The 106,044-nt window shown below is 42.1% G+C and overlaps 5 protein-coding genes across 5 annotated transcripts; 4 read left to right on the forward strand and 1 right to left on the reverse strand.

The window, feature by feature from the left end:
• The first annotated feature begins 7,097 nt into the window (after positions 1-7,097).
• PDCD5 (programmed cell death 5) lies at positions 7,098-11,783 on the forward strand. Its single transcript, XM_054389672.1, has 6 exons — positions 7,098-7,163; positions 8,294-8,334; positions 9,414-9,475; positions 9,939-10,030; positions 10,275-10,346; positions 10,687-11,783. Exons 1-6 carry the CDS (start codon positions 7,098-7,100, stop codon positions 10,732-10,734), a joined length of 381 nt encoding a protein of 126 aa, XP_054245647.1. The 3' UTR covers positions 10,735-11,783.
• Positions 11,784-13,524: 1,741 nt separating this feature from the next.
• Positions 13,525-41,909, reverse strand: ANKRD27 (ankyrin repeat domain 27). The gene is made up of 28 exons (XM_054389901.1): positions 41,803-41,909; positions 41,029-41,139; positions 39,867-40,023; positions 38,354-38,508; positions 37,993-38,052; positions 37,842-37,895; positions 37,693-37,758; positions 37,535-37,611; positions 37,053-37,174; positions 36,071-36,149; positions 35,575-35,707; positions 30,969-31,061; positions 30,063-30,190; positions 29,562-29,644; positions 28,682-28,797; positions 27,877-27,969; positions 27,383-27,580; positions 26,998-27,057; positions 26,753-26,872; positions 23,358-23,402; positions 21,475-21,597; positions 19,796-19,993; positions 18,578-18,697; positions 17,927-18,088; positions 16,926-17,034; positions 16,057-16,138; positions 15,464-15,536; positions 13,525-13,904 (listed from the first exon to the last, which is right to left on the reverse strand). Exons 1-28 carry the CDS (start codon positions 41,902-41,904, stop codon positions 13,686-13,688), a joined length of 3,138 nt encoding a protein of 1,045 aa, XP_054245876.1. The 5' UTR covers positions 41,905-41,909; the 3' UTR covers positions 13,525-13,685.
• Positions 41,910-53,928: 12,019 nt separating this feature from the next.
• RGS9BP (regulator of G protein signaling 9 binding protein) lies at positions 53,929-55,198 on the forward strand. The gene has a single exon (XM_054389682.1). The coding sequence runs from the start codon at positions 53,931-53,933 to the stop codon at positions 54,642-54,644; it is 714 nt and encodes a 237-aa protein (XP_054245657.1). The 5' UTR covers positions 53,929-53,930; the 3' UTR covers positions 54,645-55,198.
• Positions 55,199-64,901: 9,703 nt separating this feature from the next.
• On the forward strand, positions 64,902-68,699 carry NUDT19 (nudix hydrolase 19). The gene is made up of 3 exons (XM_054389810.1): positions 64,902-65,597; positions 67,015-67,222; positions 68,240-68,699. The coding sequence occupies exons 1-3, from the start codon at positions 64,902-64,904 to the stop codon at positions 68,464-68,466; spliced, it is 1,131 nt and encodes a 376-aa protein (XP_054245785.1). The 3' UTR covers positions 68,467-68,699.
• Positions 68,700-74,371: 5,672 nt separating this feature from the next.
• On the forward strand, positions 74,372-104,578 carry TDRD12 (tudor domain containing 12). The gene is made up of 29 exons (XM_054389475.1): positions 74,372-74,443; positions 74,771-74,929; positions 75,216-75,352; positions 76,714-76,833; positions 77,888-77,943; positions 78,390-78,475; positions 80,006-80,207; positions 80,964-81,028; positions 81,794-81,886; positions 84,706-84,810; positions 85,178-85,363; positions 86,031-86,181; positions 88,459-88,586; positions 89,055-89,246; positions 91,025-91,153; positions 92,899-93,016; positions 93,626-93,759; positions 93,849-94,066; positions 94,736-94,838; positions 95,977-96,164; positions 96,467-96,677; positions 97,173-97,265; positions 98,581-98,750; positions 101,210-101,331; positions 101,790-101,844; positions 103,857-103,970; positions 104,054-104,207; positions 104,290-104,356; positions 104,493-104,578. Exons 1-29 carry the CDS (start codon positions 74,372-74,374, stop codon positions 104,576-104,578), a joined length of 3,714 nt encoding a protein of 1,237 aa, XP_054245450.1.
• The last annotated feature ends 1,466 nt before the right edge of the window (positions 104,579-106,044 follow it).

Consider the following 106,044-nt stretch of genomic DNA (forward strand, 5'->3'; position numbering starts at 1 on the left):
AACTTCCCACCAGACACTGGCCACACACGGCCCTGCCTACAGGGCGGTGGCACTCGGCCTGGCATTCCCAAAAAACCCCACGGAGAGCCACAGGCTCTGGCCTGCGCCCGACTTACGGGCCGGCCCTCCTGGCTGCAGCACACCACACCTCCTCAGGAGCCCAGGGACTGACCTCAAGCCTCTAAGGGCCAGGGAAGTTTTGTTCCTGTTAGCTGCCTAAAGCAGTCTCCCCAACCCTGCTTACAGGGATCTTGGGCTGCTGCTGGGGACAGAGAGGACAGAAAGCTCCACAACTCTTCACACAGGCCCCGAGTACAGGGCTGTTAAACTGACAGGGTGCCAAGAGAACAGGCTGCCATGAAGGCAGAGACCCAGGCCCTGAACTACAGGTGGGTCACCTTGCCACAACACGACTAAGTGGCTTTGTTGTGTCCTTCAAATAAAAGGAGGGGCAAGCCGAGCTCCCACCCCACTCAAGGCCTCCAAGGAGACTGACCTGTTTACTGCCCAGAGCCCCTCTTTCCCTCCTGGGAAGCCTAAGCTAAGCTGCAGCATTTTCAAAGGGACCTAAAGGACAAGGAGACTCAGGCACACAGAGACAAGAGGGGCCACACACACAGCCCTTCCAAGGAGAGGGAGCAAGCTCTGGGCAGCCACTGGTGGGGCAGCCATCCTTACCCCGGAGCAGGAGAGCAGAGTGTCAGACTTGGCCCCGCCAGGGATGCATGGAAGCAGAGGGGCCTTCACAGGGGCAAACGTGACACGCCCCGAGTACAGGGGGTCACACTGGCCAGGCCGCCAGCAGCCAAGAAACTGCCGGGGCTGTTTAAAGCGCCCTCCCCTGCTTACAGGGGGGGCCGGTGTCCAGGCTGCTCAGTTTCCCCCAGAGGCATGGAGACGCCAGCTCGCACCCTACTTACAGAGTGGGCAGTCTCAGGCAGCCAAAGGAGCAAGGCGGCAAAAGGCCAACAAGAGCAAAAGCAAAGACCAAGCCCTGCTTACAGGGAGGTCGCCCAGCACAAAGCCAGCCAGGGCACCCTAACAGTGCTGGCAAACACCTTGTGTTACCACAGCCAAATTGAGAAGGAGGTCTCTTTGCCCAGGGCACCTTTCCCGCGTCCTGTTCTCCAGCCCAGCGCTGCTCCTCTTCCTGCCGTCTCTTGCCTCGCAGTTCCACAGCAGGCCTCCTCTTCCTTCTGTGCCAGCTGCTGCCAAGGAAGGTGGACACAGTTAGGCCTCAGTCGCGCCAATTCCTCCCCGCCCTAGGGAAAGAGGGAGCATTCCCCCTAAATCATTAATTTATCTTTTCTGTTCAAAATATAATTTCTCTCCTTGTATTATCTCAGCTTTTATTTTCAACATTTTCATCCTCTGCTCTACAGGTTTCTTTGCAATGCCAGGCATAATGTTCCCTCTGCCGACCCCAAGCCATCTTATTTTTTCCCATCCAAAACATAACCTTTTTCCCCTCCATCTTTCCTGAGCTCTTCCTTCCCATGTCATCGCTCTCCATCCTAAATAAGCTCTGGTTTTCTCTCTAAAATCTTCATTTTGGTCCCCTACACATTACCTTTGCCTTTCACTTCAGCATCTTGTCTCATAGATATTTACCTTAGGTCTTTCCTCCCATATGCCTCTTTTATGTCCTCTTGTTTACCTCAGGTTTTCCAACTGAAATTTTCACCTTCTCCCCTATAGATTATCTCAGTTTTCCCCTCTGTATCAGCTCTGCCCCTCCCTAATTACCTCAGCTTTTCCCTCCAAAATCTTCTGGTTTATCCCTTGTAAAAACAAAAAGACTTCCCTCCAAAATATCACCTTTGTGTCCTCTTATTTATGACAGGTTTTCCTGCAGTTTTGTTTCTTCCCCAGAGATCTGCTCAGCTTTTTCCTCCAAAATGTCACTTCTCTGTTCCTATAGTTCTCAGTTTTCCCTCCAAAACATTTGTTCTATATAAAAAAAAAAAAACCACAAAAAAAAAAAAAAAAAAAAACACAACAAAATAAACTTTTAAGCTATACAGGACAGTACCTCAGATTTTAATAAAAGAGAAATTTCCCCCGAGTTGATTCACCTCCCCCCCGGATCAAGCTCCCCTTGTACCCTCACAAATCCCGCCAAAACCCGAGGTGTCTGCCCAGTCTTTTTGCAGCCCCAGCTCTGTCCCAGGACAACCCTCCAAGACCACCAAATTCAGCGGGGCTGCAGGCTGCGCTTCAGCCCTCCCCCCCCGGCACAGCCGGGATCTCTGTCCTTTCCCATTCCCGCTCCCACAGCTCTTGAGGAGCGTGGGGCGGAGGCAGAGGCGCGTGCCGCCCCTTCTGGCGGGAAGAGCGGAGCGGCGGCGCCGGGACCCTCAGGGCGCTCACAGCACCCCCCGCACTGTGACGCTCAGATGCCTCCGCCACCCCTGAGGTTATTAAAAACAATATAGATGTGCATACGTTCTAAGGTATATGTGAAAGTACCTAAGGTATTTATTTTAAAAACTCCCCTTTAAGTTGCTTCAGCTCTGCCCCCATCCAAGCTCACTCTGCTTCCCCTCACGCACCTCAGCCGTTTTCCCTCACGAATCCGCCAGAAGCCCCGAGGTGCCCGCCCAGCTCTCTAACAGCCCCAGCTCTGCCCCCGCACGACTTCAAGAGCCACCCTCGCAGCCCACCCCGTTCAGCGGGGCTTCAGCCCACCCTCCCCGCCACAGCCAGGCATCTCCGGCCGTTCCAGTTCCCGCACGGACACCGTCTGAGGAGCCCGCGGCAAGGCAGGGAGCGGCGCGCGACGGCCTCCGTGCCGCGACAGGGCGGGAAGGCAGCCGCGCCGGGACCCTCAGGGCGCTCACAGCGCCCGCCCCCACCGCAACGCCTGGTGTGGCGCTCAGAGACATCCCCCCGCTCCCCGCCACCATTGATGTTCTTCTATTAAAAAACAACACAAATATGTGCACCTTCAAAGCCACGGATGAGAGCACCTCGAGATATTTACTGAAAAAAATTCCCCTTTTCAGTTGCTTCAGCTCTCCCCCGATCAAGGTCCCACCCACGCACCTCGGCGTTCCCCTCACGAATCCGCCGAAACCCCAGCGGCGCCTGCCCAGCTCTCTATCAGCCACAACTCTGTCCCCGCACGACTTCGAGAACCACTCTCGCAGCCCACCCAATTTACCGGCACCTCAGCCTCGGATTCAGCCTTCCCGCCAGAGCCGACCAGCATCTGTCCCTTTGAATTTCCTCAGGGACGCCCTGGGGGCGGGGCGGGGCGGAGAGGTAAGCGGCGCGTGCCGCCCCTTGAGGGGGAGGTGAGACAGCCCCGCCCAGCACCTCCGCCCCTCACACAGTCCTCCGCCTCCCCGGTGTAACGCTCAGACCCTTCAGCCACCCCTAGTGTTCATTCTATTGATTATGTCTATGGCAATGTATGTTTTAAGCTACATAGGAGAGTACCTCAGATTTTAATTTAAAAGAAAGTCCCTCTAAGCCTCTTCGGGGCTCCCCTGATCAAGCTCTCCCTGTTCCTTCTCACGCACCTGGGCTCTCTCCTCACGGATCCGCCAAACCCTCTCTGAGGCGCCGCCAGATCTCTAAGCGCCAGAGCTGCGCCACAGATGCCCTTCAAGAGCGACTTTCGAAGCCCACCGAGTTCAGCGGCGCCTCAGGATGGGGTTAGTCCCCGCCAGAGCCGGGCGCCTCTGGCCGTTCCAATTCCCGCGCCGACGCCCTGTGAGGAGACCGGGACGAGTGCCGGCCCCTCGGGGCGCGGAGGAGGTGAGGCGCTGCCTCCAAGCACTCAAGGGACTCCTTCCGCCGCCCCTGGTGTGACCCTCACAGACCCTTCAGCGACCCCTGCTGCTCTCTCTATTAAACAGTTCTACATCTATGCATGTTCTAAGCTACATAAGAGAGTACCTCAGAATTTAAAAAAAAAAAAAAAAAAAAGGCTTCTCTAAGCCGCTTCAGGTCCCCCCTACTCAAGCTCTCCCTGCTCCCTCTCACACCCGTGGCCAGGCTCTTCCCGCACGGCTCCGCCAGACCCCTATGAGCTACCTGACAGATCTCTAACCGCCGCAGCTCTGCTCCGGGGCGGCCACCGCACTCTCCGCGGCGCCAGGCTGGGGTTCAGCTCTCCCGGCAGATCCGACCGCCTCTGCCCGTTCCAGTTCTCGCACCGACCCCTCCCGAGCCCAGGGCGGAGGGGACGTGGCCGGCGCGGACCCCTGAGGCGCGGAATAGCGGAGCCGCGGCGCGCGGGGAGCCTCAGGGCACACAGAGCGTGGTGCCGGCCCCGGCTCCTCCGCAGGCCCTGCTGCAGCGCTCACAGCCGCCTCAGCTCCAAGCCGACCCCTCCCCCCCGGCCCTCTTCCATGTCCCTCAGGACTCTCGCAGCCGCTCAGCGCACACCCGCTCCCCGCTGTCTCCCCCGCCCGGCTCAGCCCCACACCTGCCACCACCTCTCTGCGGGAGCCTGCCCTGCCCCCGGCTCTGCCCCCGGGCACCCTGTCACGCCTGGGGCCGTCCTGCCTTGGAGTTCTCTTGTCCCAGCGGGATCCTGACCCCGTGCTGCGAAATGAGGAGGCGGGGAGGTAATAAAAATACAAATTCTTTATTAATCCAACAAATTCTTTATTAATCCAAGTCCCGCCGCCACGAACTATATACGAAGTGAGGACAATTCACAGACTCGGGGCTCGGTCACCGCGGCTGCCCTCGGCTCAGCTGGGATGACTGCTCCTCCGTGGCGCGTGCGCAACAAGGCGGCGCGCGGGGTCCATGGCAGCGCGAGCGGCGTCCGTAGCAGCGCGCGGCGTCCATAGCGATTCGCCGCTGCTGTCCCATAGCAACGAAAGGCTCCATGGCGCAGGCGCCAACTCGCTGAGGATGCGCCGGCCCCTGCGCCCCACCGGTTACCATCCTCTTTAGACTAGGGTAGACAAAGGCTTTTTGCTTTTAAATCGTTTTTTGACTATAAATGAACAGAATTTTTTATCATCTATATAAAAATAAGAGCTTTCTCTTTATTTAACTCCTCACACTAACACCTAAAGGTTTAAATAATTTTTAATCTCCTCCTCTTTCCTCCCCCACCGACTTCTACGATTTTTCAGCCATTTCAAGCATTCAGGGCACTTGGAGAGGAGGCAGCAGCACCGAGGACCGACGGGGGCGGGGGCACATGCCGCTGCACAACTGCAGTGTCGACAATTAAACACACGGTGGCAGCACTCGGCATCGATGCGGCATTTACACCTGTGCGTGGGCAGCAGCTCCTCTTGGCTCTGCTCAGAATTTTTTTCCGTCTAACTTTTAGACCACCAAGACACACAAAGAAAAATCCACTATTTTTTATTTTTATATCTATAATTTACATTTATATTTCAAAACGCTATGGGCTCTAATCAGGATTTGCTTTTCTATTCTATAGAAGCCTTTTGAGATACCAGAGGAGATACAGTGGGGGTCATTCCAAAGCCTCTTTGCATACAAATTACTGCCATTCTGCAACCTCTAGATCAACAGCACAGCTTTTTCTCTGCTGGAACACCTCACACTCATACTTACAGTTTTCCAGGGTTTTTATCCCTTCCAGGAACGTTCAGGTATTTCAAACTTTCATGGCTGCAAGCAGCCTTCTGGGAGGCTGCCCCCATCCCTCACTCACTGCTTCTCTGGTGCATCCTTGCCCACCCCCACGTGGCATCATAGAAGGAAAGACAAAGACAGCTGAGGGGCTGCCCTCCTGTTTATCACCCCAAGCCAGGGACACCCTTCTCGGTGAGATTTGCACCTTCAGCACACGACTGAGCTTTGCTGCCTTTCTCTTCTCTGGTACAGCTGCTGCACAGGTCTGCGTTTCCGAGCGTGTCGCCTGCTCCCTGGGATTTACTACCCCAAGAGCACTCACCTTGCAGACGGTGCATTTTTTGCTGGCAGTTACCAATCTCTTCTGTCTGTTGCTCTAATAAATTAAACCCTTTGATGGCTTCAGCTTTCTGAAACTGTGTCAGGACAAGTCCTTATTGGGGCACTGGAAGCAAAGAGAGACAAACATTCATCCTGTCAAATAGTTCCAGTTCCTCCTAGGCAGGCAGCCATCGGGATGGCAGCCATGAGCTGACATCAGCCTGGCACTGGGGCTGGGCGTCCTGAGTAGCTGAGAAACCCTGGGTAACACTGGCAGAGAAATAAATGTTGGTTCCTCTGTCGAGTAGCGCTGGCCTTAGAGACAAAGCCCTCTTTGATCTTGCACCAGCTGCAGAGAAAGGGCCTGCACCTTCGTCCCCATTCAGATGAGACACAACTGCCAGGAGCACAGCTTCTCTGCTCCGCCTGTGGCATCCCGAGGTGCCGAGCGCAGCCTCGCCCACAGCCTCTGCAAAAGGAACACAGCCCCTGGCAGAACCTCCCAGTGGCAGGGGACAAACAAAAGCATTCCACAAAGGAAACCAGGGAAGTCTCTTTGTCACCCTAATGATTTCCATCAGAGGCTTTCTGCTTACCTAACTGCTCTGATAGTCTCCGTTGACAGATACTTCAGCTACTAGGGGAAAGCTTTGACTGATCAACTTCCTTCTCATCCTTTCCCTTCTGACAGAAATCAAACCCTACCTGGAGCCCGCACAATCCGAGCAGAAGGAGGTCCCCTGCGAGGCTGCAGGGTGAGGCTGCATCATCGCCGGCGCTCACGCTGACAGATTCGCTGCGGCGGCTACGGCACTTGTGCCGACCCTGCCGCGGCTGCTGTTGCTGCACATCTTGCTTGTTTGGTCAATGAAGTGGATAGCAAAGTGTCAATCTGTAAAGTGAAAAGCAAAGAACCTCAGTTCCTCAGATTGTAAAGGATTGAGTAGGTTTGTATGCTTACTAGGAGCTTGGGTCGCTTCTGGGGACAGAGAAGTCAGAAGGTTCCGCGACTCGGCTGTCACGCAGGGCCGGGCTGTCATGCTGGCCAGGCCGCCAGCAGGCAGCCCCAGGCCCTGAAGCACAGGCGAGTCACATTGCCTGTGCTACGGCTAAGCGGCTGCGCTCGGCGCTGTATTGGTAGTGCCTGCCGCGATGACGCACGGGCCGTACACAGCGTGAGGCTGCGCGGCTGCTCCTTAGCCATGGCGGACAAGGAGCTGGAGGCGTTGCGGGAGCAGCGGCTGGCGGAGCTGCAGTCCAAGCATGCGGTATGGCGCGGGGCGTGCCCAACCCACCTCACGCCGCGCGGCAGAGCACCTGTTTCCTATCGCCGGGCAGTGGGGAGGTGGTCACTCGCCGGGTGCGACAGGGCCTGTGCCTCTGCCCAAGCCTCTCAGGAGCCCGGGAGCCGGGGAGAGAAGGGGCCGCGCCGCGAGGAGGCCTCTCTGTAAATAAAGCCTTTGGCTGTGGTCTAGGAGAAGCGGCAGGGCCGTGCCCGTTGCTTTAGTGGAAACGTCCCTGACTGCAGCCTTAGTGACAGGCAGGGGGTGGGGGATTACGACCCCCCGGGCGCCCGGCCGCGCCCCTGCTGCGTGAGCAGTTAGGGACTTCAGGGCGCTTTGGGCCTGGCACCTGCCCTGTTTGCCCAGGCTATTGCTTTGGAAGTGTCAGCGCATAAGCCTCCCACCATTTTCTGTGCCACTTGCAGGTTTATGGATTACCGTCGTTAGGCTTTTTCAGTCACCATTTTTCAGAGCTGCAGCGTATCAGCCTGTCCTGTGTTCCTGGATAGGAATCTTCCATACCTATGCTCAGCCTTGTTTCCTCTCTCTGTATGGTTTTCCATCCTGCTTTTACACTTTAAAGTGTTAATTATAAAGTTTGAAATGCAGATTCAATATGAAGTTCGGGGGAGATTTTTTTTTTTTTCTGTTTGTTTGTAATTCTGAATAGCCTCAGCTGGTTATGGTAGTTTCCAAGTACCACTTTAAGATTGTGTTTTCTTCCGTATTGGTAAATGCAGAGTGTTACATTGAATTTCATTTGTCCTTAGCTTACTTTATTAGGTTTTAAATGCTTTTATCTATTTATTGGAGCTTTGGGAAAGTATGTTATCTTAGACCTGAATGGAAGGCCTTTTAATGTCCAAGTCTACAGCAATCTGGATAGATCCAATAGCACTATATGCCACACTACTCTGGATTACTGCTTTGTGAGGAAAGCGTAGTATGGCATATTTATTTACCAAAGCAGCAGATCCTTATTTTCAGGATCTCATCCATGGTCAGGAAAATTCAGCAGGCAGGTTTGGCCAACACTGTCTGCTGGAATATTTAAACTTACTGTCCTGTGTAGAACATTTTTGGATAATGATATCTATTCTGATCTCATTCTTTAGGATCCTTCTGGTGATCCATCACAACAGGAAGCGAAACAGAGGTATAACTTAGACTATTGCCTTCTGGTGTTACATCTAATAATTTTGAACCTTTATTTAATTTCTTTACCGGAATTGTTGGAAAAACACCCATAAACAAGCAGAAGTGCCAAAGGTTTAATCTAAGGACAGCTGCAATATGTCTCCCAGGCCGTGACAATCTCGGATGATCTACAATAGGGATGTCTGAACCCTGATTGAGGTGGGAGGGCATGGAAGAAAAGAGTTAATTTTCACTTTGGGACTTAGCTGAGTGCTGCAATAGCCTCATGACCCTTAGGGGCATAACAGAATTTTTCTGGGAAGCATCATCACTCTGTCATCTGCTTCTGGAACTCAGAAGCTTTGGCTTTTTGGAAAAAAGTCGTAAGAAAAATCTTGAAGGCTGGCAGAACTTTGACCCAAATGGAGTTCTGAGTGCTGAACTTGGGTTTGACTCTGTTAGTGTAATGGGCACATGCTTTGCCAGTTGCTTTGATTTTTCTCAGACACCTATTACAGTTAAAAATATGACACCAAATGATTCACATCAGAGATTAGTGCAGAACCAGTGTTTAGTATTTGTACTTCGTGGGAAATTGTGTTTAAAGAGGTAGGTTTTGCACACAAAGTTTGTGTTAAGTGAAATGCATAAACTAAAATTTCAGTTTTGCAAATAGTCAAATATTGCAAGTATATGATGACTTGCTGAAAAATTCTAAATAAATAATGAGGTTTGGTTCTGTCCTGCAATTGCATGGTCTGTTCCTTATACACTGCCTTTGAAATTCCACTTGGAACTGAACACAGAATCTTTACAGTGCATAGCATGACTTTTGTCTTAAGATGTAATAATAAATTTTAAGAAGGTTTAAGTAGTATAAACTCTATTCTTGTAAGATGTTGTGAGCTGTATAACTTTGCTAATATACACAGAGCTACTCTGGATGGAAAATGATAGAAAAGAGGCTATATAAATGTAAGGTTTGAAGGAACCCCAAGAAGTCACTTACATGAATTAGAAGTTTTCCGAAGCTTGCTAGTTTGTGCATGTTATTTTAAGTATTTGAAATCAAACTTCTACTGTGTGTCTTCATTACAGGGAAGCAGAGATAAGAAACACTATTTTAGCACAAGTTCTTGATCAAGCAGCTCGAGCAAGATGTAAGTACCCTTGTAACTTTATCCTGAGAAATTCTCATCCAGTCTACTCCAGTCCTGCTCACATCAGGGATGTATGAATGTGTTTGTATGGAGGCCAGACTACAGCAATAGTGTTGTTGGAGGAAAAATTATTTTCCTCCAATCAGCTTTTCAGTTTGGGATATCAGTGAGTGGAGGGGAAGGGTTAACTAACATCTGAATGATGTTAATTCAGATTATTTTTTTGACTAGTGGTAGACACTGTACTGAGAGTCAGAATTAGTTAAGATAACCAGAACAAATACTTAAAAGTAAGAAATTTAATTATCTTTTACCTTTTCAATTTTCAATATATGCCTTTTTCAATTTATTTCATGACCTTGGCATGAAGAAGACAATTTCACAGGGATGTTTGTCACTTTCTAGTTATAAGTGAAGGTATTTGAGTGTGCCTTAAAAAAACCAGAACCTATTTTTGTTGCAGTAAGCAATTTAGCACTCGTGAAACCAGACAAAGCTAAAGCAGTGGAGAATTATCTTATACAGATGGCAAGATTTGGACAGCTAGGTGGAAAGGTGAGTTGTGTTCTTCAAATTCTTACTTGCATGTATTAATTCAAACTTAATTTACCCTTTTCAAAAAAGATGGGGAGATTTTTTTTTAATATCTGTAAGTAACCCAAAGAGGCAGCTCAGAGCTTCTAAATAACATTAGGTAATTCCATCAAACACTTCTAAGAGGAAGGAAAATGTGATTCAGTTGTTTGATGCTAAGCATCTCTCAGAATGTGTTTACATTGCTGTTCTTTTGCTTTCCTAGGTATCAGAACAAGGTTTGATAGAAATACTTGAAAAAGTGAGTCAGCAAACAGAAAAGAAAACAACAGTGAAGGTAAACTTTATTTCCTGAATGTGATCATAATTTGCTATGTAACAGAGCAGAAGATTTGCATGTATTGGATCATTTCAGTTCAGGATACAACAGTGACAAAAGCTGGGATTAAATCATAGCAGTCCTTATCAATAGTAAAATTGGCAGGTATTGGCAGTGGGACATCAATATTCTGGTCACAGAGTGCCCTGTCTGTCCGTCCCCTTATGCCAGGCAGGGCCCTGTCAGAGTGAATGCTCTGCTCCATGGGATGTATTCGTTGTCCCGTGCCAGGGCTTGAAAAGGCTCACTCAGTGTTGGATTTACTGTAACCCTATTCTCAACTCATGTTTCATTGTAGTTCAACAGAAGGAAAGTATTGGATTCTGATGAAGAGGATGATTACTAATATATAGAAGTGTCTGCCAAACAAAAGGCCTGGAAAAAGGCAACATGCTGTTATCAGAATGCAAGACCTGAAAATGTTTACGCTTCTTTACTTTTTGATTTTTTTTTTTTTTTTGCGTGTGTGTTTTAGTTTCTGGTTGTGTTTTTTTCTTTTTTGTTTGTGGGGTGTTTTTTTGTGGGTTTTTTTAATATATAAAAAGGGTACCCCATGACTTTGTGCTGTAAAATAAATAGAGGAAGGGGAGTTTATAGCTTAATTTTTTTTTTTTATTTTAAGAGGCCTGAGAAGTGTGGGGGTCTCCACTGCTTCATTAGCATGAGGATTTTGTTGCCCCTTAACTCTAAGCAACAATTACTTTGCAACTGTTGGAGATCTTGTAACATGAGGCAGGGCTAAACCTTAAGTTGGGAACAGCTGCCCTCTCTAGGATTAAAGGACTTCCCTCGAGGCTCTAATCACAGGTGTTGCAAATAAGATTTCCTGAGCCCCTGCAGGAAGCCTATCCAGCATCTGTGGCTCTCAAGTCCTTACTGGAAATTTATGAAGTGAATGTTTGGATCAGGGGACTCCCTTTCAGAGCCTGTGTAAAGACATTGTAACCAACATAAAATCGAACCCTTCCCCTACAGAGTAACAAAGCCATCTGGGAAAGAAGGTGGTCAACGGTGACAGCACTGGGCAGACGCTTGCTATTGCATAGTATGGCTACCTCCATTTTTATCAAATGGCTGGAGTGTTTCTTACCTTGAAAAAAAAAAAAAAGACCATTTCCCCTAAACTTTCTGAAGCTCCTGCCTGCATAAAGTAAAACTGAACTCATGCTACATGTTTATTCAAAACTACGGTTATGGAAATAGGGATAAATGCTGTAACGTGCTCTACCACCACACAGCCCTTTTCTGACGTAATTTAACAGGAAGATGTATGATCTCAACTGCAGTGTTTTTTGGAACAGAATAAAATTGCTTGAACTGAGCACTAGTGGGTGTTTTTCATCTTGTGTGAATGTGGTTAAACTATTTCAGCAGTTGGGGGTTTGGGTTTGTTTGGCTTAGACTGGGCATTTTGCTTTCTCTGTTTGTGGCTAGGATCCTGTAGTAATATCAAGGGTGTATTCTGAAATTCTTTAAGTTAACGACCCTTTAAGAGTGTGAAGAGTTTCAAGGCAAGGTGCAGTGATAGATGATGTAAAGAGTGTTTTTTGTTAGTGCCACAGATACATCCTAAGCATTCACAGTTCATGTTCCCATTCCTAAGTTTAGCAAATTCTACTTACAACAATGTAAGCTTTTGCTGATCTTCTGAAATAGCCATTCCAGAGTCTGGCTTGGCAAAAATGTGAAGTAATGCTCTGGACTTATTTTAATTCAATATACACAAAGACACAAGGTGAAGTCTTCAGCTACCTCTGAAACCAAAAGATGTGTGTTGAAGACTCAATGCTTTGAAGACAATCACTCAAAGAAAACTGCACTTTCAGGAGTTATTTTACTATTTTTTTCTTTCCATTTTACTATTTTTTTCTTTCCATCATTTGGCACAAATCAAAGGCACATTAGAAAAATCACATGAACTTGTAAATTATTAGAAAAATAAACACGCGACCCTCATCTCCCACTGTCCACACATGCACTTGCTGAACATTTCACCTCAGATTAAAAAGCTGAGAAAATCACCAGTACCTCTTTCCAGCTTTGTATTCTGCCAGGCTTGTACTACCAGCACAGCTCCAAGAAACAGAATTAGTCACACAGTTTATGAACTACTAAAATGTGAATGGATGTAATGAGCCAAGAGTGAAGAAACACTGCACTTAGAAACGCACCTGTGCTATTTTACGCATTCTCCTACCATAACTAAAACAGTAGGAAATAGAGTTCAAATCTAAGCAGCCACCTTGCAGTCACTTGGGAGATCTCATCTCTTCAGTGATCACTTCTAGGAGCAGGACAATACTTAGCCTATTCCAACAAATGCTTACTGCAGTGAGAACCACCTTTCCACCTTGACGTTTCACCTTTTTAAAGGGCAGACCAGAGCAGGCGCTCCTAAGCAGTTTTGTCTGCAGATGTTGCCCAGGGTCAGAATCATGAATATTTGTGCATTTCTGCATTACTTGCTTTAGAGGAAGTTAAAAAAAAAAAAAACCAACCCCCCCAACAAAGAGTTTTGTGTGTCCTTATACCTGTTTGCTTCTGCATATTTTTTAATTAGCCTGTGAAAAGAGAGTCTAAAGTTTAGCTCTGTCAAAGGTGCTCTACTTTTTCCTCACTATCTTGGCTTCTGTGTAAAAATTTGATCTTATAGATCCAATACAGGGGAACATTGCAAAGAAATTAGCAAGGATTACATCACTGCACACTAATCACACTGATAAATTTCTCATGTGGCATCACAGTTGTTATGAATTACGGCTTGTAACAGCTGTTACTGAAGTATGCAGAAACATGTATCATGATTGTTTGTAGCATTACAATAACAATAGAGACATTTCAACTATCCCTGGCAATAATATATATATTTGTATATATCCAATGTAGAGATAAAAACTGAAAATGCAAAAAATTTTCCAAGGTTTCTACAAACAAGGTGGGTGGCTGAAAAATACAGGCTTTCATTTGGTTTACTGGTACATACAATTCTTTAGTAAGTGCTAAGTAGAGCAGGAAGGTAATTTTGCTGTCTCCATCTTGGGAGGTCTGTGTCTGTGGAGCTCAGGATGATCTGGCTGTGCACTTACCTCCAACATAAACAGAAGATTCAGTCTTCCAAAGCGCTAGGAACATTCTGCTGAGGAGCTGTCCTCATGTCTGTTCCGAAGGCAGGCGTCCTCCTTTGATACACAGTGAAGGGTTATTGAAATAAACACCACCTAGTTTTCTCAGATTTGACACCAGATTCAGGTTTCCTTGTCAATGTTTTGAACACAAGTCATCACAGCAGGCTCTGGACTATGAAATACTTGGACTATTATCATTGCCATTTTCTGCTGAGAGTGGCACATTAACAGTGTGTCTTCGGTGCAGTAATTTACTTTTGTGAGGAACTTCCGTCACATCATCACATTCCACGCACTCACTGCTGCATCTTGTGTCCATAATCTTAATGCTGCTCTGGTCCAGTCTTTCAACAGATTTTAAATGTGTTTTATCAAAGCTTTTAATAGCTAACTGGGAGGAGAGAAAAATGGTATATCAAAAGCATTGTCTACTTTCTTCATCAAAGAAGTGAAATTAATACAGTGTTTCTTGAGTATAATTACCACATTCATTTCATGGTGTTCTTCATACTGAGAACACAGCCAAAGATTTAAATAGCACCCTTTGCAGGGCAGTGATTATGCTCAGTCTACATAGAAGAAAAGAAGAGGCAACCTGCCCCAGTCTACACATGTGAGTACGAGCACTGAAGACAATTTTATTTTCACGACACTATTGCAATATCATCCCAACCCTTCTAAACACGTCTTGTAAAGCAGAAGATCTCAAGCTATTTGAAATGAGCAGCCATGAAGGAAAAGGCAAAGACTCTCTGCTTCCAGATCCCTGCTTACTGGGCCACTCTGCAAATGTGAACATAAGCCAGAGGGAAAACAGAACCCAAGCACGCTAGTGACAGTTCTTCAAAGGGAGGAATGAAAAGCAGAATTAATTACCACCCCCTTTTGCTGAAATAAGGGCAACAATCTTGACAAGGCTGCAGATGGAGATGATGCCTGTTCAAACCCACTGACAATCCAGAGCTGTAGGACTAAGCCGTGATGGCAGCACCCAGTTCAAACCATTGAGTGTCACAGTCGTGTGTTGCGCTTCTTGACACCTGCCATGCCTACATGACACGCTGCCTTCAGCAATCCACAGTTACAAAATTAAAGCCCACACTCAATTAAATAGTGGGATATCATTAATAGCAGAAAGAATTAATAAACTATTACAAGTTTAAAGCATTAATCTGGCTCTCTCAAGGGCCTTCAAATGCTCAGTCCCACAAGGACTCCCTGATACAGAGCACTGTTCTACCTTCTAGATGGATGCATTTCTAAGGCTACAACAATCTAATAATGGGCAGCTACTGAACTAACCTGGTAGAAATATTTTCTTTTGAACAGGTGAGTTTCTCTCTTGACTGAGTATGCTGAAATGGCTCAGCTGAAGGTCCAATGAGAGTCAAAACCAGCGTGAAGAACGAAGAGGGAGCACGTGCTTTGGGTGGAAGGCAGTATCCAGCAGTCAGGCTGGCAGAGTGTGTATGGCGCCCCCACCACAGCTGAACTGATTACCTGTATTTGTGCCACAGCTGCCAATGTGACATGCTATTCACTCTTGCAAACAATCTTCTCCTCCAAGCAGACTTATCATACAAACCCTGATTTTAATCTACTGAGAAATTTCTCCCTTGACAGTAGCACCTCTGTTTGGCTAGGGCTCTCCTAAACTGGAGAGTTCTTCAAGTTAGACATGACACAGAAAACAAGACCAAGATGAAGCTTGCAATAAGAGGTTTAAGGGGTTGAAAAGTAAGAATAACACATTTAAAGAAGTGTTACAGAAAAACCATGGAAGTTTGAACAATGACAAAACATGAGCAATGTGGCAAACAGGTCAGAACTTCTGGGATTCATCAACCACCACTAGTAAAGAAATTTTCCTGTATATGTGTCTATATTAATAGAATACAAATCAAACATTGCTACATTACACAACTAATTCAAGCACGTATTTTCACTTACCTGATGCAATAACCGATAGTCAAAACTAGGAAAGCTTTTATCTCCTGTTACGGTTCTCCGTAAATGTTTTGCTCTAAAAAAACATATTTTGAATAAATTTAATTTAACTACAGAAGTCTTGATCAGAGAAAATCTGCACACAGAAAGGCTACTCTGACAAACCATCTCGAAATGACAGCCACCTGTTGCTTTCCCATTTTATCACAGAGTATACATTAACATTTAAAATGTCACAGGCAAAACACAAGCACTGTGTGCAGCAGTACAATAATATTCTTGAAGCACCCTCTCTCTGAAATCCTGGATGAATGGTACCATGTATTACTGCGAAAGCAAAGCTAAAGAGGTTTACAAGTGCTTCCTGGGCCCTGCTTTTCCCCACTGCTGTTCACCACCAATGAGCAGGTCATGCCTAGAATGTCTGTCTGGTGAAGGGAGTGTGCATGCCTTGGAGAATTAACATCTGCTGTCAAACCAGTCATATGTGATGTGCAACAATGCTTGACCCCCTTTTGGGGCTTTCTGATCTGCTGTATTTCTTGTTTACTAATGGGAAACAATAAACATACTTCCAAGGAAGCGTCCATGCTTACTTGTTAAATCTGTTAATTGACTGGAGCAGTTGAAGTTGTCTGCTTATGGGATCATCAGCTTCCTCACATGGTTTAGAATTCACTAGGGGTTTAAAAGAACAGGCAGCTAAAATTAGAACTGAGTTACACTTAAGAATGAAAAAACCCCACAGTTCTGAATGAGAAGTGGCACCTACTGACATTAGATGTGAAATGTTCCTGTACAACTAAAATAGCAGTAACTTGAACCAGTCACAGTTTATCTCTGGAAACTTTCAAGCATTTTAGGTTGCAGGAGTAAGCATTCTTCACCAGGTCCGTGTGACTGGCCAAGCTTCTGGAGAGATCATGTAATGTTGGGCTTTGAGGCCCGAAAATCCCATTTTTACAAAGCTGAACTGATCAACACGCAGATTCTACACCACCTCTTTGCTAATATTACTCACTCAGATCTTCTATTGCTTGTTTAGAACTGCTCTCACATTATAAAGAACCAAATCAGCCTTGGGCATCAGCACCCCTGTTTTAGGGCAATGCAAATGACAGCTAGAGTTGATTTAATCTGTTTGCTTTGCACTGAAAAGGACAGTTATTATACAGCTGATGATACCATCTCCAATGGGGCATGGCTTTTTCAACTCTAAATGCTTTTGTGTGTTAATGCTCGGCCATGCACCAAAAAGTGAAAACTGAGTTTGCAATAATGTCATGAATATAAAAACAAAGTCTGCTGTATTCAGTTGTAGAATTGTATATGTTACCTGTTACAAGTATGCAAAATAGTTGACTGTTCTTTAATTCTATGTAAATCCATTACATAAAATATTTGATGTAGCTGCAAATGAATTCCTACATCTTTTTATTCAGGGCAGTGGAAATAGGACACATACCTTTTTTTCTTATCTTGGTAGTAGCATGCTGCTCACACTCCTTTTCTCTTTCTGCTAATGTAGGTACACAGCTTGGTACTGTTTCCAGCAACTTAATGATATTTGAATTCTTAATTTTTCAAGATTCCATTTTCACCATTATCAAAGAAAAAAGAAAAACCATCAGTACAATTTAGGATTCTCGTCTACACAGCCTGTGTTAATCAATTGCTGCCCAAATGAATGTAACACACACAAAAATACCCCATTATAAACACAAACTTTGAATTGTATCCTTTTGCTTAGGGACAAAAATCAGTGCTCCACAAGTTGCATCATACCCGAGCAGTGACTTGTAGTCTTGACCTACTGCTTTAAGCTGTTTTATTGACAGTTAAGCTGGTTTCAGGTTAAATGGTGCTACATACACTGAAATTGATCCAGTGGACATTATGCTGTATCTCAGAGGCTGCTGAAGCACTGAAAGATAGGGACCACGTATCAAATAATTTAAGAGTGAATTTAGCATTACATATGACACTGTTGCTATTCATAAAGGGGACAGTCTGAGTTACACGAGAAGACAAAAGGTATCAAAAGAAGGGCAGAAGATGATGGGTGATCAGTGACAGGTATTTTATTTTCCTCCATTCTGAATTTCTTTTGCCCTCTCTGCCATTAGCAGCATAGATTTCCATGTAATTTTCATTCACAGATGTGCTTTTGCTTTGTAACAGGTTAAAGAGCCAATTCCAACTCAAGCCATGATATGCCTTTTCTGGACTCACACCTTTTGTCTAGGATAACTTCTTTAAGAAACACAAAAGATTTCACATAGCACAGGTATCATACTGTCTGTTGTACGTTCCCTGTAGACGCGCACCTTAGTCTTTTTACCATGCCCAATTGTTAAATACAGATGTCTTGGCAAACATTCCTGTGACATGTTTGTTTTCTCTCCCCCATGATGCATTCGGAACCTGAGGAAAAACTGCGGCCAGAAACAATCTTGCAGCACTCACCGGCTCAGCGCAGTCTGCGGGGGTGCAGTTCCTCTCATTCCTGATGTGCGTCACTGCACCATTCTGCAGCAGCAGGTCCACCAGAGCCTCGTTCTTGCCAATCACAGCCTCATGCAGCGCTGTGTTTCCTTTGGCATTGGAAAGGTTAACAGCAGCTCCATGCTGGACAGCAAGATAAACAGAAGTTATAAAGACAGAGCAGCACAAAACAGAGCTGGCACATTACTGCTGTTTTCTCTCCTTTGCTTTTCAGCTTATGAAGGAGAACGATGCACCAGAAGCCTGTAGCTGCATATGAATGCAGCAGATGAATGCATATGTGCCAGTAATCACCAGTTCAACATTAAGCCACCTGATCATGTTATTACCTGTTCTCTCAGCCACAATTCCATAGATCAGCAAGAAAACCTAACACCTGCCACAGAAAGTTCCTTAAATAAAGCTGGTTGTATAACAGTAAAGTAATATTTGTCTAATAAGAAACCATGATGGGAAGGGATTGAAAGAAGTGAGGAAACAAATACTCTGATTTTTCCCCTGAGTAGTTTCAACAGAGAAATGCATAACTAAAAAACACTGATCCTGAGTATTAAAAAAGCACAGATACCACTTAAGAAATACTATTCTGAACATTGTTTTCAGTGGTCATACCTGTAACAGCAAGGCAGTAGTCTCATACTGACCGTTCGAGCATGCATAAATTAAAGGAGTATTTCCATATATATCCTTTTTATTTTGTTTGGCATTGTAGTCCATCAGACACTTCACCACCTATTAAAAGAAGTCTTCATTCAAGACACCAGCTAACCATAATCATGCAGTGAAAGCCCTGCCTCCTTTTCTCTTCTTAAAAATAGACAAATCTCCTCTCCCACAACATTTTTTTACTCTAGAATGAAAAGGAGATGGAAGAAAAAAGGATGGAGAAAACAAGTTTAATCTTTGTCAAACAGATCTCTTCCTATCACACTAATTTTCATATTTTACCACGCTTTCAAAAACCAAACACACACAAACAAACAAAACTTTAAGCAACTGAAAGAAAAGCCAAGAAATAGAAACTTGGAGGTACGTGAAAAACATACATCAGCAGTAACTTAGCAACACATCACATCCAAACCTCCACAGCAGCAGTATTGTTTCGCCCTCTCTGACTTCACTGGAACACCTGGAAGGAGTTCTTTATGTTGTAAATATCTTCACTAACCTATAAGTTTGAGTGGTATTCTTATTTTCCTCTTGCATCCCTTGAGTTTTGTCTCCACAACATCTTCACAATTCTCTCATTTATTTCTCCTCCTGCAGTCCTCAGCTCCAAGTTTCCCACTTTACCGCACATTCCCATTTGCCTATCTGCCCCTGGTTTTTCATGATCATTACTCCTCCGTTAAAACCATCCGCTCACTGGCTTCTGCTTCTCCTTCACTGCTTCCCCTGACTTAAATTTGGGGATGAGTTCATTTGCTTCCCTCAGAGCTCTACTTTGCTCAATGTACTGAAATAAGCTGCAGATACAGTAGATACTGAATACTGCGGCTACTGCAGACACCAAGTCTGCTCCAGCAGCAGTCGTGCCCAACCCCTTGAACAGAAGATTCAGCTGCACAAGGTATTCTTAAAGCATTTGACATACAACAGCAGCTAACTGCAGCACTCTGCACCATTGCCTTAGGTCACTGACAAAGACAAGATGCCTACTGAAACTTTCAGGTTTTCCTTTTCATCTGGTGATTTTAGACACTGAAATTAAGAACAGAAACGCCAAACTAATTTTCACTCTTACTGGTTTAGTCCTGTTGATAATTTCACAAAAAGCTCTTTGTTGGTGGTTGTGTTAAATAGCTTGCATTTATGAAGAGGTTCAGTTACCTGGAAGTGACCTTTCTGGCAGGCTAGATGAAGAGGAACTGCATGTTTTACGTTCTTGGCACTGATACTGGCCCCATGTTTCAACAAGAGAGAGACAAGTTCAGAATGTCCATGCAGTGCAGCCATATGCAGTGGTGTAAAACCATCTTGGTTTGAAACATTTACTCCAAGTCCATTGGCAGAGATCCTTGCAAATTTCTGTTGAGTTAAAAACACAATGAAACCCTGCAATTAATTGTGCTACTTTCTGCTGATCAAAAAGCAGCCAAATACCCAGCTTATGTACAAAACAGGTAGACATGTATTACAGGAACTTCTGCCACAGAGGCCAGTTTGAGACTTTCAGGAATTGGCAAAAATTGGCAAATTGGCAGTATTTTTCAACAGAACAATGAGCTTTCATTTTCTTTCACTCCCTCCAACATGATAGTTTTATATAGAGAAACTCCAGGCAAAGTGTTCATGATATTAACAAGAGGCTAAAGCAGCACAGGTTGAGCCAGAAGTAAAACTTGATTGGTTTTATATAGTTGTTAGTATGCTCATACAGACAGTAAAAGTTAGGAGTTACAGTCATTCACACAGCCACTTATGCTCTTGGATACAGACAGTACACACCTATTTTACTAATACACAAAGCTCAAGGTGATAAGGATAAAAACTAAAACTAATGTTATTCATGTGGAAGTAAAGCTGGCCCTGTGAACAGCCTCCTGTGGGGAGGCTGAGGGTACCTGCACACCTTATCAGAGAACAAGCATGCTGCGTATGCAAAGCACTTAAGGACAACCTGCATACTCTTGGCCTGCACCAAAGGAGCATAAGGTAGCAGTGAGGATTTAGAAGAAGTCAAGGTGGGCCATCTCATGTGTAACATCACATCATGTTTCTCAGTAGGTGATGTAGACCCTGTTACCTCCAAATAGCCAGGACACTGAAAATGTCTACTTGGGTTTATTTTGCAATGAGTTATCCTGTTACATATATCTTCAGACACGGGAATACATTTCCTTCCTAAAAGGCAAGCAATTTGGTTTCTACTTTCAAGAAGCTAGGATCATTCCTTATGTAACTAAAAATTCTAAAAAGTGCATCTTAAAGCCTGATTCTCCTCTACAGTCTGAAAGAAACAAAGTTAAAGGAAATTGCAATTGAAAAAGAAGTCTTTATAATCATATTTAACTTCTGCAAAGTTTTAGATACGTATGAAAGATGTCATGCAATTTAAAGACCTCTTCAGCATTACACTGCTTACAGGATCAGCAGGCATTCCTTGATCAACTGATTACTAATAGGTAAGCAGATAATCTGTGACAGTTAGCAATGTAAACCATAAGAGAGAACCAGGAGAAACCGATGCTTAGGAAAAGATTTTTCCCATTGATTCAAGGTTGTCCAAGCCAGTCCAGATATTCTAAAAGCAAACTGTAAAGATTTTTCACTCTGCCATATAATGAGCAAGTCTTTGAACATTGTTCCTGTATCCAGAACTTTCTACAGTTTAACTAAAAAGAGAACAATTTCACAACATCAGATGAACTCTGTTAAGATCTGTATATATTTAATGGCTTTTCCAACAGAGAGACAGAGCTTTAAGCAACATCAACGCTGTTACACTTCCCTAGAACTAGAAGTTACAAGAATGTAAATTATTTTTTTTACAGCATGAGTGTTCCAACCTTTTGTGCTGGCCCACATTTTAGGCACTGGCATAATGGATGACAGAATTCTGGTTTTGATGTGCAGCCTGTGTCATCCTCATCTTCTAAGTCTTCCTCCATCCACTCTAAGAGATAACGTACCTGGCATAAAAAGCAAGTCCTTCTTTACAGAGTGCAAAGGCCCTGGGTCCCAACCCACTTGCATACTTAGACAGATAAGATTTCACAAACACAGTTTGGAATAGCCCAGGGAGACGATACGGCTACCTCCCGGTGTCAGCTGCCCACAGGCCAAACTTAAAAAATGAAAATCAAACATGATTGTTGTCACAGCAACTGGGAAGTTCACTAATTATAGCAGTAAATTATAAATTACTTCCTGCTGTCTAATCTAGATTTCTGTGTTCATATATTCACAAACTCTCATACCAATGCGAACCTTCATCTTTTGCTTTAACTACCCCAAAAAGCGCCAAGGAGGACGACATGCAAGCAATATCCAAAGCTTTGCAGGGACACTGCCTTTCTTTAGGTCTGTCACTTCCCAGGAACTTGATGGCTTCACTTCCTCCTTAATGTACAGTTCTTCATTTTTGAGGAAGAGAGGCCCTTCAATGAGGATAGTCTTAGGACTCAGAGCATTCATGTGCAATTTGCAATCAGTGATGCTTACTGCATGTTAATTTGACATTACATTTTATACAACAACAATAAAAAAAGATCTTTAAGAAACACATTATTATCTTGAAATTCATTAATCCAATGTAAAGTAAAGACTTCAGGATTATCACCAATGGTATTAAGTCTCCATTATTACACCATCTGGCAATGTTTGGTCAGGCATCTATTCTGTCCTTCTGAGTTTGTGTTATCTCAGTGAGGCAAATCTTTCAGAAACACATGACAGATGTGGGAATTAAATTGGTCTCTCAGGGCACAGGACTATACATTAACAGTCATTTTTTTCTAGGTGCATGGAAAGAACTAAGAGCACAGCACTCAAAAACCAGACAGAAGGAAGACCTAGGCACTTGTGTCTGGAGGATAGATCCTTCAGAGGTTCTGCAAATCTTCTGGGAAGTAGAACAGCAAGTTACAGGATTACATAGAGGGTATGACGCTGCAATGAATGTCATCTTGTGAAGGGTTTTCCTTTCACTCCTTTTTTTTGTTTGTTTGTTTTTAGCAGCTTTTAAGAGAGCTATTAAAACATGTATCACTGCCTTGGTGCCCTGAAGAAAGATTAAGTCCTTTGCCTCCCACCATGGAGCAAAACCAAGGAACCACTTTCTGCTGAAAGAGAGGTAGAACCATCTTTGCTGCATGTGTGTCTGGGGCTTGATGCTACAGAACTGGACCAATCCAAAAGCTCTAAAGATGCTAGTCAAGAAAGGAATGAGGAGAAGGGAACTTCCTACAGTTCCTCCCACTGTATTCACACACATTCACTCTCAGCAAGTTCTGCTGTTTACCGTTAAGGTAGGTCTAGAACCCAAATGCACATTAATAATCTATCAAATTAAACAGTTGCAGCTCGACTAAATCCTAGGATTTGCTCTCTCTGTCCAAAACGCTTGCCCTGAATGTTGTTCTTCCCAAGTTCTTTCCATCTCCTAGATGTGACTATGCAGACATTTTCAAATGACAAAGGAATTATTCAATTTAAAACAATTTCTTTAGTGCAAGAGGTCATAAAAAAGCCAAAATTATGAGCCTTAAAGCACTGTAGGTAAAGTAATTTGGGGACACAGAGTGAATACTCTTTGTACAGAATGAGCTGAATTTGATTAATCATTGATGCCCAAAGCATTCCTCACCTAATATTATTCATTAATAACTCTCTCAATTTGAATGAGGTAAACTGGAATTCAGTAATATCCAATGGCCATGCTAAGACTCACCATTTCCAGATCTCCATCAGCAACTGCTCTTAGGAGTTTTTCCACCTATATGAACAAAAACAAACAAACAACAGCACAACGTATTTGCTTTGTTAGCATAGGTATTAAGCAGTACACAGAAAATCCCATGTCCTTTACTAACCTCCTAAGCTCATGTGGTAGGATTACTGCTGGGTCATTTCATCTATGCTTTAAAGGGAAACCTTCCTTTATCAAATAAAAAGCTGTCCAAGGCTTGCGGCTGTTTGATGATCTCTGACTTGCTTAAACAGCACTCACCTAAAAGGATGATATGCAGTCCACACACAGAGCCAAGTGAACTGATACATGTTATCATACTGCTTCAGCAGCAACTGACTGTGGCCTTTCTGATGTGAACCTAACATTAAAAATCTCTACTCAAGACATATTTCTACCCTGATAAACATTGGTACTGTTTGGACTCTTGCTGAGCTACCGGAGGCTACCAGAAGCACCAAGAACAGCAGGTTTAATTTGCTGTTTGAGAAACAAGAGTTCAAAATCAAAAAGATGCCTTCCAGTTGTTCACATCTACTGGTTTATTTCTATAACAAAACCCAAAAGTTTACAAATCTAACTTGATTGTAAGTATGAAATTTGTTTTCTTACTCAAAATCTGAAAAGATACAAATATCAAAAGGTATGCATTAGCAAAAGCCAGGTCTCTCCAACTCAGAGTCATTCCAGGGGATCAGTATTAGACAGTGTGTGTATGCTCAGGCCAGCTAATGCCTGGGTCTGGCAGTTTGGCGTAGGGATTCTGCTCAAGAGCTCCGTAGGGGGGGGAAGGAGGCAGCTGGACAGAGAAGAGATGGAAGATGCTCTGTACTGCACTGATGCCATTCCCTTGATCCCTCTGATTGATTGTGAAATGAGGAGAATCAGATCTACTTTTCTGCCTGCTCCTCCTCTGATTCCATATTCTCTCATATGAAGGAGTTGAGGTCCAACCTGACAGAAGTGAGAGAGGCACCAGTAAAAGGCCAGGATAGTCCATTAGGACTTTCATCAACAGGCAGTTTGTCTGGCCTCTGCAGATCACAGCATTGTAGCAAGTTATTCTAGGACGGTGCTAAAATCACCAAAGATGCTGCTGTGTAAAACTGTTCCAATGTTAGGAAACATCTCACAAGTTGCAGATGTCAGGGAGCAACAGCTCCAGCCACATACTAATCCTTATCTAGAAGACTCTCTTACTGGCAGTGACAGCAGGGCTTGCTAAAGCAGATAAGGAAGAATGAGAGGGAAAGGAAGCTGTGTTTTTACTGGCCTGGTCTCTTCAGGGTTTCAGCAGAACAGGGCACATGTACAGCTAAAAGGTCTGATCAATGTTCCATCCATTTTCATCTGTTTTTAGGAAAACTGTTCCTAAAAGCTGAAGCTCCTTGAAATCATGTCGTAGGCACTCAAGGCAGAATTCCTCTCTCCTAACTCTGTCTAAAAACTAGCTAAATCTAATTCAGTTATTTAACTCCTTTCCTGCTAACTACAGAGCAGAATGCAGTCAACAAACACCACCAGAGTGCAGCTCAGGTCAAAGTAAGCACATCTGAGACACTTCCTTTCTGGAAACACCCATTTCTCTCCACAGACTAAGGAGGGAAAACAGAGGACTGAAGTTAAGACATCTGAAGTTAGCTGATCCATGTATCAGTCTCTACACATATGTACGTAAAATGGACTGTATATACCAGAGAGATCCGTGCCTCCCACAGATTTCCCCACATCATATAGGATAACATCACTTGAGAATGTAAAGGTATTGATGGCTTTCAGGAGCTAGTCTTATCACAAAGAAGATGCCTAACAGTAACAGCAACTGACCCACAAAGTCTGATCATTTCTTTTCAAAATCAACAAGTTCCTTAGAGTTCTAAAAACTGCCCCAGGCCCTAGCAGTAGAAAAGCATACAGCATCTGTTATGCATCTTGTGGCTAATTTATTGAGAGTACTTAGGGCAAAATATCTGCTACGTGCATTTCCTCATCTTTACAGTTTGTTTCCTCCTCCGTGGAACAGAAGTACCTTCCTTGAAATGTAAACATAGATGAAACATCTACTGTGATTTGCTCACATGCTCAGCGTTTCTGCTGCTGAACAGAAATTGTGGAAGGAATCACTGGTTCCAGCAGAGGAAGTTCAAAATTTACATGTCTGGCTCTTTTACTCTCCTTTTTCCAAGTTGTAAACAAGCCACATACAAGACAAACTGTGACTGGCTCATTTAAGCAAAGGTTAATTCACCAGCAGTACTGACTTACAAAGATCTATCTGCATTCCCTTAGTCCACGGTCTACACTTGGAACTCTGGAAAGCTGACCTTCCCACTACTTCCAGTGGCATTCCCCTCATGGAAGTCTCTCAGGATCAGGCCCTTGCCCCTTCACTTAGTAACAATAAGAGCAGTGAGCCCATGTGTAATTTGGTAAACAGAAATCAACTAAAGCTGTATTACAGGAGGTCGTCACTAATCCCAAGAACCTAAAGTGTAAGCTGCTTGTAATCTTATTCCCTGGTTTGAACTACAGACTTAGCTCTTTGGTGAGATAAATTTGCTCCTTTGAAGAAGGAACTGTGAAGTAATATTGTCCAGTCAAGCTTTACATCTTTGAGTTCACTGAACATTTTCAGAAAACAGAAACTTTTGCCAAAGAACATTTTAACAGCAGGAGAAGGAAGAATTTGAATCTAGAGGTGATACCGAGATCAATGAAAATAATGAGGCCAAACTGAAAAAAACAGGAGGACTGAGGAAGAAAATAGAGAGAGAAGCATGGGAAGTGGTGATATGACAGTCTTAGGAGGGGATAAATGGGAATGATGGATTTGAGGGTCCACAGCATCTGAGGATGGCATCTTGGCTGGTGAAAACAGAGCCTACTCAGCAATCACACACGTGCAAGGTATTTAGTATATACTTCCTCACATGTCACAAAACTGACTTCTATGCCTTTTTGGAAAACTTGGTTAACGTTATGGTCTGTTAGCCAGTGCTTGCCAGTGTGCCTGTCTTCTCCCTTACAGACTTTGTAAGCTAGCAATGGCATTTAACTCCTGGACAGGACAGCAAGGTCCTCGGGGCACTGGTTGCCATTGTAATTTTGTAAAACTCATTGAATTCTCAAATTATCTTGTTAACTGCACTAAATCTGAACAACTACTCCAAATATGCTTTCATTTTTCCCCAGAAATAACCAGCAGAGCAGCTGATATCACAAAAATATTTAAACACTGAGATGTCAAGCACCTGAGGATACCAGCATATAATTTTTCCAAACCAGAAAGAAGCAGCAGTTTAAAGCAGTGCTGCAAAGCATCACTCTTCTAGTTTCCTTCCCTTTGCTAATGGTCAACACTTATACCTCAGTCTTACCTCTTTGTAGCTGTTTTTCACTTCTTCTTGCCTTGTATCAGTTGATGTTGATGACAGGCTTGAGACAGAAGATCCTCTGCTGAAAGTATCTGTAGAGTACTGAGGAGACCTAAGTGGTGACTTGAAGTTGGGAAAGAAAGGAAAATAAAACAAACAAAACCAACCCAAACCCAGCAAAAGTGAGCTGTGAGATTAAACGGCTTAAACATAGGCAGAAAAGTTGATCAGCTTGTGCTGGTTTTTACCTCAGAAGCACTCTGTCCTCTTTCAAATGCTAGATAGTTTAATTCCATCAGTGACAGAATCTGCACAAAAATATTAATGAAGAGAACCAATGTAACTCCACTTAAAGAGGAAGCTACTGGATGAAACACAAACTACCTGCGCCAGCCTAGTATTAATTACAGATTCTGACCGCAGAGATTAAAAGCAGCCATTTACCAGTTTCCATTTTATACCACAGACTGTATCCATGCTGTTAGATTTAAAATGTGACACTTCTTCCTTAAAGTGAAGTACATGTTTTCATTTCAATAGTGCCAGATCACAAAATCCTGCTGGCAGGTGAGAATCCACACCACCTCGGAATTGCATCAGAAAGAAATCAGGCTAGAAGATGAAGAGAAATACCTTGGAATTTAATGCACACTGTAGGGAAGTCTCTCTCATCCTGTTTTGAATTTCTGGATTTGCCCCATTTTGCAAAAGCACTTCTATGATTCCTTGATAGCCCCAACGAGCAGCTATATGGAGAGGAGTATCTCCCTTTTCATTGCCAATATCTAGTCTGCAGGAATGCACATCATAGTAGACTAAAGCTTTGACACACTGGAAGGAAAAGGAAAGAAAATAAATACAGTGTTGTGTTTCAATTCTCACAAGATGCAATCCTAAAGAGGTTTTTTCTCATTGCTGCTTAGATAATCTATGCTTTTACAGTTCAGTGTCACCCAACAGGTAAATAACTAGTCCTGCATCCTTATTTACAGCATTAAATAGTTAGCACTCCAAATATTTTTTTATTCATTTTTCAAAATACCTAAGTTTCAGGAGAATTCACATCACAGTTTAATTCCATCCCACTAGAATATCCATTTAGTCTGTTACAAAACACAGTTACTTACATCCTCATGACCGTAACTGCAGGCTAAATGAAGCGGAGTATTTCCATTATTGTCCTGAACATCACTACTTGCCTTATAGTGCAGTAAGAGAAGCTTAGAAAAAAGATAAAAGTAGACATTTAAGTAACTAAAAAAACAAACAAATAAAAAATTGTTACTCTGTAGACTACTTTAGGTTTCTAGCATGATGAAAAACCTGATGAGAAACTAGCTATGTTTCTCTTGTTTCAGACACTCCTCTGCTGGTTTTGCCCTACCCAAAAAAAGCTGCTTCTGACATATTCAGAGTTGTCGCTGAAAAAAACGAATCATCTCCTACATCAAACACTGCAGTGCATGTACTGCATGAGAACTTACCCTGCATTTTAAGAGCTTCATTTCAACACTGCTAACTGAAGAACCTCACATACATAAAATTAAGGAGGCAATAATCAGTGTGGTTACAGAATCTACCCCAAATACAATGTGAAGTAATTTAATTCCCTCCAATAACTGCAGTGATGATTCTGTCTTAATCAAGAGCAGAGCTATTTACAGACTCCCCATTTGTACTAAATATTAGAGTTTTGCATGAATTGCCAGGCATGCATAGCTGTCAACTGCTTATTACACATGGCTGAAAACCTTGCGTTACAGGAAAAAATAAAGTATTACGCAAACTACAATTCTGACAGCATACAGAGTTCTGGTAATAAAAGCTTCTCAGAAGACCTAAATGACAGTAACAGTAGGACAGCTTAGTAAGAATAACATATTTATTATTTATGTTAAGAATGTATTCCTAACTAAAGCTTTTGGTGCTTACTGTAACATTTTGATATCCCTTCTGGCAGGCAAGGTGAAGTGGAGTTGAACCGTGGTAATCTGTAGCATTGACAATGGCTCCTTTGGCTACCAGTAAATCCACTAATGACGTTTGTCCTTGAAAAGCATGCAGACATTAGATGAAAGAAGTAAACTTTGCTAAGAACACCCACACTTTTCAAACTCAAAATATGAACCACAAACCAAAATACCCTGCATTTCTGCACACTATATGGTATATTGAATATTGTACAGTCAGTTCTTTGGTATTTGGATTGTTTTGTTGCAGATTACTGAAGGCCAAAGCTCCATAAAAGAACCTCCAGCTAAAAAGCAAGCTATGCTTGTATCTTACAAGTAAGAAGAGAAAATAAAGCCATGTCACACAAAGCACTCTCCCACTGGGATTCAAGATAACAGTTAAAGAAGTTATTTATTAAAAAACTTGCTAGGAAAATGAATATATCTTCTAATACATGTAAGATCAATAGCATAATTAACATCACAAGGCAGGCGATGGTACAGATTTGACACTCACAGCCAGCTGCAGGAAAGACTGATTTCTCAATCTGCCAGCTCTGTGAAACAAGACTGGTTTCTGACAATTTTTTTTTCCCCACAGCTGAAGGAAGAACTAAAGTGGCAACCACCAAGGCAAAAATAAACAGCCAGTGAACAAACAATAACCTGGCCGTAAGAAACCAAGCTTCAAAACACATGCGCACTGGGGTGCGTGCCAGGATACCAGCTTCCACAGCAAAGAAGCAAAAAACAGTTTAACGTAAAACTCCATTCAATGCAGAGTTAGAAACAAGCAAACATGAAGGGGTAAGGAACATAAGGAGCAGAAAATGCTGCCAAAGAAAACCATCCCTACTCACCACAAAGAGCAGCGACGTGAAGCGGTGTGTATCCCTGGTCGTCGCGGGACAACGGAGTGACCATGGAGGGATCGTTCAGCTTCCTTTAAAACACAATGTTCAGAAGCAGCTCAGCTACTGATGCAGCAGTGCCAAGAGAGAAAATTGACAATAAAAAATTGCTTTGGGAACTTTTTATCCTTTCTTCTTTCCTGCTGACGAATTATGCTACTTGGGAGTTTTGCTACGCGATGTGGCTGTGCCCACGGTGTGCAAGTTTGCTTCTCTTGAACCTATCTTTGGCACTGTGCTTACCAAAGGACACGCAGCCTCCATACAAATCTGGCTGCTTCCAAGATATTCAGCATTCTCCTAACACTCCTCCTGCTTTTTCCACACCACACACAGCACGCCCTACTACACCTTGACACTCTACCAAATTCCTCTACAACCAAAAGCAGCACACTTTGCAAAGCAAATCTTAGATGAAGGTTTGTATTTGTGGACATGAGAAGTGCTTACCCAGAAACTAGCTTCTCACATTTGTCACAGTAACAGAGTGGATGACACATGTTCTGTACAGCATCCTTATCATTGTCACCTTGACTTAGTAATCGCTCTGCTTCCTCCTGATTACCTGAAGCAATATGCTACAAGAAGCCAAGAGACAGAATGAGGAACCAATATAAACAGCTTCCTTTAAGAAAAGCAAAAAAGGAACCTCACAAACACACACAAGGAACCAATTATAGAAGCCATGTACTCAAGCATTAAAAGCAGAAATGAACAAATGAACAATGTCACAGCATAAAAATCCCTAATGGGCACTCACTAGTACAAAGAATCTGTTCTTGGCTTACCTCACTTTCTACAAAAGATTAAAACAACTCATGTTGTTCTGTTTAGACTCACTCACAGAACTCAGCTCCCTCTGTGCAGAAACATCTCTAAAAAATTACCAGGTCTCCAGCCATAAGCTGTGAACACATATAATCAGAAGCTCTGTTTTGCGTCCTTGCGAAGGCAAAATTCTTTCAGACTGACAATACAAGATTAGCTCAGTATGAAGTAGCTGTCGGGCTGAAAATACTTCAGAAAACTTTCAATTCCAAGCACTGAAAGCTGTGAGAGACAACTAGATAGCAATATCACAACTGTGCCTTAAAGGGGCCAGTCAATGCCAACAGCAGCAGCCTTTCAACCTTCATTTGCTTCCATATTTCATGTAACGTGCTGCAATCTGTAAAACAATGTCAACCTGGTAATGCTTCAGCACAGAAATGCACCAGATGGCAAACACACTTTTAGCAGCTACTATGACACATCTGGCAGTCTTGATGTACAGAGCACTGCATTGCATGTCAGCAAATCACAGAAAGGTGATGCAGGAGGTAAGTATACACAGATTCTGCCATTAAAAATATTAACCTTAAATAAGCAATCTATTGGGGTAGCAGACATCTGGGACAACAAGTTCATCCTTTGTCTTAAAAGCAGCTTGTCACACACTCTCTCAGATTCCTGCAAATAAAAGACACAGATCAATTACCTATAAACTCATTTACAGGCAAAAGTAAAGTACCTTAACAGTGGAATTAACATTTAAAACTATTAATCACTGCATTCGCCACTTATGAATTATCAGATGCACAAAAAATACGAACTAGCTTCATATTTAGGACTGTGAGACACAAAAAACCGCACATCTGCTGTTCAAAGAAGTAAGCAGATGTTCACCAGAACACTCCTGAGTGTTAATGGAATTCTGGTTATACCATCAAACACAGAACACATTACAAGCAGAATAGATCTAAGAAAAGACAACAAGAACTCTAAAAGGTGTGATGCAGCTTTCTTATGAGGAGAACTTAAGACTCTTCAGTGGAAAAGATCTCACTGCGTTACACTGGTCTATAAAAATCAGAAGGTGGCCAAAGAAAAGACACAAAGAACAAATATCTGCCTGTCCTGAACATGTAAGATCTGGGACACTGAACAAAGTCAGCACATGTTAGGTCTGAAGAGGGAGTAGGGAAAAGAGAGAAGAAAAAGTTGCTCTCTTATTGTAGAATTTACTGCCATTGGATGTTGTAAAAAATCAGAAGTTTAAGTGGACTTAAAAAGGCATTAAACAAACTCACGCAAGACACATCTAGCAGTGGCTATTAAAAAGGGCAACTCAGATACAGCCCTCACTCAGACTCCGCTGAATTCTGCTACTTGCTGGAGAGCCTGTAGCAGACTCACTCATAAAGCTTCCTGCTGACCACTTTGTGACAAGTGGAGATTAAGCGAAGCAGACAATGTGCTACAGCTCTCACACCTGTACTGTCAGAGCTACACTGTAGGATGCACTGAGGAATACAGACGCTAGCAAAACCAGAGGAAAATGTTTATTCAAGTCAAATTTCCAAACAGCAACATTGAACCTCACATGAATTAAAACAACAGTGTAAGGAAAAGTCTTTCTAAGGAAGCAGATGGAAACATTTGCATGTGGTTGGTTTTGATCAACCAATCAGCTGGCAGTGAATGTAATTTCTCTGGACACTGTTTTTGGATAGCGACTATCTTCCTACAACCAGAAAAACTCGACCATTGCACTTAAGAGGAGATGATCATGATTTAGGACCCAGGCTATAGCTTCTGCCGTTAAGCCTATCAAGACCAAATACAAAGTAGTTTTAAAAAGCCAAACTCTGCTCTTGACATCAGCAAGCCTGTATGAAGTTTATGCAATTCGCAAAATGCAAATAAGTAAGATCATGCGAACACCAAAACTCAAGAGTTCAGATTGTGTAGAACTTGAGCTTCAAAATCAACACAGATGCCCTTCATAAAGCTGCCAGGAAAAGCCTCCATTGTATAGCAAATAAGGTAATTGAAAACATGTTTGTGAGGGCTGGAGGTTGAAGTGTGGATCTATACTTCACATTAAGTTGTTTGCATTTAAATATGTGAAGATGGCAAAGGGGTACCCATCTTCTGCAGTTCAAGCACTTCAGCTAGAGACCCAAGCATATCTTTTCAGAATTATGAGGCACCTAACCCTCTGTGGATAGATTCTTCACCATGATCAGGACTAACTTCTCTAAGAAATATTTGATCAAAAATTTTATTAACTAGGAAAAAAAATAAAAAGGTTAAAACTTCACTGCTGATAAAATATTCTGAAGTCTAATCAGACAGCTTTAGGTTCTCCATCATGAAAGTGTAAGTAACCACTAGCAAGACACTGCAGTTTTAGTATAGTTTCTTCAACTCTGTATTTTACAAGACAAGCGTTCTCCCTATACTAGGGAAATGAAGTACTTGTACCTATGATGGTGTGCCCATAAAATGACCTATCCAAAGTGACATGGGGAAAGTGTCTTCAACCCCATTCTCCTTCTTAAGTTTGGGTTCAAGTCTTCCCTTCCTAGCTTCTCTCACCAGCACTTTCTCCACACCAGCTTCACTGCCACCTACAGCCCTTTCCCTAGAAGAATGAAAATGCTGCCTGTGCCCTAGCAGCTGACTCTAGCTCCCTACTTCATAGCTTATCACAACCCTCTGAGCTGGAGGGTCTTACTACACAAGATGTGCATAGAATGCAGCTAAGGTCCACTACACATCTGTTCTAGTATGCAGCAAGTAATATTTTAATATTAGTGAATACCACTAATATTATTCCCACAAAAATAATGTCTCTCCAAGACCAACAAGACCTTGGATAAAGGGATTTGGACTGCTCCTAAGTGCAGTTTTCTTACTGACATGAGGTTGACAACATGCCTGTTATCCCACAGGGTACAGTAATTCCCCACTGAGTTTTCTTTAGCTTCATTAGGGACTGGACAACAGCATTACTCAACTGCCAAAAGCTCCATCTGAAGCCAGATATAAAATTAAGTGTAACCACATGAACGCTGTAATGAAGCCCCACAGCACAGCAATGTTCCTGCTCACTGAAATACCACAACCCCTTCCAGCATAATCCAGAAAAGGAAACCATGGTGAAACAACTACTGCCGCTGCTACTTTAGACAAAGTTCACCTACTTTACCAGAGAATGAAGGAAATCTTAACTGCTAACTTTATTAAAAGGGAGAGCAATGGTATCAGGAGTTCCTATCATGTTCTTCCACCTCATCACTTCTTCAGTTCCTACTGTTATTTGCTACCTTCCTCTACATTGTGCACTGCCTTCTCCCTTACCCCATACTACAGAAAAGAGTAGTCTAGCTCCTTCCTTTCCAGCTGTGCTAGAGAGGCTCATCCACTTCCTTGTCTTCAAGGTTCTGCTGTTTTCCACCTCACTTCAGGGTGCTACCTTCACACCATGTTGACTCCTATGAAAGGCAATGTAGAAGAATGGAGCTCCTGCTGCACACACCCTGTACATGTCTTGAAGTGAGAAAGAGTCTAGCACTCTAGGTCTGGAGCTGATTCAGCTGAGGTGTGGACAGAAACAGTTACTGTTTGTTCTTACAGTGGTGCAGACATCAACATAAGCCTACATTTAGGCTTCTCAAACATGCCATTCATATTTCAGGGCAGATGCCTCCCAAACAAATACAGGGCTTCAATGGCAGTGGCACTTCAGTTACAATCACTTGAGGGCAATCCCAGTATAAAGAAGAACAGAACTGCTACCCTTGACTATGTAAAGGAGAGGCAGGACTAAACTCAACAGGAAAGTCTTTATTTTAGGAATTTAAAAGCAATATATTCTTTTCAGCTTCTTGGCATCAATATTGAAGACAATTCTACTTGGATTCCACTTCTCCAACCAGCTCAGTCTTGCTAGCTGTATATTGACTGTTAATGATAGCCAAATGGCTGCAGGAAGCAAACTTGTTTGGCAGGTTCTGTTCCTTTTAAATGATAGCTTTTATTTCATTTTTTTAAAAACATAATTTAATACAGCGTTACAGACAAAAAATACCACCGCAGTCTCTTTACACAAAAAGAAAGTGGTTTTTTGGTTGGCTTTGAGTGTACAACACAAACCTACACATGGCAGGTTAACAGAAAGACCCCAGAAAAGACCAAAAATAACTGTAAGCTTACACGTTACTTTAAGTGCTTTAAGATTGTGCACCTGGTTGTCCCATCCCAAGCCCTGCACACTGAGGCATTATTCTGGCCCCTGAAATCAGATTCCAGTGCTTTGCAGCTGGGCAGACTGAGACATGTTGAATTTGCTCTGGTTCCAAGTTCATTGATTCCACATCAGATCAGGAAAACCTAATTTTGTAACAGCAGAAAGTTTTACAGGAGCAGCAAGACTGGATTCCTTTACTAAGTTACAAAGTTCTTACATCACAGAAGGTCCTAAAGTTACATCAGTATCATCCTTGATTGGCCTGCAGGGTTTTGACCCAACTGACAGAAGATCCAGTTGCACAGTAGGAAGTAACTCAAGCATTCATAAATTTCCTGCCCCTGCTAGGCAAGAGATGCCAAGAGCCATATTTGACCTTCACACCACCTTGCAAGCCACCTGCTCTCCCATTACACCAAGGACTCAGAGTAACATAGTAATCCACAGTACAAACATTGAAATGTTCTTGGTGCAAAGATTTACTGGGTACCTCTAAATTCCACTGCAGTCTGAAGTCCACAGCAGTCTCCGCTTTGCTACGATACCTCAGCTTTTTAACAGTGTTAAAGGATTTGTTTACGCTACGCCTACCCTCAGGTACTGCACTGCTGTCAGTTGTGATAGAAAGTAGGAACAGGACATATTAAACTTACTCAAGACTCAGCTGTTGAAAACAGTGCTGCTGCTGTTTTTCTTCTAATGCCATGAAGAGGTAGACCTGACACTGAACTCCTTCAAGGAGCACACAATGCACAACAGCTATCGCTGCAGAATTAGACATTCCTGTAACCATCCAGATCATTCTAGAATTTTCTTCAGGGAGAGTTACCTCAACTCATTTAAGTGAAAAATAAGAACTCATGTTAGCTGTTTGCACCCTCTGACTGGATTTACTCTTACAGTCCTAGGAGCTTATCAAACAGATTTGATAGACTAAGAGGAGCTTACTGTTGATCTCTCAGAGAGGTTGCCTTGTCGTATGTATTCTGTCGCAGCCTCGATCGAAGTTAGACAGTATCCCAATTCATCCTTCACTGAACTGCAAAGCCTGAAGTTCTTTATGTAACTCAAGTTAGCCATCCTGGAATAAAAAGTCAGAGCCATAAACCACTAAAAATATAAGACATTAGCATGACATATCTTAACACTACAACTCATCTCAGGCAACCCAGACGGACAGCAGGTATGCACTAAGTAAAAGCTTCCAAAGATTGTTAGGTCAGCAATACTATGGTGGTTCTGAGCTCTGTAGATGGACCAGAACTCTGCTTGGCTCTTAAATACTCAGAAGTTATGATTTGGATACAAGGAATTCTGCATTACATCAGCCCCTCTTACACTTCTAGTAAGTTATTACTGTGTGTTCAGAGTCATTTGCCCCTACAGCAGCATTACATACAAGATGATATGATAGAGCTCTGTATAGCCAAACATAGTTACATACCAGTTTGGAATTTCTGTTTTTACAAGTAAATACAGCAAAGCAGAGAGAAGATCATCTGCACACATGGTTTCCACGTTAACTAAAATGATAATTGAAATCTTAGGTTAGGTATGTCACAGTTCAAAACAGGAGCAATATCTGTAGTGTAGTTCTGCCTCCTAACACTAAGAACCAGCTCTACTAGCAGAGAATCCATCGAGCAACCAAGGCAGCCCTTCAAATGTTCTCAATCTCCTTCTAAAACAGGCTGCAGGAGTCACCACACACACAGTTTGTGCTGTACACTTTCCATTTTTTTCACTAGCATCTACTTCTTCCTACAGAGTAGGGGCCAGAGCACCAGCACAAAGCTTCTGAACTTGAGGGCAAAAAAATACCCTCGAGGTATTTTTCCATCTACTTTTCCATAACCCAGAAGTCTTCCTGGGGAAAGGAAGAGAGAAAAGTAAGGAAAGCACTGCATTACTCCACTGCTTAGTGGAAGCATCTTCTATCTCCAGGCTTGACAAAACAAATACCAGGTTAAGAGGTCTTTGCCTTCCTATCACCAAATCATTTCTGCAATCCATGGCAGCACTTTCAATGCAGCATAGCTTTATTTGTCCCTCACCAACACAGCATTGTGCAAAAGATATCTGGAGTATAAACTTCAAGATTATCAAGGATCATAGACAAACATACAAGAATGGTCTAGCAGTGATCCTCAGTGCCTAAAATGGGTAACTCAATTCTTCTGGATGAGAAAGCGTCCTAGCACATGAAAGCTCCAAAGCATAAGCTGCCCAAGCACCCCATGAGAAACTGCTACAAAGGGCCTCTTGCCTACATTTTCCTTTGTTTAGAGACCAGCAAGGCAGACTCCAGCTCAACTGTGTTTAACCTACAAGTGCTATTCAAACAGGGTTTTTTATATACGAAGTCCTTTATGTGTACTGGTTAAAAACAAGTTTAAAATTCAGTTATTAATTTGCTAATTACTGACCTCTTTGGCTAGGAGATTGCATAATAACTTGTACCACTTTTCGTAGACAAAGCAGCTTCTGCTGAGGGGAAGTACATTTGTTCAGCTGGCCCAGTTCTCGCTTCGCACGCGGTATATTAAAACTAGAAATTAATGCCAAGAAATGGTTAGCACAGAGTTCCTGTGCAGAACAGCCAAACCAAGGTTTAACTCATTCAGAGAGTAAAGTATGGTATTAAAATATTTCCACCTCCACTCCAACACTCGCATTTCTGTACCCTGTGGATGGAGTGGGAAGTGTAAGGATATAAAAGCAAAGGATAACGATCAATGCAAAAACCGCCCTAAAATGATATTTGAAGGGTTACTTTGCCATCTCAAAGGGACAAACTATAAGAAAAAAAACTTGCTATTGTCTGAAGGAAGACACTTTTTGGCTGGCCTGAGACCTGTTTAAGACAGGATCTCAATGACTCCTCCAAGAGTCAACAATCATCTCTCACCTGAACTCAGGTTTCACTCCAATGTCTTTCTGCTGCAGATCTTGAAGGCTCCTCGTGATTTTGTTGAAAGCAGCATCCTAATCAATAGTAAAACAGAACTTTGTACTTTGGTTATATTAACGTGATGCATCTAATCTTCAGCAATCAAACAAACTTACCTCACTTGCCTCAATAGTCCCCACATATTTAAAGACTAGATCATAAATAGCATGGTGGATATACATCTGTAGAAAAAACAGTACTTTAGGCATGAAAGGGAGAGTGAAAAATAGCTTTCTAATTATTCTACTTCAATTTGGATGCTTACTTCAACTGCTTGTTTAATCAGATTCATTTGCTCTTCTTGCTTTGCAAGCATCTTCTAGAAAAGGAAAGCCACACAAAGAGCAAGAGGAAGTTAGACAATTTATTGCTTAGGTAACACTGTGTACTATGTATTTAGTGGAGTAAGCACTTACCAAGTGTGAATCTCTCAAAATATGCTGGAGACATTTGGCATAAAGTGCATTGACAGAATCCTGGGGGAAGAGAAAAGGAAAGAGCAATCAGACTCAGGCAAATCTCACTTGAAGCAACAAAGCATAGATAAGAAGAAAAGTCATCCCTGCCTTAGAAGTGTGTATTACAGTAAGATTTTTAGGTAAAAAAATTGCTTTTACCCAGCAGTTAAGAGGGGTCATTCATAATTAAGAATTCGACTTGCTCCCTTTCCCACCTTCCTCCACTCTAGACTACCCTGACAGAAAAGCCCAGGAAGACAAAGACACCCAAAGCAGAGAACTCATCTAGTAACTAAGCATGAAGAAAGGAGATACTGACTATGTAGTGGCGGAGGCTTTTCCTTTCATGTTCTTTACATGTTCTATGGAAAGATCCTATGTATTTATCAAACCTCTCACAGTGCCTTCCCAAGAATCCTCTAACATCTTCAATATTTTTAAGAGAATAGGAGTTTGATGAAGCTGTAGATTCACCTAAAGTGAAAGCCAAGAATTAACAGAGGTTTAATGCATGCATGGTAAAGTACTTTTTGTCCCTACACACAGCCAGCTAGCGTGCAGCGAAACATGAGTTCAGCTTTCTATACCTTGAACTGAAGGCATTGCTTTTAATTTACTGCCATATTCACACAATCTGAGGGCAAGTCAAGCTTGAAGGCAGAGAAGCCCATTAGAGTATTGCCTGGATGTGCATGCAGGAAGGCAGTGTGTTCCCAGGGAGCTGTGAAAAATCCCATCCTGCATTTTTACATAACCTACTCTTTATTTAGATGCACTTTCTCCGAATGGGAGAGCAAAGTAGCTTCATTAATCCAAATCCACTTTCCTTCTGAATAGAAAAATTGCATCCTTCATTTAAAATTCACATTGCTTTTCCAAGATTTTTTCCTAGACAAGACTTTCATTTGTGAAGTCAGCCAACTAATAACAGGCTTCAGCTCATTTCAAATTACTTCTGAAATTAGAGATTACCTCAGTTTTCAAAGACTGCTATACAACTACATTAAGTGATGACCGAAAAAAGGACTGCCACAAGAGCAGTACTGAAGATTTAGACGAATACTTACAGAATTCGAGCCTACACATGTGCCAGCTATCTTTTTACAGAACATCTTTCACACCTTGTCATCCTTTGTTTCAAATAGTTACTCTTAGGTATTTAGGAAGACCAGATGCTTTCATTTCAGAGAAAGCCTATGTTTTAAGAAGCACCTGTTCCTTTTAATCAATAGACACAGAATGTTCTACAAATTCACAATGAAATCCTGATACCTTCACAGCCTTGGAAAGAATGTTTCAGCTGTATCAAGAGCACTTTCAGTACCAGGACAAAAAAAAGAGAACACATTCAACTTCAGGAGGCAGACCACTACCAGAACAGTTGCTACGTAAGTATGCAACACAGAACTGTGCAATACAACCTCTAACCACTGAAGAAGTGGCCTTGAAAGATTTTACCTCTCCTGGGCTGGATTTTTTTTTTTTTGGTGTACTCATCTTGCATCTCAAGACATATCACGTTTAAGACCAAATCCCTTTAAGCAGCCAGCACTAACCCGAGCATTATTTAAAAATTTACATTGGATCAATTATTCCACAGATGATTTTTAGTGCTGAGACTGGGGCACAGACCTCACAGAATTAAGTTTGCCCAGCAGCAACTTATTTCTCTGCAGGAACATAAGAATGCCCACCCCAGCAGGCCAAGAAATGCCAAAAACTTTCAACCAAGCCAACACTTTTCAAACTGAAAGAAGTTCATTAAGCACATGGAACATACTAATTTGCTCACTGTACAAACAAGGCCACAAAGTTAAGACTTCAGTACATACTTGAGCTTTCTGTTTTTTCCAGTGGATGAGCTATGCATAATATACTAAAGCTTTCTTCTTTTTCATTGTAAAATGTTTCCTCAAAGAGAACAGGTACTGAGAGATGAAAATTAAAACCAGTTCCTAAAACAATGAGGTTTCCTTTTATGAAGATCTCCTGAAACAAAATGAAAAACAGATTAAATATAGAACTCCACCAGTAAAAAAAGTTCCTCTGACTTCTGCACTGCATGATTAGATTTCCAGGGAAAGGCAACAATCTTGAAGATAAAAAGCACCAAATTCAAGAGATTTCATTCTTGTGCTGTGTACACACTGAAACAGACTCTTTCAGTCTACACTGGCCAGCTACACCTTACTCATAACTATTTCCTTTACAAGTCTACCACTAGAGCAGGTTTCAGACTATCTCCAAGGTCCAAGTGGTTATTTGCAGATTTTAGAGCACTTTTAGAAAGGAAATTAAAAATCAGAATTGGGGCCTAAGTCCAGCTTCAGAAAAACCCCACACATCTTGTCTACGTTTCTCATGCTCAGCTTTAACTTCTCAAGCAACTCCAACGAGAACATTTTCAGTAGGAAGATCTGGATGACAACCAGCAAACAGGCGAAATCTCAGGCTGTACTGCAAAATTACAAGTGAAGAACCCATAACTCTGCACAGCATCAGCATTGGTTTGCTGACCCAAGTCAGTTTCTGCTCACTGAACTGAACGCACAAGGCTGCAGGCAGAACTCAATACTGTCACAGTTACATCTCAAGCCCTGGTGAACTTGCACCTGCATACAATACAGGCAGGCAGGCTATGATTTGTCTGAAAGCTAGAGACAGTTCCTAATTAAGAGATAAAGGCCCTTCAGTCACACAGAAATTCCTAACAGTCACAGAACAGATAAACTGACAAGGCTGTTTTGCCAAAGTAGTGAGCTGAAATCAGAGGCAGCCTTACTATGTGAACAGGACAATTCTTGTGTACACACAGAAAGACAGCGTTTGCTAGAAAGTAGTGTATCCCTGAGAACTTTGGCTTAGGTGGGCAACATACTACTCTTGCCAGTGAGCTACCTCTCCTGTAAGTAGTAGTCCATGCTATCAGTCAGCTGCAGTCAATCATTTATCAGTGTGTCCCCAAGCTACATTCAGATACCAAAACAAAAATACCTTTCCATTTAAAGTCTGAAAGTTTTCCTCCAACGGCTTCAAAACATAAGATTCAAACTGGCAGGCAGAGAGACTACTGCTTGAAAAGCTTCCTTTGCATGGAACTAACACCTAAAAAAAGTTAGATCATGCTTTAGAGAAATGCCATGTATCACCAGCTAAACACCAACAGATTTTACCATCAGAGGCAAGCAACTGAATTTGTCTTATAAACATTTGCTAGCAAATGTACAGCAACTACAGCTGCTTTTGTTTAAATAAGTAAAAAAAGGCCATTGATAGGCACCTAGTTCGGTAATTAACCTGGAAGTTTTGTTTAGTCACTGATCTGGAAAAGGATGACATATGCAACTGAAGCAAACGATACTATGAGAAGGGATGAAATCTTAAGTTACCTAATAGCAGTCACCTGAATGACTTATAATTGGGCAGCTAATAAAAATGAAGTATACTTTTAAACTCAAGTAAAACCCACAAGAAAGAAGGTGGGGGGCAGGAAATCTAAGATAAACATCTTGGGTCTAGTGCATACCAAACTGACAGCTTGAGACATGCTTAACTGAAAAGCAATACACGGATGCCACAAATGTTGCACACTTGCTGAAAACATACATTTCACTGGCAAGGAACAAGCAACAAACCAAGTTACCCTGCTTCACTTCCAAGTTCTATAGGCTTGAACTAATCTTTACATGTGTCATAACAGGCATATGATTTAAATTCATACCGCTGCTATTTAATAAGCAGCTTTTAAATCTACTTATTTATACTTACAATACCATGGAATTCTGCAACTTTGCTGCATAGGTCAGGACGCCGCTTCTGGATGGCCAAATAAAAGGGATTTTTCAAGATATCTTCATCATACATAGCCATATGGACAGCAGATATCCCAAGATTTTCTAAAATACATAAGGACAATGGTTAATGTATCATACATGGTATCTGTTAAAACATATTTTGGAATACTTAGGTGGTAGTTTCATTCCCCTTGTCTAAGAGGGGACAAAAAAAAAAAAAGGCAGTTTCAGGTCTTGCTGTAAGCAGCCAATGGCATGCTGAACTAATAATGTAACTGTAGTTACTCAGAAGTCGTTCAAAAAGATTACTTTCCATGAATATACAACTCCAATTACAGTTATGCTCTTACTGTCTCCTTAGGCCTTCCAAGTGCTGGAATCTTATAACACATGCTACGTTTGGCCAAAACTTACGGGAAAAAGGAAGATCTTACATTACCACTTGGATATACAAGCTAATTTGCACTACTGAGATCTAAAACAAGTCAAGAGACAACAGCTTCTTTACAGCAAATTCTACTGCATCACAGAACACTCCTTTTGCAGTATGCTCACGTATGCCTTAAGACTCCCCTGTGTAATATTAGTGACTGATACATCCCAACGAGACAACCAAACAGTACAACAGGCACCCTCATGTATGTCAATCCTCAACTTTCCAGCAAAAATTATAGGAAAGAGGAAGACTGAGGAAATACCAACATTCATGTCATGCATAAAATGTTGCTGTGAAATTCATAATTTGTGGTCATGCCTACTCCCAAGGAAAAAACCTCAATGATGTGAAAGCAGGCTGATGCCTAACATTTTGCAAAACAGTGAGAGAAGTGACTAGAGACAGAAACCCCAAACTGTAGGCACTAGGAAAAGCTATCACTAGGTGTGTCACAGGAAAAAGATCATCTCTAGATGCACTAGACCCTCAGCAGCTTCCTCCCTCGATCCTAATGCTCTATAAACCAACCAACAAAACAAAAATCAACTAAAACATTAGGAGTTTTTCCTACCCTAGATACAAGGGTAGCAAAAACTCTACTAGATCTCTTCTGGAATAACTTCAGAATTATTTTATTCAGAAGACTTGAGATTAACAGGCCCAAAGTGCTTAATTAATTAGTCTATTCTACGTCTTTTTGCCTCATCCCACTTCTCTTAGGAAATCAATAGTAGTTGCATGATTTCCTCATGCAATTTCTGCCCTAAGAAAGGGTGAGAACAGCAGCAGGACTTTAATTAGAGCAAGCCACCCTTACACAGTAAGTACTCCTGCTTTCTGAAGTGTGGAATTATACCTAGCATATAATTTGTTCAGTGTGAGCTTCTCACACTTGTTCTGTAGCATGTGTACTACCTTACTAGCTAAAACTGTACTAGTACTAGAAAACATCTCTTCAGATCATGGAAGAGGCATGAAACCATTGTATGGCAACTTAAGAGTGGGAAAAACACACACCCAACTCCCGCTTGTTTTTATATAGCACTTGAGTTTCAGCTATGCTGTTAACCAATTCACACTGTTAACTGATCAGTCTGGCCTCTCCTTATCATTAGACATGGGGAAAGCTCCCTTAGAGACCTCAACACAAACATGAACAGCTAAAGCTGCAAGCAATTTCCACTATAAAGTTATCACCAGTTACAGTTTGGGCAACCTCAGCCTGAATCATCAAATCTTAGCAGTGCCAGGTAACTGCCTCAAACAATTTTCCCGTGAAATTCCAGGTAAAATGGTTCATCTGTTTTCAAAACATACAACAGAAGTAAGAGCTCCTGTAAAAGAATACTAATTAAGCAGTCCCAAAACTGTCCTTTGGAGCACAGATCTGAAGTTTGTTAACACAAAAAGCAAGAAAACACCTTCAAAAGCATAGTCACCTTGAGTAATTATAAGACCTCGAAACAAGAAAAAAGCACAGCTCCACACAATCTGCCCTACTAGTGCTTTGGTAAACAGGATGATCACCAATAATTCCAGGGCTGATGATTGCTATAAATACTTCCTGGCAGACAGCTGCAACTCAAGTTCAAGCTGTGGGCTTCCTCAGCCAATAGTGGGGAAAACAGAGAAAAGGCAACACAAACCCAGCAGCTCGTCTGCTGCTGGAACACAGATAATTCACCCTTTATTCATAGAACACCAGGGCTAGAACAGAGATGGAGCAGAACTAGTTAGCTACAAAAAAACCCCACCTGCCTAGGCCACAAGATCTTAAATAACTGCATCTTAGGGTCCCAACACGAATCAGTGACAAGTCCAGCACCAAGCAGGGCTGTACATACACACACATGCCACCTGGAAGTCTGCCACAGCAAGATTTGTTGTGGAGCCTTACAGGTGCTTTTTGGGCACTGAACTTCCAAGGAGATCATCTGATCAGAGCAGAATCTGAAGTGAAAGGCAAGAAAATCCCAGAGGCAGGATCCAAAACCACAAATGTAAGGATGTTGTTTATGCTGAAGAAACTGCATGAAAGAGGCAAGTTTTTTTTGCCTCCAGGCCAATTGGGCTCTCAGGGAAGGACTTCTTTTCCACATCTGTAAAAGAAATAAGCCTCATCTGAAGGAAACAGACTCAGATTAGAGATCAGGAACACCTTTTAAAGAAAAGATAAAGACATGTTTTAGATCACCTGGCATAGCTACCAAGCCTCTTGTGTTGTAAATCTTTAAGCAACTATTAGAAAATGCTCTCCTAGAGGTGATGACTGATGTAGTAAAGCTAGGTAGTTAGATTCCAAATCAAGATCCTGCTATTGCAGCTGGCCCACTGGAGGCATCTTCATCTGCCTTTTTATTTGGTGAATTCATGTTCAGTATCTGGTAAAGTTGTAGATGAGACTGCTGCGACAGTCAAGACAGTGATAGAGATGGTATTAGGACAGCATGTGACTGTCAGGGAGAAGAGGACATTGATACAAGAAGGCAAAGGAGCAGGAGACTGACAGCTGCAGTGCACAGGCATTTCTCCTTGCTGTAGCTACACTGTCACTTTTTCAGCTTAAGAAATCTTTAAATTCAAAGAGTTTCTTCCACTAATAGTAAGGGGACTGAGAAGAAAATATTCCACAAATCCTCATCTAGAAAGAAACCTGTATCTCACTACCAAAAACAGCCCACAACTGAAAAGCTTTGTCTAGAACAGAATTTAAAATGACATTTAATTCCCTGGCAAAACAATTGGAAGACATTTATGGGAGGAGGGGAGCTCTCACAGAAAACCTGAGCTTATGAAGCTTGCTGCCTACATGATTGATGTAATAATTGCCTACAGCTGCAAAAACACAGGCAATTAGAGTACTCTGAGAATCATTTCAGCTGACAGATCATCACAGGAAGATCTTGACATTATAACCTTCAGTTCCTGGTTCATGAGTTACACAAATAACTAGGTTTTATAACACTTTGTGGTAGCTATGAGCATTTTTACTACAGAACTACTGACAATGTTCAATCAGTAAGACCTGAAAAGAAACTGCATTCTAAACATTAAAGTCTGGAATTGTAGCTACTGAAATGCAACTAAGATGCTGTATTTCAATGAGGAAGTTAAAATCTCTAGTTCACATGTGTATTTGTCACCCACCCTGAGCAGAAGCAGATTGTAAACTCTGAACTGCTCACCACACATTCCTACACAGCAGGAAATAACCACCACTAGATAGATTAGTGGTGTTTTGAGTACCACCAGTCTGGATTTACTTCCCTTTTCTCCTTCCCTTACCCCTGCATCTGCTCACTGCTACATTAGTGGGTAGCTATCACATCTGATTAAAATGTGGGTGTGAAAGAGTACACTACTTATTAACTGAAACAATTACTGTATTGACTTGGAACCCTTTCACCTATCCACAGCATTCTTCAGAGACAGAACCGTGGATGTATTAAACATCTACAGTTTAAGTAATTACAGGAAAACATAGGCTTTTACACTAAATCTATTTAAGTCTACAGAATCAAGATAGTACATTAAAGCTTCTCCGAATTTTGGTGTATACATTTTTGAGATTAAGTCAATTTCTTTCCACTCCAAAAGTGAAATGCATGTGAAAATACTGACTAATGCTTTGTTGTAATTCTAGGAATGCATTAGAATACTCCATTGAGACTTTGCTGGCAGAACACAACATCCACTTTCAATCTATTTTAACTTGCGAGGGGAAGGCTGGCACCAGAGAAGGATACAAGCTTCATCTTCTAGTTGCACTTTAGACAGCTTTAGATTTATTAGCAGTAAGAAAGCAAGAAGTAAACAAAGCTTTCTGCACATTACCAGAGCAGTTTAATGCTTAGGAGAAGACCCACTAAAAATTGTCATAAGCCACATTCACCATGAAGTTTATTAAGTTCTATTAAGCTGAGCTGTAAAGCAGTATACAAGTACTGATGTTATGTAAAAGGTTTAAATGGAGTCACTTAAGCATATGGCTTCATGCCCGTAAACACAGAAATAGCTCAAATTGCTGGAAAAAAAACAGAAGCCAGCTGATCACAGAATCTAGTAAGCATTATGTTACTGCTTAAAAGAAAAACCCAAACATCATCATTACCTTAAAAGGGCCTAATCCTTTCTCATTTAAGAATAGAGTGGTAACTCTAATGATCCAACTAATGGTACAAGGGATAGCTGTAGTGACAAACATATTGTGGACCCTAAGCACATCACTATTTTCTCCAAAACACTGCTAACGAAGTCTTATGACCTTTGGTGCAGAAAACAACGAGCAGGGTTTGACTTATGACAGGTTTTGTTGCTGGTGGTGTTATCCTTTGGAGATGGTCAAGTGAGGTACCTTTTACACATTAGGTTTCAGTTCCTTTTGAGAAGCATTTTGAGATTCAGACAGTCAAAGCAGAAGATGTCATTGTGTCTGCATTGTCACTTGGCAGCAACATCTCATCCACATACAAGTTACACAACTGTTGACTCAGTTCCTGAGCACATCATCTTTCCAATGTCCTGTCATACCACTATGAAAGACCTAACAAAACATATTGCAGAGAAAATGCCTTTCATGAAAGAATTAGGGATACAGGCATTTAATATTCACCATTGAACAGTATAAGATTCCTTGTTTTCACTAAGCCATTTGTTCTGGCAAAGTATTAAGACAGTAAAACAGCTATCAAACTTGGCTACAAGTATTAGCTTGCTCAGTAATCCGATCTGCTCAGGAGAGCAAGCTGGGGTACCACATCAGGATGCTAATGCTAAGCACATCAGCGTCCTCCCCATGACAGTTCCGCTATAAAGAAGCTGAATGCCATGTTCTCCATCATCTGCAACACCAAGAGCCATTAGCATGTCATGTTCAAGAAGCATTGAGTCACTGAATTGTACTTGCATACCACTTCAGTTCCACTCCTCCTTAGTCTCACAAAGACATGAACTTCATCTTAGCTTGCAGACCCTAAAAGAGTAACAACTATGGCTTAGTAAACCAGTAAAATAGAATACCAGTTGCTGAAGTACAGAAAAACAGAACAAGCACCACCTCATTACTCCGATGTTTAACTCAGAGTAGCAGACACATTTTTGATAGCATTTGCATGTATATATCATACTACTGAACTGCAGAGCTCTGAAAAAAGAAAGAAGCAACATCTGAGGAATAATTGATTCCTCAAGATTTTTCTTTTTCATCAAGTGCCTTTTAATAAAAAGCACCCCTTACTAGAAAGAGCAGCCAAAGCTAAGCATGCCTTACAGCACTCTGCAAGCAAACAGCAAGCTCATGGTGGAACACCACTAGTCTAAATTCAAACAAAAATCCAGTTACATCTTCATCCACTGTTTTACCTGCACTACTGCTGCTCATTTACTCCACTTCCAGGCAAAGGTGATAATCTGGACTTGAGCCCTCACATCAATGTTCATCTCAAGACAAAAAAAAAAAAAAAATCCTCTCACTGTTTCTGAGCCCATAAGAAACCTTACTGCCTCCCCTGAGGCATGAGCACCAAGCATCTCAGGACAAACCCTGCCCACCATGAGAGCAAAGGAGGAAGCAATCTATCCTGTCCCTTTTAGATTCAGCTTGTATTGATTTATGTGAAACTGAAGTGTATCAGAATAACATCCCTGAATTATAGGATTATAAAGTGGTGATGTTGCATCAGTCAGCTCAAGGCTTCCTAGCAACCAGGGAAAAACTAAACTTTGTGATCCCAGAACATGTCTGACAGCAATGGAACAGGGTCTGGACAAGAGTGGTCAACAGCACTCTAGAAAGATGCTCATTTCTCTCAGCATCTCCCTTTCAGGTATACATTGCTTCTAGTGAAAGGTTAAGAGCTGACACGGAACCTCACAATGTTGGTTTTGTCTCTGCCCAACACTCGCCAAGCCCTTTTTAGGCCTAATAGCTCTGGGTCTTGTAACACTGCTCCCACCCTTTTCAGGCAGAGAGCCTACAGCAGCGGCCAGCAACCTGGGAGCACTGTGCAGTCTGGTTTGTAACAGTTCCTCACATAGCTTTTCATTATGAACCCCACCTTCTAAAACACTACAACTAAGCTTATTCCTGAAAAGTAGTAAAAGGTTCACCCTCTATTTCAGGACCATAGCTTAATGGGGATGTGTTCTTACTTGTCTCAGATGTGAGGGCCAAGAACATACTAGCTTAGCTATCCACAGTCACCTATTTCTTCCCTCCAGAGAAAGTGCAACTTAAAATGAGTGGGTCATCCTTAACAGGCAAGCATCCCACTTTTATCCAGCCACTTGCTTTTTGAAATAATCTTACTTGTCATTAGTCAAGATTAGGAATAAGCAGCATTCTCTTCACAACAGAATAGAGACTAGAATTTCCACGTCTCATTTCTTGCAGGTTCAGAAGCCCACCAGAGTAGCTGCAAAGAATTTTCGTTCTTTGGCTTACCACTATTAAAGCTGAGTTAAAATTTCACAGTGGGAATCCTGAGCTATTCACAAATAAGTCCTCAAAGTGCAGAGAGCACTGGTCAGTGAACCACACATAGCAGTGACAAGAAACATTTACAGGAGAAATATTAACAGAACATGCAAAGTTCCCCACACAGCTTCTCAAACAAAGATGCTTCCTCCAAGTATTAGTGGGATGTAAGTTAAGGCCAGCTTCTCAGGCTTGCAGAGGTGTCAGCACAGGTATCACAGTCTCACAGTATATCAGAGGTTGAAAGGGACCTCAAGAGATCATCAGGTCCAACCCCCCTGCCAGAGCAGGATCACTTAGGGTAGTCTGCACAGGAGCACATCCAGGTAGGTTTTGAAAGTCTCCAGAGAAGGAGACTCCACAACCCCCTGGGCAGCCTGTTCCAGGGCTCCATCACCCTCACTGTAAAGAAGTTTCTCCTCATGTTGAGGTGAAACCTTCTGTGTTCTAGTTTGAACCTGTTGTTCCTTGTCTTATCACTGTGAACCACCAAAAAGAGCCTGGTCCCCTCCACTTGACACCCACCCCTCAGATATTTATAGACATTGATCAGATCCCCTCTCAGTCTTCTCAAGCCTAAACAGTCCCAGGGCTCTCAGTCTCTATTCATAGGGGAGATGCTCAAGTACCCTAATCATCCCCATGGCTCTCCATTGGATTCTCTCCAGCAGGTCTCTGTCTCTCTTGAACTGGGGAGCCCAAAACTGAACACAGTATTCCAGGTGTGGTCTCACCAGGGCAGAGTAGAGAGGTAGAAGAACTTCCCTAGACCTGCTGGACACACCTTTCTTGATACAGCCCAGGATCCCATTGGCTCTCTTGGCCACAAGGGCACATTGTTGTTCCATGGAGAGCTTGCTGTCCACCAGCACTCCAAGGTCTTTCTCTGTGGAGCTGCTTTCCAGCAGGGCAGCCTCTAACCTGTCCTGGTGCCTGTTGTTATTTCTCCCCAGATGTAGGACCTTGCACCTGTCCTTATTGACCTTCATGAGGTTTGCCTGCACCCAGCTCTCAGCCTGTCCAGGTCACATTGGATGGCTCCATAGCCTGAGGGGTGTCAGCCAACCCCCCAGTTTTGTATCATCAGGAACTTGCTGAGGGTACTCTCAATGCCCTCAGCCAGGTTGTTGATGAAAATATTGAACAAAACTGGACCCACTACCGATCCCTGGGGGACACCACTTGCCACAGGCCTCTAAGTTGACTCTGTGCCACCAATGACAATCATCTGAACTCTGTTGTGGAGCCAGTTTGCAATCCACCTCACTGACCAATCATCTATGCCACATCTCCTGAGCTTTTCTATGAGGATGTTATGGGAGACAGTATCAAAAGCTTTACTGAAGTAAAGATATGTGACATCCACTGCTCTTCCCTCATCTACCCACTTGGTCATAACTTCATTAGAAGGCTATCAGATTAGTTAGGTACTTCTTTAGAGTTGAAATACAAGGATAAACAGCATTTTACTTTACACCAATTATAGTAATCCTTTAAGTTACTGAAGCAAGACAGAGGTGTAATTCCAAAGCCTGTGTACCAAGGCTGCAGTGAGTCTCAACACTGTACTGCCAAGATGCAGCTCACAACATGAAACCATTGACTACAGAGTTACAGACCACCACTGTTCGCATCAGGTTGATATCATTGCCAAGACAAGGCAAGTGTAAAGAAACAGGGTGAGATCCAGCAGAGGCCACCCACAAAAATACAAAGGAACTGAAGCCATTTACCTTAGCTCAAACTGTACTTAGGCCAGACAGCTGGACAGGAATTTAATCCTTACTCTGTGCATCTCAATAGGAAAATCAAGTCTTTGCAGGCCAGAACTAAGTTTTAGCTCATCACTCCAAGAATCTTAAACATCAGACCCTTATTAGAATGGTCCACTAGTTACTAAAAACACTGTAGAATTACACTAGTTCCCTCCTTCAGGAAGCAGAGCAAGGGAAAGGAAGGCTGAAACAATTCAGCAGGTAAGTTCTTCTAACTAGCAAGACATAACAGCCTTACATTCTTCCATGACATAGATTAAGATTCTTGCTATGGATAAAAACTTCAAGCCACTTCATCAGCAAAATACTTAGCAGAGAGCAAATCACAGAACTATTAAAGGAAGTTACACACTGTTATCAGGTATGAGAGGAAGGGTTAATGTCTGGTTTTGTTTTCACTGCATCCCATTCTTACTTTCCTTCATCTCGCAGCAGCCACAGCAGCCTACAGACCAAAATCAGCATATGAGCTTACTCCAAAAGCAAGCCCATCAGGTAAGGTTTACCAACCACTTCTACAAAACACAACAGTGTTTACCTAAAACTCTACTTAGAAAGACATCTGTTAAAACAAGGATATAGAATTTAACAAGTAGTGATGTTCCAAGATGCGTCACAACAGTCTTAAAACGTTTTTAAGGGTACTGGAATAGGAATAATCTGAACAGTAACATCTACTGCAAGAAAGCCTTTCCACAGGAGCAGGAAATACACTTCTGTTCTTCACTACACTGCTTCCTAATTCACTTCGAAGGATTTTTACACTCCACTCTAATAGTTTTCTCAGAATGGTATTTCAGCTAATGAGCATCTTGTTAGAAAGTAGATCAAGATTTGGATTTTCAGAACATCATGCTTGAGTGACAAACTACAACTGAATTTTAGGAGTTTCCACAATCTACCCAAATTGTGTAACATGCAGCTAAACTTAATTTAGAACTAATCTTATGAACAGCCTTTCTTCCCACACGACACACCTAAAGATGTATTTAGGCATTATCTGACACAGATTATAACTCCTGCCACCTTCAGATTTGAGTAGTCACACCTTCCTGAAACAACCTCTTTGCCTCCCCCTGCCCCCAGCTACTTTCAGTTTCAAGACGCTGATGTGCCACAACTTTAGTAGTACGCAGCAGCCTTTAAACACAGCTACTATGTACACACAAATATGGTTAATTTACTCACCAAAAAGAATAAGGCTTAAGTCAGACAGGACTCCAGATTCAAACTCAGAGCTAATCCATTTTCCACCTGACAATGACTAAGCAATTGTAAGACTTCACTTACAATCACACCAAAATCAGCCTGTGTTTCTTTATTCCTACATGGAACCAAGCAATACCACTTTGTATTTTCCAGGCTAAGAAACGCACAAACTGGTAGAGAGCTCCTCTAGTAACCTGGCGGCCTACAGAAGTTAAAAAGGTCATTTCCCCCACAGGTGGCAAGCTTTAGCAGAAGCTGCATACGGCTTCAACTAAGAGCGAAAATTAAGGCAGAACAACAAAACCCGGTTTGAGATCCAGAACAAAAAACATAGTCTAGACTTTTCAGGCTGTGCCCAGGACCAGAAAGCCAATTTGCCTGGACTCTGCTTCTCACAACAGATTATCTTGCTCATGGCACACACTGCACCCGAGGGGGTAGCATAAGGGAAAGGATCATGCTCCCCCTGCTCATGAGAGTATCTCTTCACATTTTTTTCAACTTACTGTAGCATCAGAAACTCACACAGTTACCCATAAACACTAAGGTATAGGTAATGGCATATATTAGGACAAGCAAGTTCTCCCAAAGCCTGCTTTGGCAAAGAAGCCTCATGTGCTGTAAACAAGCTACACTCGTTCAGTTTGCTATGTCACACTCAACATATCAAGTCTGTTCTGGAAGGTTCAGAGAAGCATATAACCACAGCTTTGCATTCAGGACTAATAGTTATATCCTACTTAAACACATTCACAAGGCAGTTTGTGAAGCGTCAGTTCTGCTAGTGACGAACTGGTGTTTCCTGCACTTTCTGATGTGTAATTGCTTAACTTGGGCGATCCACCACGTCTGCGGTTCGCTTCAGCACTTCGCACTGGCGTCTGTAAACAGCCGGTGCAAAAGGTGCAGATGACAGAAGGACTGCCTGCCAGCACTGCCTTGAGTGCCTGAAACACTCGGGCCACTTGCTGCACCCCAAACTCTGGTAGGAACCCACCAGCACTGACCTCAAGTAAGCAGACTACGTAGGCTGGGGTTAAACGAAGTTCAACAACGCGTCAGGCGTTGCTGCCGTGGCGAAGACGCAAGGCAGGTGCCAGGGGTAAGCGCCGTCTGTCTGTCCGTGCGGATGGAGCGGGGCCGCCAGACAGAAGGCGGCCGACGCAGGGCGCCCGAGCGACAGCTGAGTGAGCTCGGCCGGACCCCGCCATGGACCCCCCGCGGGCTCGGCGGCCTGGCAGCAACAACGCAGCAGGAGCAGGCCCTGGTCGAGCCACAGCCCCACCTGCTGCGCGGTCAGGCCGCGGCCGAGCGCCCTGCCCCACGCCCGCTCCCGTCATGGAGGAATGGGAGGGCACTGCCGGGGTTGGCCCGCGGCTCGTATCGGGTGACTCCCGCCACCCCGCTGACCGTTCGGCACCGCGGAAAGCCGCCCTCCCACCGGGGGGCGCCCAGAGCGGGAGCGCTGCTTACACCATCAGCGTTACCGCCTCTCCTCCCCGGCCGCGTAGAGGCGCAGGCAGCCCACCCCTCGCTACCACTCTGCGATTCAGCCAAGCCCTACCAAAATCCAGGGCGGGCCCGGCGCGGCGGTGGCGCGCACAAAGCCAATAGCGGAGAAGCGAGCTAGCAGCCAGACAGCCGCCACGGGGTCACAGTTTACGGAGGCGGAGCCTGACAGCGCTTATAGAGGCCGGGCCGAGCCGCGCCCAGGAGGCCGCGAGCGCGCCTCTCCGTGTGACTGGGCTACGCGCAGCTGGGACGCGTTCAACGGCGGCGCGGCCGGCGGCAGGAGCTGGGGACAGCCAGCTTCACGGCTTTCGTTCTCCAAAGCTTTACCCCTCGCGACTTTGCCTTCTCTTTCCTCGTTGTTTGGCACTTCTGAGAAAGCGGCGCAGATCGCCGGGAGCTCCAGCTGCCGTTCAGTGCGCTGCGGAAACAGCGGCCACAGCGGGAAGCGATGCTGCCTGTTTCCTGGGGCTGCCTGCAGCCCACCCGGGCTCCCAGAGGCGTCGGCGCTGCCTGAGCAAGCCGGCGGAGACGCGGGGCGGGTAAGAGGGTGCTGAATGCTTGCGCGACCCGAAACCACCCGTGGCCATGTGTTCTGGTAGCGTCTGGCTTGGGCAGCTCCCCGGTCCCGGGTAATCGCGGCGGAGCAGCAGCAGCGCAGAGCTGTGGGGACGCAGCCCCGCGCAGCCGCTGGGATCATGGTGAAGGAGGAGTGCAAAGCGCTGCTGGACGCGCTCAACAAGGTGACCGCCTGCTACCGGCATATGGTGCTGACCATCGGCGGCACCTCAGACTCCCAGAACCTGCGGGAGGAGCTCAAGAAAACCCGACAGAAGGCCCAGGAGCTGGCGGTGGCCAACAGGAACAAGCTCACCACCGTCCTGAAGGACAAAACCGTGAGTAAGCAAGATAAAGCCGAATTCGAGAGGCTATGGGTGATTTTCTCCACGTGCTTAGAGATCCTGGAGATCGATATGAGGAGAGCTCTGGAGCTAGGTCACGAGTTCCCGCTAAACGTCCCCAAAAAGCACCTGATTCAGACAGGTATGAGCGGAGGAACCTCTGGCGTGGCGGCCAGGGCGATGAGCGTCCAGAACATGAAATACGAGGCCGAGCACAATATAGATGTGGTGGATTTGAAAGACCTCGAGAATGAAATCAACCAGGTAGGAGAGATGATGTACGAGATGGAAATGAAGGTCAGTGTCCCCCAGTGGACAGTAGAGGCTAAGCAAGACCCAGGGGCTGAACTAAAATCCACCATCAGTGTGGGCGCTTCTTCTATTGGCATGATCTCTGTGGAGGAAAACAAATCTTTCTGCGATATCAGCAAGGTTCTAGCTGGGATTATTTTCTCCGCTGTGCTCATTATCGCTATTGTCCTGGCAGTCTGCGTGGTTAAACTCTCTTAGGGTTGTGTAGGCTCTGACAAGAGCAAAGCCTCTCCCGTCTCTTCGGAGCATTTCTTGCCTCACCTTTAATGTCAAAACGGGTTACTTGGATGAGCTGAGAATTAAACCTAACACTTGAAACAAACAAAACCTTTGCCTCTCAGTATCCTAAAATGCATGATTTCTTTTCAGGAAGAGATGTAAATCAGACTGCAGAACAGGATGTCTTCATATGCTGGACTCGTACGGGTTAACAGTGAACAATCAGGGTATTATCACTACTGGCTATCACAGGGATTTGACTGCTATTAATAAGTCACTATTCTCAGAAGCCTGTGGGTTTTGTTCTTGAATAGGCTCTGATGTTTGCTGCTGGTCACTGTTTACAGTATTTGAGGTAACAAATTTGGAAGTTAACACGGGTGTTCAACAAAGTGAGTAGAATGGGGGGGGAAAGTGTTCATCAAATACACAAAATATTTCAGTGGAGGAAACAGGGAAGGATGAAAGCCTTTTATTAAACAATGTTAACAGCCCCTATTTTAGCTAAGTTAGTAGTTGGGGAGGGGGGCGATGTGGAGGAGGGTGGGGAAAACAGAACAAGCAATGTTTGGAACCAAATAATATTTGTTGATTTAGACTGGCATGTACAGAACCCAGCTGCACGGGCTGGCATGAAAAAAGGGGAAGCTGCATATTGAGAAAAATACTAGCAAGCCTGGAGATTCTCAGCCACATTCACCATGATTTTGTCTTTCCCTTTGGAAAGGCTGATTCTCACCACTGGTTCTTTCTTTTTTTTCTTGCTGTGGAAGCGCAAGTAGTTTGCACTTCACATTTAACTTTGAATAGAGGAGCAATGAATATTCCCACAGCAGAAGCAGTAATTTTTGAAAATAGATCCTGGCAAACAAAAATTAATTAAAGCAAACCTTTCTAATAACTCAGAGATCCCCTCTCATGTTGACAGGCAAGGACTGATGCCTGTATATGTACATATACAGGCATCCTGACTCCTTTGCAAAAAAGCCAGGCAAAGCTAGAAATGTATACTGCAATTTTGGAAGGTAAATGAAAGAGCAGCATGAAACATTCCAGTGCTTCCCTACAAAACTGTCAGGGTTTAAATGTACAACTCGGGGGGACAGACACTAACTTTGCAGAGAATCTCTGTAACATTTTGTAAAAGGACTTGTGTGTTACGGTATTTGTTATGTTACCTAGGGAGGAAATGTCTTCTGTGACTGTGAACACAGGCTGTCCCTTCAAGAATGTTTGCTACATAATTTATAGTGCCATAGGTATATGGAGCACTCCACAGGCAAATAGACACTAATTGCAGTTTTTACAAGTTACTGTTCTTCTGCATTAATTATTATGGACATGTCATCAAAAGTATCAATTGGAGATGTTTTGTGAAGCTACTAGATTAATAGTCTTCATGCCTGTTAAATAAAAGTATGTTGACAACACTCAAAGTGCTAATATTTTTTTTAAATAAGAACTAAGCATACTTTGAAAAACTGCAGCAAACATTTTTAAGTTTTAAATAACTTAGTTTGGGGAGAAAAAGCATGTGACTAATTTGAATCTGGTCATTTGTAGGTGAGGAGAAACAGGAAGTGGAGGCCCGAATTAAAGGCCAAGGTCTGCACACTGAACTAGTCTCACTCCATTCTTGTGGCAATTCAGTCTGAGATGACTCTGTGTTCCTTTCTATTGTTTTAAACTCCATAGATTCCATAGGTTCACAGAGATTCCCCAATAGCATTCTAACAAACTCAAGCCCGTATTTATTCGTGCTGCTGATCCAGTCTGTCTAGACAAGGTGTACTTGCTCTGTGTTGATTTAAATCAGATCTTCTTCACAATCATACTGAGTAAACATATTCATGGCAAACAGCAAAAGCTGCAGGAATGTACACGTGTGGTTTGCCACCACTAGTCACTGAAGGTTTGTGAGTATTTTTACTCTTTCTCCTGTCTTACTCAGTTCACAGGAAGGTAGATAGGAAGTTGGATTCTGTTCTGTGCTTCTTGAAAACTCCATATTCCTTTTGAAATCATATTGTTTAAACATGTTCTGAAAAAAAAGTAATACAAGTCTGGTTTCTGGAGGATAACTAAAAGGTAAAATACCTTGCATCCTGCACATGGGGTTTCCAGGACTCAGAATTCATGTAAGATGCCTGTCATTATGTAAATCTTGATTCAATGTGAATATGTACACAACTAGTATTTGAAGGATTTGACCTTGGAACCAAATCTTAAGCCAAAGCTGACTGCAGATTTGTTGATCGCTAGTTCGTTCCTAGAAATCAGTATCACCTTACATTTAGGCTATCTGGAATGGAAAGATTCTATAGAATTCAGGAGGATTGGCAGCACCTCAGTGGATAATGCGCATGCCACTGGTACCAGTGTGTGCCTGATGTGATATTAGAGCAGGCATGCCAGCACACCACAGCAAAAGAGCAAACCTCCACTGCTGGAGGTACTGAGGTGTCCTTTAAGAAATAAAGATTTGCAGTCTTCATTTTTTTCCCCCACTGGGATGCAACTGGAAGGAGACTGGAAATGCTGTTTTTAAGTACTAAATGGGAAGCCAAACTTCAAAGTACTCCATATTCCAGTAGCATGGTGGTAGTGCAATCACTCTCATGCTCATCAGTGAATGAAAGTGTTACTGTGTTTCCAGTACAAAAGAAGATTGTCATGGCTTAATGTCAGTGTTACTCTATTTCAGTTCTTTTGTGTTTATTCACAGGGTACACAATTAAATTTGCTGTATACTAACATCTTATTCCTGACTTGAATTATACTGGGTTTGCCTGTGCATAGGTGGCATTCTCAGCATTTTGAATAATTCAAGCTTCTTACTGTCGCTATTTAAGTTAAAATAAAGTACATTCTTGTATCTTACTGGTTGGCTTGCAGCACAATTAAAACCAAACAAAAACTGGCATGTTAATACGGCTTGTCAGTAATCCTAAACAAAAAGTTTCTATTTAAACCACAGGGGTAAAAGTAACATGCTAAACCTTCTCGTTACAGTTTTTGTGACATAAACACACCCTTCTGAAGCTCCCAAAGTTGAATATAGTGATATATCTTAATTTATACTGTAAGGGAATCAGCAGTCTGAACAGTCAAGAAATCTCTATCTTAGGAAACAGCTACGATAACATCTAGGGCAGCAGGGATGATGTTGCCTTCAGCACTGCATGTTCTGTGTGGTTTGGACAGAACCATTGGCTTCAGCAGCTGAAAACTACAGAACACACTAGACTAGAGCAACATGTTAGATCTTCATGGTGTTAGGATCCAAACTTTGCTTCCCTTCAGCCACCAAAGCTTGGATTTACTTAGCAAAAGATATACAGAACCTAAGGAGTGTGAAATATGTGGTCCTTTGGTATTGATGTCAACAATGATTGGCAGTTGTACTGAGCTACCAGAACTCGGTTTGTTAAATGCAGCAACCCAAAAGACTCCCAGTCTAGCACTATAAAAACCCTCTAGACTGCTTCATTTACTAACTAAATGACCACGGAGCCATAATTAAAGTGATTCTCCTTATGCTGCAAACAATGTGACATCAAACTTCAGAATTATAAATACGAAATAAAATGAGTTTCCAAATTTGCAATGCAGATATGAAAACATTTTTGCCATGAATGCTGTTATTTCAAAGCAGACTAAATGACTGATGTCATTAGCGGTTGGACTGAAAACTGAACACACGCTTATGGCTTGTAGCCCACATGGACTTCTTTTCCTTAGAAGGTCTGTGTTATGTACATGTTCCAGAAATGCCTTATATTTAAGTGCTAATGGAATTGCTAGTCAACATATTTACCCTTCACAGATTTTCATTATGTAAAAAGTCATTCAGTAAGACCAATGGATTACAGATCTCTTAAGTGCTGTCTCTCAATACGATTATGTAAGTCTTTTAATGCAGGAAGAGATCTGGACAAAATAGTAGTCTACACATGAGCAGATTTGCTGTGGTAAGCATACAATAAAACTGGGATTAGAAAATAGCATTTTTCATATAAAATTATTTGCATGTGCTTGAGGGAAGGATGGGAAAAGGAAGGAGGTGAATATATGTAGTAAATTTGTCTTCATCTTAGGTTAGTAAAGTACGTTTTGTTAAATATGTACAACAGCATCAGAAGGTTACCTAGAGCTTCTCTACAAGAAGGCAGTATCTTATATCCAACGAGACAAAGAATATCAAATATCCCTGAGTTGAACTGACTACTCATTCTCTATTAACTCAATAAAGAGTCAAGGCAAAGATACTTTGATTTGCTCTATGTTGATACCATTTTTACAAAAGACAAACCTTTTCTCCCTCTGTTTCACACAAGGGGCTTTCTCTTGGAAGCAGGTGTATCCAGAAGGCTGGATTCTGTCATCCATCCTGGCAGCTTGCTGCTGTAGTCCTGTGATGTGGCTGGAAAGGTAGCTTAAACAGCTATCACTGATTAAACCTGTGGAAAGGTGAGAACTCACATGGCATTTAACCATCATGAAGGCTCATCTGCATCTTCTCATACCGCCATGCACACATGCTGGAAGCAGTGTGACTAGAAGCCATGTAGGCAAATATAAATAAAATTACAACATCTCTAAAAACCTGTCATCCAGAGGCTACTGAAACTGCTAGCAAAAGCAATTATGTTTATGGCTCAGTTCTCAAAATTTTGTCAGAATATCTACCATGTTTATCCCAAGTGTCAGAAACTGACTTCTTGCACCTCCATGGGGTCAGGTGGGTTTGTTTTGTTTGAACTGTATGCTTTCTTTTATTTGCACTGTATTGCAGGTGACATTATTTATCATATACTTACTAATGACATCTCCAGCAAATCAAATCAACTAATCCTCTGAAAGCTACTTCTGATTCAAGTGCACAGAAGTGGAAGTAACAATCATAGGATAAATGCATGTCCTGTTTGCAAAGTGTTTCACTTTGCATTAAAATAGTCACCAAAATCTATGGTCAGTCTCATGCACATGATATGTCACAGCATAAAGGAAATACACTGTCTAAAACATTACTTCAGAAGTCGTCAGATTTTGGTAAGAATAGTAAACATCAAGTCATACAGTCTTATATAATGATACTGAGAAAAAGAAGTATTTAAAAATGCAAATCCAACTCCTTTGCATGATCTTGAAGAACCTATATATAAACAGCATGAACCTCAGGGGAAAAACAAGTGAGAAAGGGGGAAATGTGAAAAGAAGACAAAATAAAATAGTTAACTATTCATACTGTATAAAATGACTGAGGAGTACCTGACCCACCAAACACGATACCCTCTTAGCAACTTAATCTAACCTGCTAACTGCATGTGTAACTAGATACGCATTTGAGTTCTGGATCCTAGAGGGAGTGGTCTGACTCACTACTCATACAAAGCATCACTTTAGCGTGAAAACTGTTAATGCAATTAAAAGATAGAGAATTAGAACGACGTAAGACGTAATCTATTCCATGCCTGTCAGAAGCAGAACATCTGTTGGCAATGCTGTCTGTAGCCTTGTTTTCTGATCTGTTTCACTTGTTGGAATGTTGTTTTGTATAAAAGCAGCTACATTTTCACACAATCACAGAATGTTAGAGGCTGGAAGGGACCTCAGAATATCATCCAGTCCAACCCCCCTGCCTGAACAGGATCACCTATACCAGGTTACACAGGAATGCATCCAGGTGGGTTTTGAATACCTTCAGAGAGGGAACCTCCACAACCCCTCTGGGCACTCTGTTCCAGTGTTCTGTCACCCTCACAATGAAAAAATTTTTCCTCATTTTTCCATGGAACTTCCTATGCCTCAACTTCCACCATTGCCTCTTGTGCTGGCCTTGGGCATCACCCAGCAGAGCCTGGCTCCATCCTCTGGGCACTCCCCCTGCACATCTTTATCAACAGGAATGAGGTCACCTCTCAGGCTCCTCCTCTCCAAGCTACAGAGCCCTCAGCCTCTCCTCGTAAGGAGTATGTTCCACTCCCTTAATTGTGTTTGTGGCTCTGTGCTGGACTCTCTCAAGCAGTTCCCTGAGGTCCTTCCTGAACTGAGAGGCCCAGAACTGGACACAATACTCCAGATGTAGCCTCACCAAGGCAGAGTAGAGAGGGAGGAGAACCTCTCGACCTACTGACCACAGCCCTTCTAATACAACCCAGGATACCGTTGGTCTTCTTGGCCACCAGAGCACACTGCTGGCTCATGGTCAACCTTCCATTCACTAGGACCCCCAGGTCCCTTTCCCCTTCACTGCTCTCCGAACAGGTCAGTCCCCACCCTATACTGCTCCATGGTGGTGTTCTTTCCTAGGTGCAAGACTCTACACTTGCTCTTGTTGAATTTCAATAAATTTCTCCCTGCCCAGCTCTCAGCCTGTCCAAGCCTCACTGAATGGCAGTACACCCTTCTAGTGTGCCTTTTATGATGATGATTTTTAGTCTATATAATGGTGCTATAAACATGCATTTCCTAGATTTGACATTAATTCACATTTTGGACACAGAATTTGGAATACTATGCAATGAATAACCTAAGGGGGCTTTAATATTGGAGCCTGCCTGCTCATTGATGTTATGTGAGCTAAGCAATCTAAAAGCTTTCCAATCTCATTTGGAAATTAGCCTGGATAGGAGCCAGCAGACGTGCTCAGGGAAATCTGTCAATTTTTTGGTATCTGAGGTTCTAACAATTTATTCAATATAGTAGACACTACATCTGCAGAGGCACAAAGCTTTCACCAGATGCATATAAATTAAACCAAGAACTGACTTAGTATAATATCTAACTGCCAGTAGAGTATGCGAACTACATTAAATTGTGAAATTATGACGGACCTTGTTTTTTATCTGAAATTAATTACTACAGTGATGTGACCTGCACTGATCTGTATATGCCAAATAATTTATGCAGTGATGCAACCAGAAATGAATTTGTTCTATTGCTAAGTCTTCTAAACACACACAAAACAAACCCCAGAAAATGAATTCTACAATAATTTCCATCTATCTAGTGACCTGAACCTTGTTTTTTCTTCAAACAAACTAATGTTTTCCTTTTCTTGTAAGCACTAAGTGGAGAGAAAAATGTTGAAGTAACCTCCACTTTGCCAAAATAAGATCCCACAAAGAATTCGTATCAATTCAGTAATTTTATGGTATATCACTCAACATTTGCATCATTTCAGAAGGGTTTATTTTTCAATACAGTACAGCCTGGTTTTGAAAACAATCTGAAATACAGAAGTATTTGGATACAGTAAGTTAACAATTGGATTCTGGCATACAAGAAGCATGAAAGGCAAATTCTCAATTTTTTAGAAAAAGTACTTTTGTTTTGGGCTTTTTTATGGTTAATCTGGAGAGGACCTATGACTCTCCAGCCTTCTCTTGCCCTTCTTACTGAGTGTCACACACATCTCTAGCCAATTCTTGCTATGGGGAGCCTTTTTTCCACACAAGTGGCCCTTGAAGCACAATGCTGGAGCCCATCTGCTAAAGAATGTCCTTGTGCTGGAACGCTTACACCACAGCAGTGGAATAAACTGGTATGCTTGGGTTAGGACTGGCAATCCTGAGTAACAGATGTTCTCAGAGTTTGCATTTTTCTGAAACCACTCATAATGTTACACAAATTTTAAGTACAAGTGAGTTGAGCTCTGTATTTTAGCAGAATATATTGAAGAAGTGAGCTAAATTGGAGATTAAAAAATTAAACATGCTTTATAGATAACTTTAAATCTAGTATGGCCTTAAGGCATTTTCTATATCCATTTGAGCTGTGTCCAGCTATAGGTTTGAGAGAGTAGATACATACAGCACTTAACTTTTGCCTTTCTTAACAGGAAATTGAAAAGGGGCAAAACATGCCTTTGCACCCTTGATCCCTGCTCACAGAGTTTCTGAGTGATCATTAGCACCTCCTGCCACATCCAGCCCTGATAACTGGGTCAATTAAAGACTCATATACTCCTGGAATTTTGCACAAGATGACTTCAGCTTTGTCATGAACAGATACTGAACTACCCTTTGTAAGACAGTACCAAAAGGAAGTTTAAAAATTGCCATCAGTAGGGTAAACATGCTGACCCTTGGGTAAGGAACGTCATCCTTCTTAGGGGAAAGAGGTGCCTTACATACCCCAAGACTCTCTAGAAACATGAAGCAACTGGAGAAGAATGTTTGCCTTAACTTGCACTTGGCTGTCTTTGGTCCCAAAGGACTGCTTCAGATGCTGAGAACAGTCATGAAACAAAGCTATAACCACACAAGCAGTTCTCTGCTGACAGTCCTGGTATTCTGTATGTGTATGAAGTTGCAAATAGCAGTGAATAAGCCAGCCACAAATCCCACTCCCCATGCAACAATGGCTATGAAATTAAGTCTGCAAAATTTAACACCAGTGGAACCAGAAGGATGATCTTCCAAAATATTCCTGCTATACATCCTAGCACGTGTGAGACTTTGGATTGCATTAGGTGAAAAAAAAAACAAGCCACCAAAACAAACCCACTCAATTTAGAAACTTACAATACTAATACAATCTGCGCTATTCTCCATTACCCTTCATTTTCACCATAGAGTTTTGTATGTGTACTGCTATTACAAGTGCTTTGCAAATGACACTGTTCTTTACTGGTACATCAGCACTTTCTACTTAAAATGGCTTTATGCTGAAGTGATCTGACACAATGGACCTTAAATGGTTTTGATCAGCCATCAAGCTCACTGGACGTTAACTCTTTTAAAACCTCAGTAGTTTATTAATATGTCACCACTAAAGTAGCTTTCAGGCAAAGCACATACCTAACAAGATGCATACCTAACACAGCAAAATAGGCAACTGTACTAAAGAGTACAAAAGGCAAACACATGAACACTGTGATTTTAGGTTCAAGCTACTTTCTACTAGGAAACAGGCACGTTGGTATATTTTATTCACTGATGAACAATCATTATTTAATTAGCATGAAAAAGAACGCTAGAGCTACAAGACTCCTGGGGGAAAAAAGGAGAAACAGAAGAGATTTGCATGTCGTCTGGCTATTCTACAGCTGGTGTTCTGCTCGGTTTAGTATCATCAGCTGGCTGGCCTGTTCTCTGTGGACTGCAGCCTGCACCCTGACTGAACTGTTGGGTTTGTCAGTTGGCATATTCCCGCCTCCCACTGGTTTAACTGCCTCTAGACATCTCCCTGCGGGGAGCCACATCTCACAGGCATTTAAGTACGTGCTCAAAATTAAAAAGAGAAGTTGCCAGAGGCACGTGCAGGTACCTGTGTATTCGCCAAACAGAATCTAGCAAAAGGATTATGAATAGGAGGAGGATTCTTCATGTTACAGGCAAGTATCAGTCTTACAAAATTTATCAACCTGTCATAGGCTTTCTTCTGCTTAAGCTCCTAGGGAAATCAGAAAAACAACCTACAATTAAGTTTAGGAATCAATATGTTACATTAACAAAATAAAATGTTCCTTAAAATGAAACGTCTGCTCAAAGGACTTTTAAAGGTTTTTCTATATTGCCTGGACATAATTTTTTTCAGGTAACAATGTACTTAAAAGCGTTAAAATAGAAAAGCTCTGCAATAAAAAAAATAATTAAGATTCTACATACTCCTCCCCTTTGAAGTCTACTAGAAAAAATTCAAACAACTTGGAGTATGACATGTTCAATTAAATAACAAAAAAATATTTTTGTTATCAACATGCCTTGATGTGGAACTGAGATAAGGAGGTATCTCTGAGGCCAGCTGGTGTTCCGCAGAAGTATTATAATTACAAATCACAGTCCTTGGTTCCGGATCCCGTGATGATTCCTGGGGCTGTAACCACAGCAGCATGCGGGAGACTTTGGGGTCCAAGGTCACCGAACATTTACATCTTGTCATGTTGTATAAACACAGTGCTATGAAACCTCCGGAAGTGCAAACTACTCCATATCGTAGTTTTTCAAGTAAATTTAAAGTCATCGCCTCTTTTCTCTCAACCCTTCGACCTGTGCCTGTTCACCCCCTGCATTTTCTTAAACCTCTGAGGACACTGCTTACCAGCTGCTCAGAGCTGAGGCCTCTATCCCACGGCGGCTCTGGGCGAGCTCAGCGATCACCCGGCGGAGGTGCGCGGCGTTTCCCGCCCGCTGCCTGCGGCTGCAGTGGCTCCTCCGGGAGCCCAGGCGGCGCTGGCGCCCGGGAGACTGTGCTGCACGGCCATGGCCGCGGCCTCCTCCACCCCTTAAGATGAACTCACGGTTGCGGCACTGGAGGGAAGCGGCTACGGTGCTGCTCGTGGCGGGCACGCTGGGACGGCTGCCGCGTTCCCCGCTCGGCCCCTTTGACTATGAGTTGCTGCTACTGCAACGAAGCTCCCGCAGCGGCTTCATGCCCAGCGCCCACGTCTTTCCGGGCGGTTTGGTGGAGGCGGCGGATTTCTCCGCGGACTGGCTGCGGCTGCTGCCCGCCGCGCCTCACTGCGGGCTGGGCCTCGTCAGGCCGCCGCTTCTCGGCAGCGCCCGCTCCCCGCTGTTCGCCACCGACCGGCAGCAGCTGGGCTCGCCGGTGCCGGGGGAAGTCGCCTTCCGCATCTGCGCTATCAGGGAAACTTTCGAGGAGGCGGGAATCCTGCTGCTGGTGCCGGGGCCCGGTCCGGCGGAGGGCGACGCGCCGGCTACCCCTCTACCGGCGGAGCGCCTTCCCCCGGCCGCGGAGCTGGACGAGTGGCGACGCCGGGTGCAGGAAGACCCGGTGTGCTTCTTGCAGCTCTGCCGACACCTGGGCTGCGTGCCCAACATCTGGGCGCTGCACGAGTGGAGCAACTGGCTGACCCCCGCGGGCAGGGCCGGCGGCCGGCGCTACGACACGGCTTTCTACCTGTGCTGCCTGCAGCAGCGGCCGCCCCGCACCTCACAGGACGATCGAGAGGTGACAGCCTTCCTGGTAAGGGCGTCCGCGACCCGGTCCTGACCGCTCCGAGGGAAGCGCACACCGGGGAGCCTCATCCGCTCCATGCCGCCCTCCTCCTCACCGCTCCGGTCTGCTGCCAGTACAGATTCCAGTACTGCGGTTCCAGTCGAACAAAGGTCCCACTCTCTAGCAGTCCTAGTAACGCTCCGTAAGACGTGAGCAAAGGGTAGTTCTTGTCCGCACGCCAGCCTCTTCCTTTGTCCATCTCCTTCAGTCACCAGCTGCCGCTGCTCGCCTTCAACAGCGCAGCTGCGTTTCTTGAGAGACTTTTTACACGAACTTGGAGGACACAGGACGGTATCACGTCAGATCGTTTCCACCTTGAATTACTCTAGTTTTCAAAGGTGGATGACAATCGCTTTTTATGCATTAATTCGGGCACTATCAATGTGATCCTATCGTTATACCCTTAACATACATAATGCTTGGAGACATCCATATGGCATGTATGGAGTCTTCCAGGGCTGCAAAAGCTGCTAGTAATTTTTGTCTTCTGTAGTTACTTGGACTATTTTAAGTAACATATAAGCTTATTGAAAGGATTCATAGAATCACCCAATACCAGGTTGGAAGGGACCCAGGGATCCCAAGGATCATCTGGTACTGCCTTTCTAGGTGATAGTGTAGTTGAAATGAGCTGGCCCTGCACCCTATCAAGCTGAGTCTTCAAACTGACCAATGCTGGGGAACGCATTGCTTCCCTTGGGAGATGATTCTAATGTCTAACTGTTCTCATATGGAAATATTTTCTTTTAGAGCACAATGGGAATCTTTCCAGGAGTAACTTGTACCCATTACTCCTTGTCTTTTCTGTGGGGTTCATTGTAAAAAGAAGCTCTATTGAATTTTTTTTCCCTTGGGGTAAAAGAGTGAAAAACTTTGTTAGGAAATATCTTAAAGACAACTCAGAGTCAGGTGCATTACGGTTGTGAAGGTTTTCAAGAATCCTGAGAAGTTTGAAAGCAAGGTAGTATATGAGAATAAAGAATCCTGACAGTTCTGTAAAAGTTTACCTAACAATTTTAGTACTATTGATGTTTAGATCTTACTACAGAAATTTAAAAGAGGTTACCTGAGGTATTTTCAGAACAGCTCATATTTGTGATAATTTTGTTTGAAAAAGCAGAAAGGCATACATAGCTGGGTATTCATGCTCTGAAACAACACCTACAGGAAGCAGATGTTTAGAGATACTCAATTCTTGAAGCATTAGTAGCAACCTCTGGTCACTGAGTTCACAGAGTTTAAGGCCTTCTGTTGGCTGCAGGAGACTTTTAATCAATAGAGTCTTTTAGTCTGTAAAGACTTCCTTGCTAATGGCTTCTAAAGTTAGTGATACTTTCCATATGCTGATGAAACTATTATTTCAAGACCTGTTTTTATCTTACAGTGGTCATCACCTGCAGAAGCAATTGAATGCTTTAAATCTCAAGAAATATGGATTGCTCCACCTCAGTTCTATGAGTTGTGCAGATTGTGCAACTTCTCTTCACTCTCTCAGTTATACAAGTTCAGCTCCCAACGAGCTCTAGAGGGATGTGAACGTTGGATGCCTGTGACCTTACATGCTTCAGATGGCTATGTTCAGCTATTGCCAGGTCAGAAAACAAACAAAGGTTCTTTCAAATATATAAACACTTGTGAATTGCTACATGTGCAGGCCACATGACATAAACTGTCTGTGACTGTAGGGAAAATATTCTTAAAAGTCAAATTACTGTACACTTTTTTACTGTTTAGCTTCCTTCTTTGATAATGGATACTGAATCAGCAGAGTTACTTTTGTACTTACAAATCTCATTGTCTAAGTTGGTTGCTATTAATACATGTATGGACACATGCTCACATTTCAGCTATTTTTTAATTTGAAGGATCTATTATAACTCCCATCTAGTTCTTTTCAAGTGGGAATTCTCATATACTTCAGTTAACCATTTGCCTCCATAAGCACAAGTGGATTGAGCGCTGCTGCAAGCATCAGGCTTCACAAATGTAGTGGCAGGGCCGTGATCTAAAAAGAAGCACTAATTGATTTTCCCTCTACGTTTTCTCCTATTTAAGTCTCTCATAATTATGTGCAAATTTGTCTTTTCTTTAAAAGCTGCATGTACTGTTTGTTTTCTGCTTCTTCAGTTGGCTTTCTCCTTTTGTTCCAGGTAGCCTTTAGTATATTAGTAGCCTTTCTCAAGAAAAACAGGCATTTATACAGCAAGACACTTGTTTGCTGCAACAAAACAGAACAAGCAGTTTCTATTCTCAGTCCTACTGTAGCCTATCTTTATACCCTATGAAAATATTTCCTTTGTCCTCTCTCTGCCTATTAGATAAGCTCATATCTAACCAGGATATGATTACAGCATATCAGGAACACTACAGCATTCAAATCCATGCCTGGAATGCACACTGCAGCATTGATGACAAATACATCAGAAATTTATGGCTGTATCTTTAAATCTGAAAATGTTTAGAGGCAATTTACTTCTATATTGTGAAATACTTTCCCACCAAGTTTCATGTCCCAATAAATATTAACAAATTGCTAGTGTCACTCAATCAGAAGGATGAAAAATAAGGCAGGCAGTATATAACTGAAACTTTTTTCTTTGTGCCTCCAGGAGATGAGTTATATCCAGAAAATCCAGATTATACAGGAGAAAAGAAAGTAGTCATGACAACAGATAAGAAGATTGAAGATCTCATGAAAGAGGGTAGTGTATTCCACAGGATAGTAATAAAAAACATCAACAATCTTGCTGTCCATGTTAATATTCAAGCAAAACATAAACATTTGAATCCATTGATGATCAACTCTGATTGTTCAAATTGCAGTAGCAGATTATAATATCTGTGTGATTTAAAGCTAGAATGATTTTAATTGCATTGCTGCTTTCTTCCTTGGTTTGGATTATTGGTTGGTTAGTCGGTTTTGTCTTTTTTGTGCAGTAAGTGGGATAAATCAAGCAGTGATGCAACTTCTTGTTTATCTAGAAGAATAATGAATGGGGACTTGAGATTAGCCAGTAAAGTTGTTCAGAAAGCTTTGTTTCAGCCATTGTTCTGTATATCAATTAAAATCTGCAGTATTTTAATTACATTGAATTGGTTAGCAGTATTCATTTGGACTGGAAAGAAAACTGTATGTCTTTCTCTTTTCTCTGAACACACCCAGATTCTTCTTGGTTTTGCAGACCTTCTTGAATCCTGTGCTAAACATGGATCACGTGAAGCAGTATATGATGTATAATATGCAGTCTAGTGCCTCCTTCAGAATGTTCTGCCTAACTCTTCTGAACACGAAGACAATGGGAAAATTAAAATGGCATAGAAGCAGCAAAGAAAGTACCCTGGGTTGTTGTTTTACATGATTATTAGATTCTTAACACGGCCCACTGTAGTATTAGGAAGGCATGCTTACAATCGTATTTGTGGTGTCTATAGGAAAAAATATATTTGCTTCAAAATAATTCAGTTATTTATTCATAATGGGTAAAATAAGTCACCTGAGGAACTGAGAAGATTTGTACTGCTAGCTTCCCAGGGGCTTTCATCCACTAGTTCCTTAAACCATTTAAGGTTCATACTCCTAAAATTCAGGGTCTTCATTTTACTATTCATCCCCTGAGATAATGAATTCAAATACACAAAACAGTATACATCTCCCCCCCAAAAGGCAACCATGTAATGTCCAATTGTTTAGTTTTGCAATATAGCCTTTCGTAGTTGCTGAAGAGCTTCCTTGATCATTTTTCATTCTTCTGTAGCTTATAGTTGTTCTACCACTTTATTTTTGTGGTAGAAAATAACTATTAGGAGAAAATATCTTCAGAAAATAAATTATTCAGCAACTTATATACAGGTTAGATTGTTACAGACATTTTTAGACACCTGTGTGATGTTGAAAATTATGCCTTTAATTCTGAAGCAAGTTTTGCTGTGTGTCAAAGCTGCAGCTAAATCTGCACTGTGAGCCAACAGTCTGCCCCTGTGGCTTCGGTTGTCTCCTAAACCAAGGAGACAAAATGCTCCAGTAGGGGGAATGTGAAGGCCAAGGGACAAAAAAGTAACAACAACAACAAAAAAATGCTTATGTGAGCATAAAATCGCTTAGTATATATATAAATAGCATTTAATATTAACAATCTTGGGGATTAAAGCTGTAGTTTCAAAATATTGATCCACTTTTAAGTGCAAGCATCTGCCCAGAGCTTTACTTCCCAGCTGTTTCATCTCCTCTTGGACTGGAACCTATGCAGCCTTGTGCAAAACTAAATCAGGCCTTCACATTTTTTTCGTTTTTCTTTTTAAATGCCTGCACAAAAAGAGCGAGACAAAGAAAGGGAACATACAGCCTTATCAGTTAGATGTGAGAGTAAACTTTAAGCCGTAACTGCTATGTGCCGCTTCCAGCAGCTGCCTTCAGTGGTGGCTGAGCAGCATAGCTGAACTCCAACACGGCAGTACCAGGTGCGCTTTCTTCCCATCTGTCCACACGCCTGTCAAGCCTAGACTGTGTCTCAGACTCTGTGGCCGCCGGGGCAAACTCGTGCCGCAGCGACAGTGGCTGTCGCCGCCCGGCGGTGCGCGGCCGCCCCGCCTCGGGCTCACGGCGCCACAGGCACAATCCCAGACCGCCGCCTTCCAGCTGATGACCGCCTCCGTGCCTGCCACCTTCCTTCCTCAGCCTGAGGCAGCACCGCTGCTGCTCGGCGTGTCCGGCCTTTCCGAACTCGGGGCAGGGCGCACAGAGAGCCCAGGCTCTGACTGACAGACCGGTGCCCCTGTCGTGCTGCCGCGGTACACGGACCGGAACGTGGAGCTCCCGCCTCCGCCCAGCCACCCCTCGGGGCACGGGGCACGGGGCACGGGGCACGGGGCACGCGATACGGCGCATGCGCAGCAAACTCCTCGCCTGAGCGTCGCAGCGTCTGGAGAGTTTTAAGCGGCGAGGCAGGGAGGTAGAGGTGGTAGGTGTTTGCTGCTGTTGGTGAGTCGCCTTACGGGTTTGTTCTTGTGGGAAAGGGCGTGGAAGAAAGGAAGCAAGCCAAAGGCAGAGTTTTTTTAGCGGGCTTTTATCACTGAGAAAGTGTGGTCTGGCTGATCAGGTAGCAATGTGGATGTGTGCTGGTTGAAGGAAAGAAGTCAGAGAGTTGTGGTCAGTGGGAAAGAGTCTAGTTGAAGGACTATGCCTAGTGGAGTACCTCAGGGTTGGCACTGGGGCCAATGTATTTGATATATTCATCAGTGACCTGGCTGAGGGCACAGAGGACGTTGTCAGTAAGCTTGGTGATGACACAAAGCTGGGAGGAGTGGCTGACACCCCCTCAAACGTGGATGAGCTGGAGAGTTAGGTGGGAAGAAATTTAATGAAATTAAGTAAGGATAAGTCTTGCACCTGGGAAAGAACAACCCCATCCACCACTATAAGTTGGAGGCTGATCTGTTGGAGAGCAGCTCTGGGAAAAAAGACTCTGGGGGTTATGGTGTACAGGATGACCATGAGCCAGGAATGTGTTCTTGTGTCTAAGAAAGCCAAGGGCATCCTGGGGTAGATTAGAAGGGGAGTGGTGAGTAGGTCCAAAGAGGTTCTCCTGCCCCTCTACTTTGCCCTGGTGAGGCCCCATTGGGAGTACTGTGTCCAGTTCTGGGCCCTTTGGTTCAAGAAAGACCTTGGAACCTCGTGAAAGAATCCAGCACAGAGCCACAAAACTGCTGCAGGCTGTGGAACATCTCCCTGTGATGAAAGGCTGAGGGGACTGAGTCTCTTCAGCTTGGTGCATCTGCAGGGTGCCCTCATTCCTGCTGATAGAGATGTGACAGCAGTGTTGGGAGGATGGAGCCAGGCTCTGCTCAGGGATGCCTAAGGATAGGACAAGGCGGAAATGGGGGCAAGCTGGAGCAGAGGAGGTTCCATGGGGGCACAAGGAGAAACTTTTTCATTAGAACAGGCTGCCCAAAGAGCTTGTAGAGTCTCCTCTGGAGATGTTCAAAACCTGCCTGGATGTGTTCCTCTGTGAGCTACTTGAGGTGATCCTGCTCTGGCAGAGAGGTTGGACTCACTCTTTTGAGATCCCTTCCAAGTCACTAAGGTTCTATGATTCCGTGTGCTTTTCTTGTGCAGTGCCTGTTGGTTGTGGATGTTTTAGATGAAGGAAGTGTGGCTGTGAGGGAAGGAGTGACTTGGTGGTTTTATCTAGGAGTGTTTGCATCAGTCTTGTGCTGCTGAAGAGGCAGCTTTTTACATTCTCTGGAAGCAGTTAGGAATGAGGGGTTAAGTGATCTCTTACATCTTTACAAAGTGAATATCCTTTGTTAGGTGTGGGATTTGAGCAAACATTGTGTTCTTACTTAGTTCTTAATAAAGTTCTTATATTAGGGGAAGTAGCCTTTTAAGGGGATGTGCTTTATCCCCAGTACTTTGATAAGGCATTTTGCACTTCTCAGGCTGGGAGGTAGTAAAGGTCTGCCTAAGGCAGCATTAAGTATCAGATGTTGCTATAGTATGTTATAGTGCAGTGTTAGACTGAGGTTGATCTGCATGATATGCTTGTGTTGTAGGTTATTAGGTAAAGCTTCTAAAATAGTTTCAACAGTTTCATTGTAGTGTTAAACTAGGAATAATTACTGCCATCTGTTAGCAAGGTGTGTTGCTGGCTGGTGTAGCTGTGTTTTTTCTAACCTAGTGCTGACATTGTCAGTGCTAGCTTTAGAATGGAAGGACAATGTCTTGACTTTTCCTCCCATGGAAAATTTTATTAGGCGCCTACTTTCAGTGTGCCTTCTTCTAAGCTGAACACTGCAACGATGTGCTGATTTGTGCCAAAATGAAAGGCACAACTGGACTATTATTCAGTTGTGATTTCTAGGTATTATGCAGACCGTTGCAGATGAATGTAAGGTGAAATACCAGTACAAATCTGTGTCGATGTGAGCTGAAAATTCCCCCCCACCGACAATAACCAGGCTAGCTCAGTCTGGAAGCGAATGAAAGCTGTATTTACAAGCAGACTCTACAATCTATGATGAAATGCAATGACTATGTATAAATATACAAAATTCACAACATTTACAAATATATACAATCAACAGAAAAGCACAACCAAGCTCTCTTTGCTTCCCCCCAGAGGGGCCTCTCTCCCAGGGGCCTCCCCCCCCAGACCACCCTGGCAGAAAGCAGAGTTAGTTAAAGCAGAAAAGTTAACTTAGCTCACCAAGGTCAGTGTGTTAGCTTCAGCCAGAAGAGAAGAAACAGCAACCAGACACCCCAGCAAGCTGCCCTGACTGCAGACTGCAGAGTGCCCACTTTGTTTTGAGTAATAGTTCTTAAACATTTCTATCTATCCAATGGAAGTGTTTAGAACAATCACTATTTTGCTTTCTTACACCCAATAGTGACTTATTTACACTCTTTCACTTTCTCTGCTTGAACTCTGTAAAGAAAAAATTAAAAGACAGTTTCAAACCATTACAAAATCCCAGTTACGTTAAAATTGTCTGTTAAGGTTGGGACTCTTGTGTTAGACTGTTGGGCTTTTTAATTATGTGAGCGTTTTCCTTTGGTGTTTCTGTCGCTTTGGTCATATAGATTGTAGCAGACCTTCTCTTCAATCTTCCTTTTTCTGTTTGGCATTTGGATGTAAGATAGGCAGCTATATACTGTAAGTAGGTTGACGATAACAGGTGTGTTTTGGTGTAAAAATTGACGTGGCTGTATGTAAACAAACAGCAATGGCAAGTCTTTATCAGGCTTTAACAGTGCCATATTAAGAAGGCTGCTTTGAAGCTTTTCTTGTGTGTGAATCAATTGCCTAGACCAGTACTCCTGAGACAGCAAAAAAACATAGGCTTGCTTTAGGTGTGCTTTAAGTGTGCTCTTTAAATATGGTCCAAAACAAATGACAGCTTTAAAAATGGTTAATCAAATGTTTGTTGTTCTTTTACAGTAGTGCTGAAGAAGACTAGCTAAGAGACATGGAGGTCTTGATATTAGAGGTATACTGGTCTTTTCTAAAGTCTAAAGGACTGCTGTTTGTTTCAATGTGACTCTCTGTAAGTCAGATACAGAAATAAAATGCCTCTGTATTTTCTTTCAGCTGCATGTTATGTGTTTGAGGTTATATATGGATTGTATAGATTTTAATGTTTCTTTTAGGTGATTTCATCTTAAAAGGTCATCAGGGACACAGCTGAAATCTAAAACTGAAAATGTGCAGCATATAGTGTAGTACAGTAGTAGATTCTACTAGACTCCGTAGAGGTCGTGGAAAAAATGCTTTCCCTGAGTACAGCTGGGGCAGCTGACCAAGGAATAATCTGTTACCGTATGATATTGTGCTCTGCAAAAAAAGCTGTGGGGAAAGAGGAGGAAAGGGAGATGTCTGGTTACCAAATTTGTCTTTCCAAGTCAGTGGTAAGTTTCATAAAGGCTGGGAATGGCCATATACCTGCCTGCTAATGGGAAACAGCAATTGCATTCCTTCTTTTGCTTTGTTTGCATGTGCAGCTTTTGCTTTACCTATTCAGCTATTTTTGTATTGACCCATGAGTTTTCTCAGTTGCATCCTTCCAATTCTGTTATCCCTCAGTATGAGGGAGCAGCTGTGGGGTGTTTAGCTGTCTAGGGGCATTAACCCACCACAACTGAGAACCCAGATCAGCTGAAAAGACAAATATACAAAGGTTTACAAAGGCTGAGCAGAAAGCTATGATCCCATTTTAAAGAAACTGACAGTTTTATAGGCACTCTGAGCATGAAGAAAAGCCCACTGGTGAAGCTTGTGTGTTTTGGAGGCTTGTACATTCTTCTTCCAGACAATATGGAAGTAAAGTGCTTTATGGATTTTCATTTTACTGTTTGGCTTAGCTAGCTTTTTTAGCTAATACTGCTACCTTTTATACTATCTGTGCCATTAATTGCACTGCTGCAGAAACTTGCAAACTGAGAAGTCATTTAGTGAACTAATAATCTGAAGTTGAAAGACCTTTTGCTTTTTAACATTCTGCATGCTAAGTATTGGTCACCATAGTTTTTAAAGTGTCACATTTTTCAGTTGTATGTTTACAGTTGCTGCTTAGATGTTTTTAAAAACTTACTATAATTTTAGCAGGAGCTAATAGTATTTGTTACTGTTATCTACTCCCTGCCCCAGACTGAGGACCCAGATTGCTTCTGGGTTGCTGTGAAAGGACGTGGACCTTACATAGTTGATGAAACAGAATATAAAAGCTTGCATGCTGAAATGAATCTGTTCTATGACAAGTCTCAAGATACAGATGAAGTAAAACCAGTAACAATAGAAGAAGGCCAGGTAAAATCATTGCTGTGTTGTGCAAATAGAATTAATTTATTTGCATTGATATGAGAGTGAAAGATCCAAGATATGCATTAATTTTTGTGTTATGTAGAAAAGCAGATCATGGCATCTGTATGCATTTTATCTTCTTGTCTGTAAACTTCATAACTACATAAGCTGCAGTGCATTTTAGGTAGAAAGCTGAGGGCTGTGTAGTAAATACTGTGTTCGTGCCTGTAGAAAAACTGTGTGTGATTTAGTCCATGCACAGGAACTTGCTGTCTTGTTCTTTCTTTTCCAGATTTGTGTGGTTTTCAGTGAGGAACTCAAATGCTGGTGTAGAGCGGTTATTAAGTCAATCATCTACTGTACAGATCATTATCAAACAAAATGTTTCTTTGTGGATTATGCCAAATATGTTTTTGTGAAATCAAAGGAGTAAGTGTTTGGAGTTCTTGTCAGCCACTGAAATGCATTTGTTAATGTATACAGGTTCTGTTGAGATCGACAGTGACAAGGGTTTGGTTTAATTGGGGTGTGGGTGGGGTCCACAAGGAACTGCTAGCACTATGATAGGCTTCATGCAAGTGTGATACAAACTGTTCTTTGCTTTGTGAATTTTTGAAGATGTGTGTTATGGTTTTTTTTTTTTAAAGATTTGAAATAGAAATCTGTTGGTTTGTTATGACTGAAATGCATAAATGCTGGTTAACATTATCTGTGTGTAGTTTTCTTCCTTAATAAGTGATTATGTAGTAAAAAAGTAAAACTATAACCAGTGAAGATGTTCACAAAGCATCATGGAAGCAGATCTTCACTTGCTGAACCAGCTTTTGACATCCAGGCACAGATTTTTGGGATTCTAGTGGTTTACTAGCTTGTTTAGCTTACCAAGAGCAGACACTGTCTTGGCATGGTGCAAAAAAAGCTAAGTTTTCACAGATGTTGAGTTTTAAGACACCTGCTATGAAACCTGTTCTCTCTAAAGTGAGAAAAAAAATATATGTTCCACCTCTTAGCCAGATTCAAAGTTTATTTCTCTAATAAAATATACAGCTTTGAGTACAAGGTGCCTTACCCATTCCATTCTTCTTTTTTGTGGTGGTCCCCGGAGTTAAGAAAGCTTATTTAAGATACTTTGAAACATTAATTAATGCTATTAAATTGAGCATTTCTGTATTAGAAAATAACTCGACAGTGCTCTGAGTTTAAAAATATGTCCAACAAGAAGTAAACTTACTGTTTTTTATTGTAAAATTGAACAGAAGTGATAAATAAATAGGTCTTAAACAGCAAGATGTGTATAGCTGCTTTTTAAGTCTCTGCTAAACCAGGTGTAAAGGTTAAGACTGACAGTCTGCTGATACCTTTATAAAGAACAAATTCTTTGTAGGAACAGAAGTGCAAATGCAGATTAGTGTATTTATTAGATTTCCTTCTTTGCTGGTGTTTATCACAGCTGGTTTCTCATACAGAAGTAATAACTGCAAAATGGAATAGGCAGTACCAGCTGATACATGTGATAGTAAATATCATGAGAACTGTACTGGTGAAGGATCAGAAAGATTTTGAGTAAATAACAAGTGTGTTCATACCTGGAGTGAATCTGGGCACTGATTGTGCCTGGTAGCACCTCTCTTGGAGAGGAAAGTAAAACAGTGGTTCCAAGGTCTTTCATAGTGGGAGAAGAACTTCTCAAAGAGCTGTGTCAGGTGCTGGGTAATGGAAAGATAAGTATGAGGCCCATCAGCTCTGTAAAATGAAATTATTTCTGCCTTTTTTTTTTTTTTTTTTTTAAGCATTCGAGTTGCACTGGAAGCCTTTATTCAGATCCCTTATAGAGCAAAAAAGTGTAGGCTGTATGGCATAAAGCCAATGACATTGCATATCAGCTTTTACGAAGATACTGCAAAAATGATGTGAGTAGACTTTAATAATTGTATTCTATTAATAAATTTTAAGTGTGAGGTTTTGTTGCAGAAATTTTTTTGTTTCAAGAAGTGCTTGGGAAAGAGATCTGGAAACCCCTTTATTTCAAAAGAGCAGTCCTTAAGTGGAACTGCTTCCTTAAGGATTCTTCCTTAATTTTAAAACTTTGGAAGTCGAGACAAGTTTCTGGCAGTTCTTGTTCCTTGTCTATCATCCACGAGCTGTATTTCTTAATTCCTAGCACATGAACTTCTTTACTAATCCTTCCCTATGTGCTGCTTCTTAGAGATGTTTCTCTTCCTTCTGTACTGGAGTTCTAGAGCTGTTTATATGTAGCTTTATTTTTCCTTATTCTAGACTTCTTTATAAATTTTTGGATTCCTGTTGTGCTTTTTTATTGCCAGCTCTTTTTCTTGCTGCAGTTTTGAAAAATTTGAATATGGTTTTCTCTGAGATCTGATAATAAATCTAAACACTTTTGCATCCTTGAGTTCCATGATGGTATGTCAAAGATCCTCTCGGCTTTGAGAGGACCTGGGCAGATCACTGGGGAATGTGGCTCCACAGCAAGAAAGCTACATTTTTATTATTAAACAATATTCAGACATGGTCAAACAATTTTGTTTTTTCTTTTTTCGCAGAAGGTGGTGAAAAGTGAACTTGATTTTCTGTTACAGACTTTTCAGTGCATTTCAGTGTTTCTTAAGCAGTTGTTCAAAATTGTTTAATACCTCTTTAATGTTTCACAAGTGAATTTTTGCCCTTTTTAATCCTGTTTCATTTCAAACCATCATATTTTCTGTTGGATGTAAGCCATTGACTAAACAACATCCAGTAATTTTTGTATTAACTCATTTTATTAATGAGCTGAAACAATATTAAGACTCAAGTTACATTCCAAGTAGTAAGGTTCTATGGATGTGTCTGGTGCACTTCTTAAGATTTGGGTTTGCTTGAAATAATTTCTGTAGATGCAGCCAGAGCTTTTTCCAAAATCACTGCTTTGTTTTTCAGTGATGTAACTAGTTGTGTTTATTATCCTAGACCAACCAACAGATGGGATAGTGCTGCTATTGAATATTTTCAACACCTTCTCAAAGGTAAATAAAACCACCTGCCAAAACAATAATTGGCACTTTGTGAAAAATAAACTGTTAGTATTTGTTTTCATACGTTTGGTTATATTTAAGAATATTGTATATTAAAGAGAAAGGAGTGGCATAAGACAATGTTTGTTTTTGTATGGACTGAGGCAAGAATATTTGTGCAGCTACACCTTGAGTACTGTGAGCTTCCATGCCGTGTAAATTTTGATAGTTGACTAGATGATATCTGACTCTTGGACAGGCTGAATAAGGTAACACTTGTGTAATTCTTGACCAGTGGAGCTTTTCTGTTTGTTTAGCTTAAATTGTTATGTCAGTATCACACCTGCATTTTTGTAGCTTTGTTCAGAGATGGCGGGATCTGGCTCAGAAGTTTATCTTTGATAATTGGATAAGGCTTTCATCTTTTCATTTGTTGTTGTGCTTATTCCTATGTTTAGCAGCCACTGAAGTGAAAGTCCAGCTACATGCTGTAGAAGATAGCACATACCATGTCTTTCTTTATGTGACCATAAAAGATGAAAAGGTAAGATATTTTCATGCCTATGAATCAGTTCTTCATAAGTTACAAGTTTGCAATTAGTTTAAAACTAAAAAGCATTCCTTGAAAGTAAATTTTAAAATATCTGTGAGATGCAGTGGAAGCTAAATCATTAACTTTGTTGCTATTTCTGTGGCTTGTGAATTTCTGGAAGAATTCCAAGAGGAAGAAATCCCATTTTTCTTTGTGAACCTTTTATTTGGAAGCTATTGACAAGCAAGTAAAGTCCAGCAAGTACTTCAGGTGGATAACTGGATTTAGTTTACTTTTGTACCTTGGTGGTATCATACTTAAAAATGTTTCAGTAAGCCAGTTGCTTAGTAGTATGAAAGTAAATGTAAGTTCACACTTGCTTTTACACTAAACTGGGTCCAAACCTTTGAAAACAAAGCTAGTTCTACTTGCCAAGCTGTGCGACTTGTGCTAAGTCTCTGCTGTAGCTATTGTCAGACTAAACCAGCTGTGTGGTAGATACAAATAGAGGGGTCGAGTATTGCTTCTACATGGAGTATTCTACCAAGCTCTTAATGCTGTGGATAATGACTCTGAAGCTGCATATTAATCTGAGTATCTCAGTTCAGAATCCCAACTGGCAGTAGCATCACTGATTTCTGAGACAGGAAAGGCTAATGGCAGCCTGGGCTGCATCAAAGGCAGCGTGGCCAGCAGGTAGAGAGAAGATTCTGCCACTTTGCTCTGCTGAGACCTCACCTGGAATGCTGCATCCAGCTCTGGAGTCCTCAATACAGGAAGGACATAGACCTGATGGAGCGGATCCAGAGGAGTGCCACGAAAATGATCAGGGGGTTGGAGCATCTCTGCTACGAGGACAGGCTGAGGGAGCTGGGAGTGTTTAGCCAGGAGAAGAGGAGGCTCTGGGGGCACGTAAGAGCGCCCTGCAAGTACCTGAAGGGAGCTACAAGAAGGATGGAGAAAGACTGTTTGCAAAGGCCTTGTAGCAATAGGACAAGGGGCAATGACCTCAAATTAGAGCAGATCAGATTTAGATTGGGTGTTAGGAACAAGTACTGCACCATGAGGGTAGTGGAACACTCTAACAGGTTGCCCAGGGAGGTGGTTGAAGTCCCATCCCTGGAGATAGTCGAGGTCAGGCTGGAGAAGGCTCTGGCCATCTTGATCTAGTTGAGGATACCCCTGTTTACTGCAGAGGGGGTTGGTCTAGATGACCTTTGGAGGTCCCTTCCAACTCAGACCATTCTATGAAGTTTGATACTACTTTGTTTTGTCAGATTTTGGTGTACACTGAATGCAGAAGAAATAAATCATCTTGGCTTAGTAGCAGGGTTGTATTTATTTTTTTAGGGCTCATTTGAAAAGTTAATGGAGTACAGAATTGTAGGTGTAAGCATAACCCCTGCTTTGAGAGTATACAGAAGATAGGACTGTGTTCCCCAGTGGGGAGCAAGTGTTCCTCAGGAAGCATTGGCTGGTGCTTTGTGTCTCACTGTGGTGCTGATGGCTGATCAGTGCTTGTTGACAATGTCCTTTTTTTAGGTGTGCGTTAATGATGATCTTGCCATAAATAACTTCGCTGCGTTTAAGGAAGCTATTGAGGAAAATACAAGGAGTTCTGCAGATCATCAGAAGAACCAAACATCATTAAATGCTGATTTTTTTCCAGTGAAAATTGTTAATCCTGCACTTGCTTTCAGGCCAGTGTTGTTTCAGGAGAAGATACCACCAAATCCTGACATAGGTAGGGATTGTGTGTTGGAAGCAATCATACACACAACGCATCCTGTGTCTTTAACTGGATAGGTTAAATATGAACCTACTGTTTCAGTGGAAATCAAACAATTGGATCAAATGGTATCATGGTAACAAACAATTATGTATCAGGCTTTACGAAGAACAAATCATCAGATGCAGGAATCCTGTAAGGTTTTCTGTGGTATATAAGACAAAGGAAGGCTTGGGGGTAAGTTAGAGTCCCTGAGGGGGTTGTCAGGCATTGGACCAAGCTGCCTAGAGAAGTGGTTGAGTCATCCTTGTGAAAGACATGTAGATGTGGTGCTTAGAGGTGTGGTTTAGTAGTGGACTTGTTAGGGTTAGGTTGATGGTTGGACTCTTAGAGGTCTTTTCCAACCTACACAATTCTATGTTTTGTTGGTATTCCTAATAATATTGGCTGTTACTAAAAATACTTGTGGCATCCATCAGTGATGCTTTACTCTCTAGTGTGGTGGGATTTATTTGAACAGAGGGAATTTATAACTGTTTACCATGAGTTGTTTTATTTGTAGTGATTCAAGTCTGTCTTAATTTTGAAAATGATGCAGCTTTCCATCCTTCATCTTTTGTTCGGTTGGTCCATCTACGTTTTGCTTCTTTTTGCAGTTAGGAAATTATATATGCAACTGAAGTCAGTTGCAACCCACTGTAAACAAAAATACTGCTTCTTTTTATGCCTTCAAGTAATCACAAATGGTTCTTTTTTTGCTTATCTTTCTAGATCTCATCTTTCTCATAGAGACATGCCAAAGGTTAAGCACAGATTTAAATGGAAACACTGCATTTGTAAGTGTTACCTTTTGTATTAAGTTGTCACAGATAACCTGTCCTGCTCATGTTTAATTCAGTTAAAGAATACCATCGTAGTGTAGATTGTTACTGATGTAGAGCAGGGTTAACTTTCTTATACTACAAGCTGTCAGCTGGCTCACGTTTACCAACCACCTGAGTGATACAGGTCTGGCAGTGCCACGCCTGTTGGTTGCTGTGACTGATGATGAATGCTAGAAAATCTCCTGTTCTGAACCAGAAATCTTTGGGGTAACTCTGGATCCAGTGCCTGTTACTGGTTACTCTCCTGAGGATTTGCAGTAGTGTTCAGCTTCAGTTGGTGTGCATTTGTCTTTAAGTGTGCAGCTTGGTAACCTGTCTTAGTTGTTCTTCCTGTCTGTGGTGTACAGGCTTTCCAGGACTTTTTAAAATTCTGTTTTAAAAATTAACATCTTTAAAGAATAACCATGCTGGCTCAGGTCCCCACTTGCATTGACAGTTTGAGAGGTGACTGTCAATTAACTTTTAGTTTTTGTGAGCTATGTTCTTGTCATATGCTTGATTTTTAGTAAATAAGTGTTCTGAAACAAGCTAGGCAGTTTTTTGATGTCTGTTTTATCAACTATTGCCTTTTTTTGTGCCAAAATTCTCCAAAATATTTGAAGACTCGTAGAGTTAGATAAGAAAACCACCTTCAACTCAACAGACTAAGAATGTTTTGAAAATGCTGCTCTTGAACAGTATTTTAGTGCTAAGAATATTTTTGTCTTTTCTTGATAGACTGTCAAAGCAATTCCAAGTTTGCCTTTCAAGGAGGATCCAGTGGTTCACATAGATGAGTATGTTAAATGTTTTAAATGGTTATCTAACCAGGTAATTAGAAGATACAGCATGTTTCCAGTGTAGCAGATGGGGTGGAGGGTAAGAGGAGGTGTGTGCACATGTGCTGGGGGAATAAGGGGATTTGAAGCTGGTGATACTTATCCAGACTGGTAAAAATAGGGTCTTTCTAAACAAGAGCTTGACAACACAGGGAGGTTTTCCGCCACTGAGCGTGTTGAGTTGCTTTTAACTTTATTCTTCATGTGATTGGTAAGTTTTCAAATGTAATGAAATAATATTATGAATTGATTTGTGCAGTGTCTTTACTATTGTGTGTCAGGTGATGTGTATGTAATAAATACAAGGAGTGGGATTTTCAATTCAGTTTCTAGCTGATGCAAAGATAGAAGGTTCAAAACTGTGAAACAATATAAGAAACCCTTTTGCTACAGCCCAGCCTGATTCTTCTTCTGAAGTTGAGGAACCTCTGTTTAAAAAAAAAAAAAAAAAAAAAAAAAAAAAGGTTCTTAGCTTTTAGTTATCTGAAAATAACCCTAAAACTAAATTTTACTGTTATAATAGTACTTTTTGAGGTCATCTTCCATGGTCAAAGTTTTTCCTCCTTGTCACAGGTAACACATCAGAAATACTTTGCAAGTGAATTACTGCCAGTATTTCTAAAATGTGAAAAACCACATTTTACCTTGGTATTTATGTTGGATTTAATATTTGTACATTTCTCAGGCTCCAGCAGTTCCTGAATTCTGATCCTCTGAAGACACACATAATTGAAAATTGCAAACAGGTATTTCAAGCGTTAACTTCCATTTAGCTTTTCTTGTCCAAATGTACTGTGTGCATGTGAAAGGTTTTGGTAGTGTAGGAACTGCAGGGGTGGCCTTCCTGGAAGGACGGCAAGAATTGATTGCAGCTGTATCAGCATCAAGATCTGCTGCAGTCCAAAGCTGAGCCAATTAGCAAAGCTGGTGTTTCCTCTGGAAACCTTTACAAAAGGGCAAAAAATGCAGAGCAGGGAACAAAAAACGAGTGGGGAAACTGAGGCAATGCCACGGTCAGAGGAGGTGCTCTTTGCTGGAGCAGGTGCACCTGAGCAAACTGGAGTCTGTGGAGGGCCCCCACTGGAGCAAGGGAAAGAAATAAGAGGGAAGAAGCAACACAGAGAAGCTGCTACAGTGTGACTGCAGTTCCTGCCTTGCACTGCTCATTGCCTCAGCAGGGGGACCCCTTTGATAAGGGGAGAGAAAAGGACTTGGAGTGAAGTTGAGGTTAGCAGTAGGGGACGGAAGGTACTTTTCTGAAGTGTCATAAAGTTTGTTTCTCTGTTTCCCAATAATCACACCAGTACTCATAGACATGAACAAGTGGCAAGAAGTTAACTGTTGGGTCTGATTTGCCTCCATTAGGAATTAAGTAACAACTCTGTCTTTTGACCTGTGAATCTTCTTGCTCCCTCTTCTTGTTTTTTCTCTCCTTATCCTTCTTGAGGGGGAAAAGGAGTGAGCAAATTGTTGTGTGGATGCTTGGCTGTGAGCTGAGGCTAATCCACTACAGCAAATTTTAGTAATCTGTTTTAATTGTTTTTTGACTTCTGTTACAGCAGAGTAATAGCTGTACACAGAACATCTAGTGCATTCTCAAGTGACTTAAGACAGTTGTGTAAGACAAACTTACTATAGCTTTCTCTAAGGAACACTAATTTTAAGTATTTGTCTCTACAGTGGTCTGTGTAATGGTAATAGAATGGTTTGGATTGGAAGGGGTCTTAAAGATCATCCAGTTCCAACCCCCCTGCTGTGGGCATGGACACCTTGCACTAGCCAGGTTGCTCAAGGCCCCATCTAGACCTGGCCTTGAACACCTCCAGGGAAGGGGCATCGGCAGCCTGTTCCACTGTCTCACCACTCTCCCGATAAATCCTAATACCTAATCTAAACGTACCTGCTTCCAGTTTGAAACCCTTATACCTTGTCTGATCATTACACTCCCTGATGAAGAGTCCCTTTCCCTTTTCAGATACTAGAAACCTGCTCTTAAGTTTTCTCTGGAGTCTTCTCTTTTCTAGGCTGACCAACCCCAACACTCGTGCAGCCTGTTGTCATAGTAGAGGTGCTGCAGCCCTCTTTTCATTTGGCTCTCCTCTGGACTTGCTCCAATAGGTCCATATCTGTCCTGTGCTAAGGGCCCTAGAGCTGAACCCAGTACTCCCCGTGGGGTCCATGATAGCAGAGACTCTGCTGGCCACACATTTTTTGATGCAGCCCAGGATGCAGTTGTCTTTCTGGGCTGCAGGCACACACTGCTGGCTCATGCTCAGTTTTTCACCAGTATTGCCAAGTCCTCCTCTGCAGGCCTGCCCTCAAGCCTAACATCCACCAGCCTGCATTTACGTTTTGGTAAACCCCGACCCAGGTGCAGGACTTTGCACTTGGCCTTGTTGAACTTAGAGGTTTACACTGGCCTACCGCTCAAACCTGTCAAGGCCTTTCTGGATGGCATCCCTTCCCTCCAGTGTGTTGATCACACCACACAGCTTGGTGTCATCTGCAGACTTGCTGAGGGTGCCTCAGTCCCACTGTCCATACCACCAGTGAAGATGTTAGATGGCACTGGTCTTGATACTGGCCCCAGAGGAATGTCACTCATCACTGGTTTCCACTCACATATCAAGCCATTGACCGCAACTCTTGTGTGACCGTCTAGACAACTCCTTATCCACCTAGTGGTCATTCCTCAAATTCATCTCTCTCCAGTTTATAGACAAGGGTGTAGTGCAAGTCACCCTTGGGGGTTCCACAAGTCCAGATCAGTATGTATCAGTCTTTGTCATCTGTTTTGTCATATAATTTCAGAGTTTTCCAAATCTTCATGAAGAAAAAAACTTTGTATTTCTTAGCAACAAAATTGAGCCAGTGTCACTTCTGGAAACAGCACCACTTTCCGATGACCTGAAAAAGGTAATGTAAACCTAAGGTGTTCAGTGTAGGGCAGTCATGTCTTTGTAAGGCCAGTATTGTGCCCCAGCTTCAAGTACTAAATGTAGTGATAACTCATGTGGATTGAGGAGTGTCTAGGAGGTTGTTCGTGTAGTTAAATAAATGAAGCTTCAGAGAGATGCTCTAAGAATTGTAAATATAAATTCTGGTTTATTAATCAGTGCCCCAAGTTATGGGGTGAGGTTTTTAATACAAGAATTTATCTCCTCAACCCAGAACTTCCTTCATACTGTAAATTAAGGAGACCTATGAATCTCCCACTGTTGTGTTTTGTTAGTGTGTAAGCACACAGCTTTCATGTGAAATTCCTAATTTCTCTTTCTTGTAGGAACTTACTCGGAAAAAATTTGTGGGCCCTAACTTTACAGAATCTTACTGCTGGCCCCCAGTAGCTCGAGGATGTGATGTACTTGCCATCTCCTGGCAGGGAAATGACCCTTTGGTGTATATTCCACCACTTCTTACACGTTTGCAGTTGGAAAGTTGCTACAAAGCCTTGCCGAAGAGGGATGGTGTATGTGTCTATAGAGTACTAACAGGTTCTCTGTTCAGAAGTGCTGATGTGGAATAATGAGCTAAAAGAGAGTGGCTGTTTAGAGGGTGTGCCTTTAATGTGAACTTACTGTGTCTTGGTGCTTCTTGCCACTTTCTCTAAGCCCTCAGAGGCTCACAGATGGACTGCATGAAGGTGGGAGTCTAAAACTTACTTGTGAAGCAATACTTATGATGTGGCTAATGTCATACCCCTTTAATATTTCATGAAGCTTTGTTTTTAAGGTGATGGCATGTAGTCATCTAATGAAAATTTTTATTAGCTCTTTTAAATACTGCAATTTTATAACTTGTATTAATCACAGAATTACTGAGCTTGTGAGTGACTTCTGAAAATTGTCTGGTACACCCCCAAATAAGACAAGATGATGCTGTTTCTGTTAAATTCTTGAACCTTTTATTGTATGTTGCTGCATGCATCCTTTGTCTCCAGATCACTTTGGGTGTGGTTCCTGGAATCTGTAACATCTGCATTTAGGAGATGCTATGATACTAAAATCTTCAGTGTTTACGTATTTGAAGATCTGTTGCATATTTTAGTTTCACCCTAAATGCTGAAGTAGAACAATCCTTAAGATTCTGAACTCTTGTCTAACACTGTGGTGCAAAATTTTGTACGTGTGTTTTAGCCACTAGCACTCATTTTATGTCCTGGCTGGAAGAAGGCACAACTTGTGTTTGAGCTGCTGAAAACATACAGGACGTGTTCTGGACAGCTGCATCCAATGTTGGTAATACTTGGGCAGAACAAGGAAGCTGGAAGTGTGAAAATACAAGGATGTAAGAGCACTTTTTGTCTTCCTAATTGTGCTTGAAAACACTGTAGGCTGCCTTAGTCTCAGGAAATTGTGAAAGAAGAATCAGAGAATCATAGAGGTTGTAAGGGACCACTGGAGATACCTAGGCTGACCCCCCTGCTAACACCAGCTCTGCTTAGATCAGGTCACACGGGAACGCGTCCAGGCAGGTTTTGAAAGCCTCCAGAGGAGATTCCACAACCTCTCTGGGCAGTCTGCTCCAGGGCAACACCACCCTTACTGCAAAGAAATTTCTCAAGTTCAAGTGGAACCTTCTGTGTTCTAGTTTGTGCTCACTGCCCCTATCACTGGCCACCACTGAGAGAGCCCAGCCCCATGCTAACCACCTCCACGATTTACGTATTTATATTCATTGATAAGATCTCCTCCTAAGGTCTTCTCTTTGCCAAGTTAGAATGTCTGGGTGTGGCCTCACCAGGGCAGAGTAGAGGGGGAGGAGAACAATCTCTCAACCTGCTGGCTACACCCTTCTTAATGCAGGAGACCGTTGGCCTTTTTGGCCATGGAGGCACGTTGTTGGCTCCTGGGGAACTAACCCACCAGCAGACCCAGCTCCTTCTCTGCAGAAGGAAGCGATTTTTACTTTCAAAGCTTTTTAATCTATAAAGCAATTATCTTATTTCTTTAATGCTGTAACTCTGTAGTAAGTAACTCTAAGTGAAGCTTCAGCAGAGGTATTTCACAGTAAATGGTCTGAACAGCTGCATTTTTGGCAGCTGTTTTGTCAGTTCCATAACAATTACTTTTGGGGCAAGGTAGTGGAGGAGATTTACTGGAACAGTGGATTTAGTGGAACATAGATAACACGCCAGTTTTTTGACTCTTGCTGAGCAACACTTTGCAGGGCATCACGAATTCTTTTTACTAGTCTGTCATCCAGTGAGTAGTAGTGGACAAGAAGCTGAGAGGGAACACATCCTGCACAGCTGTCCTAAAGTGATAAACAGTACTGTATAATGTCATGCCCAGGAGGGAAAACTTGAGGGTTGCAGATGATCTGTCTCCTTATTGGATGTTGTCAGTGGTTGCCTTTGCATTGCTTCCCATCTCTTCTTTCTTCAGTTACTGTGGTCTTTTACTCAACCAGGGGTTTTCTCACTTTGCCTTTTCTCTCATCTGTCCCACTGCAGGTGGGGAAGTGAGTAAGAATCTGTGTCCCCCCTAGCTGCTGGCCATAGGCAGCCTGCCATGGTAATGCAGATCTGTGTGTTCTTAAACTCATAACAAATACAGAAGTATTGCAAGCATGTGAGCTTTATTTTGTGAAAACAAACATTTCAGGGACATGTCTGATGCTGTTTTACTATAGATACTTAACATATTCCTAGCTTTTACAGCCTTATTTTTAAGGATTAAAAAGGAGGTCATGCTTCTATACAGATGAAGTGGCATAAATGTCCAAATTTAGGTTTTGAAGTTGCTTATTTTCTTTTAATGCTGTTTTCCAACTTGCTTTTTGTAATAAATTTCAAGCAATTTGTGCAAAAACTTCAGAAGTATGCAGGGGATGTTCCAGAGAGAAGCAGCAGCATAGAAAGAGGAAAAGAACTGTTGGAAGACTTGTTCTACTTACATGCGTTTACTTAAACCACTTGGTTTTAATATTGTTGCTTTGTCATTTTAAGTCTTAGTTGCTAGCTGCAATTTTTGAAGTGGCTGGTTTTGCCAAGGAAACCAGAAATGAGCATAAAGCTCTGAAGGGTTATGTAAAACATACAGCAGTTTGCATTCTTGCCTCCATCATTCAGGTTTAAGAGCCTGGTGGATGAATTCAGATATTCTATTAGTAGATCTTGGTGGTAGATTAGCCCAGATGGTGTGTTTGTTTATATAGACTCAAAAGTGTGTAAATACCTAACCTGCAATGTGTGCTTTATTCCAGTTTTACGCTGGAACTTTTCTAAAGGCTGTCCTCGCATGTATTTAAAGAATTGCGTGCTCTCTGGTTCTGAAGTTCTTCGCTTTGCTTTGGTTCCCTTACTGGAAAATTCAATGGCAACTTGCTTTGTAAACTTCAGACCTCTGAGTCTTTCAAACACTCACTGAGTTCTACCTCCCCAGGTCTTGACTCTAAGTCAGAAAATAGAATGTGGAGTGCTCTACTATTCTGTGTTCTCTAATTTCAAGAGTACACATCTGAAATTCAAACCTGGCTTTCTAAATACAACTGTCATATCCTATGGTGTCTTCTTAATATCCCTCAGGGTGTAAGTTAACTGTGTCTGCTTCCTGCTTGCAGGTGAAGTCATTGTGACCACACCATGCAGCCTCCTGAGACTGTTTGAACATCAGGGGCTGTTACTTTGTCGACTTTGCCATGTAGTTCTTGATGAAATTGAGGTGCTGTTCTCTGATGCTGCTGAGCAGGTAAAGACCCTACACCTTCAGTTTGTGAAACGCTGGTTTGGTGGTTCATGACTTTAACAGAGGCACATGCTAAAAAAAAAATCACTTTAGTGAGCCCCTGTGGTAGAATTAGAAAGAAAAGGAAATTGAAAATAAAAGCTTACCTGTGTACAGTCAGCTGCATGAAACACTGAAAAGGTGGAGCTGTAGTAATCTGAGGTCCAGTCTCCCTGCTCTTGGTTGTATGCACAGGTACATGCTGTGCCTTTGTGATTTCCTGTTGCTTCTTACTCCAGATGCCATTAGAATGCCAGGATAAAAGTGCTCAAAGCAAGCACTTCAGTTTGGGATGTAAAACTTGTGTGTTGCTGTGGTGCTGGTTTTGTCACTAGAAAAAAACAGTGTGTTGCAACAGTATACTTGTCCCTGCTGTTAGATCCTTACTGCAACAGCATAAGAGGATAGCTAAGACATGGGTTTTCTTTCTAGGTTTTTGCTATACTAGATTGTTGCAAGAAAGCCTTTGGTGCTGAGAAGCTGGAGTGCTCCCCACAGCAGATTATTGCTGTTGGAACTCGCTGGCATAAACACATAGCACCCTTAACAGAGGAGTTTATGAACGATCCGTATGTTGTGATAACAGCAGTGGAAGAAGCTTCCATCTATGGAAATGTGCAACAGGTAAACATTTGGGGATGGCATCACTTTGAGATTTTGCTGTTTGTATTGATCAAGGTCAGTAAAAGAGGCTACTGAGAGTTCATTCTGAGTGCATAGTGGTACAATTCTAACTCAGTATTTCCCAGGTGCACTTCCCGCGTGTGAACTGAGGTGACTATTAGAAGACCTGTGCAAGTTAATCACTGGACAAGCTGTAGGTCTCTTATCTTGCTGTGTAGGACAGAGGTGAAAATATTCCCTCAAGTATTTCATCATTAGTGCAAATGTCCTGGCACAACCAGGGGATCAGGTCCAGTCAGCATGGGTTTATGAAAGGCAGGCCCTGCTTGACGAGTCTGATCTCTTTCTACAACAAGGTGACCTGCTTTAGTGGATGATCCAGTGAGACCTGGGCAGGCTAGAGAGGTGGGCAAAGGCAAACCTCATAAAGTTCTATAAGGACAAGTTCAGAGTCTTGCATCTGGAGAGGAGCAGCACCAGGCACTAGTATAGACTAGGGATTGTCCTGCTGAAAAGCAGCCCCATGGAGAAGGAGCTTGGAGGCCTAGTGGACAGTAAGTTCTTCATGGGACAGTAATGAGCCCTTGTAGCTGAGAGCCAATGGCATCCTGCGGTGCAGCAACAAAAGTGTGTCTGGCGGGTCTGGGGAGGTTCTCATCCTTTTCTACTCTGCCATAGTACAACCACCCTGGAATACTGTGTCCAGTTTTGGGCTCCCCAGTTCGAGAGATGGGGATCTGCTGGAGAGAGTCCAATGGAGAGCTATGAGGATGACTGGAGGGCTTGAACATCTCTCCTATGAATAAAGACTGAGAGAACTAGGACTGTTTAGTCTTGGAAGGAGAAGGCTGAGGAAGGATTTATCCATGTCTATAAACATATGAGGGGTGGGTGTCAGGATGAAGGTGCCAGGATCTTTTTGGTAGTGCCCAGTGATAGGACAAGGAACAATCTGGAATGTGGGAGGTTCCAGCTCAACACAAGGAAATCTCTCTTTGCTGTGAGCGTGATAGAGCCCTGGAGCAGGCTGCCCAGGGAGGTTGTGGAATCTCCTCCTCTGAAGACTTTCAAAACCTGCCTGGATGTGTTTCTGTGTGACCTGCTGCAGATGACCCTGCTTTGGCAGTGGGGTTGAATTCAATCTCCAGAGGTCCCTTCCAGCCCTTACCATTCTGTGAAAGCCTGTGGACGTCAGGTACCTGGACTTCAGAGTAAGGCCTTTGACACAGTTCTCCACAGCATTCTGCTGGACAAACTGGCTGCCCATGTTCTCAACAGGCACATTCTGTGTTGGATCAGAAACTAGCTGGTTGGCCAGGCTTAAAGAGTTGGTGGTGGATGGAGTTCAACTCAGTTGGCAGCCTGTTACTAGTGGTGTTCTCCAGGGTTCAGTATGGGGGCCAGTTTTTAGTTAAAGAGTATTTGAGGTGATGCAGCGTGCTTGTGGAGTGTGAAGCTTTTTTATTGGTACTTGAAAATGCCACAGTTAAAGAATGATTGTTACCTAAAATGAAAGCAAGTAAAAATCTTACTGTGGGATTTTGGTTATGGGATGGATTTTATTTATGCTTCTGGAAGCTGTCCTAAGTTACATTCCCGTTGTGAGAGTTGTCTCTTCTGTAAGTTTTACAGAAGCCCTGCCGCTTACCAGAGCTGCTGCTTGTTGGATTCTCCTTGGTGTTAACTACTAATGCTCAGTGCTTACTAAAAGGAGTTCCATAGTAAAAGATGTATGGATTGCATGATTTGTCAGCCTCCTGGGTTTTGTGTACTTCTAGGTCGTGCAGCCTTGCATGAACAGTGAGAGAACTGCTGTGTTACTCAAAATACTGGGGTGTACCCCCAGTGATCTTCAGAAGGTACTGGTGTTCACTGATTCTGTGAATGAAGCAGAAATGGTTCATGAGGTAAGAAAGTATTTAAATTTACATAGGTAAATAGTGCCTTGATTCTTAAGATGAAACAAAGATATCATGGTGTAGAGGAGGAGCATCAATTCGGGAGTTAATTATTTCTGCAAAAAATAGCCCCAACTCTGCCCATCTGCCATTGAGAAGACAGCTTTGCTGACAGGAATGTCTGGCATAGGATGCATTCACTGCCAAATTCGAAACTACATTGTCTGTCAGGTGGGAGCTTCGAGTTGGATCTAAGTGGCTTTCTGTCAGTTTTCATTTTTTTTTTTTTCATTTTTAACTGTTTTGAAGAGTGGCAGGATGGATGGGGGAGTGGGAAAGGGGGGAAGGACTTAAGCCACCATGCTAAGAAGTTCTTTTCTGTTGCTTTCTACTCTGGAATAGTTGAAAATGTAGAGGGCTGTTTCTCTGGTTTGAAGAAACATTTTCTGTCATCTTGTGGAAGCCTACTAGGATTCTGTGAGGCATCAGATGCCATGGCATGGGGGAAGATGGCATCCTTAACGTGTATTTACTTAGACTGGCATAAAGCTGCTTTGAAGTTACCTGCACTAGAGCATGCTCCAGTTTCTCAGCTTTCTTGGAGGATTGTGTACTCCATGCTTAATGCAGAGACTAAGAAGGTGGTTTCCTGCCGTTGTTTTCCTTCTTCAGATACTGTAGCAATAACAACACAGGAATAGAAGAACCTCTATTTCCATGTTGCTTTGGTTATCCAACAGAGGAAAGTAAGAGGAGCACAATCTGATTTGGCTGGGAAGCAGTTCAGTTAAGCCTGGATAGGGTGATGTGGATGATGGGGAGGAGGCAAGCTATAAGGATGTTACAATTAAAACCTTTAGTTACAGCTTCAAGGATGGGATAAGCGAAAGGATATGTGGCTGGATTGGTCAGATGTCATAAGAAGAGATATGTCAGTCCTTAAACATGGGAATGTGTTCCTTCCCAGAGGCTGGAGTAGATTCTGTGCTATTTAAAGATTTCTTATGTAAATCTTAGCGTATCAGGAATCTTTAAACTTTGATAGTTGCTAAGGGAAGGAAATTTGGTTTAGTCTCGTGACGTTCTAACGCATTTTCCATTAGTATTTGAGGGTTAATTTCTTCAAAGCATGTCCAAACCATTCCACCACCACTTAAAAGAGAATTCATTGATGCTAAAAAAAGTACTAAAGCTCTTCATAGTAATCCTTGTCTATACTGACTTCATATATCCTAAATTGTCTAAAGAATATTCTAAGAAGTTAGTTCCTTAGACATGCCAGCTTACCAAATAAGTAAGGCTCTTGTAGTGGTTCATTTGTGAACCTTGAACTCGAGAAATACCTAAACCCTGAGAATACTAAGTTCATGAAGTTCAGTGAGGGATTTTTAGTGCTTTTTCTGAGAGACTAAATCGTGAGCCTGCTTGGTATTGTATGATAGAATCCATTTGGAATAGAGAACACACCTTAATGGTGCAAAAAGATCCAAATGGAATCTGGGCTTTGTCAAACACCTGTTAAATGTATTAATGCATAGGAATCTCAGCTTTATTAGTTTTCTTTTTACAGGGGAAATTAGTAAACTTGATCTCTAATTTTCTTTTTTTCATATAAGCAACTTAAATTTCATAAAGCCTTTTGCTTGGCTCTCTTTACAATAGCCAAGGTATACTAGATACTAAATTAGAGACACTTTTATTAGAGCAGTTCTTGCTGTATGGAAAGAATGTGTAACTTCTTACTTTTTATCAAGGCACTGAAGAGCAGCTCAATAACTTCCTTGAAAATACATAAAGAGAGCAAATTTAATTTCAAGTATACGTTAGAGCAATGGACGAAGAAGAATAGCTCTGGCACTCGTACTGTCTTAGGTGAGCATTTTCTCTCTGTCTAGTTGTGATTTGTCTAATGGTGACTCAACTTTCAGGGAATTGCCACGATTTCACAATTCCGTGATACCCACAGAGGGCATATTTTCAGTTTGAAGTAACGTGAACTCTGAAGACTTACTGTTGTCATTTCCTATATGTTATGGTAGAATTTTATTTTTCAAGTTGTTTGTAGTAGCAAAAACTCTAACCTAGTTTCAAGCTTAATCTTTGTTTTGTATGTCAGAAGCGAGACTGACTTAAGTCTACCTTGTAGGTTCATACCAATCTGTTAGCGTTCCGGTATTCCTTCAGATGTTTTCTGTCTTACTCCTGTGAAGTAAATAGTAAATAAATTTGCTGTAGGCAAATCTATTTACACCTCATGTCAGTATCCTGGAATAGAATTGTGCTAGATTAGTAGAGGCTAAGATAGCATGCTGTTTCTGCCATGTGCTTGACTGAAGAAACGCCAGTGCCTTATGTAAGTGTATTGAGAAAATACCTCTCTCCATTCTGAAGTGAATGGGTGGGGAGAAGGGGGTAATACAATACTTCTCATGGTTCAGATATTACAGGTATCTCATCTGTGTGTATAAAACATCTCCTCAGTTTTAACAGATGATTGCATGCAGTCGTTGGGAATTACAGATGCAACTTGTGTGATACATTTCAGTTTGCCTTCCCCAAGAATCCTTGGTCAGCGTCTACACAGCATGTCTGACAGCTTCTGTAATGTGGTAAAGGTATGACTGAATCTTTAATGGGTGGCTGTTACATTTTGTTATAAGTGGTGGATACATTAAAAGTTTTTTTTAAAAAAAAATTTTAGGAGGCTTCTGTAGCTCAGGAATACACAAAGGCAAGGTCAGTAATTCTACTAACGGAAAATAATGAATGTCGTGCACTTGAGATCCTGCAGTTTTTGCAGCATGCAGGAGCTGAAATTCCACCAGAACTGCACAGTTTTACTGCCAAGATGCTGGAAGCTGAAGAAGAAAAGAAACTTTCAAGGCCACTGTGTGCCTATCTTAAAACATTTGGGATTTGCAAGTAAGGAAATACCAAGTTTTTTGACACTCATGCTGACACAGGGAGACATTGTTTGCCTTGAATGATGACCACTTGTACTTACTTGATGAATTTTACTGCTGGATACTTCTATTCAAACAAGATTTTCATAATGACTGGAAGTTTTTTCTGTTCGTTGTTCCATCTATTCCATGCTTCTTAGGTGCTTCTATTGGCTGTTATGGAAACTAGTCGTTTACAATCTGGCATAATACCATAATTCATTGTAACTCCTGTTGAGGTGTACTGGAGGGAACTTGAGGCCATTGATTGGATTTAGTACTCTGACAAAAATGGCACAAAGTTTGTGCCTCCTGTCCCTCCAGAGTGGGGACACAGATGATTTCTCTGAGCTGTAACTTAAGTAGCAGGCTTGAAGGAGGAAGCTGAAGTGTTCCCAGATATGATTTCTAGTGTAGGTAATTGTTGTTGCAAGTAACAAAAAATGCTGTGTTGGTGTCTGCTTTACTCTGAAAGAAGTTTTCTGGTGTTTCTTGTTTTAACAGCTTATTGGCTGTTTGTGTAACCATCAGTCATTGATGATATTGAGACCGAAATTCGGTATTGATGGATGATGAAATTTTGTGTTTAAAGCTGTTGTAACTCATGTCAAAATAGTTTGCAATGGAAAAACCTTTTCTTACTACATAGGAATAGAACAACATGTCCAGATCGTCATCAGATTAATGTGCAAATAGATGTTGCCCAGAATATCTTGGATGATAAAATCACCCAGCTGCCTGGATGTGTGACAGTGAGTCATTGTTCTTTGTTGGGGGGGGGGAGGAGGCAGGGATGCTGAGAAGATGGGTCTGAAATAGCTACTTTGCCCATTACCTTCTTGTGACACTCCCTTTCTGCCTGATCAGTGAGCTCATGTTGATGGGTCTGAATTCAGAACCTTTGACCTACATTCATCTGTTTTTGGTGCTGGATTTGCCAGAACTAGTGGATAGATTTATTTCATGACGGTCCTGTTAGAAACTTGTGCTTACTTGTGGTGCATTCAAGACAGCAGTTGTGGCCTCTTCTATTTCCTCATCTGCTGTCTGCAGACCCTGGGTGTCTATCTTGCAAATCAGCTATCACTTTAAGTGTTTGCTTCCTTTATTGTTTGCATCTCCGTATAATGTTTCCTTTCTTTAAGAACCTCAAGTCTCATACTTTTTTAGGGTCTTATTAAGTGGAAATGGCTTTTCTGGTCCTCTTCTGTCCTGCTGGCCTTGCCTCATGCCAGAGTGAGGCTTGACAGAGCTCTGGGCAACCTGAGCTAGTTGAGGATGCCCCTGCTTACTGCAGAGGGGGTTGGACTGGATGACCTTTGGAAGTCCCTTCCAACCCAGACCAATCTCTGATTCGATGCACTACTTCTTCTCTAGATATTTTTGTCCCCTTCTGGACTGTGGGCAGTTAGCATTATTCGGACTCTTATTGTAGACTCATAGAACGCTTTGGTTTGGAAGGGACCTGTAAAGGTTATCTAGTCCAACCCTGCTGCAACAAGCAGGGATGTCTGAACAGATGAAGCTGTTCAGAGCCACATCCAGCCTGACCTTGAATGTTTCATGGAGTGAAGCTTCTACCACCTCTTTGGACAGCCTGGGCCAGTGTTTCACCTCCCTCATGGTTCAAAGTTTCTTCCCTATACTTAGTCTAAATCTACCCAGTTTTTAGTTTAAAGCCTTCACTCTCTGTCCTGTCACAGGAGTCCCTACTGCAAAAACTGTCCCTATCTTTCTTACAGGCCTTCTTTTAAATATTGAAAGGCCACAAAGTAATAGTTCTTAATCCTCTGAAGCGTGTGACTGCAGCAGCATCTCTTTGGGTTTACGTTTTCTTAATGTAAGGAATCATCCAGTCCTTTTTTTCTCTCATGTATTTTGTGCTTTCAGATCCTGCCTCTCAACGTTGTAAATGCAACAAACTACTTTGGCCGAATAGTAGACAAAGAAAAGGACCAATACACAATTCTTGCTGAAGAAATGAAGGAGTATTTTGAGAAACCTAGTAATAAAATTTCTGCTACCACTGTGCAGAAGCTAGGGTTTTATGGATTGTGTGAGCAAGCACTTTTTCACAGGTAAAAACACTGGGGGTTTAAGTTAACTCATACGCACTTTTTTATGCAAAGTACTTTAAAACTTTGACTGTTTAGTTAAAAAAGTGCCAGCCTACCCCCAAACCCAGCAAAATCGCTGCTATTCTGATCATCCTTTAAAAGGTATCACGTGCTCTTTAAGTTGCTGAATGGAAAACAGAACTGCCCATGTGTGCACAGATACTTTGCTATGAAAATGTCCTTTTTAAAGTAAGTAGGTAAAAAACTTGTAATAACTGACTATACAAATAATCATTCCCTGTTTCCTCTCCTACTGTATCAAGGGTTCAGGTAGTAGAGATTTCACCAAAAGAGGAAGAAAACTTGGTCTTCAATGTCAAAATTAAATATATAGATGAAGGCAGAACAAGTCAAGTTCAGAACTATCATCTGCTTCACTTACCTGCAAAGTTTCAGTGTCTTCCACCTCAGGCTGTGGAATTTGTGCTTTGTAGAGTGAAACCCATTGATAATGAGCTTGAGTGGAATCCAAAGGTAATATTTATCACAATTTGCCTGGTGTTTCCTTTGTTTTTTATTTTCTGTGTGTTATCTTCTACAAGAAAACTGCAGACTTACTGATGGCTTTTTATTTCTATTGGCCTAGATTCTAAGAAGTCTGTTTTCTTTTTTGTTTTCCTACAAAATAATAAAGTGAAATTTCTGGGATTTTCTTCTCTATAACTTAAGTGGCTTCTTCCAGAACAAGTTATTGCTGCTTTTGAATCTGTGGGGAGCAACAGGGGAATGGTAACCCTTGTAAATTGATCTGTATCTACCTGTTCTTCTGTCAAGGAGGTTCTTCCTTTAAAGGCTAACACTATTTTGACCTACAGTAACATTTGGGTATTCCAATAGTTCACTCCAAACTGGCTTTATTTACTGAATGCTCTTCATTGTTATGCTCAGAAGATGGTTTCATTATAATTAAAATAATGGTGAAGTTTGTTGGCATACATCTCAAGTGCAGTGAAAACTTGTTTTTCCTAGGTAACTCATTATATTAATCAGAAAATTAAAGGAAAACTGCATGAAGCAAAAATAGTACATACCTTGGGAAATACAGCCTGGGTTGACCCAATGGTAGGTATAGAGTTATGCCTCGTGACAAGAGCACCCCTTCTTTTCTTGTCTGCTGTCCCTGTTTTGATTTTGTTCTATGTGATACTCATGTAATACTGTTTGTTAATTTACTGTGGTGGAGCACTGGAACGAGTTGCTTAAAGGGTGTGGTGTGGCCATACTTGGAGATGCTCAGAAGCAATCAGTACATGGTCCAGGGCAGCTGCTTCTAGGTGACCCTGCTTGAGCAGGGGAGTTGGACACAGAACTAGACCTCCAGAGGTCCCTTCCAGCCTTAACCATTCTGTGGGTAAATATGTATGCTTGTGTGTAGTTGGAATACGTGACAGAGTAAAGCCTGCCCTATAAATCTGGGGAGCTGAATGTGCACCAGTAACAGAGCTGTAAATGTCAGACTGATTCACAGAGTTACTATGAAAGGTTGTCTTAGTTCAGAGTTAGTTTTACTCTTAAGTCTGTTTTGCAAGTTAAAAATGCTTTGAAGCTTTCTTCCTTAACTTTCTTGATCAGAATGAGGAGAATGGGTGCTCTTGTTCTTTCTCTTGCCATTGTTTTTTCATGTTCCTTATACCAGCACAGGCTTCGTGTTTGTGCAGACCAGTGCACTCTTGTCTGTTTTCAAAAGCTGAATTTCTTTCAGCATTGTTGTTATCAAAGGGATCTCACAAGGTGGGTTGTGGGGGATTTTGGTTTGGTTTTGCGTGTTGTTTTTTTTTTTTTGTGTGGTGTTTTTTTGTTTTGTTTTTTTATCACCTGGACAAATTCATCAGAAGGGTCTGCCTGAATTTCAGGACTGCGATGTGTTATTTGTGTCTGTCTGGTTGGTCTTGCTAAAGAGTACAGTAAGCACTTCATGTGCCTTGGAATGTATCATGCTGGTTTTTAGCTGACTTTTCAATCAGCTGAAAAATTAAGTGGAGAACGAAAATTATCTGGAAGCAATGATTTTTAGTAGCTTCTTTTCCTGTATGGTGTATCCCAATCTTTCTCAGATGTCTGGTTTTAGTTTTGTTCAGGGTTTTTCCTACTGTGTTCCCCAGCAGTGTTATTTGGGTCTGAAAGTTACTCTGTTTACTTTATTGCTATCTTGATTCTTAGAAGTAGCTGCTAGTCATGATCTCCATGAACAAGAGGGAGTTAACTTTGAAAACAGTTAAACATGGGTATGTTCCTGCTTGAAAATCAGAGAAATTAAATTGCTTACAGGTGTAAATAAATGGGGGCATGATTAAGGTTTTGCTTAAGGACCAGTGTAGAAATGGAGTGTGACCAGTGATGAACAGTGGCTTCCATGGAGTATGTTTTGTAATTCCAGGTCCGGGTCACCAGGATTCCTGCTTTGAAGATAACCGTCAATGAATACAGCGTTCGAGCTGAGATCTTGTCTACAGGTCTGGGAGCTGACAATCCCGAACACATAACACAGCTTCAGAAGTTGTGTGGACACATGAAACTATTGGATTGTGCAGAAAACTTGGAGCCTTTGTAAGTGTTTACAGTTGGGCTTTTATTTGGTGGTTTGTTTTTGTTTTTTTTTTTTGTTAGCATGTACTTTAATAAGAAAAAATCTCTTACTTAACTGACTATTTTGGGGATTAATGTTCCTGAATCAGATTTTTTTCATTTAAACACAGACAATAGTGTTTGTGATATATATCTGCTTTCCTTTAGCCACATAATCATGGGCAGAAAGTTCAGGAAAATGCTAAAAACTGGTATTTGATGCAAACATATGGAGTCTGGAGTCTTCTGTTACACTTAGTGGCTTTTTCGAGGATTTAACCAGTACTTACTACCAGTCAGTACAATAGAGCATGTTGTTAGTGTTTGTACAGCTGGAAAATAGAAATACCTTACTTTAAAAGCACTAGTGCTGTGCGTTTAATGAGTATGGCTGCTTGATGTTTCCTGCAGTAACAGCACTGTACTTTTTTTCTCCTTGCCTTGTAAACTTTTAGAACTGAGTAAATATTGTATGTACTCACTTGTTTAAAAGTGCTTATTAACAAGACTCTTGTAACTTTTTTTTTTTCCTAACCTCTGTGTGGCACCTTATTCAGGAGATTCTTCTAGCTGCTCTTCAGTTTGGAAAGATGTCACTGAAAATGTAATTCAAATGTTGTTCTGTGGTAAAACAAGGTTTTATTGAATATTTAAAAGGAAGAGAGAAATCTCAAATATTTTCTTACCTCTGAAGTATTGCATCATAAAGAAGAAAGGTTATTGGAATACCAGCATGGGCACCTGTTGTCTCAGGGTTGGGCAAGCTAATTAAAACTATTGTCTCTGTGACCTAGCTGGTCAGGAAGATGAGGAAGCCTAACCCACTCCATAGTCTGTTTCCACCTTAGACTGAGGTTCCTTCATTTCTATCTAGAACTGTGCCACAGTGTAGTCTTAGCGGAACAATTTGATTTTTTTCCCCATGTTTTGTTCAACGTTACAAATCAGTTTGATTTTTGAGGTTGCAAACAGCATTTGCACTGTTGATGTTTGAAAGGCTATTTCAGATTTTGTTCCTTACAGAGGACTCTCAAGCACTGAAGTTTCTGCTACCTCAAGCACAACCTTTTTGAATTTATTTCGTCTTTCATTCTGTTAGTCAGTAGGAACATTGGTAACCAAAGTATGTAATGGCAGAGGACAGCTAACGTCTGTGGTGATGCTCTGTGCAATAGTTATGTCTCAGATGCCTGTAATGCAGCTCTTGGGTCACTTTCTGCAGGCTTCCTAGATCTGATACTGCTGTTCGCATACTCAGTACTGACTGCAGCCTTGTTTAGTAAGGTGGTACTTAAATCAAGGGAACTCAAAGGAGCTTTCCTGTAAGGTGGGGTTGAACTGAGCAACTTGATCTTTGAGGCAAGATTAGGTTCTTGCAGGTCTGAGGTTCACAAAGCTCTATTCAGTAAATCATAAGAGATTGACTTTGTGAAGTGTTTGAGTCCTTTGAGTATATGACACAGAAATACCTTGTTTAAAAAAATTACTATATGTTGGATTTTCTGTGCTGTATTTTACCTACCCTCAATGAACTGAGTTGAAATTATTTTTGAAAAGCTGACAAGTATTTTTTTAAAGGTACAAGTGGTTAAAGTTATCTCTCATTTAAGATTAAAGTCATCTTATTAACTTACTTCTAAAAGTAATTAAGGTAAGCAATGTCAGTTTGGACTAAAGATGGCTGCACAGGTCTTCAATACTAAATCTTCATTATGGATTAATTTAAAAGTTGGTGTTTTTGCAGACCGAATCATGGGGTGATGGCTTACTAGACTGGCTGCAGTCCTCTTAGGCCCCTAGGTCTAATAGGAGAAAGTCTTTTTCGTTGTTGCAGGTGGCTCTGTTTCAGAAGCAGCACAGCTGCATTCTGCTCAGTCACATGTTGCTGGAGACTTGGAGACTGCAGAGCCTCTAGAGGGGTCATGGTTCCCACCTCTGAGCTCTCAAGCAGGCTGACTCTTGCCATGTTTCCTGAATCTTGAGTCCAACTAGTGAAGCTTCTAGCTGTACAGCTGGGAAGCCAGAGGTCTCTTGCTTAATGCGTGAAGACCTTTGAGTATTCTGAGCTGTTTTACGTTTTCTAAATCAGTATGAAATATGATCCAACCCCCCTAAACCTACTGGAATCCATTGTGAAAGGCCATCATTTTTCTGTCTAGGCCTATCACACACAGCAAGACCAGCAGACTTTTATGATGCAGAGGGAAGAGCTGGTACTGTCGGAATTCTGAATGTTCTCCTAACTTGAATTCTGTACAAATGCTTCTTGCTGAGTCACTGAATTTCAGCACCCTTGTGGTGAGACTTGTTTTGCTGGAAGCGCATCATGTTGTGGGTTGAGTTAAAATCTTCAAGTGAGTTTTCCATCATGATTAGGAATCCTTTAAATATTAAACATACTTAAACCCTTTCATTTGAAAAATATCTTTTTCTGTGTTTAGAGGCATAAAGGAGGGTACAAGTGGTCCAGAAAGCACATCCAGTCCTCAGAATGTGTCAATACAAGAAAAATCTACTGAAAATTGTAATTCTTCTGGAATTACTGTTGGGAATAATTCATCTGGTAAATCTTTCCATAATTTCCAGAAATTGTAAAACTCTGATTAAAGTTAAATGCTTAAATGTTTCAGGCTGTAATGAAAACATCAATATTAGTTGTTTCATCTCTGAAACTGGAGTAAATTTCGGAGGTGACATCTTTCAAAATAACGTCTTGAAGCTGAAAAAACCTTCACTTGACCTGGGAAAATGTTCCTTTTTTGGTGTTTGGCTGGCGGTTGGGGCTTTTTGCTTGTTTGTTTTTAATATTCCTATACAAACTATAGTACTCTAAGGTAAAATTTGCAGCTGAATTTATTAAGTGTATTAGATCTCATCGAAGAGTACCCCATAAAAATTTTGGATTGTCTTGTAGCAGTAGTCTGATTGCTAGCAAGTTATTTTATGAATGGGTGTTACGGAAGTACCTGGCTTCTGTAGTGTACATAAATACAAAAAACGTTTCTGAATTTCTTTTTTTAGATGGTGTAGCTGAAACTAAGGAAGCAGAAGAGATGACTCTGCATCAGCGTAAATGGTATGGAAATTTGGAGTGATTTATACCCATGCTTGCTTTGTAATGTGAACTGCCAAATCATTCTGACCGAGGTGGTTTGTGTTCTAAGTAGGTATAGTGCAGGTGGAAGTGTTCTCTTACATCAGTGTTGCTCTTGAGACAGCAACAGTAATTGGGTACAAATATGTACACCTACCATCTTGTGAATCCCTGAAGAATTTCAAATTGCTTACTCCTGAAAGCTAGCTTTATCAGTTGAAATGGGATGATATCATTAGACACCGTTAATACTAGGAAGTGCATTAAACACTTCAGCTCAGTCCATGGGTATAAGCTCTGACTTGCACTTGCCTGGACTATGTTTTAACCAGACTGTCCTATCTAAGGTGTAAATTGTAACTCCTACCCTTCTGGCTCTATGTATTGGTGTTTAATGAGACTAATCAGTTTTGTGTCTCTCCCCTTAACCTGATTCTGTTCTTACTTGAAAATTAAATACTTGAAGTCAGATTCTATCTGCAACCCAAAGTTATAGCCTGTTCCCTTTTTCCTTTGTTTTTGTTTAAAAGTGTCTGTTATCCTTGTTCCTTTGTGGATATGACAGTTTCTGCTGATAAATAATTTAAGTATGCAGTAGAAATGAATGTCAGTTTTATGAGTATGCTGAGGGAAATCTTAAGTGTGGTTTGTGGGCAGCATCAACAGATGGGAAACTGGGAAGCTTTTCAACTTCTTACACACTTCAGGGCTAGGCAGTGTTTCCCTTTAGTGACTTTTCTTCTACCTGTTAATGCTAGTTATGGGTGACTAACATTTTCTTGTGCAAGTACCAGAAGTAGTTTGTATTGTAGGCTATTGGAAAAGTTCTTGGTAGGGTAATTGAATCCACTTGTATCTTCTTCTCAGGCCTGCCTAGCGCAATTTAGGATCCTCTCACATTGAGGTATGGCTTCACTGAGTTAATGAGAGTTTGGTTGTGACTGGGGGTGTAAGAGAAGTAACTTGTGAATAGAATTGGTTTCACTGGTTGAAACCATTTGACGTTTTTGGAGACATCGGAGGCATAACAGCTAGAGAATAAGCAGTTAAAAATCTTGGAGAAGTGTCTTTGTGTCTGCAGTCAGTTGAAATTATTACTTTCAAAGGTTGGTCTTGCTGCTACCTCTTCCTTTCAGGATTAGTCTACAATAGCCTCCTCAAATGGAGCACTAAGTTGGATTTTTCTGGATATCAGAGTCAAAGGAGTGTGTCTCCCCACCTGAACTAGTAGAAGCGTTTCTCCAAAGACTGAGATTGCAGAGCTTTTGTAGCCACTTGACTGACATCCTTGACATTGCTACTGCTATACAGAGTGAAATTGTGTGATAGTCTTAAGCTGTACCTTCAAAAATTTCCACAGATCTTGAACAGAAAGTAGTACAATGTAAATAAATTGCTATTGGATGTAAAAAGGAAAATAATGATAAGTTCTAACAATCCATTGGAGAGATAACAAACAAACTAGTAATGAAAACTGTCTTTCTCTCTTTTGGCTTCTTCACTCTGGAAGACACTAACTTGCTTCTGCTTGACCTTGGCTGTGTTCTTTGTTTTGGCTGAGTATCCTATCAAAACAATTCTCTGCTCTTTTCTCTTGTCCCTTTGTGTCCAGGTGGGTAAGAAGAGGGGGAAGGGAGTAGGAAGTTATCAGTAGCTTCCCTGGTTTTGGGCTGGAGGGAGCGGGGGGTGTCCTTGTGATGTTTATAAATTGTAAATACCTGTAAATATTTGTGAACAGTGTGTATTTTGTACATACTCATTGCATTTCATTGTAGTTCTGCTTGTAAATAGATCTTCATTTGCTTCCAACCTGAGCTAGTCTGGCAATTTAATGCTGGGGGGAATTTCAACCCACCACAAATTGTTGTAGCTGAGTACACCTACAGGTGTTGAGACTCAGGTGTTGTTTGTAATCTGATGGGAAAGTTCTGGCTCTGTGTCTTGTTCTCTGCTTTGGAAAAAATCCAATTTTTAATAATTTTTTTAAATTTTAGCTTTTATCCAGAAATAAAGTGGTTTCAAAATGAAGAGACTGTTACAGTGAAGGTAAAAATAGCGAGGGCAGCTGACTGTAAATGTGAGTTCTCTAAAGAGAAGGTGGTTTTCAGGTAGGTTTAAGAAATTTAAGATGAATAAACAAAATGCTGGAGTGTTGTCTTGCATTTAATGCTTTTAAACTTTCTTGTAACAGTGCTTGTTCAGGAGACAAACTTTATTTGGCTGATGTGGAGCTACATCGATATATACTTGCAGAAAGGTCTACCTGTGTGATTAAGGATAAAGAGGTTATTATTGTTCTCACAAAAGAGAAAAAAGGAGCATGGTGCAAATTACCGAAGAACAAGGTGAAGGGGAAATTAACTAGAGTTAATGCTACAAATGTATTTGTGTCAGCGCAGGTGTTTCAAAGAGTGTTTTTGTCAACAGAATCCTCATGTGTCCTTTGATTTTGAACACTGGGAAGAACTGGAAGATGAAACCCCTTTTCCAGTTGGTGAGGAATTTTCACGTAGCCTTTGTCTGGAGTGCTCCTTTCAGACAGGCTTAGCTGGCTTGCTCCCATTCTCTGAAAAGAGAGGGCCTTGTCTTTCCTCGCTCTACAACTGTCGTACTTTGTGAATTACTTGTAGGTAAGGAAGAACTGTATTGCACTGCTACAGTACCTGAAGAGCTGAGTGACTACTCAGAAGACAGTGGAACAGAAGATGATGAGTAATTTGGAGATGTCTTTTCCTCTGAGAAGAATTAAACTTCAAAGTAGTATCTTTTGCATGACTATTTACACTAAAATTGACAAAATTAAGCATGGAGGTAGCAGAACTGTCCTTTATTTTAGGAGGAAAAGAGTGAGCAAACTCCTTACCTTTGGGCTCTGGGAATCTGAAGTACTCCATAGAGGTCCAGCATGCCTGCATTCCTCTGTTTCAAAATGGTTGCTTGGCTTCAGTGGTCAGGTGTGCCATCCAAACAGTAAAACACAAAGATCAAACTTGAGTTGTGAAACAGTTTAATTTATTTGTAATTGCAGAGCTGCTAGTTTTTCTTTTGAGCTCACTCGCTGTGTCAGGAACAGTTGGCAGTTTTTGAGCTCTCACAGGTCCTGAGATGTTGATTTTTCTGCCTCACATTCATAGTTTTATTTGGCAAGCATGACACTTGCCAGTTCAGCATCAAGAAACAATGCCTCAAAATATGTTGGTGTGGTGTGAAATACTGCCACAGTGCAGCTCACTGCAGCATCTTCTGTGGGATGCTGCAGTATTTGTTTTGCTTTTGATACTGTCACTTCTCATGAATGCTCTCACTTCATTCCCTCTCATTTATCTAAATTTGCTTTTCACTTTGAAAGTGAACAATAAAATCCTGTCTGTTTAGCTCTAAGGCTTTTGCTTTTAAAATACCATGTTTCAGTAAATCTGCTGATTTGTGCATATCCAGAAATTCTTGCAATTCAGTAGTAATTTTTGATAATCTAGTATTAGTTATGATAGCAGGTGAACCACATCCAGCCTCCCTCACCTTCCCTATTGCCCTGACACAACAGATCTGGGGCTCTGGAGCTTGAGGGCCAGGCGAAGGGGGATGTAGGTGAAGGTGTTGCCTAGGGATGCCTCATGCATTATGACTGCCTCCCTTAAGAAGGAGGTTGTTGTCACAGGCAGCTGTCTTCTGAGGGGCACTGAGGGTGCAATTTGCGAATCAGACCCATCACTCACAACAGTCTGCTGCCTGCCTGGGACAGCGTTACGGACGTCATCAGGAAACTCCCTAGACTGGGCCAGCCTTTTGACCATTACCCACTGTTGGTTATGCAGGTTAGCAGAGAGGAGGTGGTGGAGAGAAGTCCAAAAACAACCAAAATGTACTTTAGGCCACTGGGGTAATTGGTTGACTCATCAGGAGCACATGTAGTGTTTTCCTCAGTCCCTTCAGTGGCAGGAAGGAATACTGGAAGGAACAGGAGAACACTCCTGATGAACATGTGGCTCAAAAGCTGGTGCCATTGGTGAACTTTTGGTCTCTTTAATCATGAGGAGTCTTACATGGCATCAGGCCTGCTGGGAAGGAAAGATAGTGGGGTGGCTTTTTGTGTTTGGGGGTGTTTGAATTGTACAGAGCTCAATGATTGTGAGGATAAGGTTGAGTGTTCATGGGTAAGCATGAGGGAGAAAGTCAACATGG

This window comes from Indicator indicator, chromosome 19 (genome assembly GCF_027791375.1).
Source record: "Indicator indicator isolate 239-I01 chromosome 19, UM_Iind_1.1, whole genome shotgun sequence".
Taxonomy (NCBI): Eukaryota; Metazoa; Chordata; class Aves; order Piciformes; family Indicatoridae; genus Indicator; species Indicator indicator.

Coding starts and splice junctions, on each gene's coding strand:
- NUDT19 (XM_054389810.1), top strand. CDS start 64,902: ATGAACTCACGGTTGCGGCACTGGAGGGAAGCGGCTACGGTGCTGCTC. Junction 65,598..67,014: donor GAGAGGTGACAGCCTTCCTG/GTAAGGGCGTCC, acceptor TTTATCTTACAG/TGGTCATCACCTGCAGAAGC. Junction 67,223..68,239: donor CTATGTTCAGCTATTGCCAG/GTCAGAAAACAA, acceptor TTGTGCCTCCAG/GAGATGAGTTATATCCAGAA.
- ANKRD27 (XM_054389901.1), bottom strand. CDS start 41,904: ATGGCTATGTATGATGAAGATATCTTGAAAAATCCCTTTTATTTGGCC. Junction 38,053..38,353: donor AAAGCCTCCGCCACTACATA/GTCAGTATCTCC, acceptor CTCTTCCCCCAG/GATTCTGTCAATGCACTTTA. Junction 28,798..29,561: donor TCACGTCGCTGCTCTTTGTG/GTGAGTAGGGAT, acceptor ATGCTTTTCAAG/GACAAACGTCATTAGTGGAT.
- PDCD5 (XM_054389672.1), top strand. CDS start 7,098: ATGGCGGACAAGGAGCTGGAGGCGTTGCGGGAGCAGCGGCTGGCGGAG. Junction 7,164..8,293: donor AGCTGCAGTCCAAGCATGCG/GTATGGCGCGGG, acceptor CTCATTCTTTAG/GATCCTTCTGGTGATCCATC. Junction 10,347..10,686: donor AAAAGAAAACAACAGTGAAG/GTAAACTTTATT, acceptor GTTTCATTGTAG/TTCAACAGAAGGAAAGTATT.
- RGS9BP (XM_054389682.1), top strand. CDS start 53,931: ATGGTGAAGGAGGAGTGCAAAGCGCTGCTGGACGCGCTCAACAAGGTG.
- TDRD12 (XM_054389475.1), top strand. CDS start 74,372: ATGAAGAAAAGCCCACTGGTGAAGCTTGTGTGTTTTGGAGGCTTGTAC. Junction 94,067..94,735: donor AAAACATTTGGGATTTGCAA/GTAAGGAAATAC, acceptor CTTACTACATAG/GAATAGAACAACATGTCCAG. Junction 98,751..101,209: donor GCAGAAAACTTGGAGCCTTT/GTAAGTGTTTAC, acceptor TTCTGTGTTTAG/AGGCATAAAGGAGGGTACAA.